General features: G+C 44.2%; 2 protein-coding genes and 1 pseudogene across 2 annotated transcripts; 2 read left to right on the top strand and 1 right to left on the bottom strand.

Moving 5' to 3' along the window:
• Positions 1-1,482: 1,482 nt before the first annotated feature.
• On the top strand, positions 1,483-10,893 carry LOC131996388 (histone H1-like). The gene is made up of 2 exons (XM_059366034.1): positions 1,483-1,950; positions 10,612-10,893. Exons 1-2 carry the CDS (start codon positions 1,483-1,485, stop codon positions 10,891-10,893), a joined length of 750 nt encoding a protein of 249 aa, XP_059222017.1.
• A 39,555-nt stretch (positions 10,894-50,448) lies between these two features.
• Positions 50,449-52,201, top strand: LOC131996171 (histone H1-like; the record flags this gene model as incomplete). Its single annotated transcript, XM_059365625.1, has 2 exons — positions 50,449-50,739; positions 51,560-52,201. Coding segments are annotated over exons 1-2 (933 nt in total), but the record flags the coding sequence as incomplete, so codon positions are not given.
• Positions 52,202-69,861: 17,660 nt separating this feature from the next.
• Positions 69,862-136,774, bottom strand: LOC131995794 (histone H3-like; annotated as a pseudogene).
• Positions 136,775-144,179: the final 7,405 nt, after the last annotated feature.

Raw genomic sequence — 144,179 nt, 5'->3', positions numbered from 1 at the left:
CAAGACTTACAACTTTTTATTTTTATTAAAATAAATAAATATAATTTTTTAATTAGGGACGGAAAAATTCGCTATTTATATTAAAAAAAAATTCTTTTCTATGCGTTTTACTTTGGGTGATATTGGTTTTCAATACATGGAGCAAAAGCAAAATCTTAAAAAAAAATTATTTAATTTACTTTTTATGTTGAATCGAAAATTTTTATTTTCTATTAGCAACAGTATATTTGCTGTTATTCTTTTTGCAAAATTTGATTTTTCGTATTAGCTACATAACAAGAATGAATGAAGATAAAAACAGGCAGGCCAATACATTCGAGAGAATTTTAACTTTAAATAGATAATTTACATAGATACATTGAATATACATTTTTTTGTATTTTTTTTTTTTTTATTATTTTTAAACAAATGATATTTTTTGCTATTCTAAAAACTGTTTTAAAAAGAATAAAATAGTATTTTAATATTTTAAATTATTAAAGGGAAATAGATTTCGCTCGGTATGCAACTGTTCTACATTTGCTTGCTTAGACAAGGGCATTATACAATTTGTGTTTAATTTGCAAAAAAAAAAAATATTTTTTTTTTTAAATTTGTGATTGCAACAATACATTGTTCAGCATTTACATTTTTAAATTTGTTATTTAGTTTCAAGTCCACTTTATATAGAAAAAATTATTTAATGATAAATGCAAAAGAACTCACCGCACATTTTGCATTGCCAACGACGTTGTATATGGTATAACATAGCATCGTAATATTTTAGACTTTTCATAATAAACGTACACTTTTTACAAAATATGTAAAATTTTAATAGAAATCTATCATTTCTATAATATTTTATGATAAAATTTTCCTAAAACATTTTTACATTAGAGCTTTCAAATTAATTTGCAGAAAAACTTTTATTCATGGAAAATACGCCAATATGGTGAATTCAACTGTCATAGACTACATAATAAAATCGATTATTTCATTATGAAAATCATCCAAATTTTCACCTTTTTTACACCTATTTCAAGAAGACATATTATATACTAAATTTCTATAAAAACCAATTTTCAATAAAAATTGGAATATTTTTATAATTTAGTTACAATTTAATCATAACATTTTTATAAACTTTCAACTCAAACCCTTATAACTCGGTAACGCTTAAAGATAATTAACTCGGATTTTCTTTAATGATTAGCTGGATATCTCTACTAGAAGAATTGTATAAAAAATAAAAAGAAATTGTTACTATCTCATCGTAAAATGAATAATTCTGTGAAAACTTTTGTAAAAAATTTTATTCGCTTCCACACAACGTTTCGCAAAATTTCGTAATTGACTACTATGTACTTCTCATAATTTCGATGTACCCAGCCATCACTACGTTAAAGGTTGAAACCATATTTTCAACCAATCAGCGTACACAAATAGTGAGTGTATATTTACAAAATGTTAAAGTGTTTTAAAAAAAAATATATAAGTGAAATCATGTCTGACGCCTCCGTTGTTGAAGCCACCGCATCTCCAGTCGCCTCTGTTGAGAAAAAGGCACCTAAGAAAGCCGCTGCCAAGGCAAAGAAACCCTCTGCTGCCCCAAGCCATCCACCAACCCAACAAATGGTCGATGCTGCCATCAAAACATTGAAAGAACGTGGTGGTTCCTCATTGCCTGCCATCAAGAAATACTTGGCCAGCACATACAAAGTTGATGCTGTAAAATTGGCCCCATTCATCAAGAAGTACTTGAAGAGCGCTGTTGCTAGTGGAAAATTGATCCAAACTAAAGGTAAGGGTGCCTCCGGTTCATTCAAATTGTCCCCATCTGCCTCGAAGGAACCTAAAGCAAAGAGCGCTGAAAAGAAGAAGAAGGCCCCAGCCAGTGATAAGAAAAAGAAGGCAGCAGCACCCAAAAAGGCAGCCGGTGAAAAGAAAGCCGCTGCAAAGAAGCCTTCCGCTGCTAAAAAGACCGCCGAGAAGAAGAAGACCGAAAAGGCCAAGGCTAAAACTGCCAAAAAGACAGGTACAGTTAAAGCTAAACCCGCAAAAACAGCCGCCAAAGCATCAGCCACTAAACCAAAGGCACCCAAGGCAAAAACCACCGCTGCCAAGCCCAAAAAGGCTGCCGCAGCAAAGAAGCCAGCTGCCAAGAAGACCGCCGCTAAGAAGTAATTTTTCCATGGAAAAGTACTTATCATGTCAAAATGATTATTTTCGATATTCGAAAGCAGTATATATAACAGCCCTTTTCAGGGCTACAAAAAATTTTTAAAAAGAGACCAAATTTAACTCAAACCATTTTTTAATTACCTAATAAATACTATGTTAATTTTAAGGGAAAAGCTAATCACAGCTCTTTTCGTAGCTGTAAAACATCTGTTGAAATCTTTTAATACCATTGTTACCTAATATGGGAATAAATTACCCTTTAAGGACATTTAAGTAATCACATGTTTAATGGGATTTTTTCCGCAACTGGATTAACTGTTTCACTTAGGCTCATAAACCAAAGCAATTACTAAGAATTATGAAAATAACTTAATGTTAAAGAAAATCTCATTTAGCATACCTAACCAATAAGAGAGTGGCGTACAATATTCCCTTAAAACAAGTAAAAGCGTGCTAAGTTTTTATAAGCCGAATCTTATATACCCTCCACCATGGATCGCATATGTCGAGTTTTTTTCCCGGCATCTGTTCTTAGGCAAAAAAAGGATATAAGAAAAGATTTGCTCTGCTATTAGAGCTATATCAAGATATGGTCCGGTTTGGACCACAATTAAATTATATGTTGGAGACCTGTGTAAAATGTCAGCCAATTCGAATAAGAATTGTGCCCTTTGTGGGCTCTAGAAGTTAAATAGAGAGATCGATTTATATGGGAACTATATCAGGCTATAAACCGATTCAGACCATAATAAACACGTATGTTAATGGTCATGAGAGAATCCGTCGTACAAAATTTCAGGCAAATCGGATAATAATTGCGAACTCTAGAGGCTCAAGAAGTCAAGATCCCAGATCGGTTTATATGGCAGCTATATCAGGTTATAGACCGATTTGAACCATACTTGGCACAGTTGTTGGATGTCATAACAAAACACGTCGTGCAAAATTTCATTCCAATCGGATAAGAATTGCGCACTCTAGAGGCTCAAGAAGTCAAGACCCAAGATCGGTTTATATGGCAGCTATATCAGGTTATGGACCGATTTGAACCATACTTATCACAGTTGTTGGATGTCATAACAAAACACGTCGTGCAAAATTTCATCCCAATCGGTTAAGAATTGCGCACTCTAGAGGCTCAAGAAGTCAAGACCCAAGATCGGTTTATATGGCAGCTATATCAAAACATGGACCGATATGGCCCATTTACAATACCAACCGACCTACACTAATAAGAAGTATTTGTGCAAAATTTCAAGCGGCTAGCTTTACTCCTTCGGAAGTTAGCGTGCTTTCGACAGACAGACGGACGGACGGACGGACGGACAGACGGACGGACATGGCTAGATCGACATAAAATTTCACGACGATCAAGAATATATATACTTTATGGGGTCTCAGACGAATATTTCGAGTAGTTACAAACAGAATGACGAAATTAGTATACCCCCCATCTTATGGTGGAGGGTATAAAAATCGCACTTAGCATACCTATTTCATTCTTTACGAGCATACCTACCCATAGATATCGCGTACAAACGCATAAGTCCACATATACATCTCTACACCATTTCACGCTAACATACTAGTATACATCCCTAAAAAATTTAGTATCAACACACACGCTCACATATACTCGAACATCAATACAACGTTGCATACCGAGTGTTTGAGCATAAGAGCAATATGTGTTGATCATACTACTGTAGATGTAGATGGTGCTAAGCAAGGAGGGCGATATTAGAGTATGGGTAGTATACATATTTTATTTTAAAAAAGTAATAAGGGCAATGTGAGGGTGAGTGGTAGATATATTTTTTCTTTAAATTTGTAAATATAAATAAATTTTAGTTGAATAACGAATTAAGACTCTTTTTTAATTTATTTTGTGGCCCTGAAAAGGGCCTTTGATGTTGTAGGGAAAATATTGTACGACGAAATAAGTATGCCATTTACTTGAAGCTGGTGTACTTAGTAACGGCTTTGGTACCTTCACTGACAGCGTGCTTAGCCAACTCACCGGGCAATAATAGACGGACGGCAGTTTGGATTTCCCGACTGGTGATGGTGGAACGCTTGTTGTAGTGAGCCAAACGGGAGGCTTCGGCGGCGATACGTTCAAAGATATCGTTGACGAGACTGTTCATGATGCTCATGGCCTTTGAGGAGATACCAGTATCGGGATGGACTTGCTTCAACACTTTGTAAATGTAGATAGCATAACTCTCCTTACGCTTGGTGCGTCCCTTGGTCTTGTCCCCCTTAGTGATGTTCTTTTTGGGCTTTGCCGGCCTTCTTTGCTGCTTTACCACTGGTTTATGGAGGCATTTTCACTTGGTTTTTTTTTTAAGTCACACAAACACTTTTAACACTGTTCACAATTTTGTGCGTTTGATGGCTTACTCGGAATATTTATACCATTTCATGCACAAGATATTCAGGTAGACGAAAACAGTCGCTATGTTTACAAAAACAACCCTCTAAATTTAGCTACACGCTGGATCCGAAAGTATAAATACTGCAGTCATGGTGCGAACTAATATAGATCGATGATTCTGTGTTTAGTGTCCGAACAGTCAACACCTAAAGCGGAAAGTGAAGTGAAATTTGATAAGTGATTTTAATCTCGTGCTTGATAGCAAATTTTAATCTCTGATTTGTGGTTTTTCAAGTTTTCAAGTTTTGATTTATTCCCATGTTATTTCAAATTTCTTTTACAAGTTGTGTCTTATAACTATCTTATTTCTAATACAATTTCTCTTAGCACTTATATCTATCTAAGAATATTCCTTCCATAAGAACTTAAATGTTTATACTGAAGTCCAGCCCATTTCCAACTTTCAATCCGAAGGTTTCCAAAACCCTAACTCAATATTCCAAAACCCAGGAAAGGGACAAAACCTAGGTCCATGAAAACTAAAGCTACTTAATACTATAGTAAACAAAAATCACAAAAGGTATTTACAAAAACAAAATAAAAGTAAAAACAAACCAAATACTTCACACAAAAGGTATATACAAAAACTAAACAAAACAATAATAACCCAGAGCATACTATGTACAACTATTTACAAGTCCCTGTCTACTGATCGGTGGCGTAGACCGTATCTCCAATGTCAAGACTCCCAAACCTTCTGTGGTAAAACAAAAGTTTACCATCACCATCATATAACATGCCGCTATCGGCCATAAGAGGAAGACATGTGGGGGGAAGGGCTTTCCCATCAACCTTTAATCGTTCAAATCTTTCCCCAGTGGGAAATAACTCTCGGACATGTCCGTTCGGGTGAGTTGGATAGCGCTGTAGGTGGCAGATAGATGATCCAACCATGAAGGCATCAATTCTGGGCATGCCGCCTTCTCTATAAACCCGACGATTCGAAGGCATCCTCATTTCCCCGCTCGCCGTCATATACCATCTCATATCGAGGGCGTATCGCAGCATATGGCGCTCAAAACGCCTCACACGTTCCATTTGCGCCGATGATATAAACGCCCATACAGGATGTGCGTACGAAAGGACCGGTCTAACAACCTGCTTATACATTATGAGCTTCACCCGGCTGCTCAATCCCCTTCTTCCTCTAAAGAGGGACCCATATGCATGAAAAGCAGCCCTTGCCTTCTCCAATGTGTAGTCTATGTGGCGAGTGAAAGTAAATTCCTCCTGAAAGACCACTCCGAGGTATTTCATTGTCTTCTCGTTCCTTATGAGCTGACCGTTCATTCTTATCTCAGGGACATAGCCACGAGCATTCTTGTAAAGATTCTTCCTCTTCCCTCTAAAAACGATCGAAGAGCATTTCTCAATATTAAGCCTAAGCCTCCATTCCCTGAAATACACTTCCAGTTTCCCAAGGTACAGTGACAAATTCCTGGCGGCCATCTTCGCCCTGGGATGGCAGGATGTCACTAATATATCATCCGCATATATGACCAGAGTTTCCCCTGTCTCAGGCTCCGGAATATCTGCCAGGTACAAATTATACAATACCGGTCCCAGTACCGAACCCTGAGGGACTCCAGCCACAATCGCCCTATCCCTCGATGTCGCCTGCCCAATAAACACCGAAAAAGATCTCCTCTTGAGATAGCTGGAAATCATTACGCAAAGATGTTCAACGAAGCCGTAGGAATGTCTCATTTTCCTAACAATACCCTCCTGCCATACCGTATCGAACGCTTTCTCAAAGTCCAATCCTACTGCTATAGTCGCACAACGGGCATTAAAACCATCCGTGACCTTGCTCGCGAGGGACAGGAGGGCATGTGTAGTCGAAGTCGCTCTTCTAAAACCAAATTGCGCGTCCTTAAGGATGGCATTATCCTCTATATGGTCATTCAACCTCTCCAGAATCACATTCTCGAGCAGTTTCGATACGTTGGACAGCAACGATATGGGCCTGTAACTGGCAGCAGCTGTCGGATCCTTACCCGGTTTAAGGACTGGGACAACCTTTGATTTCTTCCATAACCCTGGGAAATATCCCAGGTTAAGACAATGGTTGAAAAGGATGGTCAGGAACTCCCAGGTTGCCGCGTCCACCTTCCTCAGAATGAAGTTCGGAATACCATCAGTGCCCGAGCTTTTCTTGTTGTTCAGCCGTCTGATTATAGAACCTACCTCATTCGTCTTTAGTAGTTTCAATTGCCTTGGGACTCCCAGGGAGCCATCAGCTCTGATTTCCTCGCTGAACTCGACTATAGGTGTATGTGACGTCAAGTCTATGAATCCCTCCTCATCATCGGTGGACCCTGCACGCTGCTGAATCTCCGAGAGCTTATCGGCCAAAGTCTCCGCCTTGGACTCCTCCGAGATCTGTAGTTCGCCGTTCGGCCCCATGAGATCTCCAATCTTTGTCCTTCTCTTGGCCGCACAAAGTCCCTTCAGCTTCTGAAACATATTACAACCTGGCCTGATGGCTCCTAATATCTCCAGTTTGGCCTCCTCTTCAAAAATGGCAATTCTTTGAGCAATTATATTGCCTAAGTTCCGAATAATCGCTCCCAGGGTATTAGCCTCCTGACGGTCAAGCAGCCGGTGTCGTCTTCTCCTGAGAGACTTCTTCTGTCTGATCAACTCCAGTATATCCTCTGGAAGGTCCCTCATTACTCCTCGGCAAGGTCTGAATCGCTTGATCGACTGGCTCATGGCCTCCTCAAAGGCTGAATTCATCCCGGCAATTGCGCCATCCACCTCCTCTATAGTGCAATTCCTATTTACAGGAAGTCTGTATCTATCTAGTCCCTGTGCCAGAACGCTATTAAGTCTCCTGATCTTGACAGACCTATAATCAAAAGCCTCTATTGGAGGGAGGGTCTGCAATCTGTCCAGTTCCACGTTCATCAATACTGCCTCGTGATCTGAATCGTAGTCTAAGGTTGCCAAAAGGGTTGCCCCAGCTGGTCTAAGTCCGCTTGTAGTCATAAAAATGTCAATATATGACTCACAGGTCGCGCTACACCTTGTAGGTTCCGCCGTTGGCCAGATCTTAATCGTGGGACTTAACCTCATCCACTCCTTAAGTGTCCTACCGCTTCGATTGATGTCATTGCCACCCCAATCCGTGTGTTTGGCATTCAGGTCCCCTGCTAGCACCGCCTCACTCGGTCCTATAATGTCTAGCAGCCTATCGAGATCTCCAGTCCCCAGGGCAACATGCGGTGCACAATATAAAGATGCGAAGTAGACGAATCCACCATCTGTCCATACCTTAACGATAGTCCCCTCTAGCTCACCTAGGTCCGCAACACAGCACTCAGACCTTATATTTTCCTTTATAAATATCGCCGTCCCTCTTTTCCTATCAGACTTGTCCGTCCTGTAGCACCTATAACCTCTTAGTTCCAGCCGATTACATCTCCTCATCCCATGTTCCGCCACCATCAGAACATCCGGTCTATGTGTATCCACGAAAATCTTCAAGTAGTGTCTTCTGTGCAAGGACACTATGGAATTCACATTTATGAATATACACTTATATCTAGACATCAAGCTTCATAGACAACAAAAGCCCGTACAGCGCACGGGTCCTCTCTTCATCCGTCTGCAGCCTCCGGTAGGTCTCAGCATAGCTGCCGATCTTATTCAGACAAGTTATAAGGTTTCCGCCTAGAAGCCGTCTGCATTCCTCATCAAACATGTCCACGGCCCGATTGACTCCTGATCCTCCTTGTTGAGTCATTCCAGGCCCATTCGCCCGGGTTCCCCTTATAGCCTCCGCAAATGTCCTACCATCCGTGACCGAATGCGGATTTGTCCTATTCACTGAAACCGCGATAGGTGGTGCAATCGTACGTCTTGATCTCTTCTGAAGAATCTCCAGTCGTCTCGGGCAGTCTTTGGCACTCGCCACATGTCCATTGATCTTGCAGTTAATGCAATATACGGGAACTCCAATAGCGCGCACTATCTGCCCAGTCGTCGGATCCGCTGTTATCACCTCTTCGGTGTTGTTCTCTCTATCGGGGATTTGGCATTTCTCTGGTCCATGCGAGCCACCACACTTCACACACCGGTACGTCATCTGACAGTTCGAGGATACATGTCCATATCGTTGGCAATTACGGCATTGGGTGAGACCCTTCATCTTATTCCTCTTGATCTCAACGCGGCAGTGAAGAATATAGCGTATACCCATAAAGGCCCTGATGTCCGAGTCATTTCCTAGTTGGACGATCCATCTGCCTCCCGCTAGTTTAATTATTTTCTTTAAGTCCAGTTCAATGTCAAGACTCTCGAGAAAAGCCTTCAAATCATCCTCCTCGTATGTTTCCGATAGCCCACGTATCAGATGTGTACTGGGTTTGGACTCTTTTGGAGTGTAAGTATAATAATTCAAATTCATATCCTTTAACAAAACCAAAGTTCTCTCATGATCCTCCACCTTAGACAGCTGGAGACCTACCACATTCCTATTAATCAGTCTAAGACCAAACAAACCATGACCCAGGTGCCTAGACAATCTGTCAGTCAATTCCTTCGGATTGCTCCCATATATCTTAATAACTGGTGGGCTGGACTTACCTTTGACCTTATTCTGCATGCTGCCCCGAGGGTTTCCTCCAGCTGCTCCGTTTGTAGGATTGCGTATGCTCGGTTGAGCGCCTGTAGCAACTTTCTGCATCAATTTTGGAATGGCTCCAGTCGAACTGCCGGTGGACCCCTTGGGTACTGTTCCTGTGCCGGCACCGGTTGCTGCTGTTTTCATGCACGCATTCAACGCTGTGTCAAGGTTTGCAGCTACCTTGACCGACTTGAGACTTAAACCTGGCATTTCTTCAGTCTCCATTTGTTGGACCTGACCGGTATTAACGTTAATAGTCGAGGTTCCAGTTGATGGTAGTTGGTTGGTGTCTGTTGTGACGAAACTATTGCTTTCTTTTGATGCTGCTGCCCTTAATACGGCAATTTGCTGTTCAAGGTTTTTAATTGTTTTATAACAATCATCGACGGTGAGCTGAAGCCTGAGGATTTGATATGCAGCATCACCCTCATCTTCACTGCCACTGCTAGATTTATTTTTCTTCCTCTTTTTCTTCGTTTTTGCCTCAGTAAGTTGGCTTCCATCAGTCGAATATTGATCCAAATTAACCTTTCCATCAATAGCTACAGACCAATCATCCTTAGTCTCTGGTCTAACATGGGCGCCCGTCTTATGACGCCCCATATTTACATTGTCTTCGTTCGGTTCAGCCATTGCCAAAACGCCAAATCTATTGTTGTCACCAGTCGAACTCATTCCGCCAGTGGGTAAATCATAATTCAATTGCAAAAATTTATGCGTATTCTCGCCTTCTATTCGATTCTCACGTCCCAGAGGGACATGCGTATTTCGCTGACTTGAGTGTGCCAGCACTGGCGACTACTCCCGCTTCTCAAAATTCGATATACCAAAAGTCTTTCAAAAGTCTATTTGCGCAACACTTGCGACTACTATTAATTCTCAAAGTTAGTACTTATAGACACGTAAAGTCACTTAAAATTGAGATTGGATATGTTATCAAACACTTTTTTTTTCACTTTCCGCTTTCGTTGTTGTCACTTCGAGCACCAAACACAGAATTAATATTCCTTCATCCTCTGATTTGTGGAAATTTTTGCCGTTTAAGTGCCTCGTTTGAGAATTGATCGTAGGCATCAGTGCTGGCAAAATTCATAATTTTTGGTCAAAGGTTATTTGATTTTTTGAGAAGCGGGAGTAGGCGCCAGTGCTGCGCAGAGGAAATTTTGTAAAGGCGAGTTTAACTGCTTTTTTGAGAACCGCATAGTAAGCAGTACTATTGCATTTGAATTGGCGAGTTTTACTATATGTGGTGATTGCTAGTGGAAAATTGATCCAAACTAAAGGAAAGGGTGCCTCCGGTTCATTCAAATTGTCCCCATCTGCCTCGAAGGAACCTAAAGCAAAGAGCGCTGAAAAGAAGAAGAAGGCCCCAGCCGGTGATAAGAAAAAGAAGGCAGCAGCACCCAAAAAGGCAGCCGGTGAAAAGAAAGCCGCTGCAAAGAAGCCTTCCGCTGCTAAAAAGACCGCCGAGAAGAAGAAGACCGAAAAGGCCAAGGCTAAAACTGCCAAAAAGACAGGTACAGTTAAAGCTAAACCCGCAAAAACAGCCGCCAAAGCATCAGCCACTAAACCAAAGGCACCCAAGGCAAAAACCACCGCTGCCAAGCCCAAAAAGGCTGCCGCAGCAAAGAAGCCAGCTGCCAAGAAGACCGCCGCTAAGAAGTAATTTTTCCATGCAAAATTACTTATCATGTCAAAATGATTATTTTCGATATTCGAAAGCAGTATATCTAACAGCCCTTTTCAGGGCTACAAAAAAATTTTTAAAAAGAGACCAAATTTAACTCGAACAATTTTTTAATTACCTAATAAATACTATGTTAATTTTAAGGGAAAAGCTAATCACAGCCCTTTTCGTAGCTGTAAAACATCTGTTGAAATCTTTTAATACCATTGTTACCTAATATGGGAATAAATTACCCTTTAAGGAAATTTAAGTAATCACATGTTAAATGGGATTTTTTCCGCAACTGGATTAACTGTTTCACTTAGGGTCATAAACCAAAGCAATTACTAAGAATTATGAAAATCACTTAATGTTAAAGAAAATCTCATTTAGCATACCTAACCAATAAGAGAGTGGCGTACAATATTCCCTTCAAAAATCGCACTTAGCATACCTATTTCATTCTTTACGAGCATACCTACCCATAGATCTCGCGTACAAACGCATAAGTCCACATATACATCTCTACACCATTTCACGCTAACATACTAGTATACATCCCTAAAAAATTTAGTATCAACACACACGCTCACATATACTCGAACATCAATACAACGTTGCATACCGAGTGTTTGAGCATAAGAGCAATATGTGTTGATCATACTACTGTAGATGTAGATGGTGCTAAGCAAGGAGGGCAATATTAGAGTATGGGTAGTATACATATTTTATTTTAAAAAAGTAATAAGGGCAATGTGAGGGTGAGTGGTAGATATATTTTTTCTTTAAATTTGTAAATATAAATTAATTTTAGTTGAATAACGAATTAGGTCTCTTTTTTAATTTATTTTGTGGCCCTGAAAAGGGCCTTTGATGTTGTAGGGAAATATTGTACGACGAAATAAGTATGCCATTTACTTGGAGCTGGTGTACTTAGTAACGGCTTTGGTACCTTCACTGACAGCGTGCTTAGCCAACTCACCGGGCAATAATAGACGGACGGCAGTTTGGATTTCCCGACTGGTGATGGTGGAACGCTTGTTGTAGTGAGCCAAACGGGAGGCTTCGGCGGCGATACGTTCAAAGATATCGTTGACGAAACTGTTCATGATGCTCATGGCCTTTGAGGAGATACCAGTATCGGGATGGACTTGCTTCAACACTTTGTAAATGTAGATAGCATAACTCTCCTTACGCTTGGTGCGTCTCTTGGTCTTGTCACCCTTAGTGATGTTCTTTTGGGCTTTGCCGGCCTTCTTTGCTGCTTTACCACTGGCTTTTGGAGGCATTTTCACTTGGTTTTTTTTTAAGTCACACAAACACTTTTAACACTGTTCACGATTTTGTGTGTTTGATTTTTTTTTTTATTTATTTATTTATTTATTTATTTACCATATTTTTCATTTAACAATTTTTGCCTTATAAGCTACGATCTTATGTCTTATTTTCTTTAGCATATATATATATATATTTCTATAAAGTTCTTACATTCTAATTATATACTAATGTTTTTGGTAGGCCAGCCAAACCCATTATCCTTATTTCATTCTAGTTCCACTTTAAAAGCCCGTGGAGTCACTTATCATATTTGCCCTAGTAAAAAGGTAAAGAAAAACTCTAGGATCTAACTCTCAAATGTTTTTTTTTTTTTATATTTCCTACTTAAAACTAATAAAACGTATTTACATAACAAAAACTAAAAAGGAAATCATAATAAAACAAAAATTCAAAAAGGTATTTACATAATATTTACAGGTTCATAAACTTAAATTAACAATCCATTCTTGAAAGCAAAATTATTAAGGTATTTACAAAAAGGTCATAAAATTATTCTCTCCAAATTCTATTTCCCCCATAGGGGATCTCTCATTGCGAAGTACGATAAACAAGATCGTCAAAACCGTATGTTCGGAACCGTCTATGATAAAACAGCAGCCGACCATTCTCATCGTAAAGTTTCCCATTCTCGGACATGTTTAACAAGGAGGCCGGGGGTAAGTATGCCCCTTGTCGAATGTATCGGTCAAAAGTCTCATCAGAGACAGCGCAGCCCCTTACCATCTCATTTGGATGGCTGGAGCATTTCGAGAGTTGATCAAGGGCAGTCCGTGTCATAAATACATCGATCCGGCCCAAAGCGCTCAATTCATATATCCTCCTACAGCTAGGCCTGACCCAGTGCCCTTCCTCATCCATCCTGCATCTGAGATCCAGACAATATCTAAGGATCCTTCTCTCCAACATCCGAATCCTCTCCATCTGATGAGATGATATGGAGAACCATATCGGGAATCCGTATGACATCGACGGACGCACAATCTGTCTATATATGGCCAGTTTAACCCTCCGGCTCAGGCCTCCCCTTCCCGCGAGGGCACTGTACAATGCCTGGAAAGCCATCCTACCCTTCGCCATGACATGGTCCACATGACGCGTATAGGTCATGTCCTCTTGAAATACAATGCCCAGGTACTTCAGGACCCTTGCATTAGCAATCACCTCCCCTCCGATGGTCACCCTAGGTATATATCCCCTAGCGTTCTTGAATATCCGCTTCTTGATGCCCTTGAACATAATCGTTCTGCACTTCTCCACGTTGAGCGAGAGTCTCCATCTGTCGAAATAAATCCTGAGGGTCTCCAGGTACCTGGTCAAATTCCTCTCAGCTATCCTCGCGCTGGCATGAGAGGACGCCACCATTATGTCGTCCGCATATATTAGCAGAAGTTCCCCTCCCTGTGGGAGAGGAATATCTGCTAAGTATATGTTGTACAGTACAGGGCCCAGCACCGAGCCCTGTGGTACCCCCGCCATCACGGCCCTCGTATCAGACCTAACGGTCCCTAAGGCCACAGCAAATGATCTGCCTCTGAGGTACTCCCCCACCAAGGCAACAACATACCGATCGAAACCGAATGTCCTCATCTTCTCTACAATACCCATCTGCCACACGGTATCGAAGGCCTTCTGGAAATCCAAGCTGACGGCTATGGTAGCACAGCGGTCGTTCAACCTTCTTGTCACCCTGTCCGTCAGGGTCATCAGTGCATGTACCGTCGAGGTCTGCCTTCTAAAACCAAATTGGCAATCGCCAAGAACAGCCTCCGTATCGAGATGTTCGTTCAGCCTCTCCAGAATCACTATCTCAAACAGCTTCCCCACGTTCGATAGAAGCGAGATTGGCCTATATCCACCTGGGTCAGTGGGATCCTTGCCCGGTTTAGGTACTGCGACAACCTTGGACACCTTCCACTCCTTAGGGAAATATCCAACATTTAATGAGTGGTTGAATATTAGGGTCAGGGCAGACCATGCCCCTCTGCCAGCCCTCTTCAGAACAAAATTCGGGATTCCGTCTTCTCCACAACTCTTTTTGTTATTTAGCCTCTTGAGATAGGCTCCTATTTCCTCCACTTTGACCAGCCGTAACGGTACTGCGGTCGATCCCGGGATCACTGTCCCATCTGCAAAATAGTCTGTGCCAAAATCCACCATAGGTGCCAAGGGCTCTTCATCGTCATCAGGGGCGTATCCGGCTACAGCAGTCCCCTGTATTCTCGCAAATTCACTAGCTAGTATCTCGGCCTTTTCTCGATCGGCCACAGCTCTCCTGCCACCCGAGTCCACCAAGTCATCGATTCCCCTTCTCCTTAGGGCACCACTCAGCCCCTTCACCTTTCTGTACATGTCCTTGTCTGCGGAGATGGCCTGCAGCCTTCGAAGGTAATACTCCTCTTCAAACCTTGCTATCCGCTCGCCAATCAGTTTATTCATCCTCTTGATAATAGCCTTCGCAGTGATGTAGCCTTGCGGGTCAAGAGTCCTATGTACTCTCCTCCTGAGCGTCTTCTTTTGGCGGATCAAATCCAAAATGTCGGGCGGCAGTTCCGGCAACCCATCTCTCTTTGGCGTAACCTTCCTAATGGTCTCTACCATGGTCTGATTAATAGCAGATGAAAGCTTTCCAACTGCCTCATCTATCTCAGCCGGCAACACATTGCGATCCCTAGGGAGCAATTCCGATCCAAGCCTCTCGGCCAGTTTCCGATTGAAGGCCCTGACATCCATCCTATTGAAATCATAGACCTCCACCCTCTCTCCAGCCCGCAACCCAATAGTTGTGGCCTCTAACACCACCGCCTTATGATCGGATTCAAAATCCACGATCCTCAGTCCACCCCTCCTCATGGCACCCTCTGTAGGTCGAATACCCACAGTAGTCAGAATCATGTCTATATACGACCCTGTCCCCATCGCACACCTTGTCGGCCCAACCGTAGGTCTAACCAGCAAAGACGGGCACGACAGCAGCCACTCGTAGAGCGCCCTCCCCCTTGTGTTCATCTGGACCCCACCCCATGAGCCATGCTTGGCATTAAGATCTGCGCCTATGACCGCCTCATCAGTCCCAATGACTGCCTCGACCGCATCGAGGCTTCCCACTCCCAGCGCCTCAGTCGGCCGTAAGTACAACGACATGGCAACGACGCTCCTGCCCCCGGTCCCTTTGATCCTGACTACTGTAGCCTCGACGTTTCCGAAATCCGACGCAAGCCTCTCCCCACTCAACCTGTCCGTCAAGCATATCGCCGTACCACCACCGGCGCTGCCCCCTCTCCGATCCTGCCTAAAGACCGTATAGCCCTGCAGACCATATGTGTGCCTAGCTGATAACTTCGTCTCGGCTATCAGTAGTACATCAGGTCTGTGCTCCCTCACAAACAGCTCCAAGTAGTGTCTCTTCTGGCGAGACACTAAGGAATTCACATTCAAGAAAATACACTTCAAACTAGTCATAGAGTCTCAGGCTAAGAAGCAGACCGAAAACGCCCTGCAATCTCTCATCATCATTCGTATATCGCCTGTATGTGTCGACAAACCCATTCACCTTCCTCATGCACGTGACAAAGTCCTTTCCTATGAGCCTCTTCAGCTCCCCATCAAACCAGCCCATCGCGGCTCCTACCTGCCCAGACGCTTCCCTAGACACCGGTACCGCATCCACCCTAGTCCGTAAACCGGCCGACTCAGCCATCCCTACAGCGCCAGCGAAGGTCCTACCCTGCTGCACAAAACTAGGCGCCACCGCCTCTCTCCGGGGCCCCACCGCTCTATTCACATTATTCGCCCTCGCAAACGACTTCCTCTCCTCCATCTCCCTAAGGAGACTTATCCTCTTTGGACACTCCTTTGAACTGGCCACGTGGCCATCTACCCCGCAATTAACACAGTGAACCTGCCGACCTATTCTCCTCACTATCTCCCCGGTCACAGGGTCCTTCTCCAAAGTCTCCTGACAATTCTGCTCTTTATTCGGGACCTCGCATTTCCCGGCCCCATGCGACTGGCCGCACTTGACGCATCTGTACGGCATTCTACAATTAGTGGACACATGCCCGAACCTCTGGCAATTATGGCACTGAACCAGACCCTTCCTCTTGTGGGTCTCAACCCTGACCCTGCAGTTCAACAGATACCTAAGTCTCCGAAAAGCCTTTATATCAGCACTCTTGTCCAATTGGACTACCCATCGGTCACCCCTCAGCTTGACCACATTCCTCAGACCCAGCTCCGGCATATTCTCATTAATATACCCCTCTAAATCCTCCTTGTCAAACGTGTCCGACAACCCCTTTATAATAACCGAAACCGGTTTTAACTCCCTCGGCGTAAAGGTGAAATGAGAGACCCCCCTTTCCTCCAAAAACTTCCTAATCACCTCATGGTCCCCATTCGTATTCAATTTAAGATTTATCAAGTTCTTATTAACAATATGCAGTGAAAAAAGATTATGTCCTAATCTCTCCTTAACATTACTTATCAATACCTTCGAATTGGAATTATATATTTTTATGACGGGTGGGCTGGCCTTACCTTTCGATCCTGTTGACGTTGTCGGTCCCTTTGTTGTTGAATTAATTTGGCCTCTCTCATGATCCATGGCTTCCTTCTCAGTATTTCTCTGCAGTTGTTGTTGTTGCTGCCCTGGCTGTTTTGGCACTGCTCCTTTGTTGGCTGGTAATGTGGCCTGCTGCCCTGCTATATCTACATTCATGTCCATATCGATTTCATGGTCGATTTCTAGGCTCCACTCTGTTGCTGTTATATGATGTGCTGTCGGCATGACATCGGCTTTTGTGATAGTTCTAGTCGGGTTGTTGACGACTTCCGTTGTTTTTGTAGTTTTGCCGAGGGGGTTGGCTGCTTCGGCATTTATATTCGTTTTTGCCATTGTTGTCGTTTGGCAATAGTTCACATTATTTGGCGGTTGGAGATTGATGTTGGCGTCTCCACCGGCCAATTTTGATGTTAATTGATTGTTTACCATCATAAGCTCATTTATTTTCTGGAGGGCTATCTGATGATCATTTTTTAATTGCTCTAGTTGTCTCGTGAGCTCTATTATTGCTGCATCGGCTTTTAATTTTTTGAAATCCCTGTCGCCGGAATTTCCCGATCTGTTTTTCTTTCTCTTCGTGGATTCACGACTCTGAACCACCTGGAAACCATCGGCTGTTAAAAATTCTTCTTCGGCAACATTGGCGTTGAGAGTACCATTAATGCTCGGGTTTCTATTGTTCATAGAATTGACTACTATGCGATTCTCATCGTCTGGGGTGCCAATAGCACCACCACTGCTATCACTCATGATGCACTTCAAGACTTCGTAATACTACGAAAGTTAACTTCTTTTGCACTTCGTATAAGTTCACTTCTAACACTTGATGTTTACACTTCGAGCGCTGCTCGGCTTCTTTGTCTCTTGTTGTGATCTTTCTTTTTTGTGTCTAATTGTGATTGTTGTGTGTGTTTGATGGCTTACTCGGAATATTTAAACCATTTCATGCACAAGATATTCAGGTAGACGAAAACAGTCGCTATGTTTACGAAAACAACCCTCTAAATTTAGCTACACGTTGGATCCGAAAGTATAAATACTGCAGTTCATGCTGCGAACTAATATCATTTGTGTTTCAGTGCTAAGTGAAGTGAATTAAAAAAAATAACTAAAAATGTCTGGTCGTGGTAAAGGTGGCAAAGTTAAGGGAAAGGCAAAGTCCCGTTCCAACCGTGCTGGTCTTCAATTCCCCGTCGGTCGTATCCATCGTTTGTTGCGCAAAGGCAACTATGCTGAACGTGTTGGTGCCGGAGCTCCAGTTTACTTGGCTGCTGTCATGGAGTATTTGGCCGCTGAAGTTCTTGAATTGGCTGGCAACGCTGCTCGTGACAACAAGAAGACAAGAATTATCCCCCGTCACTTGCAATTGGCTATCCGTAATGACGAAGAATTGAACAAATTGCTGTCCGGTGTCACCATTGCTCAAGGTGGTGTATTGCCAAACATCCAAGCTGTTCTCTTGCCCAAGAAGACCGAAAAGAAGGCTTAAATTATCTACGAGCATCAAAGAAAAAATGTAAATACAGGCCATCGTATAAATCAACAACAATCCGTCCTTTTCAGGACGACAAAAATTTTTTTAAAAGAGAAAAAACTATATCAAACCTTATTTTATCAAGAAAATTTACTTAAAAAATAGTTTTAAATAATAAATAAAATTTTAATTGTAGTTAAATTTAAAAAATATTTTTTGGTCGATTTTTTTTTCAGTGGATTTGGTAATTTGCTAGCAATTTCGTTATTCGAAATTTCCTTAAACAATCCTGTTTTAGGTGTAAATACAAAAAAAATCTGCCATCTATTGTTTATAGGTAAACATTTTCAAATATGTTTACATCTTATCGACTATTGCAGGTCTTTTAATATACATGTCATAATTATCAGTTATCAATTATCATGCATCAACATTTCGCCTTTTTGCATACATTAACATAATAAGAATTTAGTTTTATCGACCCTACTCAAGATTATCGGCATTTAATAGGATCAATGTTACCATTAGGGTACTGTAAAAACTATTTATTTTACATTTGAATATCACATGGTAATCATTGTTCATTTTCTGATGCTAAGAAAAATTGGCATATGTAATAACAAAACATCGAAACGAAGTATCTACGATCGTCCCTCTTCGTACATTTGTGACAAAGTTAGCAGCTCCAAGCAAAGGAAACATTTAATGGTAGTATATGCGTGCATTTTGGTATCTGTGTGTATGTATGCTTTTTAGTGTTGTATACCATCGTTTCATCGTATTGTTCTAATGGCGTCGGTTTTAGTTTCGTCATGTATGTATGTATATTATAGAAGCTACATTTTGGCCGACGGCAAATTGAAAAATGGTAATATTTATTTTCAAATAAATTTTATGTATTTTTTTTTAGTAAAAATTTATAACAAGAAATATCTCTTTTTAAATATGTTTTGTGGTCCTGAAAAGGACCGATTGTTTTAGTTTTAAAGTTTTTAAAATTTTCTCCAAAATAGCGTCAAGATAATGTTTAACCGCCGAAACCGTACAAAGTGCGGCCTTGTCTCTTCAAAGCGTAGACGACATCCATAGCGGTGACGGTTTTACGCTTAGCGTGTTCAGTGTAGGTGACAGCATCACGAATAACGTTTTCCAAAAACACCTTCAGGACACCACGGGTTTCTTCGTAAATCAATCCAGAGATACGCTTTACACCGCCACGACGAGCCAAACGTCTGATTGCAGGCTTGGTGATACCTTGGATGTTATCACGCAACACTTTACGATGACGTTTAGCGCCACCTTTTCCCAAGCCTTTGCCACCTTTACCACGACCAGTCATTTTTTCACTTTTTAAATTAAATTCACTTCACAAGTTATGCACAAGAACTAATACTTACCATGCTGCGATACCTCATATTTATACAAAATCCGCTCTGAATTTACTACATACACATACGCTTCGATCTATCTTCGGGGTTGTTCGTATACACTTCGTGTGTACAGATACAAATGTTGAAGCATATACGCAGCACACACCCTTATTGGAAACTGTAGCCCGCCAAATTTTTTCTATAAATATCGGGAATCGCTCCGTAAGGCAACTAGATTCTGTGTTTAGTGTCCGAACAGTCAACACCTAAAGCGGAAAGTGAAGTGAAATTTGATAAGTGATTTTAATCTCGTGCTTGATAGCAAATTTCAATCTCTGATTTGTGGAAATTTTTGCCGTTTAAGTGCCTCGTTTGAGAGTTGATCGTAGGCATCAGTGCTGGCAAAATTCATAATTTTTGGTCAAAGGTTATTTGATTTTTTGAGAAGCGGGAGTAGGCGCCAGTGCTGCGCAGAGGAAATTTTGTAAAGGCGAGTTTAACTGCTTTTTTGAGAATCGCATAGTAAGGAGTACTATTGCATTTGAATTGGCGAGTTTTACTATAAGTGGTGACGGTGTCTTTGGATTCAGTGGACGCGAGGAAGCTGATCCAAGTACCGTTAGAGGCGATGCATATAATTTGGATATGAATAAATCCGGCGATACCAAATTGGCCACTGGCATAGCTGGTCGACTCGATACTATGGAAACTCATTCTAAAGTAATGGATGAAAAGCAGAAAGACGTTACTTCAGACGCAAGTGCACAGACGTCCGAGGCTTTGCGTGGCGAAAAGAAATTAAAAAGGAAGAAGAAGAAGAAGAATAGCATGAGTTCTGAAGGTGAGCAGGTCGCCTATGGAGATTTTTGTTTGAGCGTTACGCTGGGACGGCTTAACGACACCATCAGCCGTTTGCAAGAGGAGAATGCTCAATTGAGGAAGACTATCCAAGAGCTGCTGCAGAGAGAGAATACATCTCCTCATCCTAGCAATGTCAACGTTAACAATGACATTGCTATGGACATGGCGTGTAATGTTGCAAATGCGTATGGTGTTGCTAATGTGACAAAAGACCAAGATATGTCGGGCGGGGTAGCCGAAAACCCCGTCACAGCGTTGAATATTGGGCCGCAAAAAGCTATTGTTCCGGAGCGGCAGGAAAGGCAAGGACCTTCGACTATTTCGATGGTAATCAAGGCTAACGAGAGGGAGCTTGAATCAACAAAAGATGGCAGAGCTGCATCAAATAATTTGTCTAGTGGCGCAACGCTAGGCAGAAAGACTGGAGCGATTCCCAAGCTGAATCTTATGAAGGCGAAAAGAGCGGCTGATACCAGACCGGCCGTGAACACTATTGATGGGAAGCAGACACCTGGTGGAGGAAAGATGCCTGCTATTACAGTTTATAACGCCAGTGTGAAAGAGGTAGTCAACGTCCTAGGTACATTTATGTGTAAAGGGGATTTCACCGTCAAAGTGGTAAGGCACAACATTATTAATATAAGAGTTAATGGGTTGGCTAATTTTGATAGGACTTGCGCTCTCTTCAGGGAAAGGGGTTATTCCTGCCATACGCACACGCCTCGTGCCGTGGTTCCTTATGCTGTTGTGGTCGAGGGATTATCGAGGGAATTTAGCCCTGAGGAAGTTAGGGAATACCTTGTGTCGCAAGTTGGTTCTAAGATTGATGTTGTTAGTGTCCGGAATGTGACTGGGGATAGATGGGTGCTCAGGGTCGGTAGGTCCACGGATATGGATAGGTTGTATGGCATGGACCGGATGCTCCATTGTAAGGTAAGGTTCAGGAAGGATGAGTCGCAGGGCCCTACTCGTTGCTATAGATGTCAGCGGTTTGGACACTTGTCCAAGAATTGTAGCATGCCCTTCAGGTGTGCTGTGTGTGGTGGGCCACATGACCTTGTGGATTGCGAGGTGCAGAAGGGGGATGTTGGTGTTTCGGATGGGGTTCCTCAGGGTGTCCGCTGTGTGAATTGTGATGTTGTGGGTCACTCTGCTGGGTCTAAGGAGTGCCCACGTTGGTTGGCAATTGTTGCTCAGCGCGAGGGGCGTAGGAATGAGGCGAGGGCGAAGGCAGTGGCTAGGTCCACCAAGATTGCGGGTCTTTCTTACGCGGCTTCTATGGGGCCGCGATCTTTTCCGTCTCTTTCTAATACTCGTGGTGGTATTGGTGCTCGGTCTTCAATTGCTCCTGGTGTTGCACGGATGGGGCAGGCTCGTAAGGTCGATTTGTTCGATGATTGTCAGCGCGTGTTTGGTGCTAATTTTGTGGAGATTTTTGCCAAGATGAGGCGTTTTGCTCCAGATTATGATAGAATGGTTGGGGAGGTTGGTGAGGCGGGTGCTTTGACGGCACTTTTACGGTCGCTTTGTGATGTCTAGGTCGTTATCTATTATTTTTGTCAATGTTAACTCGTGCGTGTCGCTAGTTAGGAGACATTTCCTGCAGGCGTTTGTGAGGGAACGAGATCCTGATGTTCTGCTTTTGGCAGAGCACAAGCTCTCGAGCTCCCACAAACTTGAGTTGGAGGGTTATAGGGCTTTTCGTCAGAACAGAATTGGGCGCAGAGGTGGTGGTACGGCGGTTCTGGTGAGGGAGGCTTTTGGCTGTGAAAGGGTCGTTGTGGACACTGGTTCCATAGAGTCTTGTGTGGTTAAGTTGTGGCTTAGGGATGGTTCTGCTATCTTTTTTGCTTCTCTTTATCTCAGACCAGGTGATGATATGAGGGAGAGTGATTTGAATTCTCTGTTCTCTGTATGTATGGATAGTGAGATGGTCATTGGTGCAGACCTGAATGCGAAACACCCGTCATGGGGAGGGCTGGAGATGGATGCAAGGGGTAGAAGGCTGGCTGGTCTGCTTTTGGGATCGCCTAATTTCATTGCGTGTTCTGCTGATGAGCCTACACGGCCCAACGGCGCCTCGGGTTCATATATTGACCTATTTTTATTGACTCCAGGTCTTCCTTTGCTGGATGGTAGTAGGTGTACCACGATTGATTACGAATCTGATCATAGGGCCATACATATTGGCATATCTACTGGTGAAGTCAGGAACAAGGAACCCCGCACATTTCTGGACTTTCGGCGTATCAATGGACGTAGGTATAGGTCGCTGTTAGGGCGTGGCCTAGATGCATGTTCGCTCCCCATTGACCGAAATGCATCTGTGGAAGAGGTTGATGGCTGCATTGGAAGGATGAGTGAGGTTTTTCGTGAGGCGATTGACGCGTCTGTTCCGAGGGTTCCTGCGACTAGGGGATTGCCTGCTTTGCCTTCACATGTGGATGGTTTTATTCGGGAGCGTAGGAGACTATGCAGGACAATGCACAGATCGGCTGATCCGGAGAGGCGCGCGATACTTAAGGCCGATATTCGGAATCTGGACAGGATTATACAGGGCGCTGTGTACCGTTCTAATCAGGAGAGTTTCCAGGATTTTTTGTGCAGTATCCGGGTGGATAACCGTACTTACGGTCGTGTTAAGAGAGCCGCTGGTTTGGCGAGACGAGAGCCGGTGGGAGACTTAAGAACCCCTTCTGGGGGTGTGGTGATGGACGATGCTGGTAAGGCTGAGGCTTTGGCTGTGTACCTGCAGTGTGGACCAGATGGCACGGGAGATGATGGGCTGGATGAAGAAGTTACTAATGTGGCTGATGAGTGTCGCTGTGACAGGACTCCCCTTTTGGATTTTGGTGCCTCCAACACGGCGGATGGATCAGTGGTGTCTTCAGGGGCGTTATGGGAACAGGGCTGCTTTGTGAGACCTTCTGATGTGGGTGGTGCCTTGGCCACTAGGTCTCCCAAGAAGGCCATGGGTGTCGATGGGATCCCTGATGTCGCGCTGAATAGGTCTGGCGATGTGATTTTTCGATTTCTGGCCATTTTGATTAATCATTGCCTTAATCTTGGGTATTTTCCTTCGGCGTGGAAGGTTGCTTCGGTGGTGCCCATTCCAAAACCTGGGTCGGATTCTGCTGGATGCCAGGGGTACAGGCCCATTTCCGTTTTGTCGCCCTTTGGCAGGCTCCTGGAGTTTTTTATTCTCGAGAGGGTGAAGGAGACGGTTGGAGAGAGGAACACGATAGGGGATTTTCAGTTCGGTTTTAGAGGAGGGCACTCTACATCTCATGCCCTGGCTGTTTTTTCGAGCCATGGGGTGAGGGGTTTTGACAGGAGGCATGGGTCCGTGGCGGTTGGACTTGATCTTGCTAAGGCCTTCGACTCTGTCTGGCACGATGGAGTTCTGTTTAAACTCAGGTCTTTTGGTTTCGACAGGCAGGTGTGTAGGTTGATATCCAGTTTCCTTGAAGGGCGCTCCTTTGCGGTGAGGGTTGGTGAGGAGATGTCTGCCCGGCGTCCTGTTTTGGCTGGGGTTCCCCAGGGGTCCCTTCTTGGCCCGATCTTGTACACGATCTTTACCAGCGATGTTCCACTCCCGCCACCTGGATGCCTTTTGTTGGCCTATGCTGATGACCTGATGGTGGCCTTTTCCGGTCCGAGGGCTAGTACCGTTACCTCAAGGCTCAACTCTTACTTGGGGGAGTTGCATGCGTATTTCTCTAGGTGGAGACTCTCTCTCAATGTTTCCAAATGTTCTGCCGTTGTTTTTAGGGGTCGTGGTCGTGTAGTGTACCCCAATTTCAAGGGGTATTTTCCGGTTTTGCGCATCGGTGGGGACGTCGTGGCCCTTTCTCCTACTATTAAGTATCTTGGTGTGGTCTTTGATGGCAAATTTAATTTTATAGGGCATATGGATTATGTCTTGGCCAAGGCCAAGAGGTTGTATTTTGGGTATAGCGCTATCTTGGCTAGGAGAGGTGGTCTCTCCCCTACGGTCCGGCTACTGATTTACCGCCAGGTCATCCGACCTGTCATATCCTACGCCTTTCCTGTATGGTATGGCATTTCGTCAGCTCAAATGGAAAGGCTTAGGATGTGGGAGCGAGGCGTCCTTAGGTCGTGTTTGGGCCTGCGGCCTAGGGTTCTGAGTGACGGTTCATTTAGACGTGTGTCGTGTAGGGAGACTTATGACAGGGCTGGTATACAGCGTATTGACGTCCACATGACAGGCATGGCCCTGAAATTTATGGAGAGAGCGCAAGACCTTAGCAATGATTTGGTTGCTTCCTCCCTGCGATTGGAGGATGACATTTATTGTCTTACACAAAGGAGATTTTTGCCACCGGCTGCAATTTTAAGGTTAAGAGATGCAGGACTCTTATATGACGGTGAAGCCCTCTATTTTTATCACAGGAGGTATGGCACTTTTGATTTGTACAATACTGTGTATAGGACGGCGCAGTAGACTGTATGAATATTGTAAATGTTGAAAATACTTTATGTTATTCTACTTTAGTTCAACATAATTAATTTGATTAAGTTACCTTAGTATTAATTGTTGTGTATTGAAAAAATAATTTTCATTTTCCATATCACTCTGTATACTGAATTTAAATAAAGCACACACATTTAAATTCCATTGCGTACATATTCTGTCTCAATAGGTTATGGGCCCAGAACTCATAACGCGAATTTTGAGCAAATAAGAATAATTCAAACTACATAATCTGGACTAGCAATTCCAAGGCCGTTGTTTCTGTTGGTCAGAAAAATATTGAATTGGTGAGCTTTGTGTACCGGGAACAGAAATTCAAAAGGTGAAATTTTCTGTTGGACAGAAAAATTGTTAAATTGGGAAGCTGTGTATACCTGGAAAAGCGATTCAAAAGCTGAAATTTTCTGTAGGTCAGAAAAATTTTTTGGAATTGGTAAGCTGTGTATCCTGATCTGTTGAAAAATGTCTACGTTTAATGGACGCATTCCGTTGTTCAACGGCAACAATTTTTTGACATGGAAAACGCAAATGGAGGCTATTTTGCATAAAAATAGATTGCTGAATATTGTGATGGGTGAAGAAAAATGTCCGGAACTTCCAATTTTACCTCAAAATGCAACGAGTGAGCAGAGAACTCAATTTAAAACCAAGATGGAGACCCTGAAAAAATTCAAGGAAAAGGATATGGATGCAAGAGCCGAAATTTTGATATCCTTGGAAGCAAACATAGTGAGTATGGTGAGACATATCAAGTCATCAAGTGAAATGTGGAAACATCTGGAAGATACTTTTGATCGAAAGACTATCAGAAAGAAGATAGAGTGCTACAGGAAGCTGCTAAACTTCAAAATGTCTGAAAACCAGAGCGTGTCGGAATTTTTAATTGAATTCGACGTTTGTGCTGCTTCGATTCGTGAAATGGGTGTTGAATTGGATGAAGACCTTCTTGCGGTTATAATTGTAGATGCATTGCCAGAGAAATTTTCAGCTATTAAGGCTGCCGTGGATACTGCAAACGAATTTTCGAAAGTTGAGGTGTTGAAGGCGCGTTTGTTGGAAATTGGTGATAAAAATGCGTTAGATCAAGATTCTGCAATGAAAGCTAAACATTACGCAAGAAAGCAACATCAATATGGTTCAAATTACAACAAAACTCAAGCTGAAGGTATGTTCAAAAAGACTTTTAAATGTTTTCGTTGTAAAAAGAAAGGACATAAAGCCAGCAAATGTAGAGAAAAATTGTCATTTGAGGAAAACTCTCGCGGTGTTGAGGAAAAAGCAAAATGCATGGGTGCAACAGAAACTGCTATGATCGTGAAATCTAATCGCGAATGGATAATAGATAGTGGAGCGACTTCCCATATGTGTAATGAGGAATCTCTATTTATCCAACTCAACAAAGGCTATAATGGTAAAGTAAAACTGGCAGACGACAAAGAGGTATGCATCAAAGGTATTGGTAAAGTTTCGATTTTTGTAAATGTACAAGGAAAAAAGAAGACCATACACTTTGATAACGCACTATATGTACCACATTTGAAATGTAACCTTGTGTCGGCCAGTAAAGCTACAGACTCCGGTTGTAAAGTAACCATGGAGGGCAAAAAGGCTTTAATTTTGAGAAAAAATGAAATTTTGATTGAAGGCCACAAGAGAAACAATGTATATTTCGTCAATTTGTTTGAAAATAAAAAGGCTGCAAATACAGTGCATCAAAGCAACGAAAAGAATTTTAATTTGTGGCATCGGCGATATGGGCACTTAAATTGTAAGGACTTAAGCCGACTTTCGTCTTTTTCTATGGTAAATGGATTGCCAAATTTGAATGCGATGCAAATTGATTGCGAAGCTTGTATTCGTGGAAAGCAGACTAGATTATCCTTCCCACATAAAACTGAAAAATCTTCCACGGAAATATTGCAACTTATTCACACAGACTTATGTGGTCCTATGAAGTGTGAGTCTATGGGACGAAGTATTTATTTTGCAACTTTCATTGACGATTTCTCTCGTAAAGTGTATGTCTATTTTCTGAGACAAAAGAACGAATATTTAGAGAAATTTAAAGAATTTAAACAGGCTGTTGAAAATGAAACTGGAAAAAGGATAAAAATACTTCGAAGTGACAATGCAAAAGAGTTGGTTGGGGCAGATTTTTCGAATTTTTTGAAGAAAAATGGAATTAAACGTCAGCTAACAGTGGAGTACACCCCTCAACAGAACGGCGTTTCCGAACGTATGAATCGTACTTTGGTGGAAATGGGTCGTTCCTGTATGTTAGATGCTGATTTACCAACTTCCTTGTGGGCGGAATTGATTAACACGTCAGTGTATATAAGAAACAGATGTCCGACAAATCTAAACAATGAAAAAACTCCTGAAGAAATATGGACTGGTAAGAAACCTTGCGTGAAACATTTACGCCAAATAGGATGTAAGGCTTTCGTTTTAAACAAGAAGTCCAAATCCAAATGGGAAGCCAGGAGTGATGAACATATATTAGTGGGCTATTCCGTTGAATCAAAGGCATATCGATTATGGAGACCAGGCACTAAACAAGTTGTAAAAAGTCGTGACGTAAGATTCATTGAGAATGAATTGTACAAGAATGTGAACAAAACAAACAAAGAATTGTTTTATGAATTTGAAATCAAATCTCCAAAAATTGATAAAGTGGATCAACGATTCGATGATGATCGGTCATCCGATGATGTTGACCATGAGACGGATGACGAGTTTTCTGAGTGTGACAACTCGGAATTTTCAAATGAAGACTGTCAAAGTGGTGAGAGTTCCAATGAAATTCCAAACGAGAATGTCAGAGATGCTGGAAGTAATAACCAAGACCAGTTTGAATCCATAAAGCAGAGGCTTAGATCGTGGACGTTTAAAAAAATGGTTGATGAAAAATGTATGGACCCAAGATCAATAAATGAGGCTTTATCATCAAATCATGCAGATGAATGGCGTAAAGCAATTGAATCAGAATACGCGTCATTGATGAAGAATAATACCTGGACTTTGACAAACTTGCCTGAAGGAAAAAAAGCTGTCGGTTGCAAATGGGTTTTCCAGTCGAAAATAAAACCTGACGGGACAGTTGAAAAACGAAAAGCGAGACTTGTAGCAAAAGGCTATACTCAAGTCATGGGCTTAGACTACGTTGATACATTTGCCACAGTTGTAAGGCAAACTTCATTGCGATTGATTTATGCTTTGTCAGTGGAGCATAATCTTCAATTAAGACAATTGGATGTATCAACTGCTTTTCTAAATGGCACACTGGACGAAGAAATATACATGGAACAACCAGAGATGTTTGTTCAGGAGGCAACAAAACATAAAGTGTGTAAATTGCAAAAAGCTATCTATGGACTCAAACAATCAGGACGACAATGGTTTAAATGCATTGATGCTATAATTTTAGAGTTTGGATTACATCGATCAAACTATGACCAGTGCATTTATTATGTCCAAAGTGAAGATACACTTATGATTGTTGCACTATATGTAGACGATATAGTAATCGCAAGTAATAACCAAATGATGACCAAAAAATTTGTGAAGGCACTGCAATCTAAATTTGATATTCGAGACTTAGGCGTACCACAACATTGTATTGGTCTTGAAGTAAACGTAAAGCCAAATGAAGTATCGATTTCGCAGTCAGGATATATAAAGCAGTTAGTAAAGAAATACGGGCTAGAAAACTGCAAACCTGTGAAAATTCCTATGTCTGCAAATGTGAAACTAGAAAAGGACCCAAACAATGAAGAAGAAAGGGAAAAAGTGGATGAAAAAGTCTATCAAGAATTAATTGGTTATTTATTGTACGTAGCATTGCATAGTAGACCAGATATTGCATGTGCAGTTAACATGTTATCGCAATTTTCAAAAGACCCCCGGAAACAACATTATAATGCTGCTTTGCAAGTAATAAGGTACTTGAGTACAACAAGGAATGCAGCAATAATATATAAAAAGAATTCGGCACCTCTCATGGGATTCTGTGACGCCAATTGGGCTCAAGATATCAATGATAGGAAATCTCAAACTGGGTTCTGTTTTCTCCTAGCAGGTGGAGCGGTCACCTGGGAATCCAAAAAACAAAAGGTGGTTGCAAATTCTAGTGCTGAAGCGGAATATATAGCTTTGACTGAATCAGCTAAAGAAGCCTCATATTTAAGTTACATACTTGAAGAACTTGGATTATTCAATGGCAAACCAATAAAAATACATACTGATTCTCAAAGTGCGCAAAAAATGGCAGAGTTCGGTTCTCATCATTCTCGAACAAAACATATCCACTACAAGTATCATTATATTAAGGACACAATACAAAATGGAGTTGTTGAGCTGCGGTACTTGCCTACACAAGATATGTTGGCGGATGTTCTAACAAAACCAGTACCGAAACCAAAACATATTTATTGTTCTAATAATATGGGCATTAAACTTAATTGTTAAATTAATAATGTTGAGGAGGCATGTTGAAAATACTTTATGTTATTCTACTTTAGTTCAACATAATTAATTTGATTAAGTTACCTTAGTATTAATTGTTGTGTATTGAAAAAATAATTTTCATTTTCCATATCACTCTGTATACTGAATTTAAATAAAGCACACACATTTAAATTCCATTGCGTACATATTCTGTCTCAATAGTAAATAATGTACATAGTAGTTTTAATATATAGTTTTAAGTCTCATTAGATTTTAATTTTTATGTAGCTTTAAATCTCATTTAGGTTAAGCTTATTTTTATTAATTTAATGTGGGTTTTTTTTTAATGATTCTATTTTTTGGACCTTGAATTTTTCGATGTTTTGTTTGTTAACGCTGGCGATGTGACCGCGGTCGTAGACTGGGTCATTTATTATGGAATAGTTGTAGATGAGGGAAATAGAGTACCAACATATATAATATTGTGTTAGAGTTAAGCCTTTACTCTGTAATATATGTAAGAATTAAAAAATGGCAATAAATGAAATGAAATGAAATGCGAACTAATATATTCTGTGTTTTGTGCTCAAGGTGATCATACCATAGCGGATAGTGAAGTTTGACTTGAATTTTAATCTCTCCCTTGTTGACGGACTGGCTGACATCCCTTGGAATAATGAGAACCGCATGGTAGGCGGTGAAATTAAGAAAATGGAAAATTTGAAAGAGGTTGTGGCAGCAGCCTCAAATTTGAATGCGTTTGGTGGCTCTGGGTGAACAGATTTGCTGGACTAGATGCTACATTACAGCATGTTGATGGAAGAAATATAAATGGTGGAGTTGCTGAATCCACTGACATACACACTGATGGTGCAACTGCAATTGGCTCCGTTAAAGGACGTAAAATTTTAGCTGCTGTAGGAAAGACACTACAGAAAACTGTGACAGAAACTGCTGATTCACTTTTGGAAATGTCAGCAAATATCTTATCAGAAGGAAGAATTGATGACACTGATATTACTGATGCGACTGGCAATACATCAGATGGCTTTCAGGCTGTGACTAGCAAGAAACATCGCAAACGAAAGAAAAAGAAAGATGGAGTAGATGACGACTCGCCATATTAAAATTTGAAGCATCAGCTTAATCTTTCGCGATTGGAAGATAAGATTGAGCAACTACAAAATCAAGTTCAAGCGTTGATGGCCGAGAACGCACTTCTAAGGGGTATTTCAAATAGCCAACCGATACTTGCTAAAACAGCAAATGACACACCGATGACGTCGACAACTACGTCAAATAGCCAACCGACACTTGCCAAAATAGCGAATGATACACCGATGACGTCGACAACCACTGATAGAAATTGGGCAGATGAAGAAAATACCATGATGACGGATGAGATCGCACCGCCGGCGACTCAACAACCCAGGGAGTATAAGAGGTTTGCCAAGTTGATGAGGGATGAGTTCGCACCGCCGGCAACTCAGCAACCCAGTGAACCCATGAGGACTGCTAGTTTGGAGTTTCCCGACTTGTACAATCAGAGGATAAGGACAGCTGCACCTACTACAAGCAAAGGAGCGATTCCGAAGTACCCAACGAGACCGAATGTGACCAGCGAAGGTCAATCTTCAACAAGAGGGACGAATGAGCCGACGTCTGTAGGAGAGGAGAAAGGTAAGGTCAGCCCACCCATGATTAAGATTTATAATGCAAATATCAGGGAATTAAGAGAGAGGATAAATATATTGTTAGGACGTGCACTTTTTGTTATTAGTATTGCTAACAGGAATATGTTGAACTTGAAGATGGTCTCTTTGGATGATTTTGATAAGGTCCGTAAGATGTTGGATGAGAGGAAGTATAGGTATTTCACTTATACCCCAAGAGACAGAAAGCCATATACGGTTTTGGTGACTGGGTTGTCAGAGACCTTTGAGGAGGATGATGTGAAGACCTATTTGGATGGAAGGGAGATGGACCTCCGTGTGGAGAGGGTTGTCAGGTTGAGAGGGGACAGATGGATTGTGAAGCTGGGTTTGGAGTCAGATGTAAGGGCGTTTCGGAGACTCCAATATATCTTGAATTGTAGAGTGAAGATTTCTGATTATAAGAGGGAGGGGATAGTGCAATGCTGGAATTGGCAGAGGTTTGGCCACACTTCTCCCAACTGTGGTCTGGAGTATAGATGTGTGAAATGTAGTGGGGCTCATGGCCCAGGGAATTGTCCCCTGCCGAGGAAGGGTGCTGACGTGCAGGAGACGATTACGGCTGATCCGGGTACTGGACGGATTGTTAAGAGGATTAACGGGCCAGTAATGTGTGCGAACTGCGATGTGGAGGGTCATGTTGCCAGTGATAGGGAATGCCCTAAGAGGATGGAGATAGTAAGGAGGATGCGGGAAAGGAAGGAGGCCGATAGGGGCTCAGTTGTATGCGGAGGGTTGATGCTTTCAGGGCGAGTATCTTAAATTAGGGAATGATGAGGAGAAGATGCATGCTATGATGGGATTTTTACTTAGTTTAGGGGATGATGGACGCACTTAGATGTATTTTTATTAATGTGAATTCGATAGTGTCGAGGAGTAGAAGACACCATCTACAGCTATTTGTGGATGAGCACGGACCTGATGTGCTGCTGATTGCGGAGCACAAGCTCAGTGCCAGGCACGTTTTTAAGTTGGAGGGGTATAGGGTGTTCGTACAGAATAGAATTGGTCAGAGAGGAGGAGGGACGGCGATATGTCTCAGGAGTGGTATGAAGGGGGATAGGTTGGAGGTGAATTTTGGGGATGTGGAAGGGACTGCGGTTAGGGTGAAGAGGAGATCTGACAGGGATGTCATTTTTATTGCCATATATTGTAGGCCGACTGTGGAGCTGGGCAATGAGGTTCTGGATCGTATAGAGGCAGTGGTTGGCTCCGATGAGGTGGTGATTGGAGGGGACTTCAATGCGAGGCACCCACAATGGGGAGGGGGCTATACTAACGCAAGTGGGAGGACTTTGAAGGAGTGGATCGATATGAGCCCAGCTCTGGTGTTGAGGCCAACACGGGGGCCCACAACTAGTGTGTCTTTTATAGATTTTTTTATCACGTCGATGGGCTTGGAGCTACTAGATGGTCTGAACGGGAGGCAGGCTGTGGAAGGATTGAGGACATTCGATTACGATTCCGATCACAGGGCTGTCGGTATAGAGCTTGCGATTGGTGATGTCGAGGAGGGAGAACCCACGCGTTACTTCAGGTTTAATAAGATGAAGATTAAGAAATTTAATGATGAGCTCTCGTGTCTGATGGAGGGGGCCATGCTGCCAATAGATAGGAATTGTACCGTTGATGAGATAGATGCTGGCATTGAGAGGATGACTGCGTCCATTGTTGAGGCGATGGATAAAAGTATTCCGGTCGCGAATACGGGGGATGGAGGGATGCCTGGGTTGCCGGCGGATATTTTATCACTGATAGCGCAGAAGAAGGAGACTACATAGGCTGCATGACTTGCAGGAGGTGCAGGCCATTAGGGTGATGGTCAGACTCCTCGATAGGATTATAAGAGAGAGGATAACACTGTTTGAGGAGGAAAGGTGCACTAGACTTCTGGGCGGGGTTGTTGCGGGGAGGGATCTTTACCGCAATCTCAGGCGGTTTACAGGGACTAAGGCGGGAAGGAGGATGGGTGAGTTGAAGGACTCACATGGAACGCCCATTTACACTGATGAAAGGAAAGCGTGGGCCCTGGCGGATGATTTCACAGCAGCTCAGAATGATGCAAGAGGTGGCGATGGTCTGGATATGAGATTGGAATCTGTGGTGCCGATGGTTGAGTTTGGGCAAGGAGTGACAGCGGATGGTGTGATAAGAAGAGGAGTGCGGAGACCGCCAATTGGGTTGGTCAAGAATACTGATGTTGGAGCGGTGCTTAAGAGGCTGAATTGTAAAAGAAGTAGCGGTGCTGATGGTATACCAAATTATGTGGTTAAGAAAATGGACAGGAGGATGTGGAGGTTTTTGACCATACTTTTTAATCACTGTCTGAATATTGGATACTTCCCGATGGCGTGGAAAAGATCTACTGTGATTCCTATACTAAAGCTTGGAAAGGACCCGACCGACCCTTCCTCGTACAGGCCCATCTCGATGTTGTCAAACATGGGAAAGCTGTTTGAGGTCTTTATATTGGAACGCGCCCGTGATGTGATAGAGGATAGGAATCTCCTAGGGGAGTTCCAATTCGGGTTTAGAGGCGGCACTTCTACGACCCATGCACTTATGGTTTTGACATCGAAGATTTCGGAAGGTTTCAGAAGACGCAACGGGACTTTGGCTGTCAGTCTGGACTTCCAAAAGGCATTTGACACGGTGTGGCATCGGGGTCTCCTTACTAAACTGGAACGATATGGATTTCCGTCCGCCCTCACGATGATGATTGGAGGCTATTTGAGGGAAAGGAGCTTTGCGGTTGTGATAGGGGAGTCTTCTTCTGGATTGAGGGAAGTCACGGCTGGCGTTCCCCAGGGTTCGGTGTTGGGTCCAGCACTGTATAACCTTTACCTTGCGGATATGCCTATGCCGCAGGGCGACGATCTGGTATTGGCATATGCTGATGACATTTTGATAGCCGTCACTCATCCACGAGCGACAACTGCTCAGAGGAGGATGGAGGAGTACCTCGCGCTTTTGGTCCCATACTTCGAGCGCTGGAGGCTAAGGCTTAATCTGGACAAATGCCGATCCATCTTATTTAGGGGGAAGGGGTTGGGACTCTTTAGGAATGTGCTCCGCTTCTCCCCATCGGTCAGAGTTGGCGGCACTGTGCTCAGGAATGCGGAGGACGTTAAGTACCTGGGAGTATCATTGCAGGAGAATTTGACATTCGTGAGACATGTGGATGAGGTTATAAGGAAGGGTAAGGCGGCGTATGCCGTTCTATTTCAGGTGATGAGAATGAGAGGGGGCCTGAGCGAGAAGGTTAGGATGATGATTTATTCACAGGTAGTAAGGCCGACTATGTCATACGCATTTCCGGTATGGAGTATGGTGTCTTCGCACCAAATGGAACGGTTAAGGCGGTACGAGAGGAGGGTACTGATACACTGCCTGGGATTGAAGGGAAGGATGCTGGAGGATGGTCGGTTTTCCAGGCCATCGAACAGAAAGGTTTATGCGAAGAGTGGGATTGCACGGATAGATGCATATATGGTTGGCTTGGCGATTGGGTTTCTCCGTGGCTGCGGGTCTCATTCGAATGGGAGGGTGAGAAGGTGTTGTCTTTCGAGGGAACAATATACCAGGATAAGGGAAACTGATGGTCACATGCCTCCGATGGGCCTCCTTCATCTGATTGGTGAGGGGGTTGTCTTTGATGATGATGGACGTACTGTTTTCTTCCATAGGAGGTATGGGACATATGGTGCTGACGACCCAGTTTACAATATGGCCCAGTGATTTGAGTGAACCTTACGGACTTTGTCTTTGGATGTTTATATGTGTGGATATATGTTTTTGTTTTCTGTTTTGTTTTGTTATTATAATTTTGTTTTTATGTAAATATCTTATTGTAATTGGATTATATGTTTTGTTTAGTTTTTTGTAAATAGTGTATATAATTTTTATTTAGGTTAATTTTAATATAAGTCCTAGGCTAAGTGAGAGGATCTCGGTTTTACCTAATTTTCCCGGGAAATTGATATTGAATGATACAACTTAAATATTTGATATAATAGGTGGGCTGACCTATGAAACCAAATTTTAATTAGATATAGTTATATTTTTAGAAATATGTTTAAATACATGCTAAAAGAAATTATTTTAAGATGGAAGACATGAAATGTAATGTATATATGGATAGAAATGGAAATAAAAATCAAATTAAAATCAAAAATCAAAAAGTGCGAACTAATATCATTTGTGTTTCAGTGCTATTTTAATTGAATGGATTACTCCCAATGTTGCAACTGAATGAATGGGCTGGGCTTAGCCTCAGTGCATTTAATTTTATAATGTAGAAATGTATATCTCTAGGAAATATGATTATATAGTTAGAGAATAAGCTCGTAATTATAATTATAAGATAACCTCTTGTAAACGCATATAATAAGAGAAATGGGAAAATAAAACAGAAACATAAGGCGTAAGGCAACTGATTCAGTGATGGGCATTTGAAGTGTGAACATCGTAAGCCAGCAGTGAAAGAGGAAAGGCGGATAATAAAGTGTAAAATAAAATAAGATAAAGTTTGATAACAAAAATATATTAATCTAAAGCTGGTGAAATTTGGACATCTTAACTGCCATTGTGTGAAGCGCTAGTAGTCACCAGTGCTGCGCAAAAACTTGATTTTGCCAATATTGGTATATTAAAATTTGAGAAGCAAGAGAAGGCGCCAATGCTGGAACTTCCCAATTGTAAAATTGTCGACGTCCCTAGCGATCATGAAAATCGCATAGGAGGCGCCAGGATGAAGAAAATGGAAAGCCTAAGCGAAGTAGGTGCTAGTGCATCGAATTCAGTCGCTAGCTGCGAATTTCCTCGCAAAAGTGAGAAAAGGAGGTCAAGTGAGAAAGACCATCATTATGAAAGCCTGTGATATGAAGCAAGGATAAGGGAACCGGCAAAGCATATTGAAGTCTTGACATCAGACTACAAAAGAGCACAGGAGAAACTTGTGGAAATTGAAAATGAGAAATTGAATGCGGCAAAGCGCATCGACGATTTGGTAGCCAAGCTAAACGTGCTTACCAAGGAATTGGCTGGCAAAAATGTCAACGTCAGACTACATATCCCGAATGAGTGGCTTGCAGATAGCACTCCAACAAATAATAATAAGAGGGTAGATTGGCATGCCGACACCAATCTTATGGAAGATAATGGCATAGTGCAAGTCCGTAGCACTATGGAATCGGAGATAGGCCGAGAGGCTCCGATGGAAGAAAAGATGATGACCAATGAGACTGTGGTACCAAGTCCAGGAGGCGAAGAGGTTGCTTTCAAAGAGGTGCGGAACAAACGCAATACCGGAGCAATCCCAAAGACGACCCGAAAGATGACCAATGATGGAACGGAGAAGACTAAGAATGAGGGGAAATCAGGTAAGGCCAGCCCACCCATAATTAAGGTTTATGATGTAAATGTGAAGGATTTTACTAAGAAGATAACCGAGGTCTTAGGTCACAGCATTTTTACGCTGAATATGATCAATAGAAATTTGATAGGTTTGATGGTAGGGACGGTCCAGGACCATTCCAAGGTCAAGCAATATTTAGAGAACAAGAAGATTTCATTCTTCACATTTACGCCTAAGAATTTGAGGCCATACTCTCTGGTGGTAAGAGGACTATCAGACACGTTTGATGAGGATGATCTCAAGGAGTTCATAGAGGGGAGACAGCTCGATGTGAAGATTACCAATGTTATAAAGGGGAATAGTGGTAGATGGATCGTGCAGCTGGACAGGGAGTCTGATGTGGGCGCTTTTAAGAGACTTAAGCATCTCTTGAACAGCAGAGTGTCAATAGGCAGATACAGGAGGAAAGGCATAACGCAATGCAGGAACTGCTAGAGATATGGGCATGCATCGATGAATTGCAGTATGCCTTATAGATGTGTTAAGTGTGGAGAAGGTCATGGCCCGGGTAGATATGTGGTGCCAAAGAAGGGTCAGGAGAACAAGGAGGTGGTCAGAACCGATCCTGAGACAGGTCAGGTGGTGAGGACAGTGGAGCACCCGGTGAGGTGCGTGAATTGCGGGGTCGAGGGTCATGTGGCTAGTGCGAAGGAGTGCCCGGTTCTGGAGAAGGAAGACAGAGAGGAGGAATGTGGTGGTCAATGTTTCGCCACCCACTATAATGGCACCCATACGGAAGGTTGGTGTCCCAGATCGAGTTAATGTGGCTTCATATGCAGGAGCTTTGAGAGGTACATCGAAGGAAATCAGAGCACCAGTCCCGGCGACCAGGGGTATTGGTGAGACAGTAGGACAGACGATGCAGTTTTTCGATAAGGAATGCGAGAGACTTTTGGGCGGTGATTTTCTTACGGCCTTTAGAAAGGTTGAAGGGTATCTTGCGGATTACAAGAGGCTGAGAACGGACGAGGAAAGGACGCGCGCCATGGTGGGACTTATGGCGGCACTAGTCATGGGGAAGTAATGACTCTTAAGTATATTTTTATTAACGTGAATTCTCTTGTGTCTCGGTTCAAGAGACACTATATGCAATTATTTTTGAAACGACATAGACCCGATGTGCTGCTAGTTGCAGAACATAAGTTGACGGTGAGGAACAGGATATCGTTTAAGGGATATAAGTTATTTGTTGGAAATAGGAGAAACGGACGCGGAGGGGGCACGGCCATTTTTATGAGAGAGGGGATGAAAGGAGAGAGGATATCCGCTGATTTAGGAGCTATAGAGGGCACTATTATTAGTCTGGATATGTCAGGTGGTAGTTGCATTGTTGCATCCCTTTATTTAAGACCACACGATAAGTTAAGTGAGACGGATCTCGAGACATTGACAGAGGTGATTGGTACGGATGAGGCGATAATAGGTGCAGACCTGAACGCGAGGCACTATAGATGGGGGGATACTGCTGTTAACGGCAATATTGGGATATTGGCAGTATGGTTGGATCAGGACCCTGTATTGGAGTTAAGGAGGACATCCGGACCGACGAGGATTGTAACGGAGTCGCGTTCATACATTGATTTTTACCTGGTGACGGCAGGGATAGGAAGAATTGATGAGGAGAGGGAAAGAGGGGGTCTTCAGACTTTATACTATGAGTTGGATCATATGGCTGTTCAGTTGGATGTGGAAATGGAAGCCCTGGCCACAGGATCAGCGGCAGAGATATATGACTACACCACCATCCAGGTGGGAACCTTCAATGCCATGCTCATGACTGGATTTAGCACATGTGCATTGCCGGACGATCATAACGTTGGCACGAGGGAGATAGATAGGGCTGTGGAAGGAGTGACTAATGCTTTTATATCAGCGATGGAGGGGAGTATCCGTAAATTCAGACCGAATAGAGGAGTGATGAGGCAGTTGCCTGATGACATATCAAGTCTTATTGCGCAGGAGAAGACACTAAGACGCAGACTGCACAGAACGGTAGATGTACAAGAGGCGACTACGACAAAAGCCATTGTTAAGAACTTGGATCACATAATAAGGGATAGAATCCGTATATTTGAAGAGAACTCCTTCCTGAAGCAATTGGAAGGGATTAGACAATATGATAAGATGTTCCAGAAGATTAGGGCTTTCACTGGAGCCCGAACGAGTAAAGAAATTATGGAGTTAATTGATGTTCAGGAGAGAAGAATTGTATCGGATACTGGTATATCTGAGACCTTGGCGGATACTTTCTCCAGGATCCAAGGAAATTCCGGATTCCAAAAAGATGCAGACATTACACTGGAGGAGATATATAGACCGATGACATCGTTTGGGGATTCGCACCTTGCAGACGGCAGGAGATTACCTGGAGCTGGCCCACTTCCAGTGCCACTCATTACACCGGAGGAGGTAGGGTCTGTTCTCAGGAGATTGAACAATAAGAAGAGTTCTGGGAATGATAGAACACCCAATTATGTACTGAGGAGAGTAGGCGAAAGGTCTTGGGGACATCTCGCGAGATTATTTAATCATTGCATTAATATAGGATATTTCCCAAGGAAATGGAAGACGTCAAGGGTGATTCCGATTTTGAAGCCAGGGAAGGACCCCACAAGACCTGAGGGTTACTGACCCATATCGTTGTTGTTAAACTTGGGTAAGCTCTTTGAGATTTTTATTCTTGAGAGATTGAATGGTCACATAGAGGAGAACGAAGTCCTGTCGGACATGCAATTCGGTTTCAGGAGAGGGTTATCGACGAATCATGCACTCATGTCCCTAGCGGACAAGGTCAATAGAGGGGTTAATAAGAGAAGGGCGACCATAGCAGTCAGCCTGAATTTCGAGAAGGCATTTGATACAGTTTGGCAGGAGGGTATAATGTATAAGATGAGGGAGGTACATGGGTTTAACCCCTGTCTGGCCAGGCTGACTCGCGATTATCTTAGGAGCAGGACGTTTTCGGTGGAGGTGGGAGACGTCAAGTCCGCGAATAGAGATGTCGCAGCGGGAGTGCCACAGGATTCCGTGCTGGGCCCGGTGTTATATAACCTCTACCTGGCCGATATACCGAGGCCGGACGGTGAGGATATGATGATCATATATGCCGATGACATAATTGTGGCAGCGACGAGTGCCAGAGCCAAGATGGCCGAGAGAAGGTTGAATATATGCCTGCAGGGTCTGAAGGATTATTTCGAGCAATGGAGACTGCGGCTAAATGTCTCTAAATGCCGGGCTATAGTGTTCAAGGGTAGAAGAGGCAGCGTGCATAAGAACGCAAGATCATTTGTGCCGAGTATAAGAATCGGAGGAGAAGTCATAGCCAGTACCAGTACAATTAGGTACTTGGGGGTCATGTTTCAGGAAGACATGTCCTTCATGAAACATGTCGACCATGTACTTAAGAAGGGCTGGGCTGCCTTGACCACCTTCAAGGGCCTGCTGACGGGGAGAGGAGGATTGAGCAGAAGGATCAGGCTTGCTGTGTATTAGCAGGTTATACGACCCACGATGTCATACGGAGTCCCGACCTGGTATTCCATAAGCTCCCACCAGATGGAAAGGATAAGGGTCATTGAGAGAAGGATGTTAGCATACTGCCTTGGATTGAGGGGAAGGCAGGACGTTGCTGGATTTTATAGAAGACCTTCGTGTACGTTGCTGGATTTTATAGAAGACCTTCGTGTAGAAGAATTTATGAGGAAGGAGAAATGCCACGGATTGATAGATTTATGGTCGGGACGGCTGTGAACCATCTATCGAAATGCCGAGATCATGCGAATGTCATGATAAGGGGGTGTGAACTGGCAGACGGGGAACTGCAAAGTATCCTTGATTATAGAGGACATTTGGCATCGGTGTGTCTGATGGAATTGATCGATAGAGGTATGATGTTTGGTAATGACAACAAGCTACTGTTCTATCATCGGAGGTATGGCCAGTATGGCCATGATAGCCTTGTATATAATACGACGCAATGATCCTGGACCGGTCCCATTTTGTAAATATTTATACTTTTGATTTTTTTGTATTAACGATAGATTGGATTTGTTTTTGTTTTATTGTTTTTGTAAATATTAGATTAGGCTAGTTTTTAAGTGAAAACAGGAGAGTAGAGATCTCGGTTTTTTCCATTTTTCCGAGGCATAATTTGAATTGATTACTGGCTAAATGTCATGTTTAGAATAAGAAAACGAATTGGACTGGCCTTGGCATTTATTTACATATATTTATATATATTCTTGAATAATAAATCTCTAGATAAATTAAAGATGCTTAGAGGATAATTTTAAGGAAATAGAATTAAAACGCAAATATTGTAAACTGAAATCGATTGGAAAATAAAACAAGTATAAACAAGTAAAAGCGTGCTAAGTTCGGCCGGGCCGAATCTTATATACCCTCCACCATGGATCGCATTTGTCGAGTTGTTTTCCCGGCATCTCTTCTTAGGCTAAAAAGGATATAAGAAAAGAGTTGCTCTGCTATTAAAACGATATCAAGATATGGTCCGGTCGTATAAGAATTGCGCCCATTGGGGCTCACGAAGTAAAATAGAGAGAACGATTAAAATGGGATCTGCATCGGGCTATAGACCGATTCAGAATATAATAAACACGTTTGTTGATGGTCATGAGAGGATCCGTCGTACAAAATTTCAGGCATATCGGATAATAATTGCGACCTCTAGGGGTGAAGAAGTCAAGATCCCAGATCGGTTTATATGGCAGCTATATCAGGTTATGAACCGATTTGAACCTTATTTGACACAGTTGTTGAAAGTAAAAATAAAATACGTCATGCAAAATTTCAGCCAAATCGGATAGGAATTGCGGCCTCTAGAAGCTCAAGAAGTCAAATCCCCAGATCTGTTTATATGACAGCTATATCAGGTTATGGACCGATTTCAACCATACTTGGCACAGTTGTTGGATATCATGACGGAATACTTCGTGCAAAAACTCATTCACATCGGATAAGGATTGCGCCCTCTAGAGGCTCAAGAAGTCAAGACCCAAGATCGGTTTATATGGCAGCTATATCAGGTTATGGACCGATTTCAACCATACTTGGCACAGTTGTTGGATGTCATAACAAAGCACGTCGTGCAAAATTTCATTCTGATCGGATAAGAATTGCGCACGCTAGAGGCTCAAGAAGTCAAGACCCAAGATCGGTTTATATGGCAGCTATATCAGGTTATGGACCGATTTGAACCATACTTGGCACAGTTGTTGGATATCATAACAAAACACGTCGGAATGTGGTGGTCAATGTTTCGCCACCCACTATAATGGCACCCATACGGAAGGTTGGTGTCCCAGATCGAGTTAATGTGGCTTCATATGCAGGAGCTTTGAGAGGTACATCGAAGGAAATCAGAGCACCAGTCACGGCGACCAGGGGTATTGGTGAGACAGTAGGACAGACGATGCAGTTTTTCGATAAGGAATGCGAGAGACTTTTGGGCGGTGATTTTCTTACGGCCTTTAGAAAGGTTGAAGGGTATCTTGCGGATTACAAGAGGCTGAGAACGGACGAGGAAAGGACGCGCGCCATGGTGGGACTTATGGCGGCACTAGTCATGGGGAAGTAATGACTCTTAAGTATATTTTTATTAACGTGAATTCTCTTGTGTCTCGGTTCAAGAGACACTATATGCAATTATTTTTGAAACGACATAGACCCGATGTGCTGCTAGTTGCAGAACATAAGTTGACGGTGAGGAACAGGATATCGTTTAAGGGATATAAGTTATTTGTTGGAAATAGGAGAAACGGACGCGGAGGGGGCACGGCCATTTTTATGAGAGAGGGGATGAAAGGAGAGAGGATATCCGCTGATTTAGGAGCTATAGAGGGCACTATTATTAGTCTGGATATGTCAGGTGGTAGGAGTTGCATTGTTGCATCCCTTTATTTAAGACCACACGATAAGTTAAGTGAGACGGATCTCGAGACATTGACAGAGGTGATTGGTACGGATGAGGCGATAATAGGTGCAGACCTGAACGCGAGGCACTATAGATGGGGGGATACTGCTGTTAACGGCAATATTGGGATATTGGCAGTATGGTTGGATCAGGACCCTGTATTGGAGTTAAGAAGGACATCCGGACCGACGAGGATTGTAACGGAGTCGCGTTCATACATTGATTTTTACCTGGTGACGGCAGGGATAGGAAGAATTGATGAGGAGAGGGAAAGAGGGGGTCTTCAGACTTTATACTATGAGTTGGATCATATGGCTGTTCAGTTGGATGTGGAAATGGAAGCCCTGGCCACAGGATCAGCGGCAGAGATATATGACTACACCACCATCCAGGTGGGAACCTTCAATGCCATGCTCATGACTGGATTTAGCACATGTGCATTGCCGGACGATCATAACGTTGGCACGAGGGAGATAGATAGGGCTGTGGAAGGAGTGACTAATGCTTTTATATCAGCGATGGAGGGGAGTATCCGTAAATTCAGACCGAATAGAGGAGTGATGAGGCAGTTGCCTGATGACATATCAAGTCTTATTGCGCAGGAGAAGACACTAAGACGCAGACTGCACAGAACGGTAGATGTACAAGAGGCGACTACGACAAAAGCCATTGTTAAGAACTTGGATCACATAATAAGGGATAGAATCCGTATATTTGAAGAGAACTCCTTCCTGAAGCAATTGGAAGGGATTAGACAATATGATAAGATGTTCCAGAAGATTAGGGCTTTCACTGGAGCCCGAACGAGTAAAGAAATTATGGAGTTAATTGATGTTCAGGAGAGAAGAATTGTATCGGATACTGGTATATCTGAGACCTTGGCGGATACTTTCTCCAGGATCCAAGGAAATTCCGGATTCCAAAAAGATGCAGACATTACACTGGAGGAGATATATAGACCGATGACATCGTTTGGGGATTCGCACCTTGCAGACGGCAGGAGATAACCTGGAGCTGGCCCACTTCCAGTGCCACTCATTACACCGGAGGAGGTAGGGTCTGTTCTCAGGAGATTGAACAATAAGAAGAGTTCTGGGAATGATAGAACACCCAATTATGTACTGAGGAGAGTAGGCGAAAGGTCTTGGGGACATCTCGCGAGATTATTTAATCATTGCATTAATATAGGATATTTCCCAAGGAAATGGAAGACGTCAAGGGTGATTCCGATTTTGAAGCCAGGGAAGGACCCCACAAGACCTGAGGGTTACAGACCCATATCGTTGTTGTTAAACTTGGGTAAGCTCTTTGAGATTTTTATTCTTGAGAGATTGAATGGTCACATAGAGGAGAACGAAGTCCTGTCGGACATGCAATTCGGTTTCAGGAGAGGGTTATCGACGAATCATGCACTCATGTCCCTAGCGGACAAGGTCAATAGAGGGGTTAATAAGAGAAGGGCGACCATAGCAGTCAGCCTGAATTTCGAGAAGGCATTTGATACAGTTTGGCAGGAGGGTATAATGTATAAGATGAGGGAGGTACATGGGTTTAACCCCTGTCTGGCCAGGCTGACTCGCGATTATCTCAGGAGCAGGACGTTTTCGGTGGAGGTGGGAGACGTCAAGTCCTCGAATAGAGATGTCGCAGCGGGAGTGCCACAGGATTCCGTGCTGGGCCCGGTGTTATATAACCTCTACCTGGCCGATATACCGAGGCCGGACGGTGAGGATATGATGATCATATATGCCGATGACATAATTGTGGCAGCGACGAGTGCCAGAGCCAAGATGGCCGAGAGAAGGTTGAATATATGCCTGCAGGGTCTGAAGGATTATTTCGAGCAATGGAGACTGCGGCTAAATGTCTCTAAATGCCGGGCTATAGTGTTCAAGGGTAGAAGAGGCAGCGTGCATAAGAACGCAAGATCATTTGTGCCGAGTATAAGAATCGGAGGAGAAGTCATAGCCAGTACCAGTACAATTAGGTACTTGGGGGTCATGTTTCAGGAAGACATGTCCTTCATGAAACATGTCGACCATGTACTTAAGAAGGGCTGGGCTGCCTTGACCACCTTCAAGGGCCTGCTGACGGGGAGAGGAGGATTGAGCAGAAGGATCAGGCTTGCTGTGTATTAGCAGGTTATACGACCCACGATGTCATACGGATTCCCGACCTGGTATTCCATAAGCTCCCACCAGATGGAAAGGATAAGGGTCATTGAGAGAAGGATGTTAGCATACTGCCTTGGATTGAGGGGAAGGCAGGACGTTGCTGGATTTTATAGAAGACCTTCGTGTACGTTGCTGGATTTTATAGAAGACCTTCGTGTAGAAGAATTTATGAGGAAGGAGAAATGCCACGGATTGATAGATTTATGGTCGGGACGGCTGTGAACCATCTATCGAAATGCCGAGATCATGTGAATGGCATGATAAGGGGGTGTGAACTGGCAGACGGGGAACTGCAAAGTATCCTTGATTATAGAGGCCATTTGGCATCGATGTGTCTGATGGAATTGATCGATAGAGGTATGATGTTTGGTAATGACAACAAGCTACTGTTCTATCATCGGAGGTATGGCCAGTATGGCCATGATAGCCTTGTATATAATACGACGCAATGATCCTGGACCGGTCCCATTTTGTAAATATTTATACTTTTAATTTTTTTGTATTAACGATAGATTGGATTTGTTTTTGTTTTATTGTTTTTGTAAATATTAGATTAGGCTAGTTTTTAAGGTACTTTATAAGTGAAAACAGGAGAGTAGAGATCTCGGTTTTTTCCATTTTTCCGAGGCATAATTTGAATTGATTACTGGCTAAATGTCATGTTTAGAATAAGAAAACGAATTGGACTGGCCTTGGCATTTATTTACATATATTTATATATATATTCTTGAATAATAAATCTCTAGATAAATTAAAGATGCTTAGAGGATAATTTTAAGGAAATAGAATTAAAACGCAAATATTGTAAACTGAAATCGATTGGAAAATAAAACAAGTATAAACAAGTAAAAGCGTGCTAAGTTCGGCCGGGCCGAATCTTATATACCCTCCACCATGGATCGCATTTGTCGAGTTGTTTTCCCGGCATCTCTTCTTAGGCTAAAAAGGATATAAGAAAAGAGTTGCTCTGCTATTAAAACGATATCAAGATATGGTCCGGTCGTATAAGAATTGCGCCCATTGGGGCTCACGAAGTAAAATAGAGAGAACGATTAATATGGGATCTGTATCGGGCTATAGACCGATTCAGAACATAATAAACACGTTTGTTGATGGTCATGAGAGGGTCCGTCGTACAAAATTTCAGGCATATCGGATAATAATTGCGACCTCTAGGGGTGAAGAAGTCAAGATCCCAGATCGGTTTATATGGCAGCTATATCAGGTTATGAACCGATTTGAACCTTATTTGACACAGTTGTTGAAAGTAAAAATAAAATACGTCATGCAAAATTTCAGCCAAATCGGATAGGAATTGCGGCCTCTAGAAGCTCAAGAAGTCAAATCCCCAGATCTGTTTATATGACAGCTATATCAGGCTATGAACCGATTTCAACCATACTTGGCACAGTTGTTGGATATCATGACGAAATACTTCGTGCAAAAACTCATTCACATCGGATAAGGATTGCGCCCTCTAGAGGCTCAAGAAGTCAAGACCCAAGATCGGTTTATATGGCAGCTATATCAGGTTATGAGCCGATTTAAACTATACTTGGCACATTTGTTGGATATCATAGCAAAACACGTCGTGCAAAGTTTCATTCCAATCGGATGAGGATTGAGCACTCTAGAGGCTCAAGAAGTCAAAACCCAAGATCGGTTTATATGGCAGCTATATCAAAACATGGACCGATATGGCCCATTTACAATACCAACCGACCTACACTAATAAGAAGTATTTGTGCAAAATTTCAAGCGGCTAGCTTTACTCCTTCGGAAGTTAGCGTGCTTTCGACAGACAGACGGACGGACGGACGGACAGACGGACGGACATGGCTAGATCGACATTAATTGTCGCGACGATCAAGAATATATATACTTTATGGGGTCTCAGACGAATATTTCGAGTAGTTATAAACAGAATGACGAAATTAGTATACCCCCTATCTTATGGCGGAGGGTATAAAAAGAAATTGTTACTATCTCATCGTAAAATGAATAATTCTGTGAAAACTTTTGTAAAAATTTTTATTCGCTTCCACACAACGTTTCGCAAAATTTCGTATTTGACTACTATGTACTTCTCATAATTTCGATGTACCCAGCCATCACTAGTCTAAAGGTTGAAACCATATTTTCAACCAATCAGCGTACACCAGTAGTGAGTGTATATTTACAAAGTGTTAAAGTGTTTTTAAAAAGAAAAATATAAGTGAAGCTATACCTGCCAGCGGCTTTTCGTTATTCACGTGCCGAGGGCAGGTAAAATCGATTCATCTTTGGCCTGGCGTAGCCTGGATGCAGCGGAACAAAAGAGTCAAGGCATCAACCCTTTGCCACGACTACAACAACAGCAAGCCACGGTAACAACATCGCTATTAGGTTTTACCGTGGGCTTTTCCAACGATTAGCGAATTGGATACCTGCGGTCAATTTGGCAGCCGTCAACAACAGCAGATATTGTGGCTGAGTGCACAAAGCCTATGGTGCCATGTCAGTTCGAAGGAAAATTACTTCCGATGAAGATTCCGACGGACCGTCGAAGAGCGCGCCAGATAAAAAAGCAACGACTATGCTAGACGTCGTTACAATCAACAGGACCGAATACCAGTCCCTGGTAGATTTGGTCGAAAGTCAGCGCCAAGAACAACAGCGTCTATTGGCGCTTGTTAAAGAGCTTGGCCACCAAGTCCAAGAGCTCGGGAACAAGGAAAGAAACAGCTGGCAGAGGTCAAGGGACCTAATGCCAACAATGGCACAATGGATGCCATGGATATGGAACCTGCTGACACACCGCCAGTGCAGCAGCCCGTGGTCATAAAGCCGATGCCCGGGAAGATCAATGTTGTGAGTGCAGCGCCGGCCTCACACATGGTGGTACCGAAGAAGCCGGCCATGACGATATTGAGCGATGGACTACCTAGCACCCCAGCTGTGGCAGCACCATCAACAACTGCAGTTCCATCAACATCATCAGCTGCAGCATCAACGTTTAGAACAACAATGGCAGATGACCTGCCATCTACATCATCAGCAGCAGCACGCTCCGTCGTGCTCGAGAGTCTGTCATCGTCTTATGATGAGGAAGATGTCCGGGCTGGGCTACGTGGTCTGCCACTAAGCCTGGACATCAAACGGATTGTGAGGTTAGGGGGGAATAAGTGGCTTATCCACTTGGCAAGGGGACCCGACGTTGTCGGACTCTACGAGGTTAGGAGGTTCCTCAGCCGTAGGGTCTTGTTTAGGAAGGACGTGAAGGTCGGGTTCTCGCAGTGTTTAAACTGCCAGAGGTTCGGCCATGTTTCCACCAACTGCGGCATGCCATTCCGGTGTGTAAAATGTGGTGGCGAACATGGCCCTGGGAAGTGCGCCATTCCGAAGGGGGTCTCACAACCCCGTTCGATAAAGGTGCAGGACCCTACCACTGGAGTTGTGACGGTGTGTCCTGAGTTTGCGTTGCTGCAACGGCTGCTTCGGCGGCCCCGGTTGGACGCTACGCCCAACGAGGTGTCTCCTATGCTGCTGTGGCCACGGTTCGCACTGCGCCTGTTGAGGCACCGGCCCCTGTTCGTCCCGCACTTGCTGCGGTGCCGAATGGGGCTGGTTCTGCCGCCGCATCCGCTGCTGGTCTATTCGCCTCGTTTGACGTGAAGTGCAGGGATGCTTTCGGTAAGGACTTCCTTACCTGCGCAGCCGTCCTGCGTCAGCGATCTGCTGACATCAGGACGATGGTAGAGGTAGGCGACATTTGTGGAGCCATGATGTCGGTAGTTGACTCTCTCTGCGATGTCTAGAGATCTGAGAGTAGTATTTGTTAATGCCAATTCAGTCGTTTCTAGGCTGAAAGACATTATCTTAGACTATTCTTGGATAGACATAGCCCTGACGTCATGCTTGTGGCCGAGCATAAGCTGAACGCGGGGCATCGCTTTGAGATGGAAGGGTATATTGTCTTTGCCCAGTACAGACGGGACCGCGCGGGTGGCGGAACGGCTGTGTTGGTCAGGGACAATATCAGGTGTGATAGGGTCCAGTTGGACTTAGGGGTTCTCGAGGGGACCTGTGTCAGGATACACAGAGAGGGCGGAAGGCCGCTCTGTGTGGTTTCCCTCTACTGCGCACCGGCCAATGACTTTGATGTATCTGCTCTAGATGCGTTGGGGTCATTGGCTGCGGGCTGTGAGGTCCTGGTCGGCGCTGACCTGAATGCCAGGCACGTCGAGTGGGGCGGCGGCTCTACTTGCGGCAGAGGGAGATTAGTACGCGAGTTTTTGCTCCGATGTCCCGATCTGGACGTTGTTCCACGGGCGGGCCAACCAGGTTCGGTAGGGGGTCAGCCTCCTACTTCGATATCTGTTTGGCATCGCCTGGCGTTGCAGTGTCCGGCACGCGTGGTAGGATGATCGGCACTCTTAACTATGAGTCTGATCATAGGGCCTTGGAGATCCTTGTCTCTGGTGTTCGCCCGGATACGAGGGAGCCTGCTTTGTTTTATAACTACGCTAGAATGGACCGACGCAGGTTCCACAGGGTTCTTGCCGACAATCTGGGTGAATGTTCTCTGCCGGTAGACCGAAATGTCACATGCGAGGAGATCGATGCGTGCATTGATTCCCTGAGTGGGGCACTTCGTTATGCCATGGAGTCCTCCACACCAAGGGTACGCCCTAGGCGTGGTGGCTCTCGGAGACTTTCCCCGGAGGTTGTGGAACTGTTCCGGACGAAGAAAAGGCTTAGGCGCGCTCTTCATAGGACCACGGATCCTTTCCGGTACGACTTGTATAGGATGGAGATCCGGGATTTGGACCGTGTCTTGCGTGAAGAGATACGACGGTACGATGAGGAATTTCTGCTGAAATTTTCTGCGGCTCTGGCCGCTGATGGATCCGCTGGAGGAGGCTCTGTGGACTAGCGCAGGGGCCGATTTGTTTCAGCCGACGCGGTGGGAGATGCCCTTCGGGCTAGGCGTAATCGTAGATCCTGCGGTTTGGACGGGGTTCCTGACATCGTCCTTAAGAGGACGGACAGGAGGGCCTGGGGTGTCATCGCGGTCCTATTTAATCATTGCCTCAATTTTTGTTATTTCCCGACGACTTGGAAGGAGGCCATTACGGTCCCCATCCTTAAGTCGGGGAAGGACCCATCCAGGGGTGATGGTTATTGACCGATCAGCTTGCTCCCTTCATTGGGCAAGCTCTTTGAGTTTTTCATACTAGAGGGCATCAGGGAAACTCTCGATGACAGGGCGATAATGCCTGACTGCCAGTTCGGTTTCAGGCGGGGTCTCTCCATCTCCCATGCCCTGACTGTATTCGGGAACCATGTTTCTAGGGGGCTCAACCGGCGACACGTCACGATTGCCGTGAGCCTCGATTTCTCCAGGGCGTTTGTTAGCGTATGGCATGATGCTATCATACACAAGATGAGGATCCTGGGTTTTGACACAAACCTCTGCCGGTTGGTCAGAGATTTCCTTGATGACAGAACTTTCAGGATCTGAGTAGGCGAGACTTTGTCGGGTAGTAGAGACGTGCGAACAGGGGTACCCCAGGGGTCTCTCCTGGGCCCGATTTTGTACAACATCTTTGTGTCTGACATTCCGGAACCACCCGCTGGCGACCTGCTCCTTGCTTATGCCGATGACATTCTCATTGCGGCATCGGGACCAGACGCTGCGGTTGTGGATGCCAGAGTGAACCATTACTTGGAGGAGCTCTCTGTCTATTTTGACAGATGGAGGCTGAAGCTTAATGTTGACAAATGCGAGGGCATGATCTTCAAGGGTAAGAGGCGGAACTTGTACCCCCGTTCACGGGCGTACGAACCCGCTCTTGCCATTGGAGGTCAGGCCATCGCCACTCGCGACAGCATTAAGTATCTCGGCGTTGTCTTCCAGGAAAGGTTCACCTTTGTTAGACACATTGATTATCTACTCAACAAGGTCAAAGGGGTCTTCTTCTCCTACCTGAGGGTCTTTAGAACCTCAGGGGGTCTCAGTAGGCGTGTGAAGCTGCTGATCTATAAACAGATCATCAGGCCTATCACCGCCTACGCCTTTCCGGTATGGTTCGACATCACGTCCAACCAAATGGAAAGGTTAAGGATCTGGGAGAGGAGGATCCTCGTCTCTGGTCTGGGCCTCAGACCTGCTATGGGCCCTGATGGGGTGGTGCGACGGCCATCCTGTGAGATGGTCTACTCCATGGCAGGTCTTGAGAGGATCGATGTGTTCCTTGTCAGGTGCGCGTTGGGTTTCTTGGGGAAGGCGTCCACTGTGGACAATGGTTTGGTGAGGGGATGTCTTCAGGGCGACATAAGTACTGGCCGTTTGTTGGAGGTGCCACACCGACCGCCGGTGTGCCTTGCAGATTTGGAGCAACAGGGCCTGCTTTCTAGGGATGGCAGACTCCTGTTCTATAATAGGAGGTTCGGATCCACCGGATTTGAGGACCTGGTCTACAACACTGCTCAGTAGGCAGTCTTCTGTGGGGGCATTGGGCTCCTTGTGAATGTGTATACAGTATATAATTTTTAGTTTATAAGTGTCATTATTTTATCTTAGTTTATAAGTATTATCGGATATTAACTTTTCTTCCAGGTACTATGGTTAAAAGAATAAAGTAATAGTTATGTGCTACGGCTGCGCCTCTGCACCTCTTTCGAATAATGAATATATTTAGATAAGTAATAATATTTTACGCTAAATTTATATGTATATAGACAACATAACTTTAAGAATGTTCCTAATTGTCCTAACGATAAGTGTTTTGAAAATTAATAAATCAGCCAAAGGCGTTAAAGGTTGAAACCATATTTTCAACCAATCAGCGTACACAAATAGTGAGTGAATATTTACAAAGTGTTAAAATGTTTTTAAAAAGAAAAATATAAGTGCGATCAAGTCTGACGCAGCCGTTGTTGAAGCCACCGCATCTCCAGTCGCCTCTGTTGAGAAAAAGGCACCTAAGAAAGCCGCTGCCAAGGCAAAGAAACCCTTTGCTGCCCCAAGCCATCCACCAAACCAACAAATGGTCGATGCTGCCATCAAAACATTGAAAGAACGTGGTGGTTCCTCATTGCCTGTCATCAAGAAATACTTGGCCAGCACATACAAAGTTGATGCTGTAAAATTGGCCCCATTCATCAAGAAGTACTTGAAGAGCGCTGTTGCTAGTGGAAAATTGATCCAAACTAAAGGTAAGGGTGCCTCCGGTTCATTCAAATTGTCCCCATCTGCCTCGAAGGAACCTAAAGCAAAGAGCGCCGAAAAGAAGAAGAAGGCCCCAGCCGGTGATAAGAAAAAGAAGGCAGCAGCACCCAAAAAGGCAGCCGGTGAAAAGAAAGCCGCTGCAAAGAAGCCTTCCGCTGCTAAAAAGACCGCCGAGAAGAAGAAGACCGAAAAGGCCAAGGCTAAAACTTCCAAAAAGACAGGTACAGTTAAAGCTAAACCCGCAAAAACTGCCGCCAAAGCATCAGCCACTAAACCAAAGTCACCCAAGGCAAAAACCACCGCTGCCAAGCCCAAAAAGGCTGCCGCAGCAAAGAAGCCAGCTGCCAAGAAGACCGCCGCTAAGAAGTAATTTTTCCATGCAAAATTACTTATCATGTCAAAATGATTATTTTCGATATTCGAAAGGAGTATATCTAACAGCCCTATTCAGGGCTACAAAAAATTTTTAAAAAGAGACCAAATTTAACTCAAACATTTTTTTAATTACCTAATAAATACTATGTTAATTTTAAGGGAAAAGCTAATCACAGCCCTTTTCGTAGCTGAAAATTTTTTTTGAAATCTTTTAATACAATTGTTACTTAAGATGGGAAATAATTACCCCTTAAGAACATTAAATGGGATTTTTTTCCGCAACTTGATAAACTGTTTCACTTAGGGTCACAAACCAAAGCAATTACTAAGAATTATGAAAATCACTTAATGTTAAAGAAAATCTCATTTAGCATACCTAACCAATAAGAGAGTGCCGTACAATATTCCCTTCAAAAATCACACTTAGCATACCTATTTCATTCTTTAAGAGCATACCTACCCATAGATCTCGCGTACAAACGCATAAGTCCACATATACATCCCTACACCATTTCACGCTAATATACTAGTATACATCCCTAAAAAATTTTGTATCAACACACACGCTCACATATACTCGAACAACAATACAACGTTGCAAATCGAGTGTTTGAGCATAAGAGCAATATGTGTTGTTCATACTACTGTAGGTAAATGCTAAGAAAGGAGGGCAATATTAGAGTATGGGTAGTATACATATTTTAGCAAAATCTTTTATTTTAAAAAGTAAAAAGGGCAATGTGAGGGTATGAGTGGTAGATATATTTCAAGAAAATATTTTTTAAAAATATCAAGAAGAAGAAAATATTTTTAAATTTAAAAAAAAGCTAAATATTTTTTGGTCGATATATTTTTTCCAGTGGATTTGGTAATTTGCTGGCAATTTAGTTATTCGAAATTTGCTTAAACGATCCTGTTTTATGCGTAAATACAAAAAATCTGCCATCTATTGTTTATAGGTAAACATTTTCAAATATGATTTTATCTTATCGACTGTTGCAGGTCTTTTTACAAACATGTCATAACTATCAGTTATCAATTATCATGCATCAACATATCGCCTTTTTACATACATTAACATAATAAGAATTTAGTTTTATCGACCCTACTCAAGATTATCGGTATTTAATAGGATGAATGTTACCATTAGGGTACTGTAAAAACTATTTATTTTACATTTTAATATCACATGGCAATCATTGTTCAATTTTTGATGCTGAAAAAAAAAAATTGGCATATGTAATAACAAAACATCGAAACGAAGTATCTACGATCGTCCCTCTTCGTTCATTTGTGACAAAGTTAGCAGCTCCAAACAAAGGAAAAATTTAATTTAATTTAATATGCGTGCATTTTGGTATCTGTGTGTATGTATGCTTTTTAGTGTTGTGTGCCATCGTTTATCATATTGTTCTAATGGCGTCGGTTTTTGTTTCGTCATGTATGTATGTATATTGTAGAAGCTACATTTTTGCCGACGGCAAATTGAAAAATGGTAATATTTATTTTCAAATAAATTTTATGTATTTTTTTTAATAAAAATTTGTAACAAGATATATCTCTTTCTAAATATGTTTTGTGGTCCTGAAAAGGACCGATTGTTTTAGTTTTAAAGTTTTAGTTTTAAACCACCACCAGTAATTTTTTCACTTTTTAAATTAAATTTATTTCACAAGATATGCACAAGAACTAATACTTACCATCAATTCAATTCAATATTTATTTCCCAAGTTCTTATATAATAATATAGATATTCTATATATCTAAGTTCAATTTGGATCAAAATCCTCCCTAACATGCTAAGCATCTCTCTAGGGATATATAGGGAAAAACTACGCGGCAAGGCCAGCCCGTTTATAAAATTATATGTTGACATTACGCGTTACAGTTATATTCTCAGGGAAAAGGATGTAAACCCCAAGAAGCCCTCGTTTTCTTTTCCTAACTAAGCCTACACTAAATTACCAATCTAAAAAACGTATGTACAGAAGAACCAAAACAAAAGCAAAACTATTCAACTAATCTTATCTCATAAGGTATAAACAAAATATTTACAAAATAAAAGAAAAATACAAACTAATAACAATAATACTACGTACAAAACAAATTACAAAAAAAAAATCAAAATCAGGATTCATACCGTGACGAGGCCCACTACGGCGTCAATCTCTCGTTTCGAGTAGCACCGCTCTGTAATCTGAATCAAAATCCAAAGTCTCTAGTCCATCGGATAGAATCCGTGTCATTGTAAGATCCATGGACGTAAGGAAATAATCAATATAGGAGCCCGATGTCCGGGAAATCCTTGTCGATCCATTCGTGTGCCTCACCAGCAGACTCGGGTTCGTACTGAGCCAGTCGTAAAGCAACCTCCCTCGTGGGTTCAACAAATCGCCACTCTAATGTGAGTGCTTGGCATTCACATCACATCCTATTACGGCACTATTCGACCCCACTGCAGCCCCAATCGCGTCAAGGTCACTCGAACCAAAGACACAATCCGGTGGGCAGTACAACGCCATGAACGCAACATGTCCACCGCCACGGCAACAAACTCTCACAACCGTACTCTCTATGCAACCAAAGTCAGCAGTCATCCGTTCCACTCTTATCCGTTCTGCCAAGCAGATCGCGGTACACCCACCTTGCCTGTCCTTCCTGTTTTGTCGAAATATTGTATATCCCTTTGGTGCAAAATTGTGTCTTTCATTAAGTTTATGCTCTGCAATGAGCAAAGAAGTATTGATACGTAAAAGAGATTGTGCGTACTCTCGATGGAAGCGTTTTAGAACACCTGAACTCTTTAATGATTACAAGCGTGCGAATCAGACCATTTCTTGTATAAAGACGAAAAAAATAGCTTACTTTAGTCGTAAATTTCAAGAGGCATTGAACACGAAAGATACTTGGAGACATATTAAGTCAATTGGAATAGGAAGTGATAATGCATCAATTGATAGACATGTTGATTTAGATGAGATTAATAGGAGTTTCTTGAACATATCTTTTCCTGATATGCTACATTCGCTGCTAGCAGATTTTCAATCTGGTTTCCGGCCAAAGCACAGTTGCACTACTGCACTTTTGAAAGTAGTTGAAGTTATAAGGGGTGATATTGACAGCGATACAGTTACCTTTCTTGTTCTTTTAGATCATTCAAAAGCATTTGATTCCGTTGATCCCAATATACTTTGCCTTAAACTGAAACATTTATTTAAATTTTCTGAAAGAACAACGGATCTTATATATTCCTATCTTTCGAATAGAAGCCAATCGGTATGTGTTGATAGCCGCTGTTCTAGTTATCTTCCAGTCTCAAAAGGTGTTCCACAGGGGTCTGTAATGGGCCCACTCCTTTTTTCCTTATATAGCAATGACCTTCCTGGACAGTTGCGCAACTGTGGCATTCATATGTATGCCGACGACAAACTATTATACTCTTGCGAGGTTTTTTACGGTTGTGATGTAACTCATAGGAATAAATTGCACGTAGCCTTTAACGATGTCGTTAGATACATTTTTTTTGCGTAGAAGAGACCGGGTATCTGACTTTGCCAGACAAATATATGGTGTCTCTTTTAACTCGTTCCTTAAGATACGCTCGTTGCAAATGATCCACAAGATAATTTATACCAATGAACCGTCATATCTGGCTTCTGTATTGCGTTTTGCCAACTCTACAACAGGTAAACAAGTAATACAAATACGTCATCAATATCGTGTATCTGAACAACAGTTCTTTGTTAATGGTATACGTCTCTGGAATAATCTTCCCAATAGTTTTCAAATTCAAATCTTGGATTTATAATCATTTTAATTAATTATTTGTTTTTGTTTTTTTATAACTATTTATTAATTTATTTTATCAGTAACATTGATTAATTGTTAAATTTTCTTTAAAGTTTCTTTTTCCTTCTTTTTTTAAAAAATTGTTTTAACCTTTAACAACATCAGGCCTTACCTGATGTTGTTGTTGTAGGTTCACTCTCCGTTGTCGTCATCCTTCTATTACCCGTGAATGGGCTCTTTGTTGTAGCAGCTGCTCCAGCTTCCATACTTTGGCATCGGCATGGTCCCTTTATATGACGTCATCGTCACCGGCGGTGCGACTTCTTCCCTCAATTTTATATTTAGGCTCACTTCGGAGGCCCCATTAGCCTTGGCCTTGCTTTTTGTTGTTGTTTTTGGGATTGCCCCTTTTCCAATTGTTGTAATTTTTGTCACCGGCGGTGCGACCTCATCTATTACAATTGTGTCATCAGCTACTTCATCGGCCCAATTGGCACAGGAGATCAGTAGTGCCCCCTGCTTCTTAATATTTCCAGAAACAGATAACATTTGGTTGGCAGAAATGCTTCTTAGCTGTGCATTTTCAGCAGCTAACTCCTGAATTTGTCTCTCCAATCTCTCAATAGTGTCCTCAAGTTGTGAGAGACGCAGCTGTTGCCTCATATTCTCATAGTCATCATTTACACCACCCTTCTTCTTCTTTCTTTTTCGGTGCTTTTTACCAGCAACTGTCCGGTAGCCATCTGACGTGCAATCGGTGGCATCGGTAATCACACTCTCGTCTTTTTATCTTTCCATGGCCAATTTTGCTGACCTATCCAGGAGTGGGTCAGTCGTTCTCTTTGTCATTGCATGTTGTGTTTTGCTAACAGCCGTCAAGATTTTCCGCCCTTCTGCGGACTCCAGTGAGGCTGCACCATCAGTATTTCCAACAACAGTTTTACAACTCGCACTATTGTTGGTTTCTCCATTTCTATCATCCGTAGAATTCAATGTTGTGTCCAGTTCGGCGAATCTGTTGGCGGGTTGGTAAGAGCCACCAAAAGCACTCAAACTAGAGGCATTTGCCACAACTTCCTTTAGATGCTCCATTTTCGTGGTCTCGCTGCTTATTATGCGGTTCTCATGTTTTTGAGGGACATGAGCCAAATTGTCAAGCTGGGTATGAGATTGTGCCAGCACTGCTGCCTACTCTCGATTCTCAAAAATCCGAGTAATATGGTTGGCAAAATTGAAAATTTGGCCAGAACTGGTGCCTACTATTGATTTTCAAGGTAGGCACCTAAACAAACCACAAATTCTCCACAAACTTGGATTCTGTGTTCCCATCGTGTTTTTGGCTCGCCGAGTTTGATAAGTTTTAATCTCAAGACTTGTGAAGAAATATTCTTTTATTTCCCATATCTTTTCATATTTCGTTTATAACATCTTATAATTAGTGTACATACTTACTCTAGCTATCATAGATATTCTCTAGAGATGTATTCTAATAACATTAATTAATTATTAAAATAATAAATTAATCAATACGTTGAATGACAAAGGCACAAAGTCCAGCCCATTCATATTCTTATTTTTCCTAGGGTAGTAATCCTTTAAAGTAAATTCGACACCCCCGGATAAAAGGGTAAAAACCGGGATTCAAAATCCTAAAACTAATTTAAAACCTACTTAAATGCTACTAGAAAACAAACAAGAATAATTCATCAAAAAATAAAACTATTTACAAAACTATTTACAAACAAAACATAAAACAAAATAAAATATAACTAAAACAAAACAAACAATCCATTTGACTATTTACATATTTACAAAACAAATCAAATGCTACCAGGTAGCCACTGGTCCACTTTATAAACCGGATCTTCAAAGTCCATTCTCCCAAATCTCCTATGGTAGAACATAAGTCTACCATGCTCATCAAACAGCATATTGTTTTCGGCCATATGTCCAAGGCATGTAGGAGGAAGGACCCTTTCGGCATTTCTAAGGCTGTCGAAATCCCGGCGCGAGAGGCTCATCTCCCGGACAATTGCATACGGGTGCGCGGCATAACCCTGCAGGTGTTTCAGCGCAAGGTTCACCATGAAGGCGTCCACTCTAGGCAATCTAGCGTCGCCATATACCTTTCTATTTGGGGTATTCCTATACTGCCCCTGGGTTTCCACCTTTGTTCTCATATCAAGAGAATACCGCAACATCTTTCTCTCGAATATTCTTATCTTCTCCATTTGTGCCGATGATATGGAGCTCCATACCAGGAAAGAATAGGCCAATGTAGGTCTAACAACTTGTCTATAAATGGTGAGCTTAACCTTCTTACTCAGTCCTCCCTTCCTCCTCAGTAACGATGCGTAGGCGTGGAAAACAGCCTTCGCCTTATTGTATTTTGTATTTGTATTTGTATTTTTATTATGATAAAACCCATACAAAAGACAGTGTCTTATATAAAGCATGGGTTAGTAAATTGATAAATACAATGAGTTCAACAAGTTTTCATTTAAATAGAACAATAATTGGTACAAAATATTTAACAATTTAAGCAAAGTTACTGATACAATATTTAAGTTAAAAAAAGGTTTAAACAAAACAAAAAAAAAAAAAAGAAACTTTAAAGAAAATTTAACAATTTAATCAAAGTTACTAATAAAATAAATTAAAAAAATAGTTATAAAAAAAAACAAAACAAATAATTAATTAAAATGATTATAAATCAAAGATTTGAACTGTCGTTCATTACTTATAATTTGAATACTATTGGGAAGATTATTCCAGAGACGTATAGCATTAACAAAGAACTGTTGTTCAGATACACGATATTGATGACGTATTTGTATTACTTGTTTACCTCTTGTAGAGTTAGCAAAACGCAAAACAGAAGCCAGATATGACGGTTCATTGGTATAAATTATCTTGTGGATCATTTGCAACAAGCGTATCTTAAGGAACGAGTTAAAAGAGACACCATATACTTGTCTGGCAAAGTCAGATACCCGGTCTCTTCTACGCAAACCAAAAATGTATCTAACGACATCGTTAAAGGCCACGTGCAATTTATTCCTATGAGTTACATCACTACCGTAAAAAACCTCGCAAGAGTATAATAGTTTCGGCAGAATAAATGTCCTAGCCAAAAGCATTCTTATTGACAAAGGGGTATACTGTCGACTCATATATAAGTTTCGTAAAACGCCGTAGGTCCTGCCCACTGTCATTCTGACATGATTCTTCCATGAAAGTCTATCATCAAACTCCAAACCAAGGTTTCTTGCAGATGAAACAATCTCAATTGGGGCTCCAGCAATTGCCTCATCAAGATTGGGCGGCATTGTCACCCGATTCCTACCAATTACAAGGCACTTTGACTTTATTGGATTTAAAAGAAGTCCGTTGGCGTTTGCCCATGTGTTTATCCTATCCAAGTCATTATTTAGTCGAAGTACGCCATCGATCAACCTCCCCGGCGAGGAGCTCATATACAGCTGTACGTCGTCGGCATACATATGAATACCACAGTTGCGCAACTGTCCAGGAAGGTCATTGCTATATAAGGAAAAAAGGAGTGGGCCCAACGCAGACCCCTGTGGAACACCTCTTGAGACTGGAAGATAACTAGAACAGCGGCTATCAACACATACCGATTGGCTTCTATTCGTAAGATAGGAATATATAAGATCCGTTGTTCTTTCAGAAAATTTAAATAAATGTTTCAGTTTAAGGCAAATGGAAGTATTGCTATTGGCCTAAATTCCTGGTTATTCTTTGGTATTGGGACTATCCTTGCCCGTTTCCAAGACTGTGGATAGCAACTCCTTAAAATAATATTGTTAAAAAGATGGCACATATACGGAAGAATAAAGGGTAGAATTATCCTAAAAAATCTTGGGTCAATACCATCAGAACCAATGGCATTAGACTTAATTGATTCTACAGCGCTAACGATATCGCTTTGTTCAAAACGCTCAAGATCAAAACGTAGGTCTGGTGAGGTGTTGTTACTACTATGGTTTACGTTACTAAATTCACTGTCGTAGAAATGTACGTTTGGCTCAGGAAAAGATATGTTCAAGAAACTCCTATTAATCTCATCTAAATCAACATGTCTATCAATTGATGCATTATCACTTCCTATTCCAATTGACTTTATATGTCTCCAAGTATCTTTCGTGTTCAATGCCTCTTGAAATTTACGACTAAAATAAGCTATTTTCTTCGTCTTTATACAAGAAGTGGTCTGATTCCTCGCACGCTTGTAATCATTAAAGAGTTAAGGTGTTCTAAAACGCTTCCATCGAGAGTACGCACAATCTCTTTTACGTATCAATACTTTAATATCATTATCAAACCACTGATTCCCATTCGAAAAAACAGTTCGGGTCTTCATCGGAACACATTTGTCGAAAATCTGACTCACATTATGTTGAAGAAATGCAATCTGTTCATCTACGCAAGACATGCCATAAAGTTTCTGCCACTCAACGGTGCTAATTTCACAAAGTAGTGAGTTATAATCAATGTTTCTATAGTCTCTGTACGTATACGTTATACTTGTATATTCCATTGGAACGCCATAAGTCAAAAAACATAAATCATGTTTTGAAAATAGGGGTGCCGATAATTGATCATATAACTTAACATCAGTCTTGGAACTTACGAAGAACAAGTCAATAAGAGTCTCTGTTGTCATTGTATAGTGTGTGGCAGTACTGGAATTAACAACATGCAACCCTATTGATTGCATGCTCCCCGTCAAATGTGTTTCTTCAAGCACATTACTATTAAAGTCACCAGTGACTATAATATCATTATAATGACAATTTATATCCTCAAGTCTCCTCACCAAGTCATCATATTGCACTCTTTTGTTCGGACGGTATACAACCCCAACCAGAACTTTTCTACGCAAACAGTGAAGTTCGGCAAAAATATATTCAACTTTGTCTGCTGAACTAGACGAAGCAATGGGTCTGAAATCTATGTCATGTCTTATATAGATAGCAACTCCACCACCTCTGCCATCCCGATCGGATCTTAAAAACCTGTAACCATCTACAGATACCAGTCTATTCCCATAATGTGGTTGAAACCATGTCTCAGAGACCGCAATAACGTCAACACCGGATTTCTCAAATATATAGCGAAACTCATCAATTTTGTTCTTAAGGCTCTGAGCATTTATATGCACAATTTTCAGTCCTGGCTTCTGTCGCGCTAGAACCCTGACCATCAGGTGTATATTGTCTCTAGAATTTTCCCTTTCATTACGAGGGAACAACATATTGAGAAACATAGATGTAATTGTAGACAGTACAAATCTTTGATTTTAAATGTATGTATGAAAAGGCAACGTTATTTAGTTTGAAAGATAAATAAAAATAAATAAATAATAGTTTAAAAGGGTTTAATTTCATGAAAAATTTAATTAAAAAGATTCTCATCATTATTGTTTTAGCAAGTATCTGCGTTATGTTGTTCTCTGCTAGTTTCAGCAGAGCGAAAAAGAGTATCCAGCATATTGATGTGTTCAATGCAAATTGGGTTATCATTAACAAAGTGTTTGATATAGACCAATCCGCGATAAGTGTACGCCGAATGTACTTGATTTTGTTTCCTCTATCGAACTGCAGCTTGAAGGATCTGATAGTTGGAATGTGTTAGGTTTTCTTTAATATAAAAATTGGTTTCCGTTTGAAACCCTAATATTGATAAGGATAGGTTCGATCTGGTGTTCCTTCTGAATTCGCTTAATGTTTTTAAGAAATAGTTTTTGTCGTATGGAGAGTGTAGTTTGACAATAATTACAGCATCTGGGGAATAATTCTGGTGCTTATTGTTTTTGTTTTGCAGTCGGTATATGGATTTAACAACTGGTGTAGGAATGTTTATAGTTTGACATATATTTTCAAAATAGAGTGGAAGATTTTCGCCTTCAGTGTACGGAATTCCGTTAAGTCTAATATCACATGCAACCAGAGAATTAGCTTGTTTTAGTGCTTTTATTTTTAAGTCTTTTATCTCGGTTTTGAGGTTGGAAAGTTCACACATAGATGTCTCTAAATATGATACTCTTTCAATTACATTGTTTAAGTCCACTCTCATTTCGGTTATTTTCTTATTAATTTCTGTTAATATTCTGTCCTCACTTTCCTTAATCATTGCTTTTATTTCACTAGATATGCTTTCGGATTGTTTTTCGAGTCGATTGTCCAGGATTTGCAAGAGGCGAAAAGAGGAATCCGCAATTCTGGGGGAATTAGCCAGATTTTCAGTCAATGAGTTTTGGGCTTGGAGTCTTGTTCTTTTTGGAGCGGACATTTTCGATTAAGAATTTAATAATAAAAATAAAAATGTTTTTCAATATTTGACGATTTTATGGGATTTAATAATTTTCCGATTTTGTAATTTTATTTGACAATCTGGCAACTCGTTTGAGGTATTGCCAATGTCTTTTTAGCTAGGTCACGAACCTACGATCTGGCAATGCCGAGTTATAACCATTTGACGTTTAGTGACTGTTTTTGTTCTTCTTTCTCTTGTTATGTTCACAAGGTTGGTATTGTTTTGTAATTGTGCTTTATGTTTATGTTTCTGTTTTTTTTTTTAATGAGTACAACTGTTCTGTTTTTTTGTTTGTTTGTGTTGTTTTTGTTTTAATACACTGGTACTCTTCGTAGGTATTTAGAAGTTAAGTGCCTCCCTTAAAGAGAACACTTTACACTGTGGTGGAGAGAGAATGTTTTTGTTTATGTTTGTTTTTTTTACTTCTTTTGCCGTTCAGAAGTAGAAATATCAATTTTTATTTTCACTTGTTGGTTATTTTGAACGCTTTTATAACTATATGTTTTGTTGTTTCTATCAATCAAGACTTTTTGAACACTATTAAACAAGATTTTTTAAAATTTAAGTGGGGAAAACAATGCAAAACTTCAATTAAAGGCGGAACAAAGAAAAACACGTCCGTTCGCTACTATGTTGTTAGCATCCAAAAGGTAATCGACATGTCGCGTGAATGTCATATCCTCCTGGAAAATCACACCCAAATACTTCAAGGATCCATAATTTACGATAGTGTCGCCTCCAATCTTAATGCTGGGGACGAACGATCTGGCGTTCCTGTACAAATTCCGTTTCTTCCCTCGGAATACCATTGTCCGGCACTTTTGGACATTCAGGCCAAGTTTCCATGTCTCAAAATACCCATGTAGAGTGGCAAGGTATTCCTCCAGGTTCCTAGCGGCCCCCTTGGCCCTGGCATGTGTCGATGCGACAAGTATGTCGTCCGCATAGATGAGAAGAAGTTCCCCATTAGTCGGCTCCGGTATATCCGCCAGATAAACATTATAGAGAACCGGCCCAAGGACAGATCCCTGCGGTACTCCAGCTCTGATTCTCTGTGTGGCAGACTTCGAATCAGCTACCACAACGCTGAAGGATCTCTCCCTGAGATAGTCCTCTACAATGTCTATAAGGGAATCTTGAAAGCCGAATGTCCTCATCTTTCGGACTATGCCCTCCTGCCAGACCGAGTCGAAGGCCCTCTCAAAGTCCAAGCTGGCCGCTATCGTCACACACCGGTTGTTGAATCCCTCCACAACCCTACTTGTGAGGGCCGTCAGGACGTGTGTAGTGGAGGTAGATCTCCTGAACCCAAACTGCGATCTTATCAGCATCCCAGCTTCCTCAATGTGGCAATTCATCTCCTGTAGGATGAAAATTTCAAAGAGCTTCGAGATTGACGAGAGTAGGGATATCAGCCTGTAGCTCGCTGGCGATGTCGGATCCTTTCCCGGTTTTCAATACAGGGACCACCTTTGCCATCTTCCACGCCCTGGTGAAGTATCCAAGGTTCAGGCAGTGGTTGAAGACAATCGCTAAAAATCGCCATACCCTTGCGTCAGTCCTGCGGAGCACATAGTTCGGGATGCCGTCCTCTTCTTGTTGTTCATGGTGCGGAGGACAGACCAAATTTTCGCTGGTTTTATAATCCTGAAAGAGCCCTCCACAGTCGTAGAGGCATCCGCTAAGTTTCCATCACGGAACTCAATCTTCGGTGTGTACATGTCCTGAACATCATCAATGCTCCAGGGTTCATGACGCCTTGTTGGATCTTCGCCAACTCATGCGCAACAGCATTCGCCTTTTCCTCGTCAGATGAGGTGCATCGCCCGTCTTCCTGGATAAGATCACAGATTTTACTCCGTCTCCCAGCGGCACTTACACTCTTCAGCTTGCTGAACATTTCACTGTTCGGCCAAATATTATTAAGCATTTGCATGTAATTCTGGTCCTCAAAACGAGCAATACGTTGGGCAATTATGTTCCCTAAGTTCTTTATGGTAGCCCCAATGGTTGATGATTCCTGCTGGTCCATAGTCTGGAAACGTCGCCTTCTCAGGGTTTTCTTTTTGTGAATGAGTTCCAATATGTCCTCTGGCAATTTCCTCAGGGTTCCCTTATGTGACCTAATTTTGTCGATGCTTGCATTCATGGCCTCGGAAAAGGCTCTATCCATTGCCTCGATCGCCCCATCGATTTCTGCGACAGTCGCATTACTGGCAATTGGCAATTCCCATCTGTCCAGGGCCGCACCAAGCCTTTCATTAAATCGTCGCATTCTTAAGCTTCTAAAATCGAAGATCTCTGTGAGCTGACTCCTTTCAAAAACCATTTCGCCAATCTCAAGAACGACGGCCCTGTGGTCCGAGTCGTAATCCAGCGTCTCAAGTCCCCTGTGTGACCGCGAAACATCCGTCGGCTGAATCCCATTAGTCTTCAAGAAGAAGTCGATGTACGAGCTAGACATAGAAGTCCTCCTCGAGGGCCCCTCTGTCTTCAGCAACGACATGGTTGGTGTCATCCTAAGTCACTCATGCAGACGGCGGCCACTCACGTTCTGGACAGCATCCCCCAATCTGGATGCCTAGAGTTGAGGTCACCACCAATTATCGCCTCCGTGGAGCCTATTAGATCTGCCAATCTATCCAGTGCCTGTATGTCAAGAGTATCCTGTGGCCTACTATACAATGAGGCGAAGAGAACATATCCCTCGGGCATCGAAGCCCTACCCAGTGTACCCTGTAAGCCGCCGAGATCGCAGATACACCTCTCAGCCTTAATGCCAGTCTTTATAAATATGGCCGTACCGCCGCCTCTAATGCCAGTCGTCCTATATGGAATGTGACAGTTGTAGCCCTCCAGTCCAAATACATGCCTCTTCGTGAGGCCATGCTCAGCTATCATCAAGACATCCGGTTTCTGCTGCCTCACGAAAATCTGAAGATAGTGTCTCTTATGTCGAGACACTATTGAGTTGACATTTATAAAGACTGTCTTAAAACTGGGCATCAAGGCGCATCGATAACAATAGCCCGTAGAGCGCACGGGTCCTCTCTTCATCGGTCCTAAGTTGACAATATGAATCAGCATACGTCCCAATCTTCTTAATGCAGGTCGACAGATCGCCGCCAAGGAGTCGTCTGCACTCGCCATCAAAGTGGGCCAGGGCCCCGTCAATGCCTCCAGATGGACTCTTCCGAGTCGTAGCTGTTGATGTAGATGCATCTCCACGCATCCCACGGGCCATATCGGCGTACGAACCACCTCTGCCATCAATGGGAGGAGGAGGGACAGTAAAGTCGCTGATCGTTTTCATGGGAGCAGCTCTCTTACCTGTTCTCTTTTGGAGTATTTCCTTACGTTTCGAACAGTTTTTGGAGCTTGCCACATGTCCGTCAGCTTTACAATTGACACAGTGAACTGGGACTCCAACCGTCATCACTATTCGTCCAGTAGAAGGCTCGGTAACCACATTTTCCTCCGTGTTCAGGTCCCTTTCCGGGATATCGCAGTTGTCCGGACCATGTGAACCACCGCATTTAACACATCAAAACGCCATCTTACAATTCAGGGAGATGTGACCAAACCGTTGGCAATTCCTGCATTGGGTTAAGCCTCCCGCTTTATTCCTGCTTATACTCACGCGGCAATGCAGTATGTACTGCAGCTTCTTAAAAGCACCGAAGTCGGACTCGTTTCCTAATTGGACGATCCAGCGATCTCCTTCCAATCTTATTATCTTGAGCACATCCAGACTCAGGTCACAGCCCGCAAGAAACTGTCTAAGATCCTCCACATCGTACGTGCCCGAGAGGCCCCGTATCATAAGGGAGAATGGTCTAAGTTCCCTTGGCGTAAAAGTGAAGAAATTAAGACCTATGTTCGTTAAGAACTCTTTTGCCTTCGCATGGTCTTCTGGACGCTGGAGGAGAATTCGATACGAGAGATCTATGATTACAAGAGCATGGATGTCAGGCGCTTTAATGCCGAATTGGCTGTGGGACTGGGTACAGTCTCCCTGCCGGTGGACAGGAACGCCAGTATGCAGGACATTGACATTGCGGTAGATGCCATAACTGGTGCGATCACGAATGCGATGGATAGTACCATACGTAAGATAAGACCGAGAGCGGGACGAATGAAAGAGCTGCCCCGCCATATCCTCGAGCTCATAGATCAGAAGAAGACTCCTTGCAGGAGAATGTATCGCATCCACGACCTCCAGGAGCACAATATATTGAGAGCCACGATTAGAAATTTGGATACAATAATACGAGAAAGGATCTGCATGTTCGAAGAGGAGGAGGCTCTTAAGACCTTGCATGGTATCTCCAATGGTCCAGATATGTTTCGCAAGATTAGGGCATTTATCCTTAGAAAGACGCGCTTAGAGATGTAGAATCACTTGGCATTACTTTTCAACCATTGCCTGAACTTGGGATATTTTCCAAGGGGTTGGAAGTCTTCGAGAGTAGTCCCGATTTTGAAGCCCGGCAAAGACCCATATAGACCCATTTCACTGCTATCAAGCATGTGGAAGGTCTTTGAGATCTTCCTTTTGGAACGCCTGAATGACCATATTGAGAATAGAGATATCTTGTTGGAGAACCAGTTTGGATTTAGAAGAGGCACTTCAACCACTCATGCGCTGGTTGCATTCACTGAGAAGATTTGTCGAGGACTGGATAAAAGGAGCGCCACGATTGCCGTAAGCCTGGACTTCTCGAAGGCTTTCGATACGGTCTGGCAAGGTGGAATTATCCGGAAGATGCAGCGATTTGGTTTTGACCCACACCTCCTCAGGGTCATTGAAAGTTACCTTGGTGGTAGGAGCTTTTTCGTCACAGTTGGCGAGGCGAGATCACAAGAGAGAAGAATTACTGCGGGGGTGCCGCAGGGGTCTGTGCTGGGACCGGTTCTCTACAACCTCTACTTGGCAGACATACCAACACCAGAGGGGGGCGATATGCTCCTCATCTATGCCGACAACATCTTAATAGCAGCCACCCATCCGAGGGCCAAAGTGGCTGAGCGGCGATTGGTTGCATACCTCGAGCAGCTTTCCGCATATTTCCAGGAGTGGCGCCTAAATCTGAACATAGACAAATGTCGCTGCATAGTATTCAAAGGCAACAAGAGAGGCCTCTATCGAAATGCCCGACGCTACGTCCCCGGGATTAGGATCGGAAATGAAGTCATCGGGAGAACCGATAAGATGAAATACTTGGGAGTAGTCTTCCAGGAAGACATGCGATTTACGAGGCACGTGGACCAGGTACTCCGGAAAGGGAAAGCTGCGCTTCATTCGGTGATATGGATGCTGGCGAAAAGGAGAGGTCTTAGCAGTAAGGTTAAACTCACGATTTATGGACAGATGGTGCGGCCTACGATGGCGTACGCTTTCCCAGTATGGTCGACGATTTCATCCAGTCAAATGGAAAGGATAAGGGTGTTAGAGCGTAGAACACTTGCGTATTGTCTAGAGCTGAGAAGGAGAAGGACGGCCCAGGGTTATTATGAGAGACCGAGTAACCGCACTGTGTACGAAAGCGGCTGCATGACTCGTATCGATGGCTATATGACGGCGCAAGCCATCGATCACCTCCTGGGTTATCAGGGACACCCCAACGGAATCGTTCGGTCCTGCCAGCTGGCAGAGGATTCATCAAAGTCCAATGTGTCTTCTGCATTTGTGGAGGAAGGGCCTAGTTTTTGATGATGAAGGCAGGATACTGTATTACAATAGGAGGTTTGGGACCTTTGGGTTCGATGATATGGTGTACAGTTTGGATCAGTGGTTGGGTGGTTGAGGGCCCACCACAGTGTGAATTTTTGCGGATGTTTTGTTTTGTATTGTGTTATTTTGATTTTGATTTTGTTTTGTATTATTGTTTTGTATTATTTTGTATTTTTGTGCCCCTTTGTAAATACTTTGTAAATATTGTATATACTTCGCTAGTACTGGATTGGTTATTTTTGTTTCCCTTGTATATACGTTTTCTTAGTTTGGTAGGTTCTAGAGTAAGCTTAGATTAAGGAGATGAATGAGGGCATCTCAGGGTTTACATCCCTTTCCCTGGGAATTTTTTACAACGAATGATGTCAACAAAAGAATGTATAAACGGGCTGGCCTTGCCACATAGTTTTAAGTTTATAGATTGAAAGCATATATCCCTAGAAAAATGTTAAACATGTTAGGGAAGGACCTTGTGTCAAATTTTTTTGAAATAAGATATAACTATCATTGTAATTTATATAAGGACTTGGGAATAAAAGATTGAATTGAGTTGAATTGAATTGAAGCACTTCAGATTAAAATTTGTATTCAAACTTCCGCTTTCCAAACTTATGTGTTCACACCATGAGTTCTCAACACAGAATAGTTAGTTAATTAATATCTTTAAGCGTAACCGAGTTATAAGGGTTTGAGTTGAAAGTTTATAAAAATTTTATGATAAAATTGTAACTAAATTATAAAATTTTCCAATTTTTTTTGAAAAAAAGTTTTTCTGCAAATTAATTTAAAAGCTCTAATGTAAAAATGTTTTAGGAAAATTTTATCATAAAATATTATAGAAGATAGATATAGAAGATTTCTATTAAAATGTTACATAATTTGTAAAAAGTGTACGTTTGTTATGAAATATCTAAAATATTACGATGCTATGTTATACCATATACAATGCCGTTGGCATTTATTATTAAATAATTTTTTTTATATAAAGTGGACTTGAAACTAAATAAAAAATTTACAAATATAAATGCTAAACAATGTATTGCTGCAATCACAAATTTAAAAAAAAATTTATATATTTTTTTTGCAAATTAAAAACAAATTGTAAAATGCCCTTGTCTCAGCAAGGAAATGTAGAACAGTGGCTTACCGAACGAAATCTATTTCTCTTTAATAATTTAAAATATAAAAATACTATTTTATTCTTTTTAAAACAGTTTTTAGAATAGCAAAAAATTTTATTTGTTTAAAAATATTAAGAAATACAGAAAAAATGTATATTCAATGTATCTAAATTGTTTATTTAAAATAAAGATTCTGTCGAATGTATTGGCCTGCCTGCTTTTTTCTTCATTCATTCTTGTTATGTAGCTAATACGAAAAATCAAATTTTGCAAAAAGAATAACAGCAAATATACTGTTGACAATAGAAAATAAAAATTTTCAATTCAACATTAAAAGTAAATTAAATATGTAATTTTTTTTTAATTTTGCATTTGCTCCATGTATTGAAAACCAATATCACCCAAAGTAAGACGCAAAGAAAATAACATTATTTTTTAAACAAGTAATGAGTTTCTCCATCCCTAAATAAAAAAGACTATATTTATTTATTTTAATGAAAATATAAAAGTGTAAGTTTTGAGTAAAATTTTTTCTCTTTTTTGTAAAAATATTGTGGTCCTGAAAAGGACCGATTGTTTTTGTAAAAAAAGTTGGCTATTTAAAATGTCAATAATTTAAGCACGTCCTACACGAATACGTCTGGCCAATTGGATATCTTTGGGCATGATGGTGACACGCTTGGCATGGATAGCACACATGTTATTATCTTCGAAGAGACCCACCAAGTAGGCTTCTTGCAAGGCCATGACAGCAGAGCTCAGGAAACGCAAGTCAGTCTTAAAATCTTGGGCAATTTCACAAACCAAACTTTGGAAAGGCAATTTGCGGAGCAACAACTCAGTACTCTTCTGGTTGCGACGGATTTCACGCAAAGCAACGGTACCAGGTCGGAAACGATGTGGCTTCTTAACACCGCCGGTGGCTGGTGAGCTCTAACGAGCAGCTTTGGTAGCCAATTGCTTACGAGGGGCTTTGCCAGCAGTAGATTTACGGGCAGTTTGCTTAGTACGAGCCATTTTCACTAGAGGTTTTTAGTTCTCTTCACGATATGCACACAAACACTGTTAACACTGTAATAGTTGCCTTACAACAACTACAATTTTGTTACAATTTCAAAATAGAGTTTCTATTTCTGATAACATTTCTATATATATACAGTTACGCTTACTGCTAAAATCTTACAGGCTACTATTCCAATGTCTTAAAATTATGGTTACTCTTAAACATTTATTATATGACTGCGCTACAAGGCAACGGCTGCAAATCCTTCAAAGAAAAAACAAACATCAAAACTGTACAAAAAATACAGTTTCAAAAAATTCCAATTCATTATTTTCTAAACTATATAAAAATTCATTATGACTTAAACTAAGGAAATTAAAATAAAGTAAAAAGAAAATAAAAAGTACCATTTACACTTTTCTATAAATACATGCCCAGCGGCACTAAGGGCTGGAAGAGCGGCAAATGGGAGGTGTCTCCTATCCATGGCGGGTTCGAGGTCAACGTCTCTGCATAAAAGATCCGATACCAGGGCGTTGTCGAGGTCATGGCACTTCATAGCAAATTCAAGAGCACCCCTCATCAAAAACACATCGAGTCTCTCAGAACCATACGTGTCATAAAGCTCCCTACACGTCGGCGATCTAAAGGTCCCATCCCCCTGGGAAAATGGCAACATGCCAAAGCATGAGCGAAGAACAACCCGCTCCCAGACCCTGAGCCTCTACATATGTCGTGAGGAAATGTCAAACTAGGCAGGAAAGGCATGACAAACGACAGGCCTGATAACCAGTTTATAAATAAGCTGCCTAACCTCCCTGGTAAGGCCCCCCTCATCCGAAGAAGCCCAGCATAGGCGAAATACAAACGACTAGCCTTATTGAGCACGTGACCAACGTGTCTCGAGAAATCAAATCTAGTATCAAAGACAACACCTAGGTACCTCAATACAGTGGAGACCTCAATCCTGCCACCCCCGATAAACAAATCGGGAATGTAGCACCTAAAGTTGGGGAAGACTTCCCCACATTCTACTCCAGCTTCCACCTAGAGTGGAATTCATAAAGATCATCCAGAAATGAGTTCAACGCCCTCTCTACAGCAATCGCCCTAGCTCCCGAAAATACAACCAGCATGTCATCAGCATAGGCGAGTAGCAAACCACCCGAGGGCGGACTAGGGACATCATGGACGAATATGCTAAATAACATAGGCCCTAGCAGAGAGCCCTGAGGCACCTGCTAGCACTTGTCTCTCAGAAGAGAGACATTCGCCCACTCTTACGCTATTAGACCAGAGCTTAAACAATAAGCCCTCATGCCAGAGGGAGTCGAATGCCCTGACGAAATCCAGACTGACCACAATTACACCTCGGCCCCTGGCCAAGGCCCTCCACTAAATAGTATCTAAAGACCGCGAGCGCGTGAGTAGTGGAGTGCCCTGACCTAAAGCCAAACTGAAAATCAGCCAGAATTCGCCTTTTATCAACAAAAGCAAAGACCCTCGCTGTGATTGAAAAGCATCGCCAAAAAGACAAAGACAACGTCGCTAGCCTTCCTATGCTCCACCTCGGGGACACCGTCAATGCCTCAAGACCTTCTCGCAAGCCTAAGGGGAATCGCCGAGGCTACATCATACCGGTCCTCCCTCCAAAGAGATCTGTCATCAACTACAGACCCGTCAGCCGTGAAGGACGGAGAAAACAAGACAACAGGGGCCCTGTCAGGAATCCTCTCAACAGTCTCTGTGACGAGGCGGTGGTGAGGGACCCCGGGAAGTCCCACCGGAGGATGAGCAGAAGAGTCCATATGAGCGGCCAACAAATCCGCCTTGCCAGCATCGTCAACAACAGCAGCACCATCCGATCCAAGCAAAGACTCCACAGGCGCAGCAGCAGCCAGCCCGGCAGCTCTCTTAACACGGCCATACGTTATGCAGGCCACTCTAATACGGCCGAGATATTTCCGAACCCACTCCTCCTCAAATACGCGAATAAGGTCGCGAATAATGTATCCAAGATTCCGGACATCGGCCCTAAGTACAAAAGTGCGACCAGGGTCTGGACACCTGCGCAAGGCGCAACGGAATCTTTTCCTCTCCCGGATTATCCTGCGCCTCATCCGGACCCGGTAGAACAGCCTGCTTTATTGCCTCGAAAAACGCAGAGCCCAGACCGTCAACACACAAATCAATCTCATCGGCAGAAACATTCCGGCCAGTGGGCAAAGCCAAGTCGACAAGGCCGTACCTTAGAACGCGCCTGAAACCACGTCCTATCGAAATCCAGAAAAGAAGGACCCTCAATCATCGCTAACGCCCCACAGCCAACTCGAGAAAAATCGCCTATGGTCAGACTCAAAGTCAAGCGCCCTGCTGTTGAAGACACCTCCCGCCAAGGAAATCCCCGGAGTCCTTAGGAAGAAGTCAATGAAGGAACCTACAATACCATTGAGCCTAGTTGGCCTGTCAGCAGCCACAGCGTCCAAAGAAGTACCACCAGCCAAGAAATTGAAGAGAGAACGTCCCCTAGCATCAACACCACCAAGCACCAAACGAAACACAGGGTCCAGAACAGAAATCGCAAAGCCAATACCAGGGCGAAGATAAAGCGACACAAAGGAAATCATCGACCCATCGTCTCTCCACAACCCTCCACAGCCCCCAATTCAAGAGGAATCAACTCGGAGCGAAAATCCTCCCTGACGAGTACCCCAACACCGCCGCTTCTCCCCGTCGTCCTAGCACGCCTGTAATAGACGTATCTCTTGTACTTAACCCTTTGATCCCTTATAAACAACTTCAAGAAGTGTCTTGTCCAGGGAGACAAGAAATTAACATTCAAGAAGTTGCATATCAGGGACCTAACCATCACAGAGTCGATTCAAGAGGGCCGCAAAAGCACCGTCTCTGCCTTCCTCCAACTTCAGCCAACGGTAGGTCGGGCCAAACTCCTTAAGCACCCGGAAAACCCCAAGGAAATCATCCCCCAGAATCGCCCTACAATCTGCCGCCAAGCCCTCATCAGGAGAGCCCGTTACAGGGCGAGGGGCCGCCGGGGAAGCAGAAACACCAACAGGACGCCCGCCAAGTGCGACAGCATATGACACCCCAGCAAGAATGTCCGCCAGCCTAGAGGAACGAGCGCGATTCCTGCCCCTATCCTCCTCCTTCCGCGCATTCAAACGGGCCAAGAATTGAATCCGTTTAGGACAAAATGCACTGCCAGCCGTGTGATCAACAGCACTACAATTCACACAGGAGACCGGCTGTGTCGCCTTCCGAACAACCCCACCTATCACAGGATCTACAACATCCTGAAGAACATCCTCAGCCTTGGAGAGAATCGAGCAGTCAGCAGAAGCATGAGGGGCATGCCACAATTGGTTGCAACGTGCCCGAAGCGTTGACAACGGAAGCACTAAGTAAACCTGGCCAACCTATCCTTCCTGATGCGAACACGACAATGCAACATCCGAGTAATTGCATAAACCGCGCCTATGTCGCAACCTTTCTCAATGCGGACAACCCATCTGTCACCAGCAACAGAAATCGCACCAATGACCCTAGCGCCAAACTCCGCCCTATTCGCCCTATCCGCCCTCGGATGACAACCCTTCAATGACCACCGTGTGAGGAACGAGGGCCTTAGGTGTGTGGATATGGAACTTGTACCCCCTCTCGGACAGAAGTGAACCATACTTATAAAAAATTCGCCATGTCTAAATATAGTGTGTAGGAGACCACTCACCTCTTTTACACCAGCATCATATATGCTGACCGCAGGTAATGAGCTGTCCTTTGATCTATTCCCAGTAATATTATTGGTATTAGCAGAATTAACAACAGCAGCAGTAGCAGAATTAAATCAGCAGCAGCAGCAGCAGCAGCAGTTGCAGCAGTTTGAGCAGTGGATTTAATCTCGCCTCGCACGATGGACACGGAGATTTTTCGGTTCCCTTTCTTCGGTGTCTTATTCTTGGCAGCATATAAAGCAGGGGCCGCAGCAGAAGTGCTTGCCACAGGCTCTGAGGCATCCTTCTCAGGGTTACCATGGCAATTGGTAACCGCTAGTGGGGCCGGCGTTGCCTTCACTTTCTCCACCTCCCCGAGCAACGGCATTTTGCAACCGGCGGTGTGGACACTGAATCAACATCCATGGACAGGGTAGTAATGTCATCCTGTCCAGTAACAGCAGCACATGCATGACCAGTCTTTGTTAACGCAGCCTGGTATTGGGCATTATTACGCTTGAGATTCCCACATCAAGCATTAGACCTTCAATAACCCGTTGAAAACTGGTTTCACGTTTCTGGAGCTCTCGGATTTGTTGACCGAAAGCTTCCAGTAGCTCCTCGTTTGAGGGACACCTTCGCTTTGGTCGTCGTGCGATCTCACCGGCATCTTCATTCCAGGCTGTGCAACCAATAAACTCTGGTTACACAGCCAAAAGAATGTCCTTTGCAGGGACAATCGCAAAAAATCGGCTCCTTTGCGCTTCTCAAAATTAGAAGGCACCTCAATGGACAAAATACCAAATTAGTGTCTTAAGTCTTTCGACACTCAAATGCCGTCGGCAAATGCACAAGTTCGTGTCTTAAGTCACTGGATGCACAAATGCCGTCGGCAAAACAACAGGCCAATGAATAGCTGGCAAACAACAACACTCAACAGAGAGCAATGGAATAAAATCTTCAAGCTCTATAGGTCACTTCAAAAAGTTCTATGTGGCCAATTGACACAGTTGAGTACACGCGTGAATAAAAGTCTTTTTCAACAAATCTTCTCAAAATCAAGCTTTTTTTTTGCCACCAGTAGATTTATGGGTAGTTTGCTTAGTACGAGCCATTTTTCACTAGAGGTTTTTAGTTCACTTCACGATATGCACACAAACACTGTTAACACTGTAATAGTTGCCTTTCGTTTGTTTGTTTTATTTTCCCATTTCTCTTATTATATGCGTTTTCAAGAGGTTATCTTATAATTATAATTACGAGCCTATTCTCTAACTATATAATTATATTTCCTAGAGATATACATTTCTACATTATAAAATTAAATGCTCTGAGGCTAAGCCCAGCCCATTCATTCAGTTGCTAGCAACATTGGGAGTAATCCATTCAATTTAAATATATTTCCGATATCCCCGAATAAAAGGGTAAAGATCGGGATTTATCATTGAAAATTAAGACTAATTCCTACAGCTACCTATACCTAATTAGAACTAATAAACAAAACAAAACAAAACAAAACATGTAATCCAGAGAAAAACTATTTACAAAGAAAAGAAAGAAAACAAGAGATCCAATTCCAGTGGTTGCTATTTACATATTTACAAATATTTACAAGGAGAGTTCAAATGCCCAAATGGGCCACTATTGATCAGTATTGTATACAGGTTCTTCGAAGTCCTGTCTCCCGTATCTTCTATGGTAGTACATTAGCTCACCGTTTTCATTAAATAGCATATTGCTGTCGGCCATATGTCCAAGGCATGTAGGGGGGAGGACCTTTCCGGCGTCCTTAAGGATGTCAAATTCCTGGCGGGTGAGGCATGCATCGCGAACGATTCCGATTGGGTGTGTAGTGTATACTTGCAGGTGTCTAATGGCCATGTGGACCATGAATACATCTATCCTGGGCAATCCGGCGCCCCCATACACCCTCCTATTTGCAGGGCTTCTGTACTGACCCTGTTCTGTCACAATCGTTCTTAGGTCAAGACAGTACCTAAGCATTCTTCTTTCGAATAACCTTATCCTCTCCATCTGGCTCGAAGATATAGAACTCCACACAGGAAAAGAATATGCCATCGTGGGCCTGACGACCTGTTTATAAATTGTCAATTTGACCCTTTTACCTAGCCCACCCTTTCTCCTCAGCAATGCCGCATAAGCGTGAAATGCGGCTTTTGCCTTGTCCAAGAGGCTATCGACATGTCTGGTAAATGTCATGTCTTCTTGAAATGTCACCCCTAGATATTTCATCGACCCGTAGTTTGACACCGTTTGGCCGCCGATTTTTATGCAGGGTACGTAGGACCTGGCATTCCTGTAAAGGTCCCGTCTCCTGCCCCTAAAGACCATTGTCCTGCATTTCGGAATATTCAGGCGAAGTTTCCATCTCTCAAAGTACTCGTTGAGAGTGTCGAGGTATTCCTCAAGGTTCCTGGCGGCTCTCTTTGCTCTTGAGTGCGTCGACGCAACTGGAATATCGTCTGCATATATGAGGAGAAGCTCCCCATTAGTCGGCTCCGGAATATCGGCTAGATAACCATTGTAGAGGACTGGTCCAAGGACAGAACCCTGTGGGACTCCAGCCCTGACTTCCTGTGTCGCAGACCGCGACTCGGCTATCACCACGCCAAATGACCTATCACTGAGATAGTCCTCCACAATATCAACGAGGAAGCCCGCGAAGCCGAACATCCTCATCTTCCGCACTATGCCCTCCTGCCAGACCGTGTCGAAGGCTTTCTCGAAATCCAAGCTAGCCGCTATTGTGACACTCCTATCGATGAAACCGTATACCACCCTATTAGTTAGGGCCATCAGAGCGTGAGTCGTCGAGGTAGATGCTCTGAAACCAAATTGGGATTCTCTAAGTACTCTGGATTCCTGTATGTGGCAATTCATTTCCTGCAGGATAAAGATCTCGAAAAACTTGGAGACCGATGACAGCAGTGAAATCGGCCTATAGCTCGCCGGCGATGTTGGATCCTTGCCCGGTTTCAAAATAAGGATGACTTTTGCCGTCTTCCACGCCTTGGGAAAATATCCGAGATTTAGGCAGTGATTAAAGATTATCGCCAAAAAACGCCACGTCCTCATATCCGTCCTACGAAGTACATAGTTCGGTATGCCATCATCCCCCGAACTTTTCTTATTGTTCATTCTGCGGAGAGTCATTCCGATCTCCGATGGCTTTATAGGTCGAAATGGGCCTTCTACTGTCGTGGAGGCGTCCGCCATATTCCTCTCATGAAAATTGGTCTTCGGGATGTATGCATCTTCTCTGGGAGCAGAGATATCACTCGTCGAATTGGGGGTAAAAACATCCATTTGAATCTTTGCCAGTTCATTTGCGATAACACTCGCCTTCCCTTCATCGGATGTCACGCACTCTCCGTTTCTATCAACAAGGTGACCAATTCTATTTCGTCGTCTAGCGGCGCTAATGCGCTTGAGCCTTCCAAACATTTCGTTGTTCGGTTTTATGCTGTTTAGCATCCGTAGGTAGCTCTCCTCCTCGAAACGTGCGATGCGTTGGGCTATTATGTTGCCCAGGTTTCTAATGATCGCTCCAAGAGTTGAAGAGTCTTGCTGATCGATTATCCTAAATCTCCTTCTCCTGAGAGTCTTCTTCCTGTGTATGAGGTCCATAATGTCATCTGGCAATTTCCTCAGAGTTCCCTTATGTGGCTTGATCTTCCTTATGCCCTCAGACATGGCCACAGAGAAGGCCCTGTTCGTGCCTTCAATTGCCTCGTCAATTTCCGCTACTGTAACATTCCTGGCGGTCGGCAATTTGTATCTGTCCAGGTCCAAATTAAGCCTATTGTTGAAGTCCCGGACCCTCATACTCTTATAATCATATATCTCCATGGGATGATGTTCCTCAAAATCCATCCCGCCAGTTTCAAGAAGGACTGCCCTATGGTCCGAATCGAAATCAAGTGTTTCGAGTCCCCTGTGAAATCACTCCATATTCGATGGTTGGATTCCACTAGTCTTCATAAATATGTCGATGTATGAGCTGGACGATGTTGTCTTCCTCGTGGGCCCATCTGTTCTCAGCAGCGATATGGTCGGTGTCATCCTCAGCCAACCGTGGAGAATGCGGCCGTTCCCATTCACGGCGGTATCTCCCCAATCCGTATGTCTTGCGTTGAGGTCGCATCCAATTAACGCTTTAGTAGCGCCAATTAAATCCACAAGTCTATCCAGCGCCTGTGCATCAAGGATATCTTGTGGTCTATTGTACAAGGAGGCAAATAGGACATGTCCATCCGAAGTCGAAGTCCTGACCAATGTCGCTTCTATACCGCCAAGATCACAAGTGCACCTCTCAGCCTTTATGCCGGTTTTGATAAATATCGCAGTACCACCACCTCTCCTGCCCGTTGTCCTATTCTGTATGAAGCAATCATAGCCCTCCAAAGCAAATATGTGTCTTCCTGTAAGTTCGTGTTCGGCCACCATCAAAACGTCCGGTCTATGCTGGTTCGTAAACATCTGAATATAGTGTCTCTTATGACGAGACACTATCGAGTTCACATTCACAAAGATGGTCTTAAAACAGGGCATCAAGGCGCATAGACAACAAAAGCCCGTAAAGTGCACGGGTCCTCTCTTCATCATTCTTGAGCTGTCCATAAGTATCGGCGTAAGTTCCAATTTTCCTCAAACAGGCCAGCAGATCTCCGCCAAGAAGGCGTTTGCACTCTCCATCGAAGTGCTCCAGTGTCCTGTTAATATCCCCGGAGATGTCCTTGTGAACTGGCCCCGATTGACCCATATCTCGCGTCGTTCGAGCCACATCAGCAAATGATCCATTCCTACCATTTATGGCAGGAGGAGGGACAGTTGCTCGAAATTGCGTCTGTCTCGGCTCCGTTTTCTTCTCCGTCCTCTTGCGAAGAATCTCAATGTGTCTCGGGCAGTCTTTGGAACTCGCCACATGTCCATTCTCCTTACAGTTTACGCAGTAAACTGGGACTCCAACAGTCCGGACTATCCGTCCTGTAGACGGCTCAGTGGTAATATTCTCCTGTGTGTTCAGGTCCTTCCCAGGGATGGTGCAACTGTCCGGTCCATGAGAACCCCCGCACTTAACACATCTATATGTCATCCTACAGTTGGTAGACACGTGTCCAAAACGCTGGCAGTTCCTGCACTGTGTCAGGCCACCAGACTTGTGTCTCTTAATGTGAACTCGGCAATTCAGCATATATTGCAGGCGCTTAAATCCTCCAATGTCAGATCCCTTGCCCAATTGAACAATCCAGCGATCGCCCTCCAATTTCAAAATCTTCAAGATGTCCAGTTCAAGCCCACAATCCCCTAGGAATTGCCGCAGATCCTCCACGTCATATGTGCCAGACAGACCCCGAATCATAAGGGAGAAAGGCTTCATTTCCTTAGGCGTATATGTGAAAAAATTCAGCCCCAGATCAGTTATGAAATCTCTTGTTTTCTGATGGTCTTCGATCTTACATAGACTCAATCCAATCAGATTCCTATTTGTGATTCTCATGCTAAATAACCCATGACCCAGATGCCTAGCCAATTTGTCTGTCAGTTCTTTAGGATTACTCCTATAAACTCTAATTACTGGTGGGCTGGATTTACCTCGTGTAATCTGCGATGTCGTATGCGTCTCAGCTGATTCGCCATTTCTCGTCAGGGATGTTGCACTCTTGCCATTCGCCTGCTTCAGTTCTGATATATGGACGGGGGCTGTTGTCTTCTTTATTGCGCCTTTACTGGTGTCTATTGGTGTTGCCGTGTTTGGAGTTGCCTTCACCCAGATTTCTATCTTCTGTACAGTTGTATCTTTGGTATACCTCTTCGCAGTGCCAAAGTCTTCAGCTACTTTGGCCGACATTTCAAAATTTTTGCCCAAAGGGACCTCAACAACGACATCCACCAGAGCTACTATTTCGTATAGTTTGTGCCTCAGGAACTTTGCTTTGTATTTGCGAGCGCAGTTCCGCTAATTCAAAGGCCAGTTGTCTTTTCTCATTTTGCAACTTTTCGATTGTTTCAATATATTGTGAGGTTAACAAATCGATTCTAAAATCCTCATAGCGTGAGTCACTGCCGCTGCCGCTACCGCTTTTCTTGTTCTTTTTACGTTTACGCCTTTGGACTTCATCTATGTGCACACTGCCGTCTGACGTACACGTGTCGTTCTCCTTCCTGGCACCTCCAGCACCTGAAACACCCATAGTTTTTCGATCTGGAGCATTATTTTGAGAAGGCTCACTCAAAAGGTTGTACTAGTTTGTCTCGGCCATTTGATTGCAATGTTGCTTTCCACCATTGCCAACAAAGGTGCTAGTTCCCAATGGCGCACATCGGTAGTATGCGCCGGTGTCGATTTGTGATTTGATTTTCTCCTCCACTGGTCAGCTCAATATAGGGAATGTGAAAACACCGCCTCCTATGCACTTCTCACTTTTTCAAGCAATGTGGCCAAATTTGCTGCCTACTATTGCTTCTCACTTTTTAGAGTAAGGTATGGCAAATTCAATGCCTACTATCACTTCTCAAATTTCGAAGTGAGGTATAAATATGTCCAATATTAACTGCGCTTACAATGCGTTCACAAACTTAAAAATAAATGACACTTGGCAAAGTCACTTGAGAATTAAAATTTGTTTTCAAACTTCCGCTTTTCGAGACTTATGTCTTAACTCAACGAATTAACAAAACAGAATAGTTAGTTGCCTTTCGGAGCAATTCCCGATATTTATAGAAAAAATTTGGCGGGCTACAGTTTTCAATAAGGGTGTGTGCTGCGTATATGCTTCAACATTTGCATCTGTACACACGAAGTGTATACGAACAACCCCGAAGATAGATCGTAGCGTATGTGTATGTAGTAAATTTTTTCTGCTGATTCGCCTCATCTTCCTGGCTTTTCTTCATTTCAGCCAGTTCAGCTCTAAGTGCTTGATTCTCCTCATGGAGTAATTTTATTGTAGCTTGAAGCTCTTTAAGGATTTGATACAGCTTCTTGCCTTCAGTGGGTGAATCACTTTCTCGTTGCGCTTTTTCCATCTTGCGCTTTCTATATCTATGGCTCAAGACAATCGGGATATCATCAGATGTGAAACCGGCTCCATCGGATTTTGTAGCATTATCGATATTCGTTGTAAAGGCAGTCATCGACTTGCCGTCATTGAATGACTGGCTGGAGGTTGTACTCAATGATTGAGAGGTAGCGCTCAATATTTTTCGTCCATCAATGTAAATATGTGCCGTTGTGCAATCACCAAAATTGCTGGCTTTATCACCAGTATACGAAGTGTATACGAACAACCCCGAAGATAGATCGTAGCGTATGTGTATGTAGTAAATTTTTTTCTGCTGATTCGCCTTATCTTCCTGGCTTTTCTTCATTTCAGCCAGTTCAGCTCTAAGTGCTTGATTCTCCTCATGGAGTAATTTTATTGTACTTGAAGCTCTTTAAGGATTTGATACAGCTTCTTGCCTTCAGTGGGTGAATCACCATCTCGTTGAGCTTTTTTCATCTTGCGCTTTCTATATCTATGGCTCAAGACAATCGGGATATCATCAGATGTGAAACCGGCTCCATCGGATTTTGTAGCATTATCGATATTCGTTGTAAAGGCAGTCATCGACTTGCCGTCATTGAATGACTGGCTGGAGGTTGTACTCAATGATTGAGAGGTAGCGCTCAATATTTTTCGTCCATCAATGTAAATATGTGCCGTTGTGCAATCACCAAAATTGCTGGCTTTATCACCAGTATACGAAGTGTATACGAACAACCCCGAAGATAGATCGTAGCGTATGTGTATGTAGTAAATTTTTTTCTGCTGATTCGCCTTATCTTCCTGGCTTTTCTTCATTTCAGCCAGTTCAGCTCTAAGTGCTTGATTCTCCTCATGGAGTAATTTTATTGTACTTGAAGCTCTTTAAGGATTTGATACAGCTTCTTGCCTTCAGTGGGTGAATCACCATCTCGTTGAGCTTTTTTCATCTTGCGCTTTCTATATCTATGGCTCAAGACAATCGGGATATCATCAGATGTGAAACCGGCTCCATCGGATTTTGTAGCATTATCGATATTCGTTGTAAAGGCAGTCATCGACTTGCCGTCATTGAATGACTGGCTGGAGGTTGTACTCAATGATTGAGAGGTAGCGCTCAATATTTTTCGTCCATCAATGTAAATATGTGCCGTTGTGCAATCACCAAAATTGCTGGCTTTATCACCAGCAACACCAATTAACGGGCCTTTAGCATAGGCCTCATGCTGATATTTTTTTCATTCGGGATCAGAAAATTGTCGCTGACGACAATATTCGAAGCATTTGCAACTACAGTGCTCAAATTCTCAACTAGATCAATTCCTCTGTCTCCTATGCGATTCTCATTGTTCTGAGGAACATCATCGGCCTTATTCGAAGGAAGTTCCTGCACTGGTGCCTTCTCTTGCTTCTCAAAATTTTAAGTGATCAAACTGGCAAATCAAACTTTCTGCGCAGCACTGACGACTACTATTTCTTCTCACTGGTTGCACTTAACAAAAGTCAAAAGTCGCTTTCACCAACTATTCAGTGGTTGGCATTTGAGGTGTGAACATTGTAAGCCAGCAGTGAAAGAGGTGGATGATAAACTTTGATAACAAAAATTTTAATCTAAAGGAAGTGAATATTGGATATCTAAAGTGCTGCGCAAAAACTTAATATTACCAATACTGGTATATTAAAATTTGAGAAGTAAGAGAAGGCCCCAGTGCTGGAACTTCCCAATTGTAAAGTTGTCGACGTCCCTAGCGTCAGGATGAAGAAAGTAGAAAGCTTAAGCGTTGTAGTTGCTAGTGCATCGAATTCAATCGCTACCTGCGAATTTCCTCGCAAAAGTGAGAAAAGGAGGTCAAGTGAGAAAGACCATCATTATGAAAGCCTGAGATATGAGGCAAAGATAAGGGAGCAGGCAAAGCAGATTGACGTCTTTACATCAGACTACAAAAGAGCACAGGAGAAACTTGTGGAAATTGAATGCGGCAAAGCGCATCGACGATTTGGAAGCCAAGCTAAACGTGCTTACCAAGGAATTGGCTGGCAAAAATGTCAACCTCAGCCTACATATCTCGAATGAGTGGGTTGCAGATAGCACTCCAACAAATAATAGTAAGAAAGTAGATTGGCATGCCGACACCAATCTTATGGAAAATAATGGCATAGTGCAAGGCCGCAGCACTATGGAATCGGAGATAGGCCGAGAGGCTCCGATACCAAGTCAAAGAGGCGAAGAGGGTGCTTTCAAAGAGGTGCGGAACAAACGCAATACCGGAGCAATCCCAAAGATGACCAATGATGGAACGGAGAAGACTAAGAATGAGGGGAAATCAGGTAAGGCCATTCCACCCATAATTAAGGTTTATGATGTGAATGTGAAAGATTTTACTAAGAAGATAACCAAGGTCTTAGGGCATAGCATTTTTACGCTGAATTTTAATCAAAAAGGAAATTAAAAGAAAGTAAAAAGAAAATAAAAAGTACTATTTAAACTTTTCTATAAATACATGCCCAGCGGCAGTAAGGGCTGGAAGAGCGGCAAATTGGAGGTGTCTCCTATCCATGGTGGGTTTGAGGTCAACGTCTCTGCATAAAAAATCCGATACCAGGGCGTTGTCGAGGTCATGGCACTTCGTAGAAAATTCAAGGGCACCGCTCATCAAAAACACATCGAGTTTTCCAGAACCATACGTGTCATAAAACTCCCTACACGTCTGCGATTTAAGTGTCCCATCCCCCTGGGAAAAAGGCCACATGCCAAAGCATGAGCGAAGAACAACTCGCTCCCAGACCCTGAGCCTCTACATATGTCGTGAGGAAATGTCAAACTAGGCAGGAAAGGCATGCCAAACGACAGGCCTAATAACCTGTTTATAAATAAGCTGCCTAACCTCCCTGGTAAGGCCTCCCTCATCCGATGAAACCCATCGTAGGCGAAATACAAACGACTAGCCTTATTGAGCACGTGACCAACGTGTCTCGAGAAATCAAATCTAGTATCAAAGACAACACCTAGGTACCTCAATACAGTGGAGACCTCAATCCTGCCACCCCCGATAAACAAATCGCGAATGTAGCCCCTAAAGTTGGGGAAGACTTCCCCATATTCAACTCCCGCTTCCACCTAGAGTAGAATTCATAAAGATCATCCAGAAATGAGTTCAACGCCCTCTCTACAGCAGACGCCGTAGCTCCCGAAAATACAACCAGCATGTCATCAGCATAGGCGAGTAGCAAACCCCCCGAGGGCGGACTAGGGACATCATGGACGAATATGTTAAATAACATAGGCCGTAGCAGAGAGCCCTGAGGCACACCTGTCTCTCAGAAGAGAGCTTAAACAATAACAAGACCAAAACAAGAAACAAGACGTCGACCGCGTGGGTAGTGGAGTGCCCTGACCTAAAGCCAAACTGAAAATCAGCCAGAATTCGCCTTTTCTCAACAAAAGCAAAGACCCTCGCTGTGATTGAAAAGCACCGCTAAAAAGACAAAGACAACGTCGCTGGCCTTCCTATGCGCCACCTCGGGGACACCGTCAATGACCGCAAGACCTTCTCGCAAGCCTAAGGGGAATCGCCGAGGCTACATCATCCCGGTCCTCCCTCCAAAGAGATCTGTCATCAACAAAAAACTGAACCAAGTGCGATTTTATAGCCTCATCATTGGCGAAAGTTTTACCATTTAAGGAGTTCTGCAAAGATCGAAATAAATGGTAGTCTGATGGTGCAAGGTCAGGGCTATATGGTGGATGCATCAAAAGTTCCCAGCCAAGCTCACTCAGTTTTTGGCGAGTGACCAAAGATGTGTGCGGTCTAGCGTTTGTCCTGGTAGAATATGACACCTTTACGATTGACCAATTCTGGTATGAGCGGAGCCCAGCGCCTGCTCGCTCAATATTCCATAGTAGTTTGATTCAGCCATTAAGGCGCGATTATGGTCAGTAGCATCTCTGACCAAACTGACAATTTCTTTTGGCGCACATAGGTGCTGTGCGCCGGAATTGTTTCCAAACTCCACCTCCTTCTCCACTTGTTAGCACAGTATAAACGAATATAGAGATTACTGCCTACTATGCACTTCTCACTTTTTTAAGTGATGTACAAAACTTTTGGTGACTACTATCACTTCTCAATTTCCAGAGTGAGTAGCCAAAAATTCAATGTGCTTACTATGCACTTCACAAAATCACAATTAAGAGTCACTTTCAAAAAGCACTTCAGAATAAAATTTGTATTCAAACTTCCGCTTTCCAAACTTATGTGTTCACACCACGAGTTCTCAACACAGAATCAAGATTTGTGAAGAAATTGTGATTTGTTTAGGTGTCTACCTTGAAAATCAATAGTAGGCACCAGTGCTGGACAAAATTTCAATTTTGCCAACCTTATTACTCGGATTTTTGAGAATCGAGAGTAGGCAGCAGTGCTGGCACAATCTCATACCCAGCTTGACAATTTGGCTCATGTCCCTCAAAAACATGGGAACCGCATAGTAAGCTGCGAGACCACGAAAATGGAGCATCTAAAGGAAGTTGTGGCAAATGCCTCTAGTTTGAGTGCTTTTGGTGGCTTTACCAACCCGCCAACAGATTCGCCGAACTGGACACAACATTGAATTCAACGGATGATAGAAATGGAGAAACCAACACTAGTGCGAGTTGTAAAACTGTTGTTGGAAATACTGATGGTGAAGCCTCACTGGAGTCCGCAGAAGGGCGGAAAATCTTGACGGCTGTTAGCAAAACACAGCATGCAATGACAAAGAGAACGCCTGACCCACTCCAGGATAGGTCAGCAAAATTGGCCATGGAAAGATCAAAAGACGAGAGTGAGATTACCGATGCCACCGATTGCACGTCAGATGGCTACCGGACAGTTGCTGGTAAAAAGCACCGAAAAAGAAAGAAGAAGAAGGCTGGTGTAGATGATGACTCCCCCTATGAGAATATGAGGCAACAGCTGTGTCTCTTACAACTTGAGGACACCATTGAGAGATTGGAGAGACAAAATCCAGGAGTTAGTTGCTGAAAATGCACAACTAAGAAGCATTTCTGCCAACCAAATGCTATCTGCTTCTGGAAATATTGAGAAGCAGGGGGCACAACGGATCTCCTGTGCCAATTGGGCCGATGAAGTAGCTGATGACACAATTGTAATAGATGAGGTCGCACCGCCGGTGACAAAAATTACAACAATTGGAAAAGGGGCAATCCCAAAAACAACAAAAAAAAAAGCAAGGCCAAGACTAATGGGGCCTCCGAAGTGAGCCTAAATATAAAATTGAGGGAAGAAATCGAACCGCCGGTGACGATGACGTCATATAAAGGGACCATACCGAGGACTGACAAAAGTATGAAAGCTGGAGCATCTACTAAATCAAATGGCCCATCCACGGTTAATAGAAGGATGACGACAACTGAGAAGGAACCTACAACAACAACATCAGGTAAGGCCAGTTCCCCCCTTATTTACGATATTTAACACGAATGTGAAGATGTTGACATCCAAGGAGAAGGGAGCGATAGGTAGCGGGCTATTTACTATCCGGATTGTGAATAGGAATAGGTCAGACCTTAGGGTTTACAAGAGAGAGGATTATGATAAGGTTAGGGAGATATTGAGTAAGGAGTGTGTGCATTATTTTACATATACCCCGAGCGATGTGAAGCCTTATACGATGATGGTGAAGGGTCTTTCTGACACCTATGACATTGATGACCTTCGGTCATACATGAATGAGACGGCGCCGGAATTGAAGTTGGGTAATATTGTGAAAATTGGAGGTGATCGGTGGATTGTGCAGGTCGAAGGTGGCACGGTGAAGGTGAAGAATAGCGTGAGTTCTGAAGGTGAGCAAGTCGCCTATGGAGATTTTTGTTTAAGCGTTACGCTGGGACGTCTTAACGACACGATCAGCCGTTTGCAAGAAGAGAATGCCCAATTGAGGAAGACTATCCAAGAGCTGCTGCAGAGAGTGAATACATCTCCTCACCCTAGCAATATCAACGTTAACAATGACATTGCTATGGACATGGCGTGTAATGTTACAGATGCGTATGATGTTGCTAATGTGACAAAAGATATGTCGGGCGGGGTAGCCGAAAACCCCGTCACTGCGTTGAATGTTGGGCCGCAAAAAGTTGTTGTTCCGGAGCGGCGGTAAAGGCAAGGACCTTCGACTATTTCCATGGTGATCAAGGCTAACGAGAGGGAGCTTAAATCAACAAAAGATGGCGGAGCTGCATCAAAAAATTTGTCTAGTGGCGCAACGCTAGGCAGAAAGACTGGAGCGATTCCCAAGCTGAATCTTATGAAGGCGAAAGGAGCGGCTGATACCAGACCGGCCGTGAACACTATTAATGGCAAGCAGACACCTGGTGGAGGAAAGATGCCTGCTATTACAGTTTATAACGCCAGTGTGAAAGAGGTAGTCAACATCCTAGGTACATTTATGTGTAAAGGGGATTTCACCGTCAAAGTGGTAAGGCACAACATTATTAATATAAGAGTTAATGGGTTGGCTAATTTTGATAGGACTTGCGCTCTCTTCAGGGAAAGGGGTTATTCCTGCCATACGCACACGCCTCGTGCCGTGGTTCCTTATGCTGTTGTGGTCGAGGGATTATCGAGGGAATTTAGCCCTGAGGAAGTTAGGGAATACCTTGTGTCGCAAGTTGATTTTAAGATTGATGTTGTTAGTGTCCGGAATGTGACTGGGGATAGATGGGTGCTCAAGGTCGGTAGGTTCACGGATATGGATAAGTTGTATGGCATGGACCGGATGCTCCATTGTAAGGTAAGGTTCAGGAAGGATGAGTCGCAGGGCCCTACTCGTTGCTATAGATGTCAGCGGTTTGGACACTTGTCCAAGAATTGTAGCATGCCCTTCAGGTGTGCTGTGTGTGGTGGGCCACATGACCTTGTGGAATGCGAAGTGCAGAAGGGGGATGTTGGCGTTTCAGATGGGGTTCCTCAGGGTGTCCGCTGTGTAAATTGTGGGTCACTCTGCTGGGTCTAAGGAGTGCCCACGTTGGTTGGCAGTCGTTGCTCGGTACGAGGAGCTTAGGAATGAGGCAAGGGCGAAGACAGTGGCTAGGTCCACTAGGATTGCAGGTCTTTCTTACGCGGCTTTTCCGTCTCTTTCTAATACTCGTGGTGGTATTGGTGCTCAGTCTTCAATTGCTCCTGGTGTTGCACGGATGGGGCAGGCTCGTAAGGTCGATTTGTTCGATGATTGTCAGCGCGTGTTTGTCTAGGTCTTTATCTATTATTTTTGTCAATGTTAACTCGTGCGTGTCGCTAGTTAGGAGACATTTCCTGCAGGCGTTTGTGAGGGAACGAGATCCTGATGTTCTGCTTTTAGCAGAACACAAGCTCTCGAGCTCCCACAAACTTGAGTTGGAGGGTTATAAGGCTTTTCGTCAGAACAGGATTGGGCGCAGAGGTGGTGGTACGGCGGCTCTGGTAAGGGAGGCTTTTGGTTGTGAAAGGGTCGTTGTAGACACTGGTTTCATAGAGTCTTGTGTGGTTAAGTTGTGGCTTAGGGATGGTTCTGTTATCTTTTTTGCTTCTCTTTATCTCAGGCCAGGTGATGATATGAGGGAGAGTGATTTGAATTCTCTGTTCTCTGTATGTATGGATAGTGAGATGGTCATTGGTGCAGACCTGAATGCGAAACACCCGTCATGGGGAGGGCTGGGGACGGATGCAAGGGGTAGAAGGCTGGCTGGTCTGCTTTTGGGATCGAATAATTTCATTGCGTGTTCTGCTGATGAGCCTACGCGGCCTAACGAAGCCTCGAGTTCATACATTGACCTATTTTTATTGATTGATGGGTGTCGATAGGATCCCTGATATCGCGCTAAAGAGGGCTGGCGATGTGATTTTTCGATTTCTGGCCATTTTGATTAATCATTGCCTTAATCTTGGGTATTTTCCTTCGGCGTGGAAGGTTGCTTCGGTGGTGCCCATTCCAAAACCTGGGTGGGATTCTGCTGGATGCCAGGGGTACAGGCCCATTTCCGTTTTGTCGCCCTTTGGCAGGCTCCTGGAGTTTTTTATTCTCGAGAGGGTGAAGGAGATGGTTGGAGAGAGGAACACGATAGGGGATTTCCAGTTCAGTTTTAGAGGAGGGCACTCTATATCTCATGCCCTAGCTGTTTTATCGAGCCATGTGGTGAGGGATTTTGACAGGAGGCATGAGACCGTGGCGGTTGGACTTGACCTTGCTAAGGCCTGTGACTCTATCTGGCACGATGGAGTTCTGTTTAAGCTCAGGTCTTTTGGTTTCGACAGGCAGGTGTGTAGGTTGATAAACAGTTTCCTTGAAGGGCGCTCCTTTGCGGTAAGGGGTTGGGGAGGAGATGTCTGCCCGGCGTCCTGTTTTGGCTGGGGTTCCCCAGGGGTCCCTTCTTGGCCCGATCTTGTACACGATATTTACCAGCGATGTTCCACTCCCGCTACTTGGATGCCTTTTATTGGCCTATGCTGATGACCTGTTGGTGCCCTTTTCCGGTCCGAGGGCTAGTACCGTTACCTCAAGGCTCAACTCTTACTTGGGGGAGTTGCATGCGTATTTCTCTAGGTGGAGACTATCTCTCAATGTTTCCAAATGTTCTGCCGTTGTTTTTAGGGGTCGTGGTCGTGCAGTGTACCCCAATTTCAGGGGGTATTTTCCGGTTTTGCGCACGGTGGGGACGTCGTGGCCCTTTCTCCTACTATTAAGTATCTTGGTGTGTCTTTGATGGCAAATTTAATTTTATAGGGCATATGGATTATGTCTTGGCCAAGGCCAAGAGGTTGTATTTTGGGTATAGGGCTATCTTGGCTAGGAGAGGTGGTCTCTCCCCTACGGTCCGGCTATCCGACCTGTCATATCCTACGCCTTTCCTGTATGGTATGGCATTTCGTCAGCTCATATGGAAAGGCTTAGGATATGGGAGCGAGGCGTCCTTAGGGCGTGTTTGGGCCTGCGGCCTAGGGTTTTGAGTGACGGTGCCTTTAGACATGTGTCGTGTAGGGAGACTTATGACAGGGCTGGTATACAGCGTATTGACGTCCACATGACAGGCATGGCCCTGAAATTTATGAAGAGAGCGCAAGACCTTAGCAATGATTTGGTTGCTTCCTCCCTGCGATTGGAGGATGACATTTATTGTCTTACACGAAGGAGATTTTTGCCACCGGCTGCAATTTTAAGGTTGAGAGATGCAGGCCACTTATATGACGGTGAAGCCCTCTATTTTTATCACAGGAGGTATGACACTTTTGCTTTGTACAATACTGTGTATATGACGGCGCAGTAGAATGTATGAATATTGTAAATAATGTACGTAGACTGGGTCATTTATTATGGAATAGTTGTAGATGAGGGAAATAGAGTACCACCATATATAATTTTGTGTTAGAATTAAGCCTTTACTCTGTAATATATGTTAGAATCAAAAATGGCAATAAATAAAATGAAAATCTTCACAAACTAATTATTTCTTTGAAAGGTCAAAGTGTTCACATCGTGTTTTTTGGCTCGCGGAGTTTGACAAATTTTAATCTCTATGTTTGTGAAAGATTTTTTTGTTTTTGCAAAAGGCCATTTTTATTGATGAAATTCTTAAATTTAATTTACAAAACAACCTTAAAAAAAATAAAGATTCCGTACACAATATTACCCAGCAAAAAATATATCACGGTCTTCCAAATTCAGTTGAATACAACAGGAGTAGCAATATACATCACATTCTTCGTTTAAAATACATAGGAAAAACTAGATCATGTCAAACCAAAATTTAGCACAAACTTAAAAAGGGCAATTCTCTCAAAACTTAAACTTAAACCCGCAGCAGAGAGCGGATCGGCGCCGGGTTTCCTAATCGGGATCACCATGGCCTTCTTTCAAGCCCCCGGGAAGTAGCCAAGATTCAGACAATGATTGAAGAGGACAGCGAGAAAGGAATGAACCAATTCATCTGTCCTCTTCAATACAATGTCCGGAACTCCGTCAATTCCACTAGATCTTTTCGAAGGTCTGGTGACCAACATCTCGCGCACCTGGACCGAAGAGACAAAGCCCCCCTACTCCATTCAGACCTATCTGAAATTGTAGAACCATCAGCCATAAATACCCTAGAAAAAGTCACCAGCGGCGTTCCATCGTCCATATCAGCCACAGCACGATCCACCATGGATCTGAGTGAGGAGACCATCGCACCTTGCACAATATCCAGGGTCTCAGCGAGACATTCTGCTCTACCCCTATCATCAAAGATGATCGATCCATTCGACGAACGAATCCCCTCTATGCGCTCCCTTGCCGCAAGACCAGCAGCGGTCTTCACCTTTCCGTACGTCCAGGAGTTGACCCGTATCCACTCCAATCGTTCCTTCATACGGTCCTTCCCGTAGTTGTATGTGGCACCCTCAATAATCCTGCCCCGGTTTCGGATATCCGCACGGAGAATGAGATGGCGACCGGGATCCCCAGACCTATGCAACACTCTACGCAGACGTTTACGCTCCTGGATAAACCGTAATATATGCGATGGTAACGGGCCAAGGGAAGCGGACCGGGGTGTAACCCTCGGTGTGGAGCCCGCTATAGACTCACCAAAAGCAGAGGAAAGGTCTTCTATGCAAATAACAATCATCTCGCGGGTCACATTCGAATCAGTCGGAAGAGAAATGGCCGGTAGACGATCTCCTAAAAGTCGCCTGAAGCGGCGGACATTCATCTTTGGGAAATCGAAAAAAGTCGTGGGCTTACGCGGTTGCAGATCAATCAAGGCAATGGGAAAACGGACCGCCCTATGGTCCGATTCAAAATCATGTGTCATCAGAGGAGTTCCATCCCTCGGAGGTATGCCGGGGGTCTAAAGAAATAAATAAATGTGCGACCCACCCGAGCCATTCGGTCTGGTCGGGTCGTCGGTGGGACCCGTGTCAAATTCCGCAGAATCGATAAGGAATCTACGAAGTAAACGACTCCTAGAGTCCGTCTCGGCCTCACCCCAGGCGGGATGCTTAGCATTCAAATCGCAACCTATCAATACCTCATCCGTACCAGCCAAGACGACTAAGGACTCCAAATCACTAATCCTAAGCTCACACTGCGGGCGCAGGTACATCGACACAAAAACCACCGACGAACGATCCGAACTCCAGACTCTGCTGGCACAAGATTCAATCATACCAATATCAACCACAACCTGTTCAGACCTAAAGGTTCGTCACTGTAGTTATGTTAGTTGGTGCTGCTAGTCCACTAGCAGAGTATGTAGATGCCATCGTCGCCTTGGGAGGGGGCGGCTTCTCAGTTGTTGTTCCCGGAACTTCGTTAGTTGATGATGCTAGCCCACCAGCAGATGATGAAGATGCCCTACGCAGCGGGTCATCTTTTGTGGCCTTGCTAGCGTCGGCCAAGACCACTGTCTCCTCTTCATCCATCGCCATACTTGAGTTTTCGGCTACCCAGGCAGCATTATCTTCTTCATTATGCCCTTCAGCAAGAGAATTTCGCAGCAAAGAGATTTCGTCGGACAATCTCTGGACCGTATTAATGAGTGTATTTATCTGGTGGTGATACTCATCGATCTTAGTCTGAGCAAGGCGGAGCTCATCAGCCATTCTCTCATTGTCCAGCTTCAATTTAAAGTCAGCATATGCGCCATCGTAATCGTTGCTTCCGTAACTTTTACGCTTCTTCCTCTTTTCTTTCTTCTTTTTAGGGATTGGATTTGCCCCTGACACGGAATTGGAGTCGGAGGGAACAGTCATATCGGCTCTCTCAGCCGCGTTTTTGTCAGCTAATAACGCAGGTGGATCCAAATCACGTTGCATATTAGCAACAACGTTCGAAGAATTCGGTAATTCAAAAGTTCTTAAGGTGCCTTAACTTTTAGTGTTAGCAAGATCTGCTTCATTTCCATGAACCATTTTATTAGGTTGCAAAAATATTTCTCGGCCCAGATGCGGGTCGAAATGCAGGAACACGGGCTACTGCAACGGCTTCCTCACGTCCACCGTTGCATTCGTCGCGAATATTCAACGAAAACTCGTTAATCTCCACTATAGCGCCTCCTATGCACTTCACAAAATTACAGGTAAAGTAATAAGAAATTTGAGCAGCACTGCTGCCATCTCTCGCTTCTCAAAAAACCAAGACACTCCAAACAAAAAGTCTTCGGTTTTGCCAACCCTGGTGACTACTCTCGCTTCTCACAATTGCACTTAATCAAGTTAAATGCCCACTGGCTCAGGTTAAAATCTGTCATCAAACACTAAGATTAAAATTCGCTCAAACACTTGAACACTCCGAAACCGAATCGTAAGTTTGTGACGAAATTGTGATTTGTTTAGGTGTCTACCTTGAAAATCAGTAGTAGGCACCAGTGCTGGGCAAAATTTGGCTCATGTCCCTCAAAAACATGGGAACCGCATAATAAGCAGCGAGACCACGAAAATGGAGCATCTAAAGGAAGTTGTGGCAAATGCCTCTAGTTTGAGTGCTTTTGGTGGCTCTTACCAACCCGCCAACAGATTCGCCGAACTGGACACAACATTGAATTCAACGGATGATAGAAATGGTGAAACCGACAATAGTGCGAGTTGTAAAACTGTTGTTGGAAATACTGATGGTGAAGCCTCACTGGAGTCCGCAGAAGGGCGGAAAATCTTGACGGCTGTTAGCAAAACACAGCATGCAATGACAAAGAGAACGGCTGACCAACTCCAGGATAGGTCAGCAAAATTGGCCATGGAAAGATCAAAAGACGAGAGTGAGATTACCGATGCCACCGGTTGCAAGTCAGATGACTACCAGACAGTTGCTGGTAAAAAGCACCGAAAAAGAAAGAAGAAGAAGGCTGGTGTAGATGATGACTCACCCTATGAGAATATAAGGCAACAGCTGCGTCTCTCACAACTTGAGGACACCATTGAGAGATTGGAGAGACAAATTCAGGAGTTAGCTGCCGAAAATGCACAGCTAAAAAGCATTTCTGCCAACCAACTGTTATCTGCTTCTGGAAATATTGAGAAGCAGGGGGCACTACTGATCTCCTGTGCCAATTGGGCCGATGAAGTAGCTGATGACACAATGGTAATAGATGAGGTCGCACCGCCGGTGACAAAAGAAACAACAATTGGAAAAGGGGCAATCTCAAAAACAACAACAAAAAGCAAGGGCAAGGCTAATGGGGCCTCCGAAGTGAGCCTAAATATAAAATTGAGGGAAGAAATCGAACTGCCGGCGACGATGACGTCATATAAAGGGACCATGCCGATGTTTGCCCAAAGTATGGAAGCTGGAGCAGCTACTAAATCAAATGGCCCATCCACGGGTAATAGAAGGATGACGACAACTGAAAAGGAACCTACAACAACAACATCAGGTAAGGCCAGTTCCCCCTTATTTGCGATATTTAACACGATATGAAGATGTTGACATCCAAGGAGAAGGGAGCGATAGGTAGCGGGCTATTTACTATCCGGATTGTGAATAGGAATAGGTCACACCTTAGGGTTTACAAGAGAGAGGATTATGATAAGGTTAGGGAGATATTGAGTAAGGAGTGTGTGCATTATTTTACATATACCCCGAGCGATATGAAGCCTTATACGATGATGGTGAAGGGTCTTTCTGACACCTATGACATTGATGACCTTCGGTCATACATGAATGAGACGGCGCCGGAATTGAAGTTGGGTAATATTGTGAAAATTGGAGGTGATCGGTGGATTGTGCAGGTCGAAGGTGGCACGGTGAAGGTGAAGAATAGCATGAGTTCTGAAGGTGAGCAAGTCGCCTATGGAGATTTTTATTTAAGCGTTACGCTGGGACGGCTTAACGACACGATCAGCCGTTTGCAAGAAGAGAATGCTCAATTGAGGAAGACTATCCAAGAGCTGCTGCAGAGAGTGAATACATCTCCTCACCCTAGCAATATCAACGTTAACAATGACATTGCTATGGACATGGCGTGTAATGTTACAGATGCGTATGATGTTGCTAATGTGACAAAAGATATGTCGGGCGGGGTAGCCGAAAACCCCGTCACGTTGTTGTTCCGGGGCGGCGGTAAAGGCAAGGACCTTCGACTATTTCCATGGTGATCAAGGCTAACGAGAGGGAGCTTAAATCAACAAAAGATGGCGGAGCTGCATCAAATAATTTGTCTAGTGGCGCAACTGCTGCTATTACAGTTTATAACGCCAGTGTAAAAGAGGTAGTCAACATCCTAGGTACATTTATGTGTCAAGGGGATTTCACTGTCAAAGTGGTAAGGCACAACATTATTAATATAAGAGTTAATGGTTGGCTAATTTTGATAGGACTTGCGCTTTCTTCAGGGAAAGGGGTTATTCCTGCCATACGCACACGCCCCGTGCCGTGGTTCCTTATGCTGTTGTTGTCGAGGGATTATCGAGGGAATTTAGCCCTTAGGAAGTTAGGGAATACCATGACAAAGCCTGGACATGCATGTGATGCTGTTACTGGACAGGGTGACATTACTACCCTGTCCATGGATGTTGATTCAGTGTCCACACCGCCGGTTGCAAAATGCCGTTGCTCGGGGAGGTGGAGAAAGTGAAGGCAACGCCGGCCCCACTAGCGGTTACCAATTGCCATGGTAACCCTGAGAAGGATGACTCGGAGCCTGTGGCAAGCACTTCTGCTGCGGCTCCTGCTTTATATGCTGCCAAGAATAAGACACCGAAGAAGGGGAAGCGAAAAATCTCCGTGTCCATCGTGCGAGGCGAGATTAAATCCACTGCTCAACCTGCTGCAACTGCTGCTGCTGCTGATTTAATTCTGCTACTGCTGCTGCTGTTAATTCTGCTAATACCAATAATATTACTGGGAATAGATCAAAGGACAGCTCATTACCTGCGGTCAGCATATATGATGCTGGTGTAAAAAAGGTGAGTGGTCTCCTACACACTTTATTTAGACATGGCGAATTTTTTAAAAGTATGGTTCACTTCTGTCCGAGAGGGGGTACAAGTTCCATACCCACACACCTAAGGCCCTCGTTTCTCACACGGTGGTATTTGAAGGGTTGTCGTCCGAGTTCTCCCAGGAGGAGATTTCTCAATTCTTTGCTGATAGGGCGGAGTTTGGCGCTAGTGTCATTGGTGCAATTTCTGTTGCTGGTGACAGATGGGTTGTCCGCATTGAGAAAGGTTGCGACATAGGCACGGTTTATGCAATTACTCGGATGTTGCATTGTCGTGTTCGCATCAGGAAGGATAGGTTGGCCAGGTTTACTTAGTGCTTCCGTTGTCAACGCTTCGGGCACGTTGCTTCCAATTATGGCATGCCCCTCATGCGTCTGCTGACTGCTCGATTCGCTCCAAGGCTGAGGATGTTCTTCAAGATGTTGTAGATCCTGTGACAGGTGGGGTTGTTTGGAAGGCGACACAGCCGGTCTCCTGTGTGAATTGTAGTGCTGTTGGTCACACGGCTGGCAGTGCACTTTGTCCTAAACGGATTCAATTCTTGGCCCGTTTGAATGCGCGGAAGGAGGAGGATAGGGGTAGGACTAGCGCTCGTTCCTCTAGGTTGGCGGACATTCTTGTTGGGGTGTCATATGCTGTCGCACTTGGCGGGCGTCCTGTTGGTGTTTCTGCTTCCCCGGCGGCCCCTCGCCCTGTAACGGGCTCTCCTGATGAGGGCTTGGCGGCAGATTGTAGGGCGATTCTGGGGGATGATTTCCTTGGCGTTTTCCGGGTGCTCAAGGAGTTTGGCCCGACCTACCGTTGGTTGAAGTTGGAAGAGGGTAGAGACGCTGCTTTTGCGGCCCTCTTGAATCGACTCTGTGATGGTTAGGTCCCTGATATGCAACTTCTTGAATGTTAGTTTCTTGTCTCCCTGGACAAGACACTTCTTGAAGTTGTTTATAAGGGATCACAGTGTTGAGTACGAGGGATACGTCTATTACAGGCGTGATAGGACGACGGGGAGAGGCGGCGGTGTTGGCGTACTCGTCAGGGAGGATTTTCGCTCCGAGTTGATTCCTCTTGAATTGGGGGCTGTGGAAGGTTTTGGAGAGACGATGGGTCGATGATTTCCTTTGTGTCGCTTTATCTTCGCCCTGGTATTGGCTTTGCGATTTCTGTTCTGGACCCTGTGTTTCGTTTGGCGCTTGGTGGTGTTGATACTAGGGGACGTTCTCTCTTCAATTTCTTGGCTGGTGGTACTTCTTTGGACGCTGTGGCTGCTGACAGGCCAACTAGGCTCAATGGTATTGTAGGTTCCTTCATTCTTCTTCCTAAGGACTCCGCGGATTTGCTTGGCGGGAGGTGTCTTCAACAGCAGGGCGCTTGACTTTGAATCTGACCATAGGCGATTTTTCTCGAGTTGGCTGTGGGGCGTTAGCGATGATTGAGGGTCCTTCTTTTCTGGATTTCGATAGGACGTGGTTTAGGCGCGTTCTAAGGGACGGCCTTGTCGACTTGGCTTTGCCCACTGGCCGGAATGTTTCTGCCGATGAGATTGATTTGTGTGTTGACGGTCTGGGCTCTGCGTTTTCCGAGGCAATAAAGCAGGCTGTTCTACCGGGTCCGGATGAGGCGCAGGATAATCCGGGAGAGGAAAAGATTCCGTTGCGCCTTGCGCAGGTGTCCAGACCCTGGTCGCACTTTTGTACTTAGGGCCGATGTCCGGAATCTTGGATACATTATTCGCGACCTTATTCGCGTATTTGAGGAGGAGTGGGTTCGGAAATATCTCGGCCGTATTAGAGTGGCCTGCATAACATATGGCCGTGTTAAGAGAGCTGCCGGGCTGGCTGCTGCTGCGCCTGTGGAGTCTTTGCTTGGATCGGATGGTGCTGCTGTTGTTGACGATGCTGGCAAGGCGGATTTGTTGGCCGCTCATATGGACTCTTCTGCTCATCCTCCGGTGGGACTTCCCGGGGTCCCTCTCCACCGCCTCGTCACAGAGACTGTTGAGAGGATTCCTGACAGGGCCCCTATTGTCTTGTTTTTTCCGTCCTTCACGGCTGACGGGTCTGTAGTTGATGACAGATCTCTTTGGAGGGAGGACCGGTATGATGTAGCCTCGGCGATTCCCCTTAGGCTTGCGAGAAATTCTTGCGGCATTGACAGTGTCCCCGAGGTGGCGCATAGGAAGGCTAGCGACGTTGTCTTTGTCTTTTTGGCGGTGCTTTTCAATCACAGCGAGGGTCTGTGCTTTTGTTGAGAAAAGGCGAATTCTGGCTGATTTTCAGTTTGGCTTTAGGTCAGGGCACTCCACTACCCACGCGCTCGCGGTCTTTAGATACTATTTAGTGGAGGGCCTTGGCCAGGGGCCGAGGTGCAATTGTGGTCAGTCTGGATTTCGTCAGGGCATTCGACTCCGTCTGGCATGAGGGCTTATTGTTTAAGCTCCGGTCTTTGGGCCTTGCCCGTCAGACTAATAGGATGGTAGCGGATTTTCTGAGGGAAAGGGCTAATAGCGTAAGAGTGGGCGAATGTCTCTCTTCTGAGAGACAGGTGCTAGCAGGTGTGCCTCAGGGCTCTCTGCTAGGGCCTATGTTATTTAACATATTCGTCCATGATGTCCCTAGTCCGCCCTCGGGGGGTTTGCTACTCGCCTATGCTGATTACATGCTGGTTGTATTTTCGGGAGCTAGGGCGTCTGCTGTAGAGAGGGCGTTGAACTCATTTCTGGATGATCTTTATGAATTCTACTCTAGGTGGAAGCTGGAGTTGAATGTGGGGAAGTCTTTCCCAACTTTAGCGGCTACATTCGCGATTTGTTTATCGGGGGTGGCAGGATTGAGGTCTCCACTGTATTGAGGTACCTAGGTGTTGTCTTTGATACTAGATTTGATTTCTCGAGACACGTTGGTCACGTGCTCAATAAGGCTAGTCGTTTGTATTTCGCCTACGCTGGGCTTCTTCGGATGAGGGGGGCCTTACCAGGGAGTTTAGGCAGCTTATTCATAAACAGGTTATTAGGCCTGTCGTTTGTCATGCCTTTCCTGCCTAATTTGACATTTCCTTACGACATATGTAGAGGCTCAGGGTCTGGGAGCGGGTTGTTCTTCGCTCATGCTTTGGCATGTGGCCTTTTTCCCAGGGGGATGGGACCTTTAGATCGCTGGCGTGTAGGGAGTTTTATGACACGTATGGTTCTGGGAGACTGTGTTTTTGATGAGCGGTGCCCTTGAATTTGCTACGAAGTACCATGACCTCCACAACGCCCTGGTATCGGATCTTTTATGCAGAGACGTTGACCTCGAACCCGCTATGGATAGGAGACACCTCCCATTTGCCGCTCTTCCAGCCCTTACTGCCGCTGGGCATGTATTTATAGAAAAGTGTAAATAGTACTTTTTACTTTCTTTTAATTTCCTTTTTGAATAAAATTCAGCGTAAGAATGCTGTGCCCTAACACCTCGGTTATCTTCTTAGTAAAATCTTTCACATTCACATCATAAACCTTAATTATGGGTGGGATGGCCTTACCTGATCGTCGATGCGCTTTGCCGCATTCAATTTCCACAAGTTTCTCCTGTGCTCTTTTGTAGTCTGATGTAAAGACGTCAATCTGCTTTGCCTGCTCCCTTATCTTTGCCTCATATCTCAGGCTTTCATAATGATGGTCTTTCTCACTTGACCTCCTTTTCTCACTTTTGCGAGGAAATTCGCAGGTAGCGATTGAATTCGATGCACTAGCAACTACAACGCTTAAGCTATCTACTTTCTTCATCCTGACGCTAGGGACGTCGACAACTTTACAATTGGGAAGTTCCAGCACTGGGGCCTTCTCTTACTTCTCAAATTTTAATATACCAGTATTGGTAATATTAAGTTTTTGCGCAGCACTTTAGATATCCAATATTCACTTCCTTTAGATTAAAATTTTTGTTATCAAACTTTATCATTCACCTCTTTCACTGCTGGCTTACAATGTTCACACCTCAAATGCCAACCACTGAATAGTTGGTGAAAGCGACTTTTGACTTTTGTTAAGTGCAACCAGTGAGAAGAAATAGTAGTCGTCAGTGCTGCGCAGAAAGTTTGATTTGCCAGTTTGATCACTCAAAATTTTGAGAAGCAAGAGAAGGCACCAGTGCAGGAACTTCCTTCGAATAAGGCCGATGATGTTCCTCAGAACAATGAGAATCGCATAGGAGACAGAGAAATTGATCTAGTTGAGAATTTGAGCACTGTAGTTGCAAATGCTTCGAATATTGTCGTCAGCGACAATTTTCTGATCCCGAATGAAAAAATATCAGCATGAGGCCTATGCTAAAGGCCCGTTAATTGGTGTTGCTGGTGATAAAGCCAGCAATTTTGGTGATTGCACAACGGCACATATTTACATTGATGGACGAAAAATATTGAGGGCTACCTCTCAATCATTGAGTACAACCTCCAGCCAGTCATTCAATGACGGCAAGTCGATGACTGCCTTTACAACGAATATCGATAATGCTACAAAATCCGATGGAGCCGGTTTAACATCTGATGATATCCCGATTGTCTTGAGCCATAGATATAGAAAGCGCAAGATGAAAAAAGCTCAACGAGATGGTGATTCACCCACTGAAGGCAAGAAGCTGTATCAAATCCTTAAAGAGCTTCAAGCTACAATAAAATTACTCCATGAGGAGAATCAAGCACTTAGAGCTAAACTGGCTGAAATGAAGAAAAGCCAGGAAGATGAGGCGAATCAGCAGAAAAAAATTTACTACATACACATACGCTACGATCTATCTTCGGGGTTGTTCGTATACACTTCGTATACTGGTGATAAAGCCAGCAATTTTGGTGATTGCACAACGGCACATATTTACATTGATGGACGAAAAATATTGAGCGCTACCTCTCAATCATTGAGTACAACCTCCAGCCAGTCATTCAATGACGGCAAGTCGATGACTGCCTTTACAACGAATATTGTTAATGCTACAAAATCCGATGGAGCCGGTTTCACATCTGATGATATCCCGATTGTCTTGAGCCATAGATATAGAAAGCGCAAGATGGAAAAAGCGCAACGAGATGGTGATTCACCCACTGAAGGCAAGAAGCTGTATCAAATCCTTAAAGAGCTTCAAGCTACAATAAAATTACTCAATGAGGAGAATCAAGCACTTAGAGCTGAACTGGCTGAAATGAAGAAAAGCCAGGAAGATGAGGCGAATCAGCAGAAAAAATTTACTACATACACATACGCTACGATCTATCTTCGGGGTTGTTCGTATACACTTCGTGTGTACAGATGCAAATGTTGAAGCATATACGCAGCACACACCCTTATTGAAAACTGTAGCCCGCCAATTTTTTTCTATAAATATCGGGAATTGCTCCGAAAGGCAACTATTACAGTGTTAACAGTGTTTGTGTGCATATCGTGAAGTGAACTAAAAACCTCTAGTGAATAATGGCTCGTACTAAGCAAACTGCCCATAAATCTACTTGTGGCAAAAAAAGCTTGAATTTGAGAAGATTTGTTGAAAAAGACTTTTATTCACGCGTGTGCTCAACTGTGTCAATTGGCCACATAGAACTTTTGGAAGTTACCTATAGAGCTTGAAGATTTTATTCCATTGCTCTCTGTTGTGTGTTGCTGTTTACCAGCTATTCATTGGCCTGTTGTTTTGCCGACGGCATTTGTGCATCCAGTGACTTAAGACACGAACCTGTGCATTTGCCGACGGCATTTGAGTGTCGAAAGACTTAAGACACTAATTTGGTATTTTGTCCATTGAGGTGCCTTCTAATTTTGAGAAGCGCAAAGGAGGCGATTTTTTGCGATTGTCCCTGCAAGCGACATTCTTTTGGCTGTGTAACCAGAGTTTATTGGTTGCACAGCCTGGAATGAAGATGCCGGTGAGATCGCACGACGACCAAAGCGAAGGTGTCCCTCAAACGAGGAGCTACTGGAAGCTTTCGGTCAACAAATCCGAGAGCTCCAGAAACGTGAAACCAGTTTTCAACGGGTTATTGAAGGTCTAATGCTTGATGTGGGAATCTCAAGCGTAATAATGCCCAATACCAGGCTGCGTTAACAAAGCCTGGTCATGCATGTGCTGCTGTTACTGGACAGGGTGACATTACTACCCTGTCCATGGATGTTGATTCAGTGTCCACACCGCCGGTTGCAAAATGCCGTTGCTCGGGGAGGTGGAGAAAGTGAAGGCAACGCCGGCCCCACTAGCGGTTACCAATTGCCATGGTAACCCTGAGAAGGATGCCTCGGAGCCTGTGGCAAGCACTTCTGCTGCGGCTCCTGCTTTATATGCTGCCAAGAATAAGACACCGAAGAAGGGGAACCGAAAAATCTCCGTGTCCATCGTGCGAGGCGAGATTAATTCCACTGCTCAACCTGCTGCAACTGCTGATTTAATTCTGCTACTGCTGCTGCTGTTAATTCTGCTAATACCAATAATATTACTGGGAATAGATCAAAGGACAGCTGCTTACCTGCGGTCAGCATATATGATGCTGGTGTAAAAGAGGTGAGTGGTCTCCTACACACTATATTTAGACATGGCGAATTTTTTATAAGTATGGTTCACTTCTGTCCGAGAGGGGGTACAAGTTCCATACCCACACACCTAAGGCCCTCGTTTCTCACACGGTGGTCTTTGAAGGGTTGTCGTCCGAGTTCTCCCAGGAGGAGATCTCTCAATTCTTTGCTGATAGGGCGCTGGGTCATTGGTGCAATTTCTGTTGCTGGTGACAGATGGGTTGTCCGCATTGATAAAGATTGCGACATAGGCGCGGTTTATGCAATTACTCGGATGTTGCATTGTCGTGTTCGCATCAGGAAGGATAGGTTGGCCAGGTTTACTTAGTGCTTCCGTTGTCAACGCTTCGGGCACGTTGCATCCAATTGTGGCATGCCCCTCATGCTTCTGCTGACTGCTCGATTCGCTCCAAGGCTGAGGATGTTCTTCAGGATGTTGTAGATCCTGTGATAGGTGGGGTTGTTCGGAAGGCGACACAGCCGGTCTCCTGTGTGAATTGTAGTGCTGTTGGTCACACGGCTGGCAGTGCATTTTGTCCTAAACGGATTCAATTCTTGGCCCGTTTGAATGCGCGGAAGGAGGAGGATAGGGGCAGGAATCGCGCTCGTTCCTCTAGGTTGGCGGACATTCTTGCTGGGGTGTCATATGCTGTCGCACTTGGCGGGCGTCCTGTTGGTGTTTCTGCTTCCCCGGCGGCCCCTCGCGCTGTAACGGGCTCTCCTGATGGGGGCTTGGCGGCAGATTGTAGGGCGATTCTGGGGGATGATTTCCTTGGGGTTTTCCGGGTGCTCAAGGAGTTTGGCCCGACCTACCGTTGGCTGAAGTTGGAGGAAGGCAGAGACGCTGCTTTTGCGGCCCTCTTGAATCGACTCTGTGATGGTTAGGTCCCTGATATGCAACTTCTTGAATGTTAATTTCTTGTCTCCCTGGACAAGACACTTCTTGAAGTTGTTTATAAGGGATCAAAGGGTTAAGTACAAGGGATACGTCTATTACAGGCGTGCTAGGACGACGGGGAGAAGCGGCGGTGTTGGGGTACTCGTCAGGGAGGATTTTCGCTCCGAGTTGATTCCTCTTGAATTGGGGGCTGTGGAGGGTTGCAGAGAGACGATGGGTCGATGATTTCCTTTGTGTCGCTTTATCTTCGCCCTGGTATTGGCTTTGCGATTTCTGTTCTGGACCCTGTGTTTCGTTTGGTGCTTGGTGGTGTTGATGCTAGGGGACGTTCTCTCTTCAATTTCTTGGCTGGTGGTACTTCTTTGGACGCTGTGGCTGCTGACAGGCCAACTAGGCTCAATGGTATTGTAGGTTCCTTCATTGACTTCTTCCTAAGGACTCCGGGGATTTCTTTGGCGGGAGGTGTCTTCAACAGCAGGGCGCTTGACTTTGAATCTGACCATAGGCGATTTTTCTCGAGTTGGCTGTGGGGCGTTAGCGATGATTGAGGGTCCTTCTTTTCTGGATTTCGATAGGACGTGGTTTAGGCGCGTTCTAAGGGACGGCCTTGTCGACTTGGCTTTGCCCACTGGCCGGAATGTTTCTGCCGATGAGATTGATTTGTGTGTTGACGGTCTGGGCTCTGCGTTTTCCGAGGCAATAAAGCAGGCTGTTCTACCGGGTCCGGATGAGGCGCAGGATAATCCGGGAGAGGAAAAGATTCCGTTGCGCCTTGCGCAGGTGTCCAGACCCTGGTCGCACTTTTGTACTTAGGGCCGATGTCCGGAATCTTGGATACATTATTCGCGACCTTATTCGCGTATTTGAGGAGGAGTGGGTTCGGAAATATCTCGGCCGTATTAGAGTGGCCTGCATAACGTATGGCCGTGTTAAGAGAGCTGCCGGGCTGGCTGCTGCTGCGCCTGTGGAGTCTTTGCTTGGATCGGATGGTGCTGCTGTTGTTGACGATGCTGGCAAGGCGGATTTGTTGGCCGCTCATATGGACTCTTCTGCTCATCCTCCGGTGGGACTTCCCGGGGTCCCTCACCACCGCCTCGTCACAGAGACTGTTGAGAGGATTCCTGACAGGGCCCCTGTTGTCTTGTTTTCTCCGTCCTTCACGGCCGACGGGTCTGTAGTTGATGACAGATCTCTTTGGAGGGAGGACCGGGATGATGTAGCCTCGGCGATTCCCCTTAGGCTTGCGAGAAGGTCTTGCGGCATTGACGGTGTCCCCGAGGTGGCGCATAGGAAGGCTAGCGAAGTTGTCTTTGTCTTTTTGGCGGTGCTTTTCAATCACAGCGAGGGTCTTTGCTTTTGTTGAGAAAAGGCGAATTCTGGCTGATTTTCAGTTTGGCTTTAGGTCAGGGCACTCCACTACCTACGCGCTCGACGTCTTGTTTCTTGATTTGGTCTTGTTATTGTTTAAGCTCTCTTCTGAGAGACAGGTGCTAGCAGGTGTGCCTCAGGGCTCTCTGCTAGGGCCTATGTTATTTAACATATTCGTCCATGATGTCCCTAGTTCGCCCTCGGGGGGTTTGCTACTCGCCTATGCTGATGACATGCTGGTTGTATTTTCGGGAGCTAGGGCGTCTGCTGTAGAGAGGGCGTTGAACTCATTTCTGGATGATCTTTATGAATTCTACTCTAGGTGGAAGCTGGAGTTGAATATGGGGAAGTCTTCCCCAACTTTAGGGGCTACATTCGCGATTTGTTTATCGGGGTGGCAGGATTGAGGTCTCCACTGTATTGAGGTACCTAGGTGTTGTCTTTGATACTAGATTTGATTTCTCGAGACACGTTGGTCACGTGCTCAATAAGGCTAGTCGTTTGTATTTCGCCTATGCTGGGCTTCTTCGGATGAGGGGGGCCTTACCAGGGAGGTTAGGCAGCTTATTTATAAACTGGTTATCAGGCCTGTCGTTTGTCATGCCTTTCCTGCCTAGTTTGACATTTCCTCACGACATATGTATAGGCTCAGGGTCTGGGAGCTGGTTGTTCTTCGCTCATGCTTTGGCATGTGGCCTTTTTCCCAGGGGGATGGGACCTTTAGATCGCCGACGTGTAGGGAGTTTTATGACACGTATGGTTCTGGAAAACTCGATGTGTTTTTGATGAGCGGTGCCCTTGAATTTTCTACGAAGTGCCATGACCTCGACAACGCCCTGGTATCGGATCTTTTATGCAGAGACGTTGACCTCAAACCCGCTATGGATAGGAGACACCTCCCATTTGCCGCTCTTCCAGCCCTTACTGCCGCTGGGCATGTATTTATAGAAAAGTTTAAATAGTACTTTTTATTTTCTTTTTACTTTCTTTTAATTTCCTTTTTGATTAAAATTCAGCGTAAAAATGCTATGCCCTAACACCTTGGTTATCTTCTTAGTAAAATCTTTCACATTCACATCATAAACCTTAATTATGGGTGGGATGGCCTTACCTGATCGTCGATGCGCTTTGCCGCATTCAATTTCCACAAGTTTCTCCTGTGCTCTTTTGTAGTCTGATGTAAAGACGTCAATCTGCTTTGCCTGCTCCCTTATCTTTGCCTCATATCTCAGGCTTTCATAATGATGGTCTTTCTCACTTGACCTCCTTTTCTCACTTTTGCGAGGAAATTCGCAGGTAGCGATTGAATTCGATGCACTAGCAACTACAACGCTTAAGCTTTCTACTTTCTTCATCCTGACGCTAGGGACGTCGACAACTTTACAATTGGGAAGTTCCAGCACTGGGGCCTTCTCTTCTCAAATTTTAATATACCAGTATTGGTAATATTAAGTTTTTGCGCAGCACTTTAGATATCCAATATTCACTTCCTTTAGATTAAAATGTTTGTTATCAAACTTTATCATCCACCTCTTTCACTGCTGGCTTACAATGTTCACACCTCAAATGCCAACCACTGAATAGTTGGTGAAAGCGACTTTTGACTTTTGTTAAGTGCAACCAGTGAGAAGAAATAGTAGTCGTCAGTGCTGCGCAGAAAGTTTGATTTGCCAGTTTGATCACTTAAAATTTTGAGAAGCAAGAGAAGGCACCAGTGCAGGAACTTCCTTCGAATAAGGCCGATGATGTTCCTCAGAACAATGAGAATCGCATAGGAGACAGAGGAATTGATCTAGTTGAGAATTTGAGCACTGTAGTTGCAAATGCTTCGAATATTGTCGTCAGCGACAATTTTCTGATCCCGAATGAAAAAAATATCAGCATGAGGCCTATGCTAAAGGCCCGTTAATTGGTGTTGCTGGTGATAAAGCCAGCAATTTTGGTGATTGCACAACGGCACATATTTACATTGATGGACGAAAAATATTGAGCGCTACCTCTCAATCATTGAGTACAACCTCCAGCCAGTCATTCAATGACGGCAAGTCGATGACTGCCTTTACAACGAATATCGATAATGCTACAAAATCCGATGGAGCCGGTTTCACATCTGATGATATCCCGATTGTCTTGAGCCATAGATATAGAAAGCGCAAGATGAAAAAAGCTCAACGAGATGGTGATTCACCCACTGAAGGCAAGAAGCTGTATCAAATCCTTAAAGAGCTTCAAGTACAATAAAATTACTCCATGAGGAGAATCAAGCACTTAGAGCTGAACTGGCTGAAATGAAGAAAAGCCAGGAAGATAAGGCGAATCAGCAGAAAAAAATTTACTACATACACATACGCTACGATCTATCTTCGGGGTTGTTCGTATACACTTCGTATACTGGTGATAAAGCCAGCAATTTTGGTGATTGCACAACGGCACATATTTACATTGATGGACGAAAAATATTGAGCGCTACCTCTCAATCATTGAGTACAACCTCCAGCCAGTCATTCAATGACGGCAAGTCGATGACTGCCTTTACAACGAATATTGTTAATGCTACAAAATCCGATGGAGCCGGTTTCACATCTGATGATATCCCGATTGTCTTGAGCCATAGATATAGAAAGCGCAAGATGGAAAAAGCGCAACGAGATGGTGATTCACCCACTGAAGGCAAGAAGCTGTATCAAATCCTTAAAGAGCTTCAAGCTACAATAAAATTACTCAATGAGGAGAATCAAGCACTTAGAGCTGAACTGGCTGAAATGAAGAAAAGCCAGGAAGATGAGGCGAATCAGCAGAAAAAATTTACTACATACACATACGCTACGATCTATCTTCGGGGTTGTTCGTATACACTTCGTGTGTACAGATGCAAATGTTGAAGCATATACGCAGCACACACCCTTATTGAAAACTGTAGCCCGCCAAATTTTTTCTATAAATATCGGGAATTGCTCCGAAAGGCAACTAACTATTCTGTTTTGTTAATTCGTTGAGTTAAGACATAAGTCTCGAAAAGCGGAAGTTTGAAAACAAATTTTAATTCTCAAGTGACTTTGCCAAGTGTCATTTATTTTTAAGTTTGTGAACGCATTGTAAGCGCAGTTAATATTGGACATTTTTATACCTCACTTCGAAATTTGAGAAGTGATAGTAGGCATTGAATTTGCCATACCTTACTCTAAAAAGTGAGAAGCAATAGTAGGCAGCAAATTTGGCCACATTGCTTGAAAAAGTGAGAAGTGCATAGGAGGCGGTGTTTTCACATTCCCTATATTGAGCTGACCAGTGGAGGAGAAAATCAAATCAAATATCGACACCGGCGCACACTACCGATGTGCGCCATTGGGAACTAGCACCTTTGTTGGCAATGGTGGAAAGCAACATTGCAATCAAATGGCCGAGACAAACTACTACAACCTTTTGAGTGAGCCTTCTCAAAATAATTCTCCAGATCGAAAAACTATGGGTGTTTCAGGTGCTGGAGGTGCCAGGAAGGAGAACGACACGTGTACGTCAGACGGCAGTGTGCACATAGATGAAGTCCAAAGGCGTAAACGTAAAAAGAACAAGAAAAGCGGTAGCGGCAGCGGCAGTGACTCACGCTATGAGGATTTTAGAATCGATTTGTTAACCTCACAATATATTGAAACAATCGAAAAGTTGCAAAATGAGAAAAGACAACTGGCCTTTGAATTAGCGGAACTGCGCTCGCAAATACAAAGCAAAGTTCCTGAGGCACAAACTATACGAAATAGTAGCTCTGGTGGATGTCGTTGTTGAGGTCCCTTTGGGCAAAAATTTTGAAATGTCGGCCAAAGTAGCTGAAGACTTTGGCACTGCGAAGAGGTATACCAAAGATACAACTGTACAGAAGATAGAAATCTGGGTGAAGGCAACTCCAAACACGGCAACACCAATAGACACCAGTAAAGGCGCAATAAAGAAGACAACAGCCCCAGTCCATATATCAGAACTGAAGCAGGCGAATGGCAAGAGTGCAACATCCCTGACGAGAAATGGCGAATCAGCTGAGACGCATACGACATCGCAGATTACACGAGGTAAGTCCAGCCAACCAGTAATTAGAGTTTATGGGAGTAATCCTAAAGAACTGACAGACAAATTGGCTAGGCATCTGGGTCATGGGTTATTTAGCATGAGAATCATAAATAGGAATCTGATTGGATTGAGTCTATGTAAGATCGAAGACCATCAGAAAACAAGAGATTTCATAACTGATCTGGGGCTGAATTTTTTCACATATACGCCTAAGGAAATGAAGCCTTTCTCCCTTATGATTCGGGGTCTGTCTGGCACATATGACGTGGAGGATCTGCGGCAATTTCTAGGGGATTGTGGGCTTGAACTGGACATCTTGAAGATTTTGAAATTGGAGGGCGATCACTGGATTGTTCAATTGGGCAAGGGATCTGACATTGGAGGATTTAAGCGCCTGCAATATATGCTGAATTGCCGAGTTCACATTAAGAGACACAAGTCTGGTGGCCTGACACAGTGCAGGAACTGCCAGCGTTTTGGACACGTGTCTACCATCTGTAGGATGACATATAGATGTGTTAAGTGCGGGGGTTCTCATGGACCGGACAGTTGCACCATCCCTGGGAAGGACCTGAACACACAGGAGAATATTACCACTGAGCCGTCTACAGGACGGATAGTCCGGACTGTTGGAGTCCCAGTTTACTGCGTAAACTGTAAGGAGAATGGACATGTGGCGAGTTCCAAAGACTGCCCGAGACGCATTGAGATTCTTCGCAAGAGGACGGAGAAGAAAACGGAGCCGAGACAGACGCAATTTCGAGCAACTGTCCCTCCTCCTGCCATAAATGGTAGGAATGGATCATTTGCTGATGTGGCTCGAACGACGCGAGATATGGGTCAATCGGGGCCAGTTCACAAGGACATCTCCGGGGATATTAACAGGACACTGGAGCACTTCGATGGAGAGTGCAAACGCCTTCTTGGCGGAGATCTGCTGGCCTGTTTGAGGAAAATTGGAACTTACGCCGATACTTATGGACAGCTCAAGAATGATGAAGAGAGGACCCGTGCACTTTACGGGCTTTTGTTGTCTATGCGCCTTGATGCCCTGTTTTAAGACCATCTTTGTGAATGTGAACTCGATAGTGTCTCGTCATAAGAGACACTATATTCAGATGTTTACGAACCAGCATAGACCGGACGTTTTGATGGTGGCCGAACACGAACTTACAGGAAGACACATATTTGCTTTGGAGGGCTATGATTGCTTCATACAGAATAGGACAACGGGCAGGAGAGGTGGTGGTACTGCGATATTTATCAAAACCGGCATAAAGGCTGAGAGGTGCACTTGTGATCTTGGCGGTATAGAAGCGACATTGGTCAGGACTTCGACTTCGGATGGACATGTCCTATTTGCCTCCTTGTACAATAGACCACAAGATATCCTTGATGCACAGGCGCTGGATAGACTTGTGGATTTAATTGGCGCTACTAAAGCGATAATTGGATGCGACCTCAACGCAAGACATACGGATTGGGGAGATACCGCCGTGAATGGGAACGGCCGCATTCTCCACGGTTGGCTGAGGATGACACCGACCATATCGCTGCTGAGAACAGATGGGCCCACGAGGAAGACAACATCGTCCAGCTCATACATCGACATATTTATGAAGACTAGTGGAATCCAACCATCGAATATGGAGCGATTTCACAGGGGACTCGAAACACTTGATTTCGATTCGGACCATAGGGCAGTCCTTCTTGAAACTGGCGGGATGGATTTTGAGGAACATCATCCCATGGAGATATATGATTATAAGAGTATGAGGGTCCGGGACTTCAACAATAGGCTTAATTTGGACCTGGACAGATACAAATTGCCGACCGCCAGGAATGTTACAGTAGCGGAAATTGACGAGGCAATTGAAGGCACGAACAGGGCCTTCTCTGTGGCCATGTCTGAGGGCATAAGGAAGATCAAGCCACATAAGGGAACTCTGAGGAAATTGCCAGATGACATTATGGACCTCATACACAGGAAGAAGACTCTCAGGAGAAGAAGATTTAGAATAATCGATCAGCAAGAATCTTCAACTCTTGGAGCGATCATTAGAAACCTGGGCAACATAATAGCCCAACGCATCGCACGTTTCGAGGAGGAGAGCTACCTACGGATGCTAAACAGCATAAGACCGAACAACGAAATGTTTGGAAGGCTAAAGCGCATTAGCGCCGCTAGACGACGAAATAAAATTGGTCACCTTGTTGATGGAAACGGAGAGTGCGTGACATCCGATGAAGGGAAGGCGAGTGTTATCGCAAATGAACTGGCAAAGATTCAAATGGATGTTTTTACCCCCAATTCGACGAGTGATATCTCTGCTCCCAGAGAAGATGCATACATCCCGAAGACCAATTTTCATGAGAGGAATATGGCGGACGCCTCCACGACAGTAGAAGGCCCATTTCGACCTATAAAGCCATCGGAGATCGGAATGACTCTCCGCAGAATGAACAATAAGAAAAGTTCGGGGGATGATGGCATACCGAACTATGTACTTCGTAGGACGGATATGAGGACGTGGCGTTTTTTTGGCGATAATCTTTAATCACTGCCTAAATCTCGGATATTTTCCCAAGGCGTGGAAGACGGCAAAAGTCATCCTTATTTTGAAACCGGGGAAGGATCCAACATCGCCGGCGAGCTATAGGCCGATTTCACTGCTGTCATCGGTCTCCAAGCTTTTCGAGATCTTTATCCTGCAGGAAATGAATTGCCACATACAGGAATCCAGAGTACTTAGATAATCCCAATTTGGTTTCAGAGCATCTACCTCGACGACTCACGCTCTGATGGCCCTAACTAATAGGGTGGTATACGGTTTCATCGATAGGAGTGTCACAATAGCGGCTAGCTTGGATTTCGAGAAAGCCTTCGACACGGTCTGGCAGGAGGGCATAGTGCGGAAGATGAGGATGTTCGGCTTCGCGGGCTTCCTCGTTGATATTGTGGAGGACTATCTCAGTGATAGGTCATTTGGCGTGGTGATAGCCGAGTCGCGGTCTGCGACACAGGAAGTCAGGGCTGGAGTCCCACAGGGTTCTGTCCTTGGACCAGTCCTCTACAATGGTTATCTAGCCGATATTCCGGAGCCGACTAATGGGGAGCTTCTCCTCATATATGCAGACGATATTCCAGTTGCGTCGACGCACTCAAGAGCAAAGAGAGCCGCCAGGAACCTTGAGGAATACCTCGACACTCTCAACGAGTACTTTGAGAGATGGAAACTTCGCCTGAATATTCCGAAATGCAGGACAATGGTCTTTAGGGGCAGGAGACGGGACCTTTACAGGAATGCCAGGTCCTACGTACCCTGCATAAAAATCGGCGGCCAAACGGTGTCAAACTACGGGTCGATGAAATATCTAGGGGTGACATTTCAAGAAGACATGACATTTACCAGACATGTCGATAGCCTCTTGGACAAGGCAAAAGCCGCATTTCACGCTTATGCGGCATTGCTGAGGAGAAAGGGTGGGCTAGGTAAAAGGGTCAAATTGACAATTTATAAACAGGTCGTCAGGCCCACGATGGCATATTCTTTTCCTGTGTGGAGTTCTATATCTTCGAGCCAGATGGAGAGGATAAGGTTATTCGAAAGAAGAATGCTTAGGTACTGTCTTGACCTAAGAACGATTGTGACAGAACAGGGTCAGTACAGAAGCCCTGCAAATAGGAGGGTGTATGGGGGCGCCGGATTGCCCAGGATAGATGTATTCATGGTCCACATGGCCATTAGACACCTGCAAGTATACACTACACACCCAATCGGAATCGTTCGCGATGCATGCCTCACCCGCCAGGAATTTGACATCCTTAAGGACGCCGGAAAGGTCCTCCCCCCTACATGCCTTGGACATATGGCCGACAGCAATATGCTATTTAATGAAAACGGTGAGCTAATGTACTACCATAGAAGATACGGGAGACAGGACTTCGAAGAACCTGTATACAATACTGATCAATAGTGGTCCATTTGGGCATTTGAACTCTCCTTGTAAATATTTGTAAATATGTAAATAGCAACCACTGGAATTGGATATCTTGTTTTCTTTCTTTTCTTTGTTTTCCTCCGGATTGTTTTTTCTCTGGATTACATGTTTTGTTTTGTTTTGTTTTGTTTATTAGTTCTAATTAGGTATAGGTAGCTGTAGGAATTAGTCTTAATTTTCAATGATAAATCCCGATCTTTACCCAATGTTGCTAGCAACTGAATGAATGGGCTGGGCTTAGCCTCAGAGCATTTAATTTTATAATGTAGAAATGTATATCTCTAGGAAATATAATTATATAGTTAGAGAATAGGCTCGTAATTATAATTATAAGATAACCTCTTGAAAACGCATATAATAAGAGAAATGGGAAAATAAAACAAACAAACGAAAGGCAACTATTACAGTATTAACAGTGTTTGTGTGCATATCGTGAAGTGAACTAAAAACCTCTAGTGAAAAATGGCTCGTACTAAGCAAACTACCCATAAATCTACTGGTGGCAAAAAAAAAGCTTGATTTTGAGAAGATTTGTTGAAAAAGACTTTTATTCACGCGTGTGCTCAACTGTGTCAATTGGCCACATAGAACTTTTTGAAGTGACCTATAGAGCTTGAAGATTTTATTCCATTGCTCTCTGTTGTGTGTTGTTGTTTGCCAGCTATTCATTGGCCTGTTGTTTTGCCGACGGCATTTGTGCATCCAGTGACTTAAGACACGAACTTGTGCATTTGCCGACGGCATTTGAGTGTCGAAAGACTTAAGACACTAATTTGGTATTTTGTCCATTGAGGTGCCTTCTAATTTTGAGAAGCGCAAAGGAGCCGATTTTTTGCGATTGTCCCTGCAAAGGACATTCTTTTGGCTGTGTAACCAGAGTTTATTGGTTGCACAGCCTGGAATGAAGATGCCGGTGAGATCGCACGACGACCAAAGCGAAGGTGTCCTCAAACGAGGAGCTACTGGAAGCTTTCGGTCAACAAATCCGAGAGCTCCAGAAACGTGAAACCAGTTTTCAACGGGTTATTGAAGGTCTAATGCTTGATGTGGGAATCTCAAGCGTAATAATGCCCAATACCAGGCTGCGTTAACAAAGCCTGGTCATGCATGTGCTGCTGTTACTGGACAGGATGACATTACTACCCTGTCCATGGATGTTGATTCAGTGTCCACACCGCCGGTTGCAAAATGCCGTTGCTCGGGGAGGTGGAGAAAGTGAAGGCAACGCCGGCCCCACTAGCGGTTACCAATTGCCATGGTAACCCTGAGAAGGATGCCTCAGAGCCTGTGGCAAGCACTTCTGCTGCGGCCCCTGCTTTATATGCTGCCAAGAATAAGACACCGAAGAAAGGGAACCGAAAAATCTCCGTGTCCATCGTGCGAGGCGAGATTAAATCCACTGCTCAAACTGCTGCAACTGCTGCTGCTGCTGATTTAATTCTGCTACTGCTGCTGTTGTTAATTCTGCTAATACCAATAATATTACTGGGAATAGATCAAAGGACAGCTGCTTACCTGCGGTCAGCATCTATGATGCTGGTGTAAAAGAGGTGAGTGGTCTCCTACACACTATATTAAGACATGGCGAATTTTTTATAAGTATGGTTCACTTCTGTCCGAGAGGGCGTACAAGTTCCATATCCACACACCTAAGGCCCTCGTTCCTCACACGGTGGTCATTGAAGGGTTGTCATCCGAGGGCGGATAGGGCGAATAGGGCGGAGTTTGGCGCTAGGGTCATTGGTGCAATTTCTGTTGCTGGTGACAGATGGGTTGTCCGCATTGAGAAAGGTTGCGACATAGGCGCGGTTTATGCAATTACTCGGATGTTGCATTGTCGTGTTCGCATCAGGAAGGATAGGTTGGCCAGGTTTACTTAGTGCTTCCGTTGTCAACGCTTCGGGCACGTTGCAACCAATTGTGGCATGCCCCTCATGCTTCTGCTGACTGCTCGATTCTCTCCAAGGCTGAGGATGTTCTTCAGGATGTTGTAGATCCTGTGATAGGTGGGGTTGTTCGGAAGGCGACACAGCCGGTCTCCTGTGTGAATTGTAGTGCTGTTGGTCACACGGCTGGCAGTGCATTTTGTCCTAAATGGATTCAATTCTTGGCCCGTTTGAATGCGCGGAAGGAGGAGGATAGGGGCAGGAATCGCGCTCGTTCCTCTAGGTTGGCGGACATTCTTGCTGGGGTGTCATATGCTGTCGCACTTGGCGGGCGTCCTGTTGGTGTTTCTGCTTCCCCGGCGGCCCCTCGCCCTGTAACGGGCTCTCCTGATGAGGGCTTGGCGGCAGATTGTAGGGCGATTCTGGGGGATGATTTCCTTGGGGTTTTCCGGGTGCTCAAGGAGTTTGGCCCGACCTACCGTTGGCTGAAGTTGGAGGAAGGCAGAGACGCTGCTTTTGCGGCCCTCTTGAATCGACTCTGTGATGGTTAGGTCCCTGATATGCAACTTCTTGAATGTTATTTTTTGTCTCCCTGGACAAGACACTTCTTGAAGTTGTTTATAAGGGATCAAAGGGTTAAGTACGAGGGATACGTCTATTACAGGCGTGCTAGGACGACGGGGAGAGGCGGCGGTGTTGGGGTACTCGTCAGGGAGGATTTTCGCTCCGAGTTGATTCCTCTTGAATTGGGGGCTGTGGAGGGTTGTGGAGAGACGATGGGTCGATGATTTCCTTTGTGTCGCTTTATCTTCGCCCTGGTATTGGCTTTGCGATTTCTGTTCTGGACCCTGTGTTTCGTTTGGTGCTTGGTGGTGTTGATGCTAGGGGACGTTCTCTCTTCAATTTCTTGGCTGGTGGTACTTCTTTGGACGCTGTGGCTGCTGACAGGCCAACTAGGCTCAATGGTATTGTAGGTTCCTTCATTGACTTCTTCCTAAGGACTCCGGGGATTTCCTTGGCGGGAGGTGTCTTCAACAGCAGGGCGCTTGACTTTGAGTCTGACCATAGGCGATTTTTCTCGAGTTGGCTGTGGGGCGTTAGCGATGATTGAGGGTCCTTCTTTTCTGGATTTCGATAGGACGTGGTTTCAGGCGCGTTCTAAGGTACGGCCTTGTCGACTTGGCTTTGCCCACTGGCCGGAATGTTTCTGCCGATGAGATTGATTTGTGTGTTGACGGTCTGGGCTCTGCGTTTTCCGAGGCAATAAAGCAGGCTGTTCTACCGGGTCCGGATGAGGCGCAGGATAATCCGGGAGAGGAAAAGATTCCGTTGCGCCTTGCGCAGGTGTCCAGACCCTGGTCGCACTTTTGTACTTAGGGCCGATGTCCGGAATCTTGGATACATTATTCGCGACCATATTCGCGTATTTGAGGAGGAGTGGGTTCGGAAATATCTCGGCCGTATTAGAGTGGCCTGCATAACGTAAGGCCATGTTAAGAGAGCTGCCGGGCTGGCTGCTGCTGCGCCTGTGGAGTCTTTGCTTGGATCGGATGGTTCTGCTGTTGTTGACGATGCTGGCAAGGCGGATTTGTTGGCCGCTCATATGGACTCTTCTGCTCATCCTCCGGTGGGACTTCCCGGGGTCCCTCACCACCGCCTCGTCACAGAGACTGTTGAGAGGATTCCTGACAGGGCCCCTGTTGTCTTGTTTTCTCCGTCCTTCACGGCTGACGGGTCTGTAGTTGATGACAGATCTCTTTGGAGGGAGGACCGGTATGATGTAGCCTCGGCGATTCCCCTTAGGCTTGCGAGAAGGTCTTGCGGCATTGACGGTGTCCCCGAGGTGGAGCATAGGAAGGCTAGCGACGTTGTCTTTGTCTTTTTGGCGATGCTTTTCAATCACAGCGAGGGTCTTTGCTTTTGTTGAGAAAAGGCGAATTCTGGCTGATTTTCAGTTTGGCTTTAGGTCAGGGCACTCCACTACCCACGCACTCGACGTCTTGTTTCTTGATTTGGTCTTCTTATTGTTTAAGCTCTCTTCTGAGAGACAGGTGCTAGCAGGTGTGCCTCAGGGCTCTCTGCTAGGGCCTATGTTATTTAGCATATTCGTCCATGATGTCCCTAGTCCGCCCTCGGGTGGTTTGCTACTCGCCTATGCTGATGACATGCTGGTTGTATTTTCGGGAGCTAGGGCGTCTGCTGTAGAGAGGGCGTTGAACTCATTTCTGGATGATCTTTATAAATTCCACTCTAGGTGGAAGCTGGAGTTGAATGTGGGGAAGTCTTCCCCAACTTTAGGTGCTACATTCCCGATTTGTTTATCGGGGGTGGCGGGATTGAGGTCTCCACTGTATTGAGGTACCTAGGTGTTGTCTTTGATACTAGATTTGATTTCTCGAGACACGTTGGTCACGTGCTCAATAAGGCTAGTCGTTTGTATTTCGCCTACGATGGGCTTCTTCGGATGAGGGGGGCCTTACCAGGGAGGTTAGGCAGCTTATTTATAAACTGGTTATCAGGCCTGTCGTTTGTCATGCCTTTCCTGCCTAGTTTGACATTTCCTCACGACATATGTAGAGGCTCAGGGTCTGGGAGCTGGTTGTTCTTCGCTCATGCTTTGGCATGTGGCCTTTTTCCCAGGGGGATGGGACCTTTAGATCGCCGACGTGTAGGGAGTTTTATGACACGTATGGTTCTGGAAAACTCGATGTGTTTTTGATGAGCGGTGCCCTTGAATTTTCTACGAAGTGCCATGACCTCGACAACGCCCTGGTATCGGATCTTTTATGCAGAGACGTTGACCTCGAACCCGCCATGGATAGGAGACACCTCCCATTTGCCGCTCTTCCAGCCCTTACTGCCGCTGGGCATGTATTTATAGAAAAGTTTAAATAGTACTTTTTATTTTCTTTTTACTTTCTTTTAATTTCCTTTTTGATTAAAATTCAGCGTAAAAATGCTATGCCCTAACACCTTGGTTATCTTCTTAGTAAAATCTTTCACATTCACATCATAAACCTTAATTATGGGTGGGATGGCCTTACCTGATTTCCCCTCATTCTTAGTCTTCTCCGTTCCATCATTGGTCATCTTTGGGATTGCTCCGGTATTGCGTTTGTTCCGCACCTCTTTGAAAGCACCCTCTTCGCCTCCTGGACTTGGTACCACAGTCTCATTGGTCATCATCTCTTCTTCCATCGGAGCCTCTCGGCCTATCTCCGATTCCATAGTGCTGCGGCCTTGCACTATGCCATTATTTTCCATAAGATTGGTGTCGGCATGCCAATCTACTTTCTTACTATTATTTGTTGGAGTGCTATCTGCAACCCACTCATTCGAGATATGTAGGCTGACGTTGACATTTTTGCCAGCCAATTCCTTGGTAAGCACGTTTAGCTTGGCTTCCAAATCGTCGATGCGCTTTGCCGCATTCAATTTCCACAAGTTTTTCCTGTGCTCTTTTGTAGTCTGATGTAAAGACTTCAATCTGCTTTGCCTGCTCCCTTATCTTTGCCTCATATCTCAGGCTTTCATAATGATGGTCTTTCTCACTTGACCTCCTTTTCTCACTTTTGCGAGGAAATTCGCAGGTAGCGATTGAATTCGATGCACTAGCAACTACAACGCTTAAGCTTTCTACTTTCTTCATCCTGACGCTAGGGACGTCGACAACTTTACAATTGGGAAGTTCCAGCACTGGGGCCTTCTCTTACTTCTCAAATTTTAATATACCAGTATTGGTAATATTAAGTTTTTGCGCAGCACTTTAGATATCCAATATTCACTTCCTTTAGATTAAAATTTTTGTTATCAAACTTTATCATTCACCTCTTTCACTGCTGGCTTACAATGTTCACACCTCAAATGCCAACCACTGAATAGTTGGTGAAAGCGACTTTTGACTTTTGTTAAGTGCAACCAGTGAGAAGAAATAGTAGTCGTCAGTGCTGCGCAGAAAGTTTGATTTGCCAGTTTGATCACTCAAAATTTTGAGAAGCAAGAGAAGGCACCAGTGCAGGAACTTCCTTCGAATAAGGCCGATGATGTTCCTCAGAACAATGAGAATCGCATAGGAGACAGAGGAATTGATCTAGTTGAGAATTTGAGCACTGTAGTTGCAAATGCTTCGAATATTGTCGTCAGCGACAATTTTCTGATCCCGAATGAAAAAATATCAGCATGAGGCCTATGCTAAAGGCCCGTTAATTGGTGTTGCTGGTGATAAAGCCAGCAATTTTGGTGATTGCACAACGGCACATATTTACATTGATGGACGAAAAATATTGAGCGCTACCTTTCAATCATTGAGTACAACCTCCAGCCAGTCATTCAATGACGGCAAGTCGATGACTGCCTTTACAACGAATATTGTTAATGCTACAAAATCCGATGGAGCCGGTTTCACATCTGATGATATCCCGATTGTCTTGAGCCATAGATATAGAAAGCGCAAGATGGAAAAAGCGCAACGAGATGGTGATTCACTCACTGAAGGCAAGAAGCTGTATCAAATCCTTAAAGAGCTTCAAGCTACAATAAAATTACTCCATTAGGAGAATCAAGCACTTATTATTAAGTATTATTGGCTGAGCAGCCGTGGTGACAACACCAAGTGAAGTGCAGTGAACAGTAAATAATTAAACAAGTGAAGTGAGATAAAGCAATTGCTTTAAGATAGAGGAGAAGGTGGAAACGATTAAAGTGTCGGCCGAGAATTTCTCTTATGAGATAAATATTCCGGCCAATTTATCGAATGTGACACTGGAAGGCAGTGCCAATAACATGTCTGGCAACCACAATGATGACATTGGCGGTCGACGACCCAATGAGAACGACTGTCGGCGACAGCAAAATACTGATTTTAACGGCCACCCCATGGATTTGGCTAAATCGTCAATTGAATCTGACAAGGAAGATTCAAAAATGCGGAAGCGGAAGAAGGGCCATGGTTCTGATGGCGATTCCAGCTATAACGCCATGAAATTGCAACTTGCCGTTGAGAGGCTTGAGACAGCGAATAGAAATCTTGAAGCGCGGAATCAGGACTTGATTGCTAGAATGGAAGCACAGTGTGCTCTTGTGGAGACGCTGCGCTGTAAAATTGAACAGCTTGAAGGCACACGATCTGGTTTCGTTGCTGCTGCTAACATCACTACTGAGGCTACTGTACACCAATCGCAGTCAGCAAGAAACAACAATGATATTACTACCACCACTACATCTGGTAGTACATTTACGACAAACTGGCTTGCTGCCAGCACCACCACTAAAGCTGCCATGCACCAATTGCAGCCAACAGCAACCAACTATGACAGCACTACCATAGCTACATCTGGTAGTAAGGCTATAACCGAATGGTCCACCGAGGTAGCCGAAAACCTCGGTGCAGCGTTGATGGAAGAGGATGATGTCGCACCGCCGGCGACTGTAGACATGTCAAAAGGGGCTATTCGCAAGACCACACAGAAGCAGCCACAAACGACCCAAGCTAATAATGGAAAGTCATCAACAACTATGACAACAACAACCTTGAATCACCAGAGGACCACTACCAGGAACAGAGGCGCTGACTCGAACACGGATGCGGGAAGGACCGTTGGATCAGGTAAGGCCAGCCCACCTATAGTGAAGGTTTATGGGGTAAATGTTAAGACATTCATGTCAGGTCTTAAGGGGCTTTTAGGACATGATCTCTTTAATATTGATATAAAGAATAGGAACATGATTGTTCTTAAATTAGTGAGACTGGAAGATCACGCTAGGGTCAAGCAATATTTGATAGGAGAGGGTACGTCCTTCTACACCTTCACACCGAGGAATATGAGGCCATATACGATAATGCTTTCTGGTTTGTCTAGCACCTATGACGTAGAGGATTTAAAGGCCTTCCTGGACGCGACTGGCATCAAGATCTGCGATATGGTCATAAAGAAACTCATGTACGACAGATGGATCGTACAATTAGGCCAGGATTCCGATGTGAAGGCTTTCCGTAGGCAAAGATACATACTGGGCTGCAGAATAGACATGGTGAAGAACAAAGCAGGAGGGGTTACCCAATGCCATAACTGCCAGAGGTTCGGGCACGTTGCGGCCAATTGCAGCATGGAGCACAGATGCGTGCGATGCGCATCTCCACACGGACCAGGAGAGTGCAGTGTGCCATCGGCCGAGGCCGGGGGAGAAGGGACCTTATCCAAGGATCCGGCTACAGGGGAGATTGTCAGGGCGGCTGTTGCCCCTCTATATTGCGCTAATTGTAAGGCTAGCGGACACATGGCCAGCGACAAGAATTGCCCGAAGCGCCTGGAAGTACTCCAGCGCATGCAAGAGAGGAAAGTGACCATGGCGCCTCCAAAGAGGGCCCAGGTGCTGGCTCCGGCGCCACCACCACCAAGGATGACCGCGGGCTCTTATGCCAACGTTGCCAGGCATGTGAATTCTCCAACGATCACCCCAGTTGGAATGAGGAATGAGACGGCGCAGAGGGCGGCTCAGGCAATGGGCTTCTTCAATGCGGAGTGTAGACGGCTGTTCGGACAGGACTTCCATGTATACATGGCCAAGATTGCTGGGTTCGCTGAGACCTTCAGGGGACTGAACTCTGATGCTGAGAAAAGGCAGGCGCTGTTCGGCCTTGGTTTGAGCATGGCTCCTGATGGGAATTAAATGCATTTTTGTGACTCGGAGGGACGTACCCTTTTCTACCACAGGAGATTCCGCCAATATGGCATGGATGATATGGTATACGCCACGGCACAGTGGGTGCCTGTGGTCTGATTGTAAATAGTGTAGATAGTTGTGGAGATGTATATAGCTTTATGATTTTGTTCATTTTATTTTATTTTATTTTGCTTTTATTGCGATGGACGCATTTCTTTCTTTTATTCGTTTTGGTTTTATTAGATTTAGTTAGTGATAGTTTAGCTTAGGTTTTTATATAGTAGGTTTTACATTCCCTGTTTTTCCATTTTTTCGGGGAGGATTTAATGTATCCGTGCATTCGGGAATAGATACTTATGGTAAATCGGCTGGGCTGGCCTTGCTAGAATTTATTTGGAATTATTATAGACTCAGAGAAATGTAGAATAAGCATGTTGAGTATTATATGTATATAGGACTACAATGGAAATGTAAAATAATTTTAAGTGAATTGGAAAATAAATATGAATACATGGAATCAAGCACTTAGAGCTGAACTGGCTGAAATGAAGAAAAAAAAATGTACTACATACACATACGCTACGATCTATCTTCGGGGTTGTTCGTATACACTTCGTGTGTACAGATGCAAATGTTGAAGCATATACGCAGCACACACCCTTATTGAAAACTGTAGCCCGCCAAATTTTTTCTATAAATATCGGGAATTGCTCCGAAAGGCAACTATTAGAGTGTTAACAGTGTTTGTGTGCATATCGTGAAGTGAACTAAAAACCTCTAGTGAATAATGGCTCGTACTAAGCAAACTGTCCATAAATCTACTTGTGGCAAAAAAAGCTTGAATTTGAGAAGATTTGTTGAAAAAGACTTTTATTCACGCGTGTACTCAACTGTGTCAATTGGCCACATAGAACTTTTGGAAGTTACCGATAGAGCTTGGAGATTTAATTCCATTGCTCTCTGTTGTGTGTTGCTGTTTACCAGCTATTCATTGGCCAGTTGTTTTGCCGACGGCATTTGTGCATCCAGTGACTTAAGACACGAACCTGTGCATTTGCCGACGGCATTTGAGTGTCGAAAGACTTAAGACACTAATTTGGTATTTTGTCCATTGAGGTGCCTTCTAATTTTGAGAAGCGCAAAGGAGGCGATTTTTTGCGATTTTCCCTGCAAAGGACATTCTTTTGGCTGTGTAACCAGAGTTTATTGGTTGCACAGCCTGGAATGAAGATGCCGGTGAGATCGCACGACGACCAAAGCGAAGGTGTCCCTCAAAGGGATTGCCCGAAAAGAAGATGACAACCAACCAAGATTTTGTTGTCATTACACCTGAAGAGATGGAGCGCAAGAACGAGCTGTTGCGCAAAAACGAGGAGCTACAGGAAGCTTTCGGTCAACAAATCCGAGAGCTCCAGAAACGTGAAACCAGTTTTCAACGGGTTATTGAAGGTCTAATGCTTGATGTGGGAATCTCAAGCGTAATAATGCCCAATACCAGGCTGCGTTAACAAAGCCTGGTCATGCATGTGCTGCTGTTACTGGACAGGGTGACATTACTACCCTGTCCATGGATGTTGATTCAGTGTCCACACCGCCGGTTGCAAAATGCCGTTGCTCGGGGAGGTGGAGAAAGTGAAGGCAACGCCGGCCCCACTTGCGGTTACCAATTGCCATGGTAACCCTGAGAAGGATGCCTCGGAGCCTGTGGCAAGCACTTCTGCTGCGGCTCCTGCTTTATATGCTGCCAAGAATAAGACACCGAAGAAGGGGAAGCGAAAAATCTCCGTGTCCATCGTGCGAGGCGAGATTAAATCCACTGCTCAAACTGCTGCTGCTGCTGATTTAATTCTGCTACTGCTGCTGCTGTTAATTCTGCTAATACCAATAATATTACTGGGAATAGATCAAAGGACAGCTCATTACCTGCGGTCAGCATATATGATGCTGGTGTAAAAGAGGTGAGTGGTCTCCTACACACTATATTTAGACATGGCGAATTTTTTATAAGTATGGTTCGCTTCTGTCCGAGAGGGGGTACAAGTTCCATACCCACACACCTAAGGCCCTCGTTTCTCACACGGTGGTCAATGAAGGGTTGCCGTCCGAGGGCGGATAGGGCGGAGCTTGGCGCTAGGGTCATTGGTGCAATTTCTGTTGCTGGTGACAGATGGGTTGTCCGCATTGAGAAAGATTGCGACATAGGCATGGTTTATGCAATTACTCGGATGTTGCATTGTCGTGTTCGCATCAGGAAGGATAGATTGGCCAGATTTACTTAGTGCTTCCGTTGTCAACGCTTCGGGCACGTTGCATCCAATTGTGGCATGCCCCTCATGCTTCTGCTGACTGCTCGATTCGCTCCAAGGCTGAGGATGTTCTTCAGGATGTTGTAGATCCTGTGATAGGTGAGGTTGTTCGGAAGGCGACACAGCCGGTCTCCTGTGTGAATTGTAGTGCTGTTGGTCACACGGCTGGCAGTACACTTAGTCCTAAACGGATTCAATTCTTGACCCGTTTGAATTCGAGGAAGGAGGAGGATAGGGGCAGAACTCGCGCTCGTTCCTCTAGGTTGGCGGAAATTCTTTCTGGGGTGTCATATGCTGTCGCACTTGGCGGGCGTCCTCTCTGTGATGGTTAGGTCCCTGATATGCAACTTCTTGAATGTTAATTTCATGTCTCCCTGGACAAGACACTTCTTGAAGTTGTTTATAAGGGATCACAGGGTTGAGTACGAGGGATACGTCTATTACAGGCGTGATAGGACGACGGGGGTAGGCGGCGGTGTTGGCGTACTCGTCAGGGAGGATTTTCGCTCCGAGTTGATTCCTCTTGAATTGGGGGCTGTGGAGGGTTGTGGAGAGACGATGGGTCGATGATTTCCTTTGTGTCGCTTTATCTTCGCCCTGGTATTGGCTTTGCGATTTCTGTTCTGGACCCTGTGTTTCGTTTGGTGCTTGGTGGTGTTGATGCTAGGGGACGTTCTCTCTTCAATTTTTTGGCTGGTGGTACTTCTTTGGACGCTGTGGCTGCTGACAGGAGAAACTAGGCTCAACGGTATTGTAGGTTCCTTCATTGACTTCTTCCTGAGGACTCCGGGGATTTCCTTGGCGGGAGGTGTCTTCAACAGCAGGGTGCTTGACTTTGAGTCTGACAATAGGCGATTCTTCTCGAGTTGGCTGTGGGGGGGTTAGTGATGATTGAGGGTCCTTCTTTTCTGGATTTCGATAGGACGTGGTTTCAGCCGCGTTCTAAGGGACGGCCTTGTCGACTTGGCTCTGCCCACTGGCCGGAATGTTTCTGCCGATGAGATTGATTTGTGTGTTGACGGTCTGGGCTCTGCGTTTTCCGAGGCAATAAAGCAGGCTGTTCCACCGGGTCCGGATGAGGCGCAGGATAATCCGGGAGAGGAAAAGATTCCGTTGCGCCTTGCGCAGGTGTCCAGACCCTGGTCGCACTTTTGTACTTAGGGCCGATGTCCGGAATCTTGGATACATTATTCGCGACCTTAATCGCGTATTTGAGGAGGAGTGGGTCCGGAAATATCTCGGCCGTATTAGAGTGGCCTGCAGAACGTATGGCCGTGTTAAAAGAGCTGCCGGGCTGGCTGCTGCTGCGCCTGTGGAGTCTTTGCTTGGATCGGATGGTGCTGCTGTTGTTGACGATGCTGGCAAGGCGGATTTGTTGGCCGCTCCTATGGACTCTTCTGCTCATCCTCCGGTGGGTCTTCCCGGAGTCCCTCTCCACCGCCTCGTCACAGAGACTGTTGAGAGGATTCCTGACAGGGCCCCTGTTGTCTTGTTTTCTCCGTCCTTCACGGCTGACGGGTCTGTAGTTGATGACAGATCTCTTTGGAGGGAGGACCGGGATGATGTAGCCTCGGCGATTCCCCTTAGGCTGCGAGAAGGTCTTGCGGCATTGACGGTGTCCCCGAGGTGGCGCATAGGAAGGCTAGCGAAGTTGTCTTTGTCTTTTTGGCGGTGCTTTTCAATCACAGCGAGGGTCTTTGCTTTTGTTGAGAAAAGGCGAATTCTGGCTGATTTTCAGTTTGGCTTTAGGTCAGGGCACTCCACTACCTACGCGCTCGACGTCTTGTTTCTTGATTTGGTCTTCTTATTGTTTAAGCTCTCTTCTGAGAGACAGGTGCTAGCAGGTGTGCCTCAGGGCTCTCTGCTAGGGCCTATGTTATTTAACATATTCGTCCATGATGTCCCTAGTTCGCCCTCGGGTGGTTTGCTACTCGCCTATGCTGATGACATGCTGGTTGTATTTTCGGGAGCTAGGGCGTCTGCTGTAGAGAGGGCGTTGAACTCATTTCTGGATGGTCTTTATGAATTCTACTCTAGGTGGAAGCTGGAGTTGAATATGGGGAAGTCTTCCCCAACTTTAGGTGCTACATTCCCGATTTGTTTATCGGGGGTGGCAGGATTGAGGTCTCCACTGTATTGAGGTACCTAGGTGTTGTCTTTGATACTAGATTTGATTTCTCGAGACACGTTGGTCACGTGCTCAATAAGGCTAGTCGTTTGTATTTCGCCTATGCTGGGCTTCTTCGGATGAGGGGGGCCTTACCAGGGAGGTTAGGCAGCTTATTTATAAACTGGTTATCAGGCCTGTCGTTTGTCATGCCTTTCCTGCCTAGTTTGACATTTCCTCACGACATATGTAGAGGCTCAGGGTCTGGGAGCTGGTTGTTCTTCGCTCATGCTTTGGCATGTGGCCTTTTTCCCAGGGGGATGGGACCTTTAGATCGCCGACGTGTAGGGAGTTTTATGACACGTATGGTTCTGGAAAACTCGATGTGTTTTTGATGAGCGGTGCCCTTGAATTTTCTACGAAGTGCCATGACCTCGACAACGCCCTGGTATCGGATCTTTTATGCAGAGACGTTGACCTCAAACCCGCCATGGATAGGAGACACCTCCCATTTGCCGCTCTTCCAGCCCTTACTGCCGCTGGGCATGTATTTATAGAAAAGTTTAAATAGTACTTTTTATTTTCTTTTTACTTTCTTTTAATTTCCTTTTTGATTAAAATTCAGCGTAAAAATGCTATGCCCTAACACCTTGGTTATCTTCTTAGTAAAATCTTTCACATTCACATCATAAACCTTAATTATGGGTGGGATGGCCTTACCTGATTTCCCCTCATTCTTAGTCTTCTCCGTTCCATCATTGGTCATCTTTGGGATTGCTCCGGTATTGCGTTTGTTCCGCACCTCTTTGAAAGCACCCTCTTCGGCTATTTGACTTGGTACCACAGTCTCATTGGTCATCATCTCTTCTTCCATCGGAGCCTCTCGGCCTATCTCCGATTCCATAGTGCTGCGGCCTTGCACTATGCCATTATTTTCCATAAGATTGGTGTCGGCATGCCAATCTACTTTCTTACTATTATTTGTTGGAGTGCTATCTGCAACCCACTCATTCGAGATATGTAGGCTGACGTTGACATTTTTGCCAGCCAATTCCTTGGTAAGCACGTTTAGCTTGGCTTCCAAATCGTCGATGCGCTTTGCCGCATTCAATTTCCACAAGTTTCTCCTGTGCTCTTTTGTAGTCTGATGTAAAGACTTCAATCTGCTTTGCCTGCTCCCTTATCTTTGCCTCATATCTCAGGCTTTCATAATGATGGTCTTTCTCACTTGACCACCTTTTCTCACTTTTGCGAGGAAATTCGCAGGTAGCGATTGAATTCGATGCACTAGCAACTATTTCGCTTAAGCTTTCCACTTTCTTCATCCTGACGCCCCCTATGCGATTTTTATGATCGCTAGGGACGTCGACAACTTTACAATTGGGAAGTTCCAGCACTGGCGCCTTCTCTTACTTCTCAAATTTTAATATACCAGTATTGGCAAAATTAAGTTTTTGCGCAGCACTTTAGATGTCCAACATTCACTTCCTTTAGATTAAAATTTTTGTTATCAAACTTTATCATTCACCTCTTTCACTGCTGGCTTACAATGTTCATATCTCAAATGCCAACCACTGAATAGTTGGTGAAAGCGAGTTTAGTTTAGTTTATTTCCATTTCTTTTCTTATCTAAATTTACATTTCATGTTTCTCTTATTTTATAAATTTTCTTAACATGTATCTCTACATTTATCTAAGAATATAACACTACATATTTAAAAGTAGGTTTCTTAAGGTCAGCCCACCTGACATCTTATACAATAAAGTCCATTTATCCATCCAATAAATAGCCCGGGAAAATTAGGTAAAACCGAGCACCCTTTTTCACTTAACCTAAGACTTAAACTATAAATATTTACATATATACAAAAACAGAAAAAATAAAAAAAATAAAAATTTCATCGCACAAAAAGGTATATACAAAAATAAAATAAAAATATAATTCCATAGAATCCAATGTCAGATCATTGGACCATGCTGTAAACAGGGCTATCTGTATTATACGTCTGGTACCTCCTGTGGTAAAATACCACACGCCCCCTATCATCAAACACCAAGCCCCCCTCATCAAGAAATAGCAAGCCAATCGGGGGCATATGACCATTAGTCTCCCTTATCCTATCATACTGCTCCCTGGAGATACAGTATGCTCTCACCTTCCCATTTGGGTGACTCACACAACCCCGATGAAATTTAATCGCCAGTCCTGCCATGTAGGCATCTATCCGCACAATCCCGCACTCATCATAGACAGTCCTATTCGAAGGTCTAGCCCGGTACCCCTCCTCCATCAATCTTCCCTTGACCCCAAAGCAGTGGATAAACACCCTCCTCTCGTACCTGCGAATGCGTTCCATTTGGCTAGACGACACCAAACACCAGACAGGGAACGCATACGAAATCGTCGGTCTAACAACCTGGGAGTATATAATCATCTTGACCCTCCTACTAAGACCTCCTCTCATACTCATAGTCCTATACAGCATAGCATAAGCCGCCCTTCCCTTCCTTATCGCCTCATCTACATGTTTCACAAACGACATGTTCTCTTGCAAAACAACACCCAAATACCTGATGTTATCATCGTTAACAAGTACCGTACCGCCTATCCTGACCGACGGAGAGAAACGCCATACATTCCTAAAAAGTCTCAAGCCTCTACATCTAAACATTATGGACCGATATTTACCCAGGTTCAATCTCAGCCTCCACCGCTCCAAATAAGGCACCAGCTCCTCAAGGTAGTCCTCCATCCTCCTCTGAGCAACCACCGCCCTAGGGTGGGTAACCGCTATCACAATATCATCCGCGTAAGCCATAGCCAAATCTCCCCCCTGAGGCAGAGGCATATCAGCCAAGTACAAATTGTAGAGCACAGGTCCCAGCACAGACCCCTGCGGGACCCCCGTCGTAACCACTCTACACTCAGAAACCGCACCCTCCATCAACACATGGAAGCTCCTACCGTGGAGATAACCCGCCACCATCCTCGTCAAAAAAGGTCCAAAACCATACCCCTCAAGCTTCGTAACGAGGCCCCTGTGCCACACCGTATCGAACGCACGTTCAAAATCAAGACCCACTGCCAACGTACCACTGCGTCTTCTAAAGCTCTCAGACACCTTAGATGTTAGCACCACTAGCGCATGAACCGTAGAGGTGCCTCCTCTAAAACCAAACTGATGTTCCCCCAAGACACTACTCTCCTCAATAGCCTCATTCACACGCTCCAAAATGACAATCTCAAACAATTTCCCCAAACTCGATATCAGAGAGATGGGCCTATAAGAGGACGGACTTGTCGGATCCTTCCCCGGTTTAAGGATAGGAATAACACTAGACTCTTTCCAAGCCCTCGGAAAGTAGCCAATGTTAATGCATTGATTAAAAAGAACCGCCAAATAGTTCCAACTCCTATGGTCCATCTTCCTGATAACAAAGTTCGGGATGCCATCCCCTCCACTACTCCTCTTGCAGTTGAGTTCTGAGAATCGCACCTACCTCTGAACTCCTCACCATCCTCAACGGAGGCACATCACCGCCACCGTCCACAACACCATCAGCAGTGATACCATTCCCAAAATCCATCATAGGCCTCGTAGACCCAGCCCTCACATCAAAGGGATCCTCCATATCAACCGCGCCCTGTGCCTTCGAGAAAGAGTCGGCAAAAATCTCCGCCCTACCGTCATCAGTATAAACCCGTCTCCCCTGAGAGTCAGTCAAGTCACCCATCCTCCTTCCTACTTTCGTACCTGTAAATCTCTTCAAACTGCGATACATATTATTCCCTGCCACAATCTTGCCCAATAGCCGGACGCATCTCTCCTCCTCAAACAGAAATATCCTCTCCCTTATAATCTTGTCAAGTAACCTTATCATAGTCCTCACCGTACCTGCCTCCTGGAGGCCGTGTAGTCTGTAGAGTCTCCGCCTAAGGCCCTTCTTCTGCGCTATCAACGACAGAATATCCGCTGGCAAATCGGGCAATTCCCTTCCCTTCACCCCAGTCATCGGGATGCTCCTTTCCATAGCCCCCCTAATGGACATAGTGAGCCTCTCCACACCATCATCCAATTCCTCAATGGTGCAATTCCTGTCCAAAGGCAAAAACGCATCCCCCATCAGACCAACGAGACAATTATTAAAAATACCGACGTCCATCCTCTCAAACTGAAAATACCGCACCGGTACACTACTCTCCAGATCACCAAGCGTAAACTCTATGCAGACAGCCCTATGGTCAGAGTCATAGTCTAGGGTCTTAAGTCCATTCACAGTCTGTGACCCATTTGGCCCGTCCTTCAACATAATCCCAACCGTCGTGATGAAGAAATCAATGTACGACCTGCTCGTCGTCGGTCCGTCAGTAGGCCTCAACACCAATGCCGGGCTCAAATCCAACCATTCCTTCAATCTCCTACCCCTCGTATCCGTAAAATCATCCCCCCAATAGGCATGCCGGGCATTAAAATCCCCACCAATAATCGCCTCATTGGAACCCATAACGCCCTCCAGTCTATCCATATCCTCCATGTCGATAATCAACCCTGGCCTAAGATACAGTGAGCATAAAACAATACTCACCCCACTTCTCCTTCTGACTCTCACAATAGTACCCTCTATACCCCCAAGATCAGCATCCAATCTCTCACCCCTTATACCATCCCTCAGGCATATCTCCGTCCCCCCTCCTCTCCTACCAGTCCTATTCTGTCTAAAAACCTTATAACCACCCAATTCAAACAAATGCCTATCAGACAACTTATGCTCAGCAATCAACAAAACATCAGGACGATGTTTCCCAACAAAGATCTTAAGAAAATGCCTCTTACTCCTGGCCACCATCGAATTCACATTGACGAAAATACACCTAAAACCGTCCATCATCACCAAAGCTAAGCAGAAAACCCATCATCGCCCTCTTCTTATCGTCATCACTAGCCAGCCTACGATATTCCCCTCTAAAGGCCTCAATCCTGCGCACACATGGCAGAAAGCCCTGGCCAAACAACCTCTTACACTCCGCATCGAACCCTCCCATGAGTGACTCAGACCTAGCCATCTCCTGTCTGCCTGCAGCCCCACCAGCCACAACCGAAGCTTTGGCCGCATTCGCAAAGGTCATTCCTCTCGTACCCGCACTCGAAGCATTCATCTTAACCGCAGCATCATTACGGGCATGCCCACCATTCCTATCAGCCTCTCTCCTTTCCTGAAATCTACGTAATATCTCTATCCTCTTGGGGCAACTATGGTCACAAGCAACGTGTCCCTCAACATCACAATTAGCACACCTAACAGGAAGCCCTACCTTCCGCACTATCCCACCCGTATCCGGATCCGTCGTAACGTTCTCTTCTACATTATCATCCCTACATGGCACCTCACATCCCCCGGGCCCATGGGACTGCCCACACTTCACACAACGATAGTCCAAGCGACAGTTCGGTGATGTGTGTCCAAACCTTTGACAATTCCAGCACTGAACAATCCCCTCCTTCTTGAAATTAGAAATCACCACCTTACAATTTAAAATGTACTGTAGTCTACAGAACGCCTTAATATCAGAAACTGCATTAAGCTGTACTATCCATCTATCTCCTCTAAGTCTTACTATTTTCTCCACCTTAATGTCCATCCCCTTGCTATCCAAGAAAACTCGCAAGTCCTCTACCTCATATGTACCAGATAGCCCAGCTACAAACATGGTAAATGGTCTTCTCTCCTTCGGTGTGTATGTAACATACTTATATTTCCTCTCATCAAACATCCTACGAACCTTATCATAATCCTCTAGGGACACCGTCTGTAGACTCAAGACATTCTTATTATTAATTTTCACAACAAAAAGGGCGTGCCCCAACAATGTTCTCAATATCATATTAAGCTCCCTAACATTAGCATTATAAACTTTTATAATAGGTGGGCTGACCTTACCATTCCTTCTTCTCTCAGGCATCGTCTCATTCCTCTCTGGCTCATTGGCAGCCCCGCTCATCTTCTGACCAGCCAAAACATTGTGCTTCATCTTGGGTGTCTCTTGATTTGGAATCTCCTTATAGCCCTTCGGCACTGCCCCTTTGCTAGTTACTTTTGCTGATGTTGTCTCATCATTTCCAAACGCAGTGCCAAGGTTTCCGGCTACCTTGACCGACTTGAGACTGCTACTACCCACAGAAATATCGTCAGTCTCCATCTCTTGTAGTTGTAGATTTGTAATGGCTTCCTTTATTGTTGGTTTTGCCAACGTCAAGTGGCTAGTGACAGGTGCCATAAGTGCGCCGCCCTTTGTGCTTGTCTGCAATGATGCTGCACACAACTCATCTAACTTCATCCGTAGTTCCTTTATTGTTTTTTGATACTCATCCACTTTGCTCTGGAGCTGCATTATTTTATACGCAGCGTCGCCTTCAGCTTCACTGCCGCTGCTTGTCTTCTTCTTCTTTCTTTTCTTTTTGGTCTTTGCCTCGACAAATTGATTGCTGTCAGTCGAATATTGCTCGAAGTTTACACTATCATCGTTAGTCTTAGCACAATCACTTCCATTATTTCGGCTTGTAGGGGCACTTGCCTTACGCTGTACAACAGTCTCCTTCTTATCTATAGCATCAGCCATAGCTAAAACACCAAATCTGTTCTCACAAGAGTTCATATTCTAATTAAAAACGAGTTCATTACAACCATCATTCAATTTTTCAAAATCAAGCAAATTGCTGCCTTTTATTTGTATATTATGCCCCAGAGGGACATTCACATTTCGCTGGTCTAGCTGTCGATTTTGTGCCAGCACTGGCGACTACTATCACTTCTCAAATTTTAGGATACCAAATTTGGCAAAATAATGTCTTTGCGCAGCCCTGATGACTACTACCACTTCTCACGAACGGCACCTAAGGAGTCAAAAAGTCACTTCTACCGAGATTAAAATCTGTTATCAAACTTTGAAGATCACTTTCACTGTTGGCTCACGATGTTTGCACTTCAAGCACCAATCACTGAAATTGGTGAAAGCGACTTTTGACTTTTGTTAAGTGCAACCAGTGAGAAGAAATAGTAGTCGTCGGTGCTGCGCAGAAAGTTTGATTTGCCAGTTTGATCACTCAAAATTTTGAGAAGCAAGAGAAGGCACCAGTGCAGGAACTTCCTTCGAATAAGGCCGATGATGTTCCTCAGAACAATGAGACTCGCATAGAAGACAGAGGAGTTGATCTAGTTGAGAATTTGAGCACTGTAGTTGCAAATGCTTCGAATATTGTCGTCAGCGACAATTTTCTGATCCCGAATGAAAAAAATATCAGCATGAGACCTATGCTAAAGGCCCATTAATTGGTGTTGCTGGTGATAAAGCCAGCAATTTTGGTGATTGCACAAAGGCACATATTTACATTGATGGACGAAAAATATTGAGCGCTACCTCTCAATCATTGAGTACAACCTCCAGCCAGTCATTCAATGACGGCAAGTCGATGACTGCCTTTACAACGAATATCGATAATGCTACAAAATCCGATGGAGCCGGTTTCACATCTGATGATATCCCGATTGTCTTGAGCCATAGATATAGAAAGCGCAAGATGAAAAAAGCTCAACGAGATGGTGATTCACCCACTGAAGGCAAGAAGCTGAATCAAATCCTTAAAGAGCTTCAAGCTACAATAAAATTACTCCATGAGGAGAATCAAACACTTAGAGCTGAACTGGCTGAAATAAAGAAAAGACAGGAAGATGAGGCGAATCAGCAGAAAAAAATTTACTACATACACATACACTACGATCTATCTTCGGGGTTGTTCGTATACACTTCGTGTGTACAGATGCAAATGTTGAAGCATATACGCAGCACACACCCTTATTGAAAACTGTAGCCCGCTAAATTTTTTCTATAAATATCGGGAATTGCTCCGAAAGGCAACTATCTATTCTGTTTTGTTAATTCGTTGAGTTAAGACATAAGTCTCGAAAAGCGGAAGTTTGAAAACAAATTTTAATTCTCAAGTGACTTTGCCAAGTGTCATTTATTTTTAAGTTTGTAAGCGCAGTTAATATTGGACATTTTTATACCTCACTTCGAAATTTGAGAAGTGATAGTAGGCATTGAATTTGCCATACCTTACTCTAAAAAGTGAGAAGCAATAGTAGGCAGCAAATTTGGCCACATTGCTTGAAAAAGTGAGAAGTGCATAGGAGGCGGTGTTTTCACATTCCCTATATTGAGCTGACCAGTGGAGGAGAAAATCAAATCACAAATCGACACCGGCGCACACTACCGATGTGCGCCATTGGGAACTAGCACCTTTGTTGGCAATGGTGGAAAGCAACATTGCAATCAAATGGCCGAGACAAACTACTACAACCTTTTGAGTGAGCCTTCTCAAAATAATGCTCCAGATCGAAAAACTATGGGTGTTTCAGGTGCTGGAGGTGCCAGGAAGGAGAACGACACGTGTACGTCAGACGGCAGTGTGCACATAGATGAAGTCCAAAGGCGTAAACGTAAAAAGAACAAGAAAAGCGGTAGCGGCAGCGGCAGTGACTCACGCTATGAGGATTTTAGAATCAATTTGTTAATCTCACAATATATGGAAACAATCGAAAAGTTGCAAAATGAGAAAAGACAACTGGCCTTTGAATTAGCGGAACTGCGCTCGCAAATACAAAGCAAAGTTCCTGAGGCACAAACTATACGAAATAGTAGCTCTGGTGGATGTCGTTGTTGAGGTCCCTTTGGGCAAAAATTTTGAAATGTCGGCCAAAGTAGCTGAGGACTTTGGCACTGCGAAGAGGTATACCAAAGATACAACTGTACAGAAGATAGAAATCTGGGTGAAGGCAACTCCAAACACGGCAACACCAATAGACACCAGTAAAGGCGCAATAAAGAAGACAACAGCCCCCGTCCATATATCAGAACTAAAGCAGGCGAATGGCAAGAGTGCAACATCCCTGACGAGAAATGGCGAATCAGCTGAGACGCATACGACATCGCAGATTACACGAGGTAAGTCCAGCCCATCAGTAATTAGAGTTTATGGGAGTAATCCTAAAGAACTGACAGACAAATTGGCTAGGCATCTGGGTCATGGGTTATTTAGCATGAGAATCATAAATAGGAATCTGATTGGATTGAGTCTATGTAAGATCGAAGACCATCAGAATACAAGAGATTTCATAACTGATCTGGGGCTGAATTTTTTCACATATACGCCTAAGGAAATGAAGCCTTTCTCCCTTATAATTCGGCGTCTGTCTGGCACATATGACGTGGAGGATCTGCGGCAATTCCTAGGGGATTGTGGGCTTGAACTGGACCTCTTGAAGATTTTGAAATTGGAGGGCGATCGCTGGATTGTTCAATTGGGCAAGGGATCTGACATTGGAGGATTTAAGCGCCTGCAATATATGCTGAATTGCCGAGTTCACATTAAGAGACACAAGTCTGGTGGCCTGACACAGTGCAGGAACTGCCAGCGTTTTGGACACGTGTCTACCAACTGTAGGATGACATATAGATGTGTTAAGTTCGGGGGTTCTCATGGACCGGACAGTTGCACCATCCCTGGGAAGGACCTGAACACACAGGAGAATATTACCACTGAGCCGTCTACAGGACGGATAGTCCGGACTGTTGGAGTCCCAGTTTACTGCGAAAACTGTAAGGGGAATGGACATGTGGCGAGTTCCAAAGACTGCCCGAGACGCATTGAGATTCTTCGCAAGAGGACGGAGAAGAAAACAGAGCCGAGACAGACGCAATTTCGAGCAACTGTCCCTCCTCCTGCCATAAATGGTAGGAATGGATCATTTGCTGATGTGGCTCGAACGACGCGAGATATGGGTCAATCGGGGCCAGTTCACAAGGACATCTCCGGGGATATTAACAGGACACTGGAGCAATTCGATGGAGAGTGCAAACGCCTTCTTGGCGGAGATCTGCTGACCTGTTTGAGGAAAATTGGAATCCTGTTTTAGGCGTAAATACAAAAAAAAAATCTGCCATCTATTGTTTATAGGTAAACATTTTCAAATATGTTTATCGACTATTGCAGGTCTTTTAATATACATGTCATAATTATCAGTTATCAATTATCATGCATCAACATTTCGCCTTTTTGCATACATTAACATAATAAGAATTTAGTTTTATCGACCCTACTCAAGATTATCGGCATTTAATAGGATCAATGTTACCATTAGTGTACTGTAAAAACTATTTATTTTACATTTGAATATCACATGGTAATCATTGTTCATTTTCTGATGCTAAAAAAAATTGGCATATGTAATAACAAAACATCGAAACGAAGTATCTACGATCGTCCCTCTTCGTACATTTGTGACAAAGTTAGCAGCTCCAAGCAAAGGAAACATTTAATGGTAGTATATGCGTGCATTTTGGTATCTGTGTGTATGTATGCTTTTTAGTGTTGTATACCATCGTTTCATCGTATTGTTCTAATGGCGTCGGTTTTAGTTTCGTCATGTATGTATGTATATTATAGAAGCTACATTTTTGCCGACGGCAAATTGAAAACTGGTAATATTTATTTTCAAATAAATTTTATGTATTTTTTTTTTTAGTAAAAATTTATAACAAGAAATATCTCTTTTTAAATATGTTTTGTGGTCCTGAAAAGGACCGATTGTTTTAGTTTTAAAGTTTTTAAAATTTTCTCCAAAATAGCGTCAAGATAATGTCTCTTCAAAGCGTAGACGACATCCATAGCGGTGACGGTTTTACGCTTAGCGTGTTCAGTGTAGGTGACAGCATCACGAATAACGTTTTCCAAAAACACCTTCAGGACACCACGGGTTTCTTCGTAAATCAATCCAGAGATACGCTTTACACCGCCACGACGAGCCAAACGTCTGATTGCAGGCTTGGTGATACCTTGGATGTTATCACGCAACACTTTACGATGACGTTTAGCGCCACCTTTTCCCAAGCCTTTGCCACCTTTACCACGACCAGTCATTTTTTCACTTTTTAAATTAAATTCACTTCACAAGATATGCACAAGAACTAATACTTACCATGCTGCGATACCTCATATTTATACAAAATCCGCTCTGAATTTACTACATACACATACGCTTCGATCTATCTTCGGGGTTGTTCGTATACACTTCGTGTGTACAGATACAAATGTTGAAGCATATACGCAGCACACACCCTTATTGGAAACTGTAGCCCGCCAAATTTTTTCTATAAATATCGGGAATCGCTCCGTAAGGCAACTATTACGATTATTGAGTGTTTGGTGCTCGAAGCGTAAACATCAAGAGCGGATAACTGAAAGTGGAAGTGACAACAAATCTCGAAGATAGTTCGGACAAATTTTAATCTCAAACTGAAACGATTTGATTTTTTTTTTTTTTTTGATTTGATTTATTTCCCAAGTTCTTTTATAATACATTTACAAGCTTATTCTTATAATTATCTTATTTCTAATACAGTTTCTCTTAGCATTTATATTTATCTAAGAATACTAAAAAGAAAACTTAAATGGTATACTGAAGTCCAGCCCACTTCCAACTCAAACTCCGAAGGTTCCACAAAGAAAACCCTAACTTAAAATCTCGAAAACCCAGGAAAGGGACAAAACCTAGGTCAATATCTTATTTAACTACTTAATACTATAGAAACAAAACAATAAAAGGTATTTACAAACAAAACATAAATCAAAATAATCCATCAAGAAGGTATTTACAAAATTAAACAAAACAAAAGTACAAACAAAACATCAACAATCCAGAAAATAAAATATTTACACATATTTACAGATATATACAGGTCCCTTCCTATTGGTCAGTCGCGTAGACCGTATCCTCAATATTGAGGCTCCTAAATCTCCTGTGGTAAAACATCAGTCTACCGTCATCACCATATAGCATGCCGCTATCGGACATAAGAGGAAGACAGACTGGGGAGAAGGCTTTTCCATTATCCCTTAAGTACTCAAATCTCTCCACAGTGGGGAATAAACCACGGATTAGTCCGTTCGGATGGGCCGAATATCGCCGTAGGTGGCAGATGGACGACGCAACCATAAAGGCATCAATTCTGGGCATACCGCCTTCCCTGTAGACTCGTCGATTTGAAGGCATCCTCATCTCGCCACTTGCCGTCACATGGCATCTTATGTTGAGAGCGTATCGCAGCATACGGCGCTCGAACCGCCTTGCACGTTCCATTTGAGCCGATGAAATAAATGCCCATACGGGATGTGCGTATGAAAGGACCGGTCTGACAACTTGCTTGTACATAATGAGCTTAACCCGACTGCTCAATCCCCTTCTTCCTCTAAAGAGACTTCCGTAGGCATGAAATGCAGCCCTGGCCTTCCCCAAAACGTAGTCCATGTGGCGAGTGAAGGTAAATTCCTCTTGAAAGACAATCCCAAGATATTTCATCGTCTTTTCATTCCTTATCTGCTCACCGTACATCTTTATATCGGGGACATAGCCACGAGCATTCTTATAGAGATTTCCTCTTTTTCCTCTGAATACGATTGATGAGCACTTCTCGATGTTAAGTTTCAGCTTCCATTCTCTGAAATATCTTTCCAAACATCCAAGGTATCTCGTTAAATTCCTGGCAGCCATTTTCGCCCTGGGATGGGTGGATGCCACTAAAATGTCGTCCGCGTATATAATGAGAGTTTCGCCTGTCTCAGGCTCTGGAATATCAGCCAGATATAAATTATATAGCACCGGTCCTAGCACCGAGCCCTGAGGAACTCCAGCCACTATCTCCCTGTTCCCCGAAGTCGCCTGTCCAACAGACACAGAAAACGACCTCTCCCTGAGATAATCGGATACCATGACGCAGAGATGATCATCAAAGCCATAGGAATGTCTCATCTTCCTAAAGATACCCTCCTGCCAAACGGTATCAAATGCCTTCTCAAAGTCTAATCCAACCGCAATAGTCGCACAACGGGCGTCAAAACCTTCCGTGACTTTGCTCGTGAGGGCCAGGAGGGCATGTGTGGTCGAAGTCGCCTTCCTAAAACCAAATTGAGCTTCCTTAAGAATGGCATTATCCTCAATGTGATCATTCAATCTCCCAAGCATCACAATCTCAAGCAGCTTCGACACATTGGACAACAGCGAGATTGGCCTATAACTGGCGGCAGATGTCGGATCCTTACCCGGCTTCAGGATTGGGACAACCTTCGACTTCTTCCATGACCTGGGGAAGTACCTCAGGCTGAGACAGTGGTTAAAAAGGATCGTTAGAAACCCACAGGTCGCCGCATCCACTCTCCTCAAAATAAAGTTCGGAATACCGTCAGGGCCCGAACTCCTCTTATTGTTAAGCCCTTTGACCATCGCACCAATCTCATCAGTCTTCAATAATCCCAGTTGCCCAGGGACATCCCCAGAGCCATCAGCCCTAATCCGATAGTTGAACTCAATCATAGGTGTATATGATGTCAGGTCGATAATTCCTTCCTCAACACCTGTAAACCCTGTCCGTTGTTGAATTTCCGAGAGCTTATCTGCCAGGGCGTTCGCCTTAGACTCATCTGAGGTCAACAGTTCTCCGGTCGGTCCAACGAGATCTCCCATCTTCGTCCTTCTTTTGGCCGCGCAAAGTCCTTTCAACTTCTGAAACATATTACACCCTGGTCTAATCGCCCCTAATATCTCCAGTTTGGCCTCCTCTTCAAAAATGGCAATTCTCCGTGCGATTATATTACCTAGGTTCCGAATAATCGCCCCTAGCGTATTAGCCTCCTGTCTGTCAAGCAGCCGGTATCTTCTTCTTCTGAGGGACTTTTTCTGTCTGATCAGCTCCAGTATATCCTCTGGGAGGTTTTTCATCACTCCCCGGCAGGGTCTGAAACGCCTAATCGACTGGTTCATTGCCTCCTCAAAAGCCGAGTTCATTCCAACAATTGCATCGTCCACTTCCCCTATGGTGCAATTTCTGTCCACAGGCAACTTGCATCCATCCAGCCTCTGTGCCAGGACGCTGTTCAGCTTTCTGGTCCTAACAGACCTGTAATCAAAAGCCTCAATCGGAGGGAGGATCTGAAAACTGTCCATTTCCACGTTCATCAGCACTGCCTCATGGTCCGAATCGTAATCCAAGGTAGTCAAAAGGGTCGCCCCAGTGGGCCTGAGTCCGCTCGTAGTCATAAAAATGTCAATATACGAGTTGCAGGTCGCACTGCACCGTGTGGGCCCCGCCGTCGGCCAGATCCTAATCGTGGGACTTAACCTCATCCACTCCTTAAGTGTCCTACCGCTTCGATTGATGTCATCGCCACCCCAATCCATGTGTTTGGCATTCAGGTCCCCCGCCAGTACTGCCTCACTCGGTCCAATAATGTCTAGGAGCCTGTCGAGATCTCCAATTCCCAAGGCAACGTGCGGTGCACAATATAAAGATGCGAAGTAGACGAATCCACCGTCAGTCCAGGCCTTAACTAAAGTGCCCTCTAGCTCCCCGAGATCCACCACACAGCACTCAGTCCTTATATCATCTTTAATAAATATCGCAGTCCCTCTCTTCCTGTCAGACTTATCCGTTCTGTAGCACCTATAACCTCGAAGTTCTAGCCGATTATATCTCCTCATCCCATGTTCCGCCACCATCAGAACGTCCGGTTTATGTGTATCCACGAAAAGTTTCAAGTAGTGTCTTTTGTGCAAAGACACTATGGAATTTACATTTATGAATATGCACTTATATCTATACATCAAGCTTCATAGACAACAAAAGCCCGTACAGCGCACGGGTCCTCTCTTCATCTGTCTGCAGCCTACGGTAGGACTCAGCATAGCTGCCTATTCTTTTCAGGCAAGTTATAAGGTCTCCACCTAGGAGCCGTCTGCATTCCTCATCAAACATGTCAACAGCCCGATTGACTCCTGATCCTCCTTGTTGAGTCATTCTGGCCCCAGTTGCCCGGGTGCCTCTTATAGCATCCGAAAATGTTCTACCATCCGTGACCGGATGCGGATCCACCCGGTTCACCGAAACCGCGACAGGTGGGACAATCGTGCGTCTCGATCTCTTCTGGAGTATCTCCAGTCGCCTCGGGCAGTCCTTGGCACTCGCCACATGTCCATTGGTCTTGCAGTTAATGCAGTATACGGGGACTCCAATAGCGCGCACTATCTGCCCAGTTGTCGGATCCGCTGTTATCACCTCTTCGGTGTTGTTGTCTTTATCGGGGATTTGGCACTTCTCCGGTCCATGCGAGCCGCCACATTTCACACACCGATACGTCATCTGGCAGTTCGACGATATATGTCCATATCGTTGGCAATTACGGCATTGGGTGAGACCCTTCGTCTTATTCTTCTTGATCTCAACGCGGCAGTGAAGAATATAGCGTATTCCCATAAAGGCCCTGATGTCTGAGTCCCTTCCCAGTTGGACGATCCATCTGCCTCCCACTAATTTAATTATCTTCTTCAAGTCCAGTTCCATATCAAGACTCTCGAGAAAAGCCTTCAAATCATCTTCCTCGTATGTGTCCGACAGCCCACGTATCAAGTGCGTACTAGGCTTAGACTCCTTCGGAGTGTACGTATAATAATTCAAATTCATACCTTTCAACAAATCTACCGTCTTCGCATGATCCTCCACCCTAGACAGCTGGAGGCCTACTACATTCCTATTTACCAGCCTAAGACCAAACAAACCGTGACCTAGGTGTCTAGACAATCTGTCAGTCAATTCCTTCGGATTGCTCCCATATACCTTAATAACTGGTGGGCTGGACTTACCTTTGACTTTATTCTGCATACTGCTCCGAGGGTTTCCTCCAGCTGCTCCGTTTGTAGGATTGCGTATGCTTGGTTGAGCGCCTGTAACAACTCTCTGCGTCACTTTTGAAATGGCTCCATTCGAACTGCTGGTAGACCCCTTGGGCACCGCTCCTGTGCTGGTACCTGTTGCTGATGTCTTCATGCACGCATTCAACGCTGTGCCAAGGTTTGCAGCTACCTTGACCGACTCGAGACTTAAACCTGGCATTTCTTCAGTCTCCATTCGTTGAACCTGACCGGAATTAACGTTAATAGTCGAGGTTCCGATTGATGGTATTTGGTTGGTGTCAGTTGTGACGACAATATTTTCTCCTTTCGATACTGCAGCTCTTAATATGGCAATTTGCTGCTCTAGGTTTCTAATTGTTCTATGGCATTCATCCACAGTGCTCTGAAGCTTGATAATTTGATATGCAGCTTCACCCTCAGCTTCGCTGCCACTACTGGTTTTCTTCTTCTTCCTCTTTTTCTTCGTTTTCGCTTCAATAAATTGACTTCCATCAGTCGACTGTTGGTCCAAATTAACGTTTCCTCCACTGGTTACAGACCAATCATCCTTATTTTCTGCTCTAACATGGGTGCCAGACTTATGCCACCCCATGTTAACATTGTCTTCGTTCGATTCAGCCATTGCCAAAACGCCAAATCTATTGTTGCCACTGGTCGAATTCATTCCACCAGTTCGTTGGTCATAATTCAATTGCAAAAATTCATGCGTATTCTCGCCTTCTATTCGATTCTCATGTCCCAGAGGGACATGCGTATTTTGCTGATTTGAGTGTGCCAGCACTGACGACTACTCTCGCTTCACAAAATTTGATACACCAAAATTATTTTTTTTCGATAGTCTATTTGCGCAACACTTGCGACTACTATTACTTCTCAAAACTAGTACTTATAGACACGTGAAGTCACTTAAAGTTGAGATTTAATTTGCTATCAAACACTTTTCACTTTCCGATTTAGATGTTGACACTTCGAGCACCAAACACAGAAATCCAAACTGAAACGAAATTGGAATTTCTTAAGTGTCTTAAGTGAGAAGAAATAGTAGGCACCAGTGCTGCGCAAAGGACAATAATTTGCATTTTGGTGCCTTTAAAACTTGAGAAGCAAGAGTAGGCATCAGTGCTAGAATTTTTACAAAAACTATCAGATGACGTCCCTATCGATTTTGAAAATCGCATAAGAGGCGGTCAAAACACGAAGATGGAGAAATTAAGCGAAGTAGTGGCTAATGCCTCAAATATTATTGCTGGCAACGAAATAGCACGCAAATCTGAGAAGAGAAAATCCACTGAAAAGGATTATCATTATAATAACATAAGATATGAAGCAAAAATAAGAGAACAAAATAAGCAAATCGAGGTTCTTAATACGAATCTCAAGATGACCACGGAGAAGTTTGTGGAACCAGATGCAAAAAGATTGCACGCGGAAAAGAGAGTAGATGATCTGGAAGCAAAGTTAAACAGCCTCATGAAAGACCTAGCGGGCAAGGAAGTCCGTGTTAATCTACAACTGCCGAGAGAGTGGGCAACAGCAGATTCATATCAGCCCAATAATACTAAGAAGGATGACTGGAATGTTGATTCTAATTTAATTAATGGTGATGTGTCAGTGGGAAGCCGTAGCACTGATATACCGGAGAATAGCCAAGTAACTCCGATGGAGGAAGAAGCTGCTACTGCCGTGCAGCGGGACAATGAAGAGGCTGTGAATGCCGAACAGCAAATGGATGGTGAAGCTGGTTTCATCAAGGTGCCGTCTAGAAGAAGTACTGGAGCAATTCCGAAACAGACAGCAAAGAAGTCCACGAAGGATCATAATATGAATACGAAGAGTAACGAGGATAAAGGTAAGGCCAGTCCACCTATGATAAAAATATACAATGTTAATATTAAGAACTTCACGAAGGAGATTACAGGGCTGTTAGGTCACAGCATATTCACACTTAATATTGTAAATAGAAACATGATAGGTTTGATGGTAGGTACGGTTCAAGACCATACCATGGTCAAACAATACCTTGAGAGGGAGAAGATCTCATTTTTTACGTTCACGCCTAGGATTTTAAGGCCATATTCGCTTGTAGTGAGAGGACTCTCAGACACGTATGACGTGGATGACCTCAGGGAGTTCATTGAGGAGAGAAAACTGAATCTGAAGGTAGTCAACATTATTAAGGCATTTAATGACAGGTGGATAGTGCAGCTGGATAGGGAGTCTGACATCGGCGCATTTAGGAAACTACGATACCTCCTTAACTGTAGGGTCTCGATAGGTAGGTACAGGAAGAAAGGCATAACGCAATGCAGAAATTGCCAGAGATTCGGGCATGCATCTACCAATTGCAGTATGCTATACCGCTGCGTTAAATGCGGAGGCGACCATGGCCCAGGAAAATGTGCAGTTCCCAATAAGGAACAGGAGAAAGAGGTGCTGAAGACAGATCCTGAGACAGGCCAAGTTGTGAAGACAGTGGAGCACCCAGTAAAGTGTGTGAACTGTGGGAACGAGAGCCACGTGGCTAGTTCGAAACAGTGCCCGGTCCGCCGGAGGATATTGGAAGGAAGAACCGGAAATCGAAAGGTC

This window comes from Stomoxys calcitrans, chromosome 3 (assembly GCF_963082655.1).
Source record: "Stomoxys calcitrans chromosome 3, idStoCalc2.1, whole genome shotgun sequence".
NCBI lineage: Eukaryota > Metazoa > Arthropoda > Insecta > Diptera > Muscidae > Stomoxys > Stomoxys calcitrans.
The sequence above is the reverse complement of the archived record's forward strand: the minus strand, read 5'-3'. Positions and strand labels throughout refer to the sequence as shown.

Coding starts and splice junctions, on each gene's coding strand:
- LOC131996388 (XM_059366034.1), top strand. CDS start 1,483: ATGTCTGACGCCTCCGTTGTTGAAGCCACCGCATCTCCAGTCGCCTCT. Junction 1,951..10,611: donor CTGCAAAGAAGCCTTCCGCT/GCTAAAAAGACC, acceptor GCCGGTGATAAG/AAAAAGAAGGCAGCAGCACC.